Below are 143,121 nucleotides of genomic sequence, written 5' to 3'. Positions count from 1 at the left end.
TTTTTAAACAACGGCTGCAGAACAAGGTGAAATTATTGTCAGATACGATAGCTAGAGTTGTAAGACTTTCTTTGCCTTATCTTGTAAAGGGGCCAAAAAGGACTTTTTTTGTCTTATTTTATGCAAAAATATGATTTTTTTTCATTTTTTTTATCGAGAATAAGTCAATTTGTGGTTTATTGAGAATAACATTAGCAAATTCGTTTTACAAGAAAATTTATGTATGTGGTTTATTTATTGCAAGAAACAGTTAGAACTTACTTGCATAGGTGACTTGAGAATTTGTTGTATAACTCAAATTTCCTACAGTGGACTTTGGGGCAGTGGACTACAGGTACATTTTTCCTTCTTCACGCCTAAGTTTTATGTTACTTATTTGCTATGATTATGTGTTGTTGTGGCCTTTTTGTAATACAAATCTTGTGATGGTTTTGTAGTGAATGAACCAGATTTCAGGCAAGACCATTAAGGAATTTTATTCTTGAGAGAGTACAAATGTTTTTGTTCGTCTTTGCTCAAAGCTTTTAGGACGGTTTAAGTTTCTTCGAAGGTAGTTTAATGCGTTTTGATTGTAAATCTGAACATAATCTCCTTAGTTTGCAATTTCTGGTGTTTACTTGTTTTAATGTCAATAATTTCAGCTTGCTTGGAAAAAAGTTTGGTGATCAAATTTCAGATATTGTTAGCAGCCAAGTGCTCTTGGGTTTGTAAACCAGAAATTTCAATTCAAACTGAAGCTTTTGACAGTGATATCAGAGCCCTTAATACTGGTGATCAAATGCTCAAAGCAAGTTACTAGCCTTTTGATTGTTTCAGTTTTGTGAACCCAAAGTCTTTGTGCTCTAAATTCAGGTCTTGGCCATGTAAGCTTGTCATGCCTAGATAGCTATATCTAGTGTCCTGCCAGCTTAATTTTGATGCGTAAGTATCAGTTATTAAAAGTTAGTAAAAGATATTAAATCTCAGGTTGCTATTTTTGTGAGTGGTAAACATTCAAACTACATGCATGAACCTCAGTCTAAAGGCAATAGAGACATAAGCCGATGTAAGCATCAAATGATTGATTTTCCTTATGATGATATGCTCTGATTCTCTGCAGGCTGTTGCTTCTTTCAGATTAATCTAGTTGCTGCAAGTGCGGTTCATTATAATTAGGCTGGAATTCCGATATTTAAGGCCTGAGGTGGAAGAACACGTTGCATGGAAAATTTAAATCCAGCATTGCATTTCAATGTAAGGAGATGAAATTCTATTTTCTAGTGACTTGTTGGCCAATTTGAATTAGATGGACCTTTGTTTAGTCCAAGTACTAAATAATAGGTGAGTAGATTCATTCTGATGCTCAAAATGGGCTGTTTTCTCCTATTTTGAAATACCAATTTCATATCAAATGTCTTGTGCATGTGGATTTTGTTGTTTACTTCAAATTGGACTGGCTTACTTGATCAGCAGAACTCGAAAAGCAACTCAGATACTCATGTTATACAATACTCAGCACACGGTTTTTTAGGCTTTAAACTGGATAGATCCCGGAAAACTTGAAGATGTGTTGTGGAAGTGTTGTGACTGCTATGCTATACTAATAGTCTGCAATTTCCTTCTACGAAATAAGCACGACATGAACTTTCCCGTGGAGTTTTTGGCTGTGTTAACCAAGTACCTGGGCGTTTATGTGCTTTGCTTGTATCCATAAAGCAGGAATTTCAAAACTCTGGAGCTTGCGAAATGAGTTTGGAGTTTGAAACCAAGCATATGGTTTGTTTCTATTTGTGATTTAAGTTCACTGGGAAATGCCCTTACCATATTAATGGCGGTGTAACATCCATTCTGTTGTGGGAGCACGTACTTTTTTTTTATTTCTGCGAGCATTAGAAGTTTTTACTCCTAAACGAGTGTATCATTTCGAGCCAAAAAAAAATGTGTGTTGCGATGCCTATATAGGCTAGCGACAATTTAACGAGAGAGCATTGGCCTTTGTGAATTTAAGTGCCGCGATTTCCTCAGTAAGCCCTTACTAGAAGTCCAAACAAATAGTATCTTCCAACTTCCTCTATGAATAAACAACTAATCCACCTTTCTATTTAATGACAATCGGCCGTTAGGAATAATGGGACAAACTTTTAGCTAGGCGCCTGCCTCATATTAAGTTAATTCCTACATCCCTGGACACAGAAGAACCAAGCTGCTCAAATTAGTGGTTGTCATATGCACTCGAGAGAACACTGCTTCTCTCTTCAAATATAAAGCACATTTAGTAAGATAGGAGAATATTCTATATTCTGATTTCAAACTGAAGCTAATTACTTTTCTTATGAATAAGGATGAATTCAAACGAAAAGCTCAATAAGAGACGTATAGTTACAACATGCAAAAAAAAAATAATAGTAAAAAAAAATTGATAAACTCCAAACACATTACCGAGACAGCCGTTCTGCTAATTCTCCATGGCTCTTAAGCACATTTTAAATTATTAAGAATAACAGTTATGAAAGTGCTCATTTACTTGGTCCTTGATTCTCCAAAAGTAACTGAAAAAAAATGTATGTTTTCAGTCTTTCAGTCTCATATGTAGTGTAGGTAATGGCTTATTACTGAACAACAACTTGGGGATACCCTTTTCGGCCAAATGAGGATACATTTTCTCATATGTAGCGTAGGTAATGGCTTATTACTGAACAACAACTTGGGGATACCCTTTTCGGCCAAATGAGGATACATTTTCTCAGGCCTGAATTCAGCTAGAAATAGCAAAGATAAATTATAATTTTTCCCAACTATGAATACTTTTTGTGAGATCCCGATTTGTCCTTAATTTTGAATAAGGAATATTAGTGTTAAATTTTGCTATAAATTTGATTTTTAGGATGATGGTAATTCTTTACATGTGATTTTGCTTTTTGGAATTGAAAAAAAAAACCCTAGTTTACGTATTAATCATAAGTTTATGTGGTAGTAAATATTATGCATGCTAATGTATGTTTTCGTATGAGTAAATATCGGATTCGATTTCCTTTATAAAGGTTAAGTAGGATTAGAAAGCTAAAAGTCTTACACTAGTAAATTCTCTAGTGTTTTGTTAATTGAAAAACCTTAAGTTGGGTTTAAAACCCTTAATCTAGCTAATGTAAAAAGATTGTGGTTTAGTTGCTTTTATGTGGAATAAGGAATAATTAAGGATAGATGATTAAATTAGTAGGGTGATTAGTAGAGAAATTAAGTAAGATTAATTAGTTTGGACTAGATTAAGTTTAAGCTCTATGGAGTAAATTGCAAGGAGTTCAAATGTTTAAGGGCAAGAGTTGAATAAAATGTAAATTGAGGAGTAAGGGTTAAAGGAGCAAAATGGAAGCTTTTATGTGATTGGGTGTGAAGGAAAATATCTTCTAATGTCATGACTAAGCTTATGACTAAGCTTATATCTAGAACATACAAGAGAAACCAAGTCATAAAACAACAAAAATAACAAAGAAAAATAAAAAGGAAGGGCCGAATATTGGAGAGAAAAGGGAGAAGAAAAATTCCTTTGGTGCATCAACTTTTGTCCATTAATCTTGATCTTGGAAGCTAGAACAACAACCTTGGCACGTGATTGTGGGGGTTTGATCATCTACAAAGCTTGAATTAAAGGTAAATCATCCTATTTGAAAGTTGGTTTTGGGTAGTTAAGACTTGAATCCATGAAAAGTGTGCTTTTGTTATGATTTTGATTTTTCATGATGTAGATGATGATTATATGGTGATTGTGGAGTAATTTCATGGTTTAATTTAGTGATAAGGTTGCTGAAATTTTGGTTAAGGCTAGAAGAAAGTAGGGATTCTTGGTTAAGCTTCACTTAGTTAATTTGGTTAGTGATTGGACTTGATAATGAAGCTTTTGGGGTAATTAAGTCATTTGAATGGTAAATTCTTAATAAAATCAGGTTTGTTATGAAACCCTAATGAAAAAGGAAAATTAGTTTGGTTTAGTTGGAACTTGGAAGGTTAGGGTTTAATTGATTAAGGTTTTGAAGTTAATAAAGAATTAGTGGGATTGGAACCTAGATGGTGGGTAATATTTGGTAATTGGGAAAGGAAATTTTTGGGCCATTACTAGGTCTTTTAAAATATGGTATATGTAGTGTTATTTGATATGAAAATTGGTTAGAAAACTTGTATATGAATCATAGCAATGGACCATGTATTTGCAAAGTTCAAAAACCGGCAAAACTAGAACAGGGCCGGTCACCAATCCGAACTTGGACTCTGTTTTTCTTTATGATGCATGCTGATTCGGAAGCTACTCAAAACATGAAAGTTGTAGCTTATTAGGTCTTTGATGTGCCTACAAAATTTCAGGTCAAACGGATCAGTGTAGCCTGAGTTATAGCCAAAACAATCGCTCCTATTTTGAACACTGGATTGTGTTACGTTTTTGAATTTTGCTTCTGACCCTGTTCTGTCCATCTTGATAACGTGCGAACTGGGTATTAATTCCTTCATAAGAAATGTAGATCTTGGTCTTAGCTTCGAAACGGTATAAAGTGCATCCAAATCCGAGTTCCGTAGCTTCAGTTATGACCAAAACAAGATCGGTTGTCAGAACTGCCTTCGAATTTGGACAGTTCTGACAGGAACTTTGAACCCCTTTTTCTCTATGCTCCGTATTGCTTCAGTTTTGGGTCAAAATACAAGAGTTATAGACTTATGTCCTAGCTTTCCAACGCCTTTGGAATTTCTTGATTTGGATTTGTGAGCTGTGAGTTATGGTCCAGCAAACAAACCCTATTCGTCACCCTAAGACGCAAATTTCTGGTACTGTTTTCCATAATTTCGACCTGTTTCCATTCAGATCTAGACTAAGGTGTCTTCATGAAAGTTGTAGCCCTTCTTCTTATCTTCTCAACGGTACCTCATGCACTTCGATCTAGTAACCGTAGCCTGAAATTTGATCAAAACGGTTTTAGGTGCCAAATCTACCGTTTCCGTTGCCGACCGTTTACATTTCCGTTTGCCGATCCCGCACATGCATGTGCCAATTTTGCCGTTCTGCTTAATTTGCGCACTTTAGTAGTTGTTTGTGTGATAATATGGCTCAACCTTCTGCTACAGGCGGTGACGGGCTAGACATAGCCGGTGGGGCCCACTAGCTGACAACTTGAATTCATTTCCGTACTTTCTCTCGTTATACTTGCTCTTTAGGTGAGTAATCAGGGTTTCTGGATAACTCAATACTAATATGAGTGTACTATGAAAATGGGCACTTAGGCGAGGGTGTACTTTATCGCACTCGATCTAAAACCCATTAGTTGCTCTTGATACCTGTGAAATATGATTTTGTGATTTGTTATGGAGCATTTATTGCTTGTGAAACATTTGCGGAGCATTTATTGCTTGTGACGCAATTTGAGGGCATTTATTGCTTGAACTAGAGCATTTATTGCTTGAATTACGATTTTAGAGCATTTATTGCTTGAAAAATATTTTGGAGCATTTATTGCTCGTGACCTGAGCTAAGGCTCATGATATCTCTATGTGGGATCCTTTAAGAGAAGCGAGCTGTGTGGCTCAGGTTCTCAAGGGTCAACCAGTGATCAAGTTCGACAAATGAGTTGGCTTGGGAGCCATCCGTATCCTTACCATGTGGTGTTACTTTTCTGCTTTTGCTTTGCTCTCACTGTGCAAATGTTGACATGTAAATTACATTTTTACCCCTGGTTAATCACTAAGCATATAGCTTACCCCTTTCCCTTTGTTTTCCTTAACAGGGGCCGACACGGGGAACTTTTGGCACTGTCACTAGAATAGTTAGGCTTGGTTTGTAATAGCCAGATAACTAAGATGTTTCTTTTGTTTTGGTGATTTGTATAAGGACCCTCCTTAGGGTCCACTTTCTGCTGATTGTTATCATAATGTAATATAGTGGTCTGAATAGCTACTTTTGGGGATATAAATAGAAATTTTTGGAATTGGATATACTGTGAATAGTACGTTTTTGGTTTATCTAGTTTTATTGTTTTGAGATTTCGAGTCCTGGCACGAGCTAGGCAGGCGTCCCGTCGATATCCTTTGGTTCGCCTTAGGGGCAGGTGGGGTCGTCACACTTTTATTGTTCATCTTCTCTGCAAATGATCTTGTAGAAGAAATCCCCACAAATTCTTAGGGTGTTGGACCAATTCCATTGCAATGTTAAAACGTTCAGTCTCAGATTGAAACTGAAAATTCATGACACCATAATAGAATTAGTAAGTTAACCATGCTAGTGAAGACAACTGTTACAATGACATTTAAAATTAGTCACTACAAAAAACTCGTATTAAATTACAAAACTATACCATGATTGAACTCATTTGTTCCATTTCAGTTGACTTCATGAAATTAATAAGTAACAAAATAAATGATAACTAAACAAATGAAATATGAGCTCAATTGATCGTGTTCAAACTACATATTCTATTAATGGTTAGTATATATGAAATTGTATTTTCCATATGTAGAAAAATAATATGCATTTTATATCTACTAACGAATAAATTACCGATGTTTTGAACAAATCAAACCTAAACTCATGGTGTGATATGTATATAGTTGCCCACATTTATACTTATGACATCGTCCTTTCTTTCCATTTGCTTTTTAAGAGTGCAAATTTCTTTTGATTATATTGGTAACAAAATAACATATTTTACAAACTATTCCAATTTATTTAGAAAATGTTACTAATTTCATTAGAAATTATGAAATGTAATCATGGTTTATTAATTTTTTACTAAACATAAATGTTGCATATAAAAAGGAATAGCTATTTGATTTTGTTTTACTTTGATTAGAAAAACTTGTGGTAGTAATAACGAAATAGTGACAGAGGTGCAACTTTCAAATCAACAACCAAAATACACTTAATTAAGATAATATTTTTTAGTTGATCAAACTGATATATGCCATAAAGTAGTAAGATTTACTCATTTATAAATTGACAATTTTAGCAGTTTATAGACCATTCATCTATAAAATTATGATTATTATAAAATGACATTTTATAATAATTTACATACTATTTGCCAATTAAAAATAATTTTGATAAAAATGTGCATATAAATCCCTATTGTAAATGATACAAAATATATTTGAAACTCATGAAACTTAATATATGGGTAAATTTACTATAATTTTCAAAGATTATGCTACATTAGTACAATTTTATCTTTTATACTTGTGACCTGAAAATAAATTTATTAAAACACATAACATTTATAAATGATACATACATTTATTAAAATGCTTAAAACACAAAACATTTATGAATGATACATACAATCATGTATTATACATTTACGTTACCAACAATTACTAACTATAATATTAAGTTTCAATCATTAATAAAAAAATCTTAGCTACTTCCTAATTCTTGTTTGATATAAGTTTCTTTAAGTAAAATAGTAAATTTATGCCACAAACTAGTAAGTTTTGATGATTAACCAAATTTACTATTCTATCAACAAGATTTACTATTAATCTATAAAAACTTACTATTACTTGAATTAAACTTACTCTCCAAAAACTAAGTTTCGAATATAGAGTAATAATTTATTGTTAAAAAAAAGTAGCTTTCATTTTTATTTCAATTTACTTTTTGAGACATAAATAGGATAACACTTATATGACCGTTTTCGATTTACTTTTAGCAGCCATTTGACTATTTGATAGGCCTATGCACCTAAATAGGATAACACTTGAAGATAAGAAAGTAAGTTTCCCATCTAAAATAGTAAGTTAACAGTAATAAATTAGTAACTTTTATACTTCAAAATGTAAATTGGAATAAATATTAAACTTACTTTTTAAATAAATAAATTACTACTTTATATCCCAAACTTACTTTTTAGAGTGTAAGTTTAATTCAAGTAATAGTAAGTTTTTATACATAAATAGTAATTCTTACTGATAACATGGTAAAATTGATTAATAATCAAAACTTACTGATTTATGAGAGACATGCACTATTTTACTTTAAAACATATTTCAAACTAGTATTAGGGAATTTATTTGAAATAATGATAAGATGTTTTATTAATGATTAATTTTTAGTACCTTAGTTAGTAAGTACTCATAATATATGTGTATAATGCATGATTATAGTTACCATTTAAAAAAAATTTATTTACATATTTTAAAATACTATGAAAAATAGTTTGACTTTTCACATAATCTCGTAAAATATGTAATAAAATTTTGAAGCATTATAAGTTTTTAATCATTTTCAGTTTTTTAAAAGTTTGAAAGTTTGGATAACAATAACAACAAACCTTCCTAGTTATATATAGAATATTACTTGTTTATATATCAAAATTTTTATAAATGAACACCTATGAATATAATAAGATGATAAAGTTTTAATAAATTTACATCTGAGTCACAAGAAATAATAAGAGTAAAAGCCCAAACAAAATGAGAAATAATATAATAATAAAAATGATAAAATTAGTATAACATTTAATATAAGAAAATCAGTATGATCTGGACTTTTTTCCTTGGGAAATTGTTCATAAAAATAGGATCCAATAATTATAAATGAAAATCACATGCATATATAATCTATTGTATAATTTAAATTAAATTTAGTTCATGTATAAAATGGTCCTAAAATAATTAGTACACTATAATACAATGTTATTTTAACAACAAAAATTTTTTTTTACTAAAAGTCTGAAATATCCATGACATACGTATGAGGGATATTTTACCATATTTGTATCTCACATCTAATCATGAAAGTTAATTTGAGAAAAAATATTTTTGACAATAGAACTATTTTGAATTTAGTCAACAAGTTTAGATTTTTTAAACAATAAAAGTGAAATATTTTGGGAACTTAGTTGTTTATTTTCCCATAATTAAAAATTGCTATATTTTAGCAATTGTTTCCATTGACTTTTCATTCTGTAGACTAATTTTTATCAATGCAATATTAGTTTTATTAGCAATCATTGCGGTTCCATTGATCCGAGGATGGGCATTTTATTGCTATTATTTTATATCTAAATATTTAACCTAAGTAATAAAATAAATAATAGCTCCTTAAAAAAAAGGAAATTGGTGTTCAATTGATTGTGGTGTAAAATATTAGTATACAATTCACTAGAGTTTGAAATGGAATTAAATTTATTTAGTATTTTACTGCTAACAACTTTGACCCCTCCCTCCCCCCATTTAATGGTTAAACAAAAAATAAAAGAAACGTAGAGACTGTGATTGGTTCTTTAGTGTGAAAAAGGAAAGTTCTTCTAAACTAATGCTGCATAAAATTTTGAATGCATATGAAATTAGAAATGTGATAACTTTGCAATTCATGATAAATTTCTTCGATTCTATATAGAATTGCAATTTTTTTTCGTTCAGCATGAAAACATTCTTTTTTTTGTCATATTGATGGCTTTTGCTTTTAAGATTATCTACATGTCGGTGATTAGTATTATTGACAAGGTTAGAGGTCATGGAAAATGTTACTAATTTTAGGAGAAATTATGTATTGTAAAATTGGTTTAATAATTTTCTATTAAGCATAACTACTGCATACAAAAGGAAAAGATATTTGATTTTATTTTGCTTTGATTAGAAGAACTTGTACTAGTAATAAAGGAAATTTCAACTCAACAATCAACGTGCACATGATTACAGTAATTTTTTAGTCATTTAGACTAATATATGCCATAAAGTAGTCAGATTTAGTCATTTGTGAATTCATAATTTTAACAGTTTACATAAAATTCATCTATAAAAACTTATGATTATTATAAAATGACCTTTTATAATAATTTACTTACCATTTGCCAATAAAAAAAGAGTTTGATAGAAAACATATGGATACAAATCCATAATGTAAATGATACAACGTATGTTTGAAAGTCACAGAACTTAACATATGGGTAATTTTACTATAATTTTCAAAGATTGTGCTATGTTAATACAACTTTAATTTTTATACTTGTGACCCAGAAAATAAATTTATTAAGATTTTACCATTTTAATAAATTCATAGGCATTAATATATGAAAATTGCGTACCATTTTATTATTCATAGGTGTCCATATATGGAAATTGTGATGTATAGATAAGTGCAATTCTATATATAACTCGAAAGATTTGTTGATACTGTCATCCAAATTTTCTAACCTTTCACAAATTCAAAAATAATTCAAAATTTATAATGTGACAAATTATTCTTACATATTTTATAAGGTCATATGCAAAAAAATAAGTTTTCATAGTATATTTAAAATGTTTAAAACATATAATATTTATAAATGGTATGTACAATTGTGTATCATACATTTACATTACGAGTAATTACTAACTATAATACTAAGCTTCAATTATTAATAAAAAATCTTAGCATTATTTCAAATAAACTTCCTAATAGTTGTTTCATATAAGTTTCTTTAAGTAAAATAGTAAATTTATGCCACAAACTAGTAAGTTTTGATGATTAACCAAATTTACTATTTTATCAACAAGATTTACTATTAATCTATAAAAACTTACTATTATTTGAACTAAACTTACTCTCCAAAAAGTAAGCTTCAGATATAGAGTAGTTATTTACTTCAAAAAAAAAAGAAAGTTCCATATTTATTCAAATTTACTTTCTGAAACATAAAAGTTACTAATTTCTTGAGTTAACTTACTATTTTTAATGTAAAACTTACTAACCATATTTTTAGGTACTATTTTATTTAGATGACCAGTACAACAGGTAATCAAATGGTCGCTAATAGTGTTTTTACCTGTTATATCAGGTAAAAACAGTTTCGTTACCATAACGCTCGTTACTTCAGACTTTTCCTGTATATTAATTCGTCTTTGAGTTTTATACGTCTCTAACACTAGTCACAGAAACAGAAATCCGTTTTAGGCTTTCATATAGATTGTAGTAATTAAATCTGTATCTAATCAATTATGGAAACTCAAAAAACCAAATTTTCCAGGGTCAAAATCAAGTCGTAATATGATTCTCATGCCGACCAATGACCATCACATGCGAAGTGGGTAATTTCCCTCGAGTACGGATCGCCGTCTGCTCCGACCATTGCATAGTGACTCTTGAGTGTTGCCCAAAGTTGATTGGTTTTCTGCAATGAATTGAAACCTACCCACGTTTTTGTTGATGCATATTGGATTTCACGGGGCGTGAGCACGATGCTTTGATCATGACTAGATCATCATTTCACAGTTGATTATTACTCCCACCGCCTTAGGAAGTGCAATGTTAACATCAACATCGTCGGTTGGGAAAAATGATAATGCTCAAGAGCTTCATAGCTGAAGGAACAATTAATGCAAATTTCAGGGCTACTGTATGTATATGAGATGTCTGAAAATGGGTCTAATTCGACGAGTTTGGACGGGTTATAAATTACTTATAGGTATAATTGATTCAACTCATTCATATCCATTTAATAAATGAGTCTAAATGATGAGTATGAGTATATCCAATTACCAATTTATGACCCGTTTGAAATTTTAATTGATCTTTTTCTGTTCTTTTCAGATGTTATTTGACAAAAAAAAAAATGACATTTTATTTTTACTGAATCGGTAGAAAATTCTCAATTAGACGTACTTATCATATACCAAAAATTGATTTTAGGTGTGCAGTTATTTTTTTAAATAGATATAATTAAGCTATGCGAGTCAACCGATTATTCATTAATTAGATGGATTTAATTGAATCACCCACGTCTAAACCTATTAATTTCATTATATACTCAAATTCACTTATTAACGTGCGAATTTGGACGGTCCCAACATAATTGAGTTGTGATCCATACCTATAATATGCATCACACCTTTGCATCACCGATTCAGCACGGCTCATCCGAACGTGCTATTCTTTTTCCAGAAATAGATAGGTCAACAATCACGTCTAATATTACTGTTTGAATGTAGTACTATTGGATATTCAACAATTAACCTGGGCTTAATTGAAGCACACACATGAAAGCCAAAGAGAAGGAAAAAAAAAAATTCAACCACCAAGTAGTCAAAGTTCCAATCCCTCTTCTCTTCCATATGCTTTTCAAACATTTAACTGAAACGTGACGCCGGAATCAACAGGTGGATCACGGCCGCATTTACTGAGAAGCGGTCCATATCTTTTACTGCCATAAGGTATTGGAATTGATAACATGCTGTATATTTACTCCAAAAACATGAAAACAAAAACAAGAAAGTGGTCTCCGTCCATGATGCTTCTTCTCATACGTCCTTATCAGAATCAAGTGCAGGGAACTCTCTATAAATGGTCGTCCCGATTGCTCTCATTTCCCTCAGAACATAATTCGAAGATTTTATTGACTTATAGTGGTGCTACTTTTGTCAAAGACAACAGATCTTGCTCTCTAGTCTCTAGTCAGAAAAGAAGAGCATCTTTTAGCTGTTTTTTTTTTTTTTCCTTTTTGAAAGAATCAGGCAAAGTTTTGTATCTGACTATTACAAATGGCTTCTATTGGTAGCTTCGTGCCAAAGAACTTGCTTAAAGTTCTCAGCTCCGACCCTCATAGGATTCAAAGTATTGTCATGTAAGTTCGATCTTACTGTTTCTGCTCGTTGCTCTTAACATCTTAACTTATGCTATTTTCTCCATGCTATAAGTTTTCAGTTGTGCATTAAATGAGAAGAATAAAAGTACCTCCAGTTCATTCGTACAGAAGCTGATCAAAAGAATAAAAATCGCCATTTTGCATATATCCAATGATGGATTGTGTTGCATTCTTGAAATTTTCTACTGATCTTCAAACTAATTTAATTTGCGTCTGCTCCGTGGTCTTACGTTTTTTCAGAAGATGTGCTTCTACATCGCAAGGAGGACCAAGCAGGCCCCCGATTCAAACCAACCCTCCACAAAATAACGCGGCAACGGATTCAACCGATGAGAAAATGGATGCCAATGCCGGAGGGCCATATTCACCAGTTGTATACGAGGACTATTGAAGGCAGCAGAGTTGATGATCAAGGCCGTTCTTATATAGTAGTCGCCCATAAAATCTAAAGTTAGAAATAGGAATAGAAGAAGTTAAAAGATGATGATCCATGCATTGACTAGTGAGTTGAATTCTTTGTGGCTTTTGTTAGTCTCTGAAATAAAGGTTTATCTTTACCTGAACTCTTTCTTCTTCCCCTGAACTCTTTCTTCTGCCCCACTCACCTTTTGTAATGCAGTCTCTTTTTCTCTTTTTCTTCTGGCTAGAATTGTAACTCGTTTATTGAAGAATTTACTTCACAATATATTGTGCTCTTCTTTTGAACGAGAACTTAATTTAATTGAAATCAAAGTAAGAATTCTTCTACTCAATTATGTTTCCAAATGAAGTACCTCGCTAATTACCCTGATGATGGACTGACTAAGACAAGCGAATAGCTGTAAATAAGTCATTTCGGTTTAATGATGCCAAAAAAAAAAGAACAAAAAAATGTATTTACGTGATAAGTTTGCCCTTGATTGTTAATAATAAGTACGCCCCCTGAAAATGGGAAATGTACTCTAAATCTGTAGATTAACGTTAATGTCAACAAAAATTGGAAGCCCAATTCCAATGTAGAACCTCTTCACATATATTAATTTTGAAGTTTTGTGAAGAACTTTAAGTCATTGTATGAAAAGAACACTCAACGTGGAGGATCATGAGAGAAGGCATGAATAATTGTCTCTAGAACAGTTCTTGACCGGCACTGCCAACTGCTAGTAAACTCTTAGAACTTAAATATTATATTTAACTATTGTTCATGTAGATCCGTACAAGTTAATTGAGTTAGAATTACATATCATTATCTCATTCTTATAATTTGAAATCTTATTTTATTGGGAAAAAAATCTACACCATATGTGTGTGTGTCTATATATATATATATATACACACACAGGTGTGTGTATCTATGTATACACATAAGATCTTGGATTACACTACTCACTGCTAATTGATTGATTTTGAAATGAAAGTTCAAGTTTTGGACTCTAATGTTTGTTTGGTATTCCATTTATTGTTTCACCCATAACTTGATTCTTTCTCTACTGGGTTAAACCCATTTATCAAGTCATGTGTGAGAGTGATTGTTATTGGTTTTAAAATGGAAGCTTGTACAATGGTAAGGCTGTACAATATCCTGAGGCACTTGGGTTCGATAGTTTTGGGTTTAGCTATGTGCTGTATCATTGTTGGTTAAATCCACTGGGCTCAAAGAACCATAGCTGTTCCTTGAAAGAAGCTGCTATAAGACAGTAACGTGAAGGGTTTACTCTCCACATGGTGAATTCAGGAATTTTCTAAACCACATGAACATTTCCTGTCAATGTGGATTGTAGGATGCAGTATATGGTAGAAATGAATTTGATTTGAAACATTCACACAATTTTTAAAGAGTATCAAATTTAATGTCTACTTCTATTATACTAATATTTATCTAGGTTATATTGTTGTATATTTTTGTAGCGTACAATTGAAATTGTTGATTGATAGGTGTCGACTTTATGCAATAATAAATACCTACTCGATAAAAATATAATTTTTGTATACAGCAGTGAGCATGGCTGAATCCACAGGGACTGGAAAAAATTCGTTTCTTCTAGAGTTCAGAATCTTGGGAGGATTTTTATAAAAATGAAAATAATTAAACAACTCAAATAAAATAAATAAGTAAATAAAACTAAATGACAATTTATTAGAATTGAATCAATAATAAATATCTCTAGTCAAGAAATAATTTCGGAAACGGTTTACTTAATTGATCATCGATGCAATAATAATTTCATTTATTCACTGATAAACAAGTTATAATTGCCCAACAAGCGATGTCAATCAACTCCTCCTTACTGTATTGGTGGTCAAAGTACGACCGTTAACCACTGCTCTAATCAAGAAATAACTCTAAGTACGACCTTAGAGTTTAATTTCCTAATTGTCTTAAGAACTAGAGAAATCCTATTCTAACCAAATAATACGCTGCGAGAGTTATTTTAAATTAGCCCATATGTCCTCCGACACAAAGCCAATAGAAAGAAAATGTATCAAATTCTGAATAGACAAAGTATAAATTATTACCGAAATTATTATCAAATTCTGCACATTCATCTTTCAAATCCATTGCCAAGAAAGATAAAATGCTCAATGAAGAGGGTGTCACCACATTTGAAAGTTAAAATTCACTGGATTAATTCACTGGAGCAATTTGAGGTTGGGGTTTCATTTGTTTATTTTCAACTTTCTTTTCAACTGCATCTTTTGATCATTCTTCTTGAGACTCTTGCAGCTCCTCATCACTTGTTAGAGTAATTGCACTCTCATTCTCCTCAACGCTGACAATGGACTATGAGGGCAATTATTCATAAATTTGAAAGGCCAATTGCGTTATTTTAGATGCCATCAAACACAATTGATTCGTCAAGTTTCAGATTTCCTTCTCTATCTTCTGTTGAAATCGATATGTATTAATAACTAATAATTTCATTATTTCTTCAAAAGACATACCTGACGTGAATGATGGTTGTTGTTGTTAATATTGATGTTGAAAATCTATTGACTCTCTTGTATAATTAAAGTTGAAGTTGTCCCACCATTCTTAATCATACACATTTGAATAAGGGTCATTCCACATTTGAGACAGAATTGAGAAACTTCCAAAAGTATTAATTGGGATACTCAGGTCAACTTGAAATGCGGGGCACATGTTAGTTGAATGACCCTAGGCATAACAAATTTTACAGGTCGCAACAGTCAATTTTTTTACATAAGAGGTATCTAAATGTTGATCATTAGAAAAAATATGAATCCCATTACTCCTTCTAGGAATAAAATCTAGTCTATCACCAAAACACGAAATGTTAGTAGTCGCAAACTAGTAAAAAAAAAAGAGAAAAAAAAAATAAAAAAAGATGAATTCAAAAAAAGAAACAAATTAATCAGGCATCAATCTTCGATAATGGCGCAAAAAATTGACAAGTGTTGAGTTTGTGTAATAATAAATAACTACTCGAAAAAAATACAATTTTTGTATATAGCGGTGAGTAAGGTCGAATCTACAAGAATTAAAAAAAAATTCGTTTCTTCTAGAGTTCAGAGTCTTAGGGGGATTTTTATAAAAATGAAAACAATTAAACAACTCAAATAAAATAAATAAGTAAACTAAATTAAATGACAATTTATTAGGATTGAATCAATAATAAATATCTCTAACCAAGAAATAATTTCAAAAATGGTTCACTTAATTGATCATCGATGTAATGATAATTTCATTTATTCACTGATAAACAAGTTATAATTGCCAAACATGTGATGACAATTAACGCCTCCTTATTGTATTCGTGGTCAATGTACGACCGTTAACCACTATCCTAATCAAGAAATAACTCTAAGTACGGTCTTAGAGTTCAATTTTTTAACTACCTTAAGAACTAGAGAAGTCTTGTTCTAACCAAACAACACACTATGAGAGTTATTTTAAATTAACCCATTTGTTCTCCTGACACAAATCCAGTTATGTTAGTTACTACTAATTTAAAGCAATTAAACAATTACGAATTTAATTATTCTAACTGATTTTAGGTTATTAGATTAATTTAAATACCGGGCCCTTGATATTCAAATAACATAATAACCATAAAAATTAAATCAGAGAACATATGAATACCAATAAATAAAAGAAATAAATATAATCAATTCGATTTCATAATTTTAGATGAACCAAATCCTCCATTACTCCTTGACTAGAAATAAAAATTTAGTTTATCATCATGAAGAAAGTCATGCGCGAAATAGTTGAATTAGTTGCCGAAAGCATTCCTCTAGAATACGATGAAGAACCGAATAAGAAGAAAAGAAAAGTTACGTACTGCTACTCCTAGTAGTCTCCTGCTCGGAGGAAAAGAAAAGATAAGGCAAAATGCCTTTCTGGTCTTGTTTCCTACTATTAGTAGACTATTTTTACTTAGCCAAATCAAATTATAACAAATCTCATCCCTTCCAAAAAGAAAGAAAGCGTCTCAATAAACAAAGTAGCCAGCGTCCTAGTAGAAATCAAATACTATTCATCTGATGAAACATCCTACTCTTGTAATTTCAATTCGAATTTTGGAGATTACATGCCAAATTCCGAGTTCCCAGACATACAAAATTAGATATTGATGCGCCCACGCTAAATAGCATAAAAATTCAGTGGAAATCACGTCTTTAATCCCTTTTTGTTTCAAATCCCTACAACTAACACTAATTGCAAAAAATAAGTAGAATCTACCAATTAACACAATATTTGATAATATAAAAGAGGAAACATTTATAAAATTAATAACAAAAATATAACCTATCATTGATTGTAGAAGCCCCTTAACTTTCACCTATTAATAGTATGGCTTCTCTTGGAGACCCTCCAAAGTCTATCCACGTTTTTCACGAGAACCTTAACAATTGGTCAATATGCATGGTGGTCATGATAATCATTGCATGATTGTATCAACAATCATCATTGCTGATATCCCACTGTCTTGAGTGGAGGATCAATATCAATAGTGATTTTTCTTGGCTTGTACGTAGCGACTGGTGATAAGTGCGGCCTTTTATATATACACCACCCAAAAGCAGCAAAAAAGTGAGCTAAGCTTTAATCAAATTGTCCGCCGGATAGATGTTATAGTTATACTAATGGCGTTGCTTATGTTCTATAATGTTGAAGTTGAAAGCCATTATTAGCAGGAGCAAAATTTTTTAAAAACATCTCAAAAAATAGTTAATTCAAACGGAGCCAAATGAGTCTCCATTAGTGCTCAAATTTTCATGGATTTAAGAAGCACACTAGCAGGTTGGAAGAAACAATACATAATTGGTGGACTTGGGCATTCCTCTTTCGGTCTAGCTGCAGAAAGGTGGAAACTTTTGTCTAGTCATCGATTTCTAGTAGACCATTCATACTATGTGAACGGGATTTTGTCCCCTCATTGTAGTAATTAGGGGTATGCACATGCCCCTTCCATTGTGTAATCTTACTTTTTGATCTTAATTAAACTATGGTGTTTACAAAATTAAAAATACAAAAATAGAAGACCAACAATACTCAGTAGTTTTCTAACGTCAATATATATATATATATATATATATATATTTATAGTATGATTGGTTTCTTACTTCTTTTTTTTTGTCGACACAGGGGTGTCCGGGTCAATCCTTACGGGGCCCGACTAATTCCCTGCGGTTCGGGAGAGGAGGCCCCACTCCACACCGAACACGTTAACAGCGGGACTCGAACCCTGAACAAGCCAGGAAGGTCGCCATATTCTAAGGAGGGGGAGCGGACCGCTCGAGCTACCCCGCGAGAGCAAAGACCAGTCACTTAGAGTGGCAAGTTGTGGGAGATAGGGGTTGAACCCCTGACCTCCAGCATCCCCAAAGAAGGGGATGACCACTGGACCAAATGGCCAGTGGCATACGTACATTACTCTTTTTTTTTTTTTTTTTTTTTTCCTGCAACGATAGATGTCCTATAACCTGATCTAACCTAATCTAGGGGAAGGGGTAAAGGGAGATGGTCAATTAAGACCAGCCACATATTGTGACAAATTAAGACCTGCATACGTACATTACTCACTGTTTCTTCTTTTACATCATTAAACACCACCAAAATGACCATTTCATTTTTTAAGAAACAGGTAAAATCGTTGACTGGGTCTACATAAGGATTTTTTTTTTTAAGAAAAAAATTCCATTCTTGGCCCTTGTTGTCGACTTCTGTCTTGTAAAATGTCTATAAATAATTGTCTTGTGAAGATTTATAGCAGAGCAAACATTGATTCGTTTCGCGCACGATAGAAGATAGGATAGAATAGAAGTGTTTTAGTAGCTGGTAGGATACAAAGAACTAACCAGATCCTGATCTGTCGTAGGAACAGAAGTGTTCTTTAGCTAGCTAAGGAGAACTTCTCGAGAGGAAAGATTGATACCGATCCATTCCACTGATATATATGGCTTCTTTCATTGGCAGCTTCGTGCCAAAGAACTTGCTAAGGGTGCTCAGCCCCGCCGGTCCTCAGCGAGTTGGAAGAAGTATAATCATGTAAGGCTTTCTTTGTTTTCAGTTCACCTGATTGGAAAAGTTCAGATTAATTAGATAATTTATTCATTCTATTTATTTTGTTGCAGTAACTGCATGCATGCATGCATTCATTCACACCTCATCCTTTGTTTCTCTTTGTTCTGCTACTGGTTATAGATCCATATGGACTCTCTCTAGATTAGCCATGGCTACCCATATGTTCTTTTACATAGTGGCTTGATTTACATACAACATCTACTATATGCTAACTCAGTATCATATTTGTTCTTATTTATCAGAAGGTGTGCCAGCAACAGTACTGCTCGAGATAATAAGCCACCAAGGCAAAAGATCAAGACCAAAGACCCACAGACAAATGCCGTCCCAACTGCAAAAAACAAGACAATTCAGACGGATAAGAGCAGTAAACAGGCAAGCAGCAAGTGATGAATCAGCTATATGAAGTTGAAAGAGTTGCTTTATCAAGATTGTAACTATAATAAGTAGAGTTGTTCTGGCTTGTTATGAATTAGTACGAAAGATAGCTATGTTTTTATTTGTGTGGGGGGGGGGGGGGGGGTACAATAAAGAAAAGAAAAGAGGAGACAGTTTGGATGAAAGAAAGCTGTGAACTCTTTCCATTTTCTTGTTTTCATTTTCTTTTTTCTTCTTTCTTTTTTATATGGGTGAAGTTTTGTGTAAGATTTTGTAATGTTGGATCAAAAGCTCTTTCAATGCTATAATTAAGTTTACTACCATGCAATTTGCAGAATTTATTTGCTTGGGGCAGTATGAATGGATTCGACCCTTGAAAGTGGAAATGTAACTGGTTTCAGATTACCCTTTCTATTGAATTGTAAATTCCAAAGCAAACAATTAGTTCCATGTTGCAGTAATTAATCTGCTAATTTGATTTAATAGAATGACAAATTGATAATTAAACGTATTGCTGTTAGTGATATTGGGAAGATCAGTGCCAACTCGATCTGAACTCATGCAATTAGTTTTGGTCTCTGAAGTTTTTTTTTTTTTTTTCCCTTTCGTACTTTTTATTGCATTTTCTTATTCAATTCATCACTTTATTGACAGATTAAAAAAAAAATTGAGAATCCAGATGTTCACAGAGTCAACGAACACATGTAATCTCGATAGTTTCATGCTACTGAAGATGAATTTCCATAGCTGCTGATTCTTTTCTCTCAGAAAACTATAAAGAGGCATATAGTTCTTAAGAAATAATTAAGCATAAATTCTATATGCTTGACTGAGGAATTTGATGAAGGATTTTTTTTTTTTTTTTTTTTAGATGCTGGGGATGGTCATAGACCTTTACATTGGATTTTTTTTGATGAAAGAATGTGACAAAGGATTCGAAATCCACTCAAATTACTTTACTAGTGTGAATTTTTTAAGAGGCATTTGAGTTTGTAATTCACAAATTATCAAAAAATATTCTCAGAATTAGAATAATCAGTGATTTATAAATTTAAATACCTTCTAAATAATCTAAACAATCAGAGGAATTTGATAAAAGATTCCAAATCCATTCAAAACAGTTTAATAGTACTTTGAATTGCTTAAGAAGCATATGAATTTGTAATTCACCTATTATATCAAAATATAATTTAAATACTAGAATAATTAGTGATTTTTAAATTTAAATACATTTTAAGTAATCTAAACAACCAATCGGAGGGATTTAAATGAATTTCAAATCTTTCGTCAAATCCCTCGACGCAGCCAGAGATAATCTTCTACCTTATGTTAAATGTTATCCATTGCAACCCTACCAACGTGCAATTCTGCATCTGAACTACTCCGTTGGCTTTTGCTTTTTGTTGTTTATGGCTTTTCGGCATCTGTGGGTTCCTTGAGGCGACCCCAATATTCAATGATTGCTGGTGAAGTGAAAAGCCAAAGTTAACCCATTCTTCTACCTTGGGGCTTTGTGATATTGCCCTACTCTAACAATAATATATGTGCAATATTCATATTACCCAAAAAAAAAAAAAAAAAAAAAACAGCATACCAACTGATTCAAAGTGAACAAAAATATGCTAGTCTCAGGATTTGATCTGTGCACTAATACACCTAATTAATTCTCTTCATCATGTCTCTTAGCAATCCAAACCCATGCTATAGTATTCGAATAATTGCACGTATACATACTACCAAACTTGCCTTTCTATATTTTTTATTACATAACCCCAAAAAAACAAAATAAACAACAGACAATTGGCTGTTCCTAAAGTTGAAGAGCGAAAACTACAGAGAAAGAAGTTCCATCAGGCGTCAAAAACTGGTCTGTCGTCTTCATTGAATGATGATGTTCCTCGTCATTATTGATGGTGCAATTATTGTATGTATTTACATTCATTATGATATAATATGCATCAAATCTTGATCGACTCCTCAACACGTCAAGGTGTTCGTTTCAAGGCAGCAAGATAAGTTTGTTTATTCACTAATTGCTTGCTTTAAGATGTAAGAGTATCACAAAAAGAAGCGTCAAACTATATCCCATATTTACCATTTTCCTTCTCAACTGAAGAAAAACAAAAACAGAAGAAGAAGAAGATATGCAAATAGACGATCAGGAATTAAAATAAACTTGAAAGCAAGAAGATGAAATTACTGACTTTCTTTAAAGTATACTTCAAAACTTTTTGGGAAAGTTTAATTTAACTTCGTGTTGATTTTCTTGTGTTCACAAAGCCAAAAGCTAGCGCAATTTTTTGCCTTCTTCTGCCTTTCCTCTGAGTTTGGGTCTTCGGTCTTCTCTGGAATCTTGATCAAGTGTCTGTCCAAACCATTGAGGATGACCACGACTACTTATCAGTGGCTAGGGTTCCAGTCATGATGATCTATACTAAGGGAAAAGAAGACTTGAAGAGATCCAAGGAGATGAGTGCGTACGACATTTTCAAGAAAGTTTGGATTTTTAAAATGTAGGTAAAGGGATTTTGATCCCTTAACTTACATGCAAATAGAGATTTAAAACTCTTTCGGTGACAGACTACTCTAGGAGTAGTTGGTTGAGAGCAAACACTTACTGAGGGAGGCAAATTTAGTAGTGTTGAAATATGATCAACGAGTAGCATATATCTTGAATAATTCATGACCATAACTAGGCCAATTCACCTATTTAATTACAAGCAAATCATAAGCCATTTTCTTTAATGCGTCGTATGATCACCATTTCAAGGGGAAGGAATAAGGTGCTACCATCGGAATTACATATATATTACTTGAAGAAAGACTTTTAGCTACTTAATTTGAATACATATTTACTCTTGAAGAGTGTTGAAGATACAATTAATCCACTTACAACAAATTCTAACTACTAATGTTGTTAGAATTTTGGCTTCGGAAATATCTTCAACAAATATTTGGACTGATTAAAAAATTACTATCAACACTGTAACATAAGTGCCATCAATACCAAAGTGGGAGACCAAAACACAAAAGCGCAATTCTCTTTTGGACCTAATTGTAAATGATTACTTAACCGCAATTATTTCTACCATAATGGGGTTTTTTTTTTAAGTCACGTAGCATCTTCAGTACCACTTTTCTAGTGACAAATCAGTGCCACTTATATATTTATACCAACCATTTTGTTTATTTAATTTATCATGTATTGTTTATTTAAGATTCTTCCACTCTCACGTGATAAGTAAAATTGACACTGAATTTAGCACCGAATAATGATACAGAGGATTCAAACTATATATAAATCTATCATAATGGGTTTACTATTTAAGGCGCTACAATATATATACATGTCATAGGGGATAGTATGATACTATTTAAGGACCTTTCTGAGTATTGCTTCAACAGCATGCATGCATGCATTCACATTTCTGATTTTCTGTATGTTTGTTGATCCAGCTGCACTTGTCCTAAATTTTATTTTTTCGTTGTACGGTTGAGTAAATATTAATAGTCGGTTCAACCAAGAAGATTCATTTGTCCATAATGACCTGTCTCATGCTTGTATAAATATTCACGGTCGATTCATGATCACTTAGATAATCTGTTATCCAATCCCTTGTATCTTGAAGAAATATAAGCACAGAAAATACATGTTTCAGATTTTAATTCATTTTCCGGGCCAATTCACAATGATTTTTTTTTTCATTTCTGGTCTTTTTAAACTTCAGAAGATCCTACGCTGACGTAGTTGACAGGCCACCGATCGAAACCAACCCTCCACAAACTGAAAATATACCAGCTTCAAGCAACGATAGAACCAACAACAGGACAGAGGCCACCTGTTTGAGCACAAGTGGAGACAACAGGGTTCGAGGAAATAAGAATGTTCTCGCAAGAGAAATCAAGCAGACAATGGCTAACTTGTTCTGAAGTTGAAGGAGAACTTTGTCCACAGTTCATCAGGAATGATTATATTATATGTGTGGCACTTAAAAGCTCTGAGAAGTAGTGGTGTGGCTTGATTATGAATAAGGTTACTCAAATAATAAGGTTACCTATGTTATACTATTACTAGCTTGGATCTGGCCGTGCTACGCACTGGCCTATCCACTGATAATTTTCGCTGTTTATTTAGTCCTCCATTTTTGTCCTATGTAAAATCCAGATAATTTTGTGGATGTTGATAATATATCTGTGGATTTGATATGCTAATTGTGTTTAAAAGACAGAGAGGTAAATAACATTTAAAACAGTGGCAAAGATTATATAAACAAAATCATTCACTTTTGACAGCACATGTGCTTTAAGACTGGATCTTCATACATATTAGCACTTGCAATTAAGTTTCATGATCTATGCAGGTGCAAGATAACAAACTAAACTATTAATAGCTATCTCATGATCCCTTATTTGTCAAGGACTGAAGCAGTTTCAAAGAAAGTATCAAAGCAATGGACCTAATCATTTAGCTAGCTAACAAAAGATTTAATAAAAGTAACATAATTAAAGCAGTTTAGGCCTACTTGCCCTTAAGCTTCTTTGCTGGACTTATCTTCAATATTCTCAGGCGGATTGCTATCTTCTGGACCTTCTTTGGTACACTGCTCAGAAATATTGGATGGCTCTTTGGATAGTGTTTCTACTAGTGTAGCTTCATTTTCAGGTAGCCCTTTTGGAAAATCAAGGCTCCTATTTACGCCACTGCTCCCATATGCATCATTTTTCGTGGAAAAATTGCCTCCAGCAATTTCTTCAAGCACCAACTTAGTGGTTGGTGTGAACTTTTCTTCCTTTGTTTGTTGTTGTTTTTCTTTTGATATCTTGGTGAGGAAGTGCCCACTGCAGAAGAAACTTCGGTGCGATCTGGAAATGTTACAGTAACAGATCATCTGCAGTATAAGCTTTGGACACAATAGTTTTAATTTGTCCATGGTCTTAAAAGTGAGTCTCATAAGCCTTGAAAAAGTAGACAATTATATATTTCTTCAAGGAACCATTAAGTTCAGTGTCTACTTCAAAGTGCTGCAGCAAAAATTATTTTTTGAGTTGTAGTCAGCTGTTGTTATCTTTTTTGTTATGCATGGATATAAAATAGAAAGTTATCACTTACATTTTCTTGTGCCAGTTTATGCTGAAGTGAAGTGAATAGAATCATTTTTTCTGCACCTTCTCTAGATATGGTGCAATTGATTGTTCCCGAATCATCAGTTAAAATGATGGGAATTCGAGCCCTCAAATTCAACAACAGAAATTAACATCAATTTAAATGCAGAAAGAGGATTAAATTGTAATTAAAGAGCATGAATTGGTAACTTTACCTCATATCAACTTCACTTTGTTGTTTGCAAGAAGGACAACAGATAATCCAATTAATGTTTGCATTCACTATTCCTGTATTTAGCGTATCCAAAGGCAAGTTTCCCAGTTGCTTGAAGCCAAGCTGTTTTTCTCTTAATCAAGTAGATATGAAAGATATCTGAAGCAAAAATCACAGTTAACAGTAAAAAAGGCAAGATCATAATCGTACCTAAGTTTTTCATCCTTTGCTCAATATGACGAAAGAAAGAACCAACATCTAAAGGGTTTCTCCTTTCCCTTCTCCCTTTTGTATACATCGTAGGTTTTAGAAACCGTACCATAGATCATTAAAAATTGTTTTCTAAAAGAAAACATCACTTCGTAGCAGGAAAAAAGAAAGAATTCGCTGGTAAATTCAAACCAAGTACAATCCCTAAAAGAAGCTGATTCTTGGGGCAAATGCAATCACGTGCATGTGGAGGGTTTTTGTGGTTCTAACCAAGAGAAAGTACAATGCTTTGTTCAGAAAATTGGTAGAACAGTGGCATCTTTTGCAGGTTCATATTCGGCTATCCGAGCGGAAGAAACGGAGAAGAAGAGACTTTTAGTGAGAGGCCTAAAACTAGGATACCTTTATGGTAGGAACCTTCCTACCATAGGTAGCTCCTCAGAGCATGACACGTGTATTTGTAAAATAGGAGCTCACGAACTGTTATGTTGCAGTAGTAACGCGCATGGAGATAAACCAAACAAGACATGTCCGGATGCAGCTTTTTTTCCCCTCCAATTCCTCCGTTCACTGTGCATTGTTTCCCTACTGCTTTATTACATTTAAAAAATTGTGAAACTATAATTTTCTGCACCTAATATACCAAACAATTTAATAAAATTAATAACAACATACCAACAATATATACTCATGACATAAATATACTAAGCAATTATAAAAATTATTAAGATTATATAGTTACTTTGGAAGTTGCTCACAAACACCGTGCAACTAAATTTTTCATTCAAACTAACGATAGTACGAAAAAAAAAGACTAATTAATGAAAATACGATCTCGAAAAATTTTTAATTCACAGTCACAATATGTGAATTCGTGATAAATATAAAAAAGTATGGTACTTTGATCATATAATGAAGGAAGACCATAAAGAGCAGGCTATTTACGGGAAAAGTTTTCATTAATAAAAATACCAGCTCTTCACGGCTTTCTTACCAGTCCTCTATAATAAGGTCATCTAATTAATGGGTCATAACTCGAATTCTATAATTGTGCTAACAAATTTCAGTTTAAATCTGAAATTTCTACTCGACACTTTTAAGACCAATAGTTGAATTACTTGCCTTGTGATTGTGTTAAAATTTGAAAGTGCCAATCACTTATTTCTTTTTGTCATACTTTTCTTTTGTTTACTTTTTCTATCCAAATTTAATTCGATATAAACACTCGATAATATTTAGAATTAAATATTTTCTTTATTTTCAAATTTTAAGTAAAAGAAAATGAATATAAGTGAAAAACTAACAATTTTTTAAACTCATATATATATCTATTTGATTTCACTTGAGCAATATAAATAGTGTGTAATATATCTCTATTTGATTTTATATGTTATTTATACTGTTCACGTGAAATCAAATAAATATATACATGGATTTAAAAAAAATTATTCACATACATGATCAATAAAAGATGAAAAAATTCATTTTGAAAAATGTGAAGGACGAAAAAATTTATTTTATGAAATGTGAGAGATTATGAATCGAATTATATAAAATTTGATTTGACAAATTTGCCCTTAAAATATGATCATGTGCAAGGCACGTGGTGAATTTCGATAAAAAACTAGTCGGAAACCTAAGTAGGGACCAAATTTGATCAATGTGAATTTGTAAGGGATATAAAATTACATTTTTAAAAGCGAGGGACGAAAAAAGTTATTTTGTAAAATGTGATGGATGTTTTGATCGATTTTCCCTTATTTAAAATACCAAATCTGTGAATGTATTTTAACTGTTATCCATTGGTATTCTAAAGTATCATTGTCCCATCAAATATTAGCTCTTTAACACCCATTTTTTCATAAATAAATTTATTTATCGGATAAAATAAAAATATACACGTTTTCCAATAAATAGCTGGTGTTTTATTGAAAAACGGATTTATTTTTATTTTATCCGATAAATAAATTTATTTATGGAAAAATAGGTACTTTGTTCTTATAATAGAGAAAAGCCATAAAAAGCTGATTTTTTACGAAAAAAATGGGTACTCTGTTCTTATAATAGAGAAAAGCCATAAAGACCTGGTATTTTATTGGAAAACGGATTTATTTTTATTTTATCCAATAAATAAATTTGTTTATGGGAAAATGGGTGTTAAAGAGCTGGTATTGATGAAAAATAATACTTTAGGATATCAATGGATAACAGTTAAAATACATTCACAGATTTGGTATTTTAAATAATGAAGACTGTGATTTAAAATACCAAATCTGTGAATGTGTTTTAACTGTTATCCATTGGTATCTTAAAGTATCATTTTTCCATCAAATACCAGCTCTTTAACCCCCATTTTTCCATAAACAAATTTATTTATCGGATAAAATAAAAATATACTTGTTTTTCAATAAAATATCAGCTCTTTATGGCTTTCCTCTATTATAATAACAGAGTACCCATTTTCCCATAAAACACCAGTTCTTTATGGCTTTCCGTTATTATAAGAACAGAGTACCCATTTTTTCATAAATAAATTTATTTATCGGATAAAATAAAAATAAACTCGTTTTTCAATAAAACACCAGCTATTTCTTGGAAATAGCTACTTATTGAAAAATGAGTATATTTTTATTTTATCCGATAAATAAATTTGTTCATGAAAAAATGGATGTTAAAGAGCTGGTATTTGATGGAAAATGATACTTTAGGATATCAATGGATAACAGTTAAAACACATTCACAGATTTGGTATTTTAAATAATAAAATTTGGTTCCGTTTGAATTAGATGTTTTGGGGGTGTTTTTTAAAAACAGCACTGTAACATTTCGAACGTAAAATACAAGTACTGTACATATTTGCTATTCCTTTCCCTTTTAGACCAATCAATTTGACTTTTATGCTTTCTAATAAAAAATTTTCATTTGTTTTTTGTGAAAATGCAAAAAAAAAAAAATTAATTATGTATAAATCGAAAAAATTACTAATTTAATTATTGGCACTTTGCTCATACGTTGGAGGACTGGTAAGAAAGTCATGAAGAGCTGGTATTTTTATTAATGAAAACTTTTTTCGTAAATGGCCTGCTCTTTATGGCTTTCCTTCATTATATGATCAAAGTACCATACTTTTTTGTATTTATCACGAATTCACATATTGTGACTGTGAATGAAAAATTTTTCGAGATCGTATTTTCGTTAATTAGTCTTTTTTTTGTACTATCGTTAGTTTGAATGAAAAATTTAGTTGCACGGTGTTTGGGAGCAACTTTTAAAGTAACTATATAATCCTAATAATTTTTATAATTGCTTAGTATATTTATGAAATGGGTATATATTGTTGGTATGTTATTATTAATTTTATTAGAAAATTATAGTTTCACAATTTTTTAAATGTAATAAAGTAGCGGCGAAACAATGCACAGTGAACGGAGGAATTGGAGGGGGAAAAAAGCTGCATCCGTATACGTCTTGTTTGGTTTATCTCCACGGGTATTACCACTGTAACATAACGGTCCGTGAGTTTCTCATTTTACAAATACACATGTCATGCTCTGAAGGGCTGCCTACCGTAGGAATGGTCAAAGGCTTCCTACCATAAAGGTATCCCCTAAAACTGACCCATATGTTTAGATCAATCGACAAACAGTATCAAACTATTTGCATCGAAACAGAAAAATAAGAAGGAAATATTTTCAAACATACAAAAATAGCCCTAAATAGTTAGTAACTATTCAAACAACCACATTTCACAAAAGGGCGCAATTGACTTTTAACACTTATTAAAACACAAACAAAGTTAAAAAATAAATATATTTAATCCATTATTACCAATTGACCCTTAAATAGTAAGCTACTATTGGAATTCTCAATTGTAAGACCAAGTCCCAAATAGACATTTACCATTCTTTAAGATCCAAATGAATAAAACAAAGTTCCTTCCTCCAATAAGAGCTTGACACTTGGCATCAATGGACAACTCAAGTTGTTCTCTTATCTAGTAGGTAGATATAAGTACGTCTTCTTTTTCTCTTTTTTCTAGGTGATGTTTGGTGGTGTATTATTCTGTAACAAGATTATCATATTCATAATGCTAAGAGTGTTCTGTATTGCTAAATTTTATTTCCAAGATGGCTTGACTTTGAGGCTGCTTCAGTTTCCAGTTGGGATCCTCTATGCCACTATTCGGTGCCAAATCCAGTGTCAATCCCACTTATCACGTGATAGTAGAAGAAACTTAAATAAACAACACATGACAAATTAATTAAACAGGACACTTGGCATAAATATAGAGGTGGCACTGAATTGCCACTGAAAAAGTGGCACTGAAGATCCCGTGTGCTTCAGTTTCTATATATGCATGGAACTAAAATTTGGGATTAATCAAAATGAAATTTGATAGTATTCGACTGTGCCAAATAGAAAATGCTTAGCAAAACATACAAATAATATATCTCGTGTGGTTACCAAATATTCACTTTCTTTCCATTGCACTAAATTATCGAACTATATATGGTTTCTCAAATTTATGGACTTTTACTAACTCTTAATTCACAAAACTCCCGAATAAATAACTTGGATTTGCCGTGAACTTTGTCAGTTGTCTAGACTCCAAATTCTAAGGAACAAAATAGCAATTTAAGGGGTTTAGAAGTATCTTTCTTGATACAATGGAGGAAGAACTAGGAGGGTGGAGCATTTGTTTTTCGTTCCTACAAGCCAGACATTATAACTTACCCGTGCCAAGGGGTACCTGCACCCAGAGGTTTCCAAGTACTTTTCCAATGGGGAAATATGTGGTTTATTTCTTTTACTATTTTCCCTATCCGCAGCAACCCTACCTACTTGCACACCTGATCTTTCATAATCATCTAGTCTCTAGGGTTGCGAGCAAATGAGTTGATTTTCTCTATACTCAACTCGAATTCGATAGCTTAGTTTGGTCGCCTCAAGTTTGAGTCAAGTTTTGACTGCGAGTATTTCTGAGTGCTCGCAAATGCCTTGATAAAATAAATTATTTTATCATTTTTTATTAAGAAAATGAAATTTTATTCATTTTTAATAATAATATAATAATTTATAAAAATGATATAATAATAATTATTATTATTGATTAAGAAAAATAAATATTTTATTCATTTTTAAAATTTTAAAATAATTATTTTTTTATTTTTTAAGTTTGAGTAGGCTCGAGTTCAAGATTGATAAAATTAAATGAAGATTCAACTCGATTAGATCAAAATTTGACTTGATTCAGCTCGTTTCCAGCTCTACTATACTCTCATTCAGGCTGTTACTCATTCCCATGAAATTATGGTTAAGAATTTAAGTGGCCTTTTTAAATGTTTAAAGAAATTTAGGTGCCAAAGCAGCAAGGATAATGTTTTACTCATCATGTTACACCTCAACCAATTACTTTCTTCTTCTTTATTTTTTCCTTTTCTCATGTTACACCTTAACCAATTCTTTATTTTTTCCTTACTCATCATGTTACACCTTAACCAATTACTTTCGTCTTCTTTTTTTTCTTCTTATGGCATCAATAATTAACATTCTAGAATCCAGACCCCACGATCCAATAATGCATGATAAAGTGAAAAGATAAAGTAGCTTGGATTAATATGATGGATTTTTCATTCTTTTTTTTTTCATTGTTACTTCATCAGTTGATTACTGGTCCTGTTCGCTTGTGGATCGAGAAGCTGCAGTATTACCAAGATGAAAAGTCTACCTGTTACTAGTTTGATTGGTAGGAAAAGACAAAAAATTGGACAAAGATCATGATTACCATAAATCCAGTCATCTCTGAAAGCAAGAAACGGATCCTTAACAAGCCAACTCTAAACTAAAATCAAGAGATCATGATGACATTGAGGGGACGTTTGGTAAAAGGGTATCGGAATGAAGTAATGGAATAAACTCTATAACTGGTGTTTGATTCACTGGTATGGGAATTGAAATTTTGGAATGATTTCTAAAAATCTGGCATCTCTCCATTCCCTAGTAAAAGGGTGGGTTTTGTCCAAAACCCAAGTGTGATTCCAAAATCTTATAATTACATAATATTTAGTATAATTAATATTTATATATATTATATATTTATATTATAATATATACATATATATAATATATTATTAAAATATTAGTATATTATATAAATATATATTATAATTATTTAGTTATATATAATTATATTTATATAATATAAATTTATTAATATTATATAATAATATATTTATAATATATATGTATATTTATAAATGTATATTATATGTGCATATAATTATAATATATACATGTATATAATATTAATAAATTATATTTATATTTATATTTATTATTTTAAATATAATAATATATAATAATAACTATATCTAATATTATTATGCATTATATTTATATAAAATATTAGTACAATTAATATTTATATATTATATAATTATAATTATAAATTTATATTATAACATTTGTATAATTATAATTAATTATATATATAATATTTAATTTAATTAGTTACAAACTTATAATAATGATATTATTATATTATATAATTATATATTATAATTATTTAGTTAAATATAATTATACCTATATAATATATATTATAAATTTATTAATATTATATAATAATATATTTATAAAATATATATGTATATTTATAAATGTATATTATATGTGCATATAATTATAATATATACATGTATGTAATATTAATAAGTTATATAATTATAATTATTATTTTAAATATAATAATATATAATAATAACTATATTTAATATGTAATATATATTATATTTATATAAAATAGTAGTATAATTAATATTTGTATATATTATATAATTATAATTATATATTTATATTATAACATTTGTATATTTATATTTAATTATATATATAATATTTAATTTAATTAGTTACAAACTTATAATAATAATATTATTAGTTATATGTATTATATAATGTATATTAATTTATGTAATATAATTAATATTATCAATTATACTAATAATTATACATGTTTACTAATAGAAATTATTAATTAGTTAGACTAAATTTACTAATACATTTATACTAATATATTTAATTAGTGAAAATTTCTTAAATCCCATTTACAAAGAGCCAATAACTATCATTTACGATGTGGTTTATAATATATTTATTATATTCTATTCCGAAAGAGTCGAGGAGCCAAACATCAACTATAGTAATGATACAAATTCTAGGTACTTGAACCAAACAAATGTATTGGAATGAATGACCTCATTCCAAACCCAGGATATCCGATTCCGAATCCGAATCCGATTCCGATGTGTGAACCAAACGCCACCTGATTCTAATTTCCCTCCTTATCCAAGAACTGGAGGAACATCCACAAATTAATGATTCTTTAGATTTATTCCCCACCACTGCCGGTACTGCAAAATGCATTATGTCTTTCACCCCCGAACAATCTTTTTTTTTTTTTTTTTGGGTAAGCTCCCCGAACTTGTATTACTAATTTCACAATCTCCAATTTCTGAGGGTACAATTAATCTTTTTTTTTTTCGGAGACGATAAACCTAATTTATTCTACACTAAGGGGAAGGGGGCTGACCTAAAGAGGCCCAGAGATAACTCGGAGGGGACTGAACCACCACCGGATCAGACGGGTGCACAGCACACCCACCTGGATTTTTTTGGAAACAAGCCACTTAAATGTGGCATTTTTGGCTTGCCTCCCACCCCACCAACTAGGTGGTGGCCACTGAACCAATGGCCCAGTGGTTGAGGGTACAATTAATCGTGGGTATAAGATCAGTTGTGTAATATGTTAATGGTGAAGAAAAATTATTTATACAGTAAAAATAAAAATAATGTGTATATTTGCTTTTAACTCTGTAGATATCTGAATCAGTATGTATGTTTCCGCATCTCTATGATTGATTTACACAGTTTCTGGTAGTCCATCAAATTAACTCAAAAATTGGTGAGACACCGAACATCAGCAACCTTTTCGATCCTTTTTGAGTGAGACACCGAACATCAGCAACCTTTTCGATCCCCTTCAAGATTCTTTATCTATATGTCTAGACCACAATCTAGTCCAGTGCTCTTATCTTGTGCACAACAGGAATTAATTTGTTCTTTTTTTTTTCCTCTCTCAAAAAGCATTCTTTACGAGAAAGTTAGAGTAATAACTTTGCAAAAATTTTCCTCAAACAATGCATTAAAGATGGACCGAGTGGAGGCAATGTAACCTTAGAAGAGACGTGGATGATAATAAATGTAGACATCTACCAAGTTTTGTTATTCTATTAAAAAGTGAAAATCTTTTCTTATTAATGAGTTTCCAGCTCTTAGCTCCAAGATAAACTGTTTCTACACAATTATGGCTCTTTTCTTTAGCTTCACACTTTCGAAAACCTTGCCAAGAGTTCTCAGTTGCTTGAAAGTGTATAGTTGCTTAGAATTATTGGCGGAGTATATATATAGATATCCTTTTGGTTGGTACATTTACTTCATCACTGATATCTTTCACTTCAATAATCTTTAACTAACTAAAAAGATACACAGGTGGAGTGAAAGTTGTTCTCTTTTCTTTTTTCCCCCACCTTGGGATATATGTTTCCACTGATTTTATGCCATGCAAACAATGGAAATGAAACAATTTCTTTGTAGAAATGACACACTATTTACGGTATCCCTTTTTCTTTTCTTTTCTTTTTTTGGGGTCAATTTTGGGTTCAGAAGATGTGCAACACCAGGAAAGCCAACAATCAAGACAAAGCCACCACATAGTAATCAAGCGCAGGCTTCAAATACGAAGAGTAGCAAAGAGGAAACTACTACTAGTTTGAAGAGGACTAAGGATGACAGTAAATCTCTTAAGAGATGATGATGATACCGCCATAGAAATAAGAAGGAAACTGATGCGACTGCCGAAGTGAAGGTCCGACCGGACCGGGTGCCTAGGGAGCGAGCTGAATCGTCCGACCTGCACGCGGGCGAGCTGCGGGGCTGAGTCCCCTGTAGCAACTCCGACGATCAAGTCAGAGGAAGATCTTGTAAGTGAAAGAGTAGAGATTGTGCTATGAATAGCGTACCTTGTGCCTCTCTTTTGTGTAGTATTTATAGATGCTCAGGTAGTAGCTTCCTGGTAGGACAAGGAGTCCTTACTGGAGTGAATGACTCCTAGGGCTCCATGACACAAGCCTAAGGATGCGGACCTCGCAGCCCATCAGGCCCCTACGCCTGAGAGGCGGCGCCTGCATGGGCCGACCTGAAACCGTGGCCCAGTACCTCCAGTCCGAGCTCGTGGGTCGGACTGGGCTGTTCGTGGCCCGGGCCGATGTGCGTCTGGGCCCCACTACACTAGCCCCCCTCTAGTCTAGAGTCATCGACTGTGCGCGTGAGTCTAGCCGTCTTTCTGGCATCGCGTCAGCTCGGTGTGGGGCCCCTGTCTAAGAGTGGTGCACGCAACCGTCGCGTCGGTTCGCGTCAGTCACCTCGATCGTCACGTCCGCCAGCTACGACGGTTAGGAACGGTTTCCCATAACGGTTCAAATAAATGCACGTCCCTTCATCTTCCCGCCTTGTGAGTTGTCTATAAATAGGCTTCTTGGGCGTCATTTTCACACCCCTTCCTTCATTTTGTCAGTTCGCTCCTCCCCTCCTTAGTTCGCTGTTTCACTTTCTTTCTTCCGAGAGCACGTCGGATCGCCCAGCTTTAGGAGTCCAGAGTCAGTCCGCGCTATCCTTAGATCAGCCTTTCATCCGATCTCCTCCCATCAGTAAGTTCCCCTTTTCCTTTTTATGTCTTCTTATAGTTCTGATAGTTCTGACGTCACCAGCTCAGCCCCTAGGCATAGGACGTCTAGCCCCATACTCTTAGATAGCAGCTCCTCCGATTCCTTTAGTTCTTCCCCTTCAATTTCATTTGGGCCAATACCCGCGCCTTCTTCCGTCCAACCTCCTGTTAGAAACATGAGCCCAGTGGAGCAACCTGCCCAGCCCCTAGTTGGAGCTGCTGAACAGGCAGCTCCGATCCAGACGGCAGCAGGGACCTCGGGAGGACCTAGTTGTGACTTCGGAGAGGTCGACACTATCCCCCCAGCCCTGGAGCAAAAGGACGTAGACGTGCTGGTAGAAAAGTACGAAATCCCAGCCCATTTTGAACCTAGGGCTGCCCACCCAGGAGAGGTCGCCAGCCGACCTCCTCCCGGGTTCGTGGCGATCTACAGGGACCAGCTAATGGCTGGCCTTCGCTTGCCTATCCCTGATTTCCTTTTCTTTATCCTCACTTTCTGGGGCATCCGCATAACCCAGGTCATTCCCAATGGCGTCCGCTCCATCATAGGTTTCTTTATCCTATGTCGTGCCTTAGAAATCCCATTTTCTCACGACCTGTTCCAAGCCTTCTTCCAGATGAAGGTCAGCGGGAAGGTGCCTGGGTGGTTCTATTTTGCCCGCAGAAGTGGAGCAAAAACCCCCACCCGTGAACTGTTCACGGGAGCACCTTCCTCAATTAAAGACTGGAAGCGTTACTTCTTCTTTGTGAAGAACCTGGGCTTCCCCCCCCTGACCTGGAGGGCGGAGTCTCAGGTCTCGGATCCACTTCCGTCCCCGCTCCCTGTGAACGAGCTCAACCGGCTACTCAGCTCGGAAGAGAAACTGGAGGTGAAAGAGTTCAGCAATGCCCAGCTTTGGGCGGCGGGGCTGATCCGAGCTAATCCCTCAGATCCCTCGCCTGAAAATAAATCTTTATCGCCGGACGAGCTGACAGCCTGTAATCGACCTGGACCTCAGTCTTTCCTTTCTTCCTCTTTTTTTTTTTTAATGCATATACTGACCTTCTGATCTTCTTCATGTGCAGTGAAGAGATTTTCTTCACTTCTGACCATCGGAGGCGCCAGCACTCCGGGCACCACCCCGCAGCCCTCCGCAGCCATCCCGGCCAGCTCGGCTCCGGTTCCACCGCTCCAGCCAGCTCCCGCCCAGTCCTCTAAGCCCGTAGAGGCTGAAAAAAAGAAGAAGAAGAAAACGACCGCCAAGAGAGCCAGGGTGGAGACGACCTCGTCCCCAGCTCAGGAAGAGAGGCCGACGCCTGAGCCCGGTCAGGACGTCCACTACGGTGTGAACACCGCCGAGGAGCAAGCCCGGGCCGGAGCTCCTCCTAACCTGTGGCAACACCGGAGCTCTACCCTGCTGTTCGACCCGTAGACGCGGTTGGTCACGCACCAACATCCAATGCACTTCTGTCCCCAGTGGAGGCTCTCCATAAACGATCGAGCCCAATTTCCACATGTAGCCAGGGAGCTCGCCCACGGGGCCATCCTACCGCGAGACTTCAACTTGGTTAAGGCCATGGAGTCGTCCGACCTCCTCGACTACTATTACACAGGCGCGGCTCAGGTGAATGTGGTCGGGTCCGAGCTGGCAAAGCGCTACGAGAGCCTGCTCCCCCTGATGAGCGAAACAAAGGCTGCCAACGAGAAACTGCTAAGCCAAAACGAAGCAGCCGTGGTCGAAACTGAAGGTCTGAAAAAGCAGCTCGCCCAGGCGCACTCAAGCTTCGAACTGGAGCTGAAGAAAAACTCCGAACTGTCCTCCCAGCTGAAGGAGGAGCAGAGAAAGAGCGTCGAGTTGTCTGCTCAGATCGAGGCGGCCAGGGCCGAAGGTCGCCAAGAGGGAGTGCGGACCTATCTCAGGTCGACAGACTTTACGAATGACCTGGCTGCCCTGAACACCCCCGTGCTCCATCATGGGTACTCCCTGGCCCTGAAGGAGGTGCAAGAGCTGGGTCTGCCTGGATTCGACCTGGGAAAGTTCACAAGCTACAACCCCCAGGCTATCGAGCAAGTGGACCGTCTGGTAGAGGGCTACACGCGCGGGCGCAAGCTGGCCGACCTGGTGGCGGACCCCCTACTGCCTGTGACCACCCCCGAATCCGAGCAGGAGGAAGAAGAGGAGGAGAACTAGAGTAGGTCGTAGGATAGGTCCCGAACTGTTGGCAGGCAGTTCTTTTTGTACGAGCCTTGCTCTGCCCCCGCTCAATTTCTTTTGTGTGAGCTCGGCTCCCTTTTGAACAGTCTTGATGAATTCAATGAAAAGCCTTTTGCATAATTTTGCTTCATACTTAGTTTTATTCGACAAACTTTGTCACAAGATACACCCGTTCGGCCCGATACTGACCTAAACGAGCTACTCTAAGACAGAATAACTTGTTAACGAAATACATCAACATTAATCGAAGTTTTGACCTTTAGCCGAACTGTCATGTGCGAGCCTAACGAAAAATCCTCAGGTTGGAATTGTGCCAAGTACGAGGGACCTCTTCCCCGCTGAGGTGAGCTAACCTGCAATATCCAGCTCGGTCTGCTTCTTTCACCACATAGGGTCCTTCCCAATTTGGACCCAGCTTGCCAGTGCCCTGAAGCCGACTTACGCTGTTCTTCCTCAGGACCAGGTCCCCTGGCTTAAAAGCCAGAGGCTTTACCCTAGCATTGTAGTGTCGCGCGATCTGTCCCTTATACTTGGCCATGCGTATAGCTGCTTCTTCTCTCCTTCCTTCCAGCAAGTCCAGGTTAAGACGCAGCTCCTCTTCATTGTCCTGAGCTATGAAGTTCTGAACCCTGTTCGAAGGAACACCTATCTCCGCCGGGATCACAGCCTCTGCTCCATAGGTCAGCACGAAAGGAGTCTCCCGAGTAGCAGTTCGGGGAGTGGTTCGGTAAGCCCACAGTATGGTCGGCAGTTCGTCCAACCACCCAGTTCGGGCGGACTCCATCCGTGTTTTTAAGCCGTGCAGTATGGTCCTGTTGACGTTTTCGACCTGACCGTTTGCCTGAGGGTGGCCTACCGAGGTGAAGTGCTGCCGGATTCCGAGCTCCGTGCACTAACCTTGAAGAGCAACGTCAGCGAACTGGCGTCCGTTGTCTGAGACCAGGACATGGGATATACCAAATCGGCAAACGATGTTCTTCCAGAGGAACTTCTGCACCGACCTGCTGCTAATGGTGATAAGGGGCTCGGCCTCCACCCATTTGGTGAAATAGTCTACAGCCACAACCACATGCTCATAACCCCCTGGAGCTCGGGGAAATGGACCCAACAGGTCGATTCCCCATTGGAAAAAAGGCCAAGGGCTCTGAAGAGGGATCATCTCCTGAGTCGGGGCGTGATGGATCGGCGCATGCAGCTGGCAGGACTTGCACCGAGTTACCAGCTCAATCGAATCCAAGAACATGGTCGGCCAGTAGTAACCAGACAGCATTCCTTTCTTGGCCAAAACCCTCGGGCCGACGTGGTTTTCACATATGCCCTCGTGCAGCTCACGCAGGATGTAGTGTCCCTCTTCCGGAGTAATGCACCTCAGCCACGGGCGTAGGTAGGATTTCCTGTAAAGCACCCCATTTGAGAGCTCGTATCCCCGCGACCTGAGGAGGACCCTTCGCGCCTCCACCCGGTCTTGAGGGAGCTCTCCACTAGCTAAACACCGTACAATGGGATCCATCCATGAGCTCACTACTTGAATAACAGACAAGTCCACCTGGTCATACGCCCGATTTCTGACGACTTCCACCAAGACTTCTTTGTTCAACGTGCCAACCGAGGTGGAAGCTAGCTTGGACAGGGCATCCGCCCTCTTATTTTGGCTCCGAGGGACCTGCTTGAGCGCGAATACTTTGAACTGGGCCCTTAGCTCATGCACTTTGGCGACGTACCTTTTTAGGGGCTCCTCCTTAACTTCGTAACTTCCCCCTACCTGGTTGACTATCAGCTGTGAGTCGCTGTAGACTTCTATTGACTCGGCCCCCAACTTCCGAGCTATCACCATCCCTGCGACCAGGGCCTCATATTCGGACTCGTTGTTAGAGGCCCTGAAATCAAATCTCAGGGCATAGGCCAACTCATCCCCCATAGGGCTAGTCAGGAGGAGCCCTGCTCCGCATCCTTCCTTGCTTGACGACCCATCCACGAACAGGGTCCAGACTGGAATGATCTGATCAACTTCGCCAGTGGCCTGTTCGATCTCGACAGCCTCTTCGGCATGTTCAGCCTCCGCTGCTTCTCCGATCTGTCCGGCCTGAGCTCCCTTTGTGGCCTGCCCGACCTTGACATGTCCCTCCGCCTGCTCGGCCTCGAAAGCCTTGGTGGCTCGCTCGACCTGGACAGCTTTTTCGGCCTGCCTGGCCTCTGCCACGCCTTGGGTCGTTCGGGACTGGGTGGTCTGCGTGGCCTCGACAGCTTCTCCGACCTGCGGGGCCTCGGCTGCGTCTCTGGTCCGTTTGACCTGTGGTTCCGGTTGTCCGAAGGAGACCCCTTCGGCTATAAAATCTGCCAATGCTTGGGCCTTAATGGCCGTGCGAGGTTGGTAGCCGAGGTCGTATCCGGACAGCTCCACGGCCCACCTCACCATTCTCCCTGAGGCGTCAGGCCTTGAAAGAATTTGCTTGAGTGGCTGGTCGGTCATAACCACCACAGGGTGAGCTTGGAAATATGACCTGAGCTTCCGAGCCGCGTGAACTAACGCCAAGACATATCGCTCAATCGAGGTGTACCTTGTCTCCGCGCCCTGCAGAGCTCGGCTGACATAGTATACAGGCTTCTGGACTTTTCCTTCTTCCCGAACTAGTACCGCACTGATCGCCTCCTCCCCTACTGCTAGATAGATAAATAAGGTTTCTCCATGCGCAGGAGAGGTCAAGGACGGCAATCGCGCGATGTGGGCTTTCAGCTGGTCAAACGCTTGCTGACACTCGGGGGTCCACTCGAACTGAGGGCCTCTTCGCAGGGCCCTGAAGAAAGGGAAACCCCGAACTGCAGATTTCGACAAGAACCTGTTCAAGGCCGCCATCCTGCCAGCTAGCCGTTGAACCTCTTTTATGCTTCGGGGAGAAGCCATGTCCATGATGGCTTTTACCTTGTCGGGGTTAGCCCTTACTCCGTCTTTTGATATCATGTATCCAAGGAACTTGCCCGACCTGACCCCGAAGGTGCATTTCTTGGGATTTAGTCGCATCCGCGAGCTCCGTAGGACGTCAAAGATCTCCCTGAGGTCGTCGACGAACTGCTCCTGAGTTCGGCTTTTCACCAGCATGTCATCCACGTATACCTCCATGTTTCGGCCGATCTGGTTTTTGAACAGCTTGTTGACCAGCCGCTGATAGGTCGCGCCTGCATTTTTCAAGCCAAATGGCATGGTGGTATAACAATACGTACCGTATTCGGTGATGAAGGCAGTCTTCTCTTGATCCTCCTCATCCAGAGCTATCTGGTGATACCCTTTGAAAGCATCCAGAAAGCAGAAGATCTCGTACCCAGTTGTTGAGTCGACCAGCTGGTCGATGCGAGGGAGAGGGTAGCAATCCTTCGGGCAAGCCTTATTCAGGTCGGTGAAGTCCACGCACATCCGCCAAGCTTTGTCCTCCTTTTTGACCAGCACCGGGTTGGCCAGCCAGGTCGAATAGTGGATCTCTTTCACAATTCTAGCCTCCAACAGCTTGCCCACCTCTTCTTTAACGACCTCGTTGCGTTCAGGTGCAAAGTTTCTCTTCTTCTGTTTCACTGGCCGGATGCTCGGATCCACATGCAGCTTGTGGACTGCCAGTTCGGGAGGAACTCCTGTCATGTCATCGGCACTCCAAGCAAAGATCTCGGCGTACTCCTCCAGGAGGGACTCCAGGGCCCTCCTTACCTGCTCGTTTAGTCCAGATCCCGCCTTAACCACACGATCAGGTCGCTCGGGGTTGACAAGCAATTCAAGCAGATTTTCGTCCGTCTCCAACCTCTCCTCCTTCTCAGTAGGCTCCCAGGGCTCCAGAAGGACTGTCTGCGCCACCAGCTTCTCCTTACCCTTGAGGGTTGCAATATAACAGGCTCGAGCTACCTCCGGGTCCCCCTGCACCTCGGCCACTCCCTCGGGAGTGGGGAATTTCATGCTGAGGTGTAAGGTCGAACAGACAGCTCGGAGTGCGTTTAGGGTTGGACGTCCCAATATCATGTTGTAGGAGGACGGCTCCTTTACCACCGCGAAATTTACCTGAACAGTTCGGCACCTTGGTGACTCCCCTATAGTGACCTGGAGGGTTATCATTCCCTCAGGCCTTACCGGCGGACCTGCAAACCCTATCAAGGGGGTACGAACTGGGATGAGCTGTTTATCTTCCAGCTGCAGTTCTCTGAAGGCCTTGTAGTACAACACATCGATGGCGCTCTCATTATCTATGTACACCTTTTTTACCTTATAGTTACACGTGACGACCTCTATCACAATTGCCTCGTGGTTATTGGAAGCTAGGGGTACCGCATCCTCCGGCCCATAGATGATCTCCTCGTACATCTTTAAGCGCTTGTTTGAGCTCTCCCCACTGGGGGGAGGTCTGTTATTTCGCCGAGCCGAATGGCTATCCCCTCCAGCAGGTCCCCCTGCAATAGTGTTGATCACCCCCGCCAGAGCCTGCTCCCCGCGTACCGGAGTCCGCTCCCGAGGACCCCGAGGTCGGTCGTGCGAGCTGGGCGCCCGTTCTCGCTTGAATCCTCCTTGCTTCTGATCAGTTCGCCCTTCGCGGACGAACTGGCCAAGATGACCCCTCCGGATCAGCTTCTCAATTTCCTTCTTAAGGTGGCGACAGTCTTCAGTGTCGTGGCCCACATCCCTGTGGTACGCATAGTACAGGTCCTGATCCCTCCTGCTTCTATCCCCGGCCAAGGGCCGGGGAGGTCGGGATAGCCCTTCCTGCTCCATCACTGCGAGGACCCGAGCTCGGGGGGCGGTGAGGGAAGTCCAAGGCTTGTCTGCCCCTAAGGGTTGGCTTCTAGGCGGGTGGTCATAGGTACTTTTCCGCCCTTGGTCACGTCGCACGTCCCCCTGGTCAGTTGTCCTTCTGCGCTTGTCATCCCTCTGCCTCTCCTGGGCGCTCTTCAGGCGATTGGCCTCCTCAGCATTGGCCTTCTCATGAGCTCGATCCAACATCTCCCGAACTGACTTGGGTGGTCGCTCCACGAGCTCGGTGTATAACTTCTGCTTCCGTAGCCCGTTAATGAAGGTAGCCATGACCACCTTGTCATCTCGGTCGCGGACCTGGAGGGATTCGTTATTGAACCGCACCATGTATTCACGCAGTGACTCCTCGACCCTTTGTTGAATGGTCATAAGGTGAGCGGTGCTTTTGGAGAAGGCTCGTGAAGAAACGAACTGTGCTGAGAACAGTCGCGTGAGCTGAGTGAAAGAACTAATCGATCTGGGGGGAAGTCCCTGGAACCACTGCTGAGCCCTTCCTTCTAGGAACATCGGGAAGGTCTTGTACCTGACCGCATCTGCGGCCGTTTGTAAGCGCATCTGCGTCATGAATACGAACAGGTGGTCTTCCGGATCCGTAGTAGCGTCGTAAGGTTTCATGGTTGGAATTTTAAACTTCGCGGGCAGTTGGTATTCCTCGATGTCAAGCGCAAAGGGGGAAGCAATGTACCTGTCCGCCTCCGGGTCAAGCATCAGGTCCAGCTCGTCCCGTACCTGTTGTCGCTCCCTCCGGGGGGAGAGCCCCCGGACGGGCTCCGGATGTTCAGTTCGGGAGTTCTTGTGAGATGGCTCCACGACCTCGACCTGCTCTCGCGTGAGTTCCCGACGCGCCCGCTTGGCCCCGTGATTGGGGCTCCCAGTTCGGGACTCTGACAGGTCGGCTCCTTGGACCTTAGGCTCCTTGTCGAACTGACCTCCCGACTGCCCTTTGAGGTAGTCCACGATCGCTTCGAAGGTGGGCAGGTTTGCCGCCACCGTTTGCACCAGCTGTTCAGGCGGAATCCGTGAAGGCCCCGCCCCTGCTCCCTCAGGTGTCGGATCCCGATGAGAATTTAGGGGGGCGCTTCTCTCCTTCCCCTTAGATGCACCAGCGTTCCTCTGAGACCTTGTTTTCGGCATGATTCGCGAAGAAAAGTAACGTGTTCCCACAGACGACGCCAATTGATGCGACTGTCGAAGTGAAGGTCCGACCGGACCGGGTGCCTAGGGAGCGAGCTGAATCGTCCGACCTGCACGCGGGCGAGCTGCGGGGCTGAGTCCCCTGTAGCAACTCCGACGATCAAGTCAGAGGAAGATCTTGTAAGTGAAAGAGTAGAGATTGTGCTATGAATAGCTACCTTGTGCCTCTCTTTTGTGTAGTATTTATAGATGCTCAGGTAGTAGCTTCCTGGTAGGACAAGGAGTCCTTACTGGAGTGAATGACTCCTAGGGCTCCATGACACAAGCCTAAGGATGCGGACCTCGCAGCCCATCAGGCCCCTACGCCTGAGAGGCGGCGCCTGCATGGGCCGACCTGAAACCGTGGCCCAGCACCTCCAGTCCGAGCTCGTGGGTCGGACTGGGCTGTTCGTGGCCCGGGCCGATGTGCGTCTGGGCCCCACTACAGAAACTAATTGTAATGTGGTTTTGCCTTCTTTTGTTGGGATCATGTATCCCTCCTTGTCCAGACGCCCTTGCAAGTAGCTCGACTAAATCATCAGAAACTAGTCGTCCTCCTCTATTCCAAGAAAATTACACCCAAAGAAAAAATGTTATCCTGAGAGTTGTAATTTTGTTGAATGATCATGTTTTCCCATCCTCTATTGTATCTGCTACTCTTGAATGACTTGATTGAATGAAAATGCTTGTTGAAAAAAAAAAAGTCCTTACCCTCACAAAAGATCTGCCTGTGATAGAATTATGTCGACATTTATTCATCACGATCTGCCAAGTTCCTAATAAATATTTGGAAGGAGATCGTCCCTTTTCTCAATTTTCCTCTTAGTAGACAACAAAAAAGGGAAAATTAAATCTCCTGTTTTGCCACTTTTGTCTCTCTTGTATACAAGGGATGAGGAGGGCATGGATGCATGACCAAATGCTTGAGTGGTTAAACTGCTTCAGCATTAATATCTGTAATACATAAAGGTAATTATGTGAGGCATATTTCTTCTAAGAGTGACTATACATTGGGTTCAATGGAAATAGAATAAGCTGTATCTGCATTGTATTGACTATTGGCTTTTCAAACACAAATTTTATAAATCTAGGTAGTCTTGCCAAGATACGCACTTGCAAGCCTTATTCAGCATTAGAGAGGAGACACCATCGTAACGATACTGGCTGGATTTGTATTACAACGTGTACATCAAAAAACGGTTGTTAGACTTGAATCGGACAAGCTGATCTGACCCTAAACCAGCCTTCTTCTCGAGTTATGATACTTGTTGGATAATTGATGACAAGGGAGGAGGGATGGAAGACGGGAAAGAGGGCGCTAGGGAAAGGAAGAAGGTAGCACCGTAATGAGTTACAATTGACATTAAAGAAGTCTTTCTTTAAAGCAGATATCTGTCCATGAATAGAGAAATTGACTACAAGAATTTGGATAAAAAAACAAAAAAAAAAGTCACCCTAGTATAGCTATCCTGCAAAAAAGCCCATTGTGGTTTCAAATTATATGTGTTACTATCTCACGGTTTGAAGTAATTTGAAACAATGACGGAAATCATTAAAAAAAGTTCTAAGTGAAATGATAGACATACCGTAATAATATAAGCAAAAAATAGTTGAAGAGTTTCATCATTTTAATTCACTAATAATATAAGCAAAAATCGTCGGTTTCTACAAGTTTGAGGCAAAGTTGAAGAAGATCCATGGCAATTTTGTTAAAGTTTGAGAGGCAAAATAGGTATATCAAGTTAAATTTGTCTTATAAAACTAATTTTCAGAAGAATCACTTGCAGTTCCAGCACGTTTACATCAAACGAGTTAGATTTAACGATTTTCATCAATTTTTCACTTTACTTTAAACCATAAGGGTAGCAGCATGTATGATTTAAAGCTACCGGGGGATTTTTTGTGTGATAGCTATATCATAGGGGATTGTTTTATTTTTTACCCCAAGAATTTTAATGAGGTAGAAGACTCATCAAGTGCCAAGCTTAATCCCTACCAGTTTGGTTTGCATTATATGTTGTCTTGTTCTATATCTGTTATCCATTCAATTGGAATTGAAGCAAGCATACTCTTGATCGAGATCCTACTCCTCTTACTGCAAGCTCCAATTCAGGAGCTGATGAAATGGCGATCTTGTCTTTAGATTCCATTCCATCTGCATTTGATACCACTGAGGGAAGAATAATTCATACTTTGCCCTGTTATCTTACCTCTAGTAGACCCGAACCATTAAAACTTCATCAGAAAATGGCCCTATCAGGTTGGAATTTTTTTGCTCATTAACTTTCTGTCCAAGAAACATGTAGGCACTTGATTAGCAATAATAGAATGAGAAATAACTGATAGTTAGAATGACCGAAAATCCATGCCAATTCACACAAATAAAACGATAATCGATCTAAATTGAAGTTTATGCGTCACAATTAGCATGGCTCCTTTATAATTGTTATAGATACAGAAGAAAATATATTTGTATCACATCGAATAGAAGGTAATGATGATGGTAGGGAGGCCATTGGATCAGTCTAGCAAATCATAGGGGTGGTCAGTGGTAATTCAAAAACTAGAGGAGTAACTAGAGGTATATGCCGGAAAAGGAGGTCCAAGACCAAAATTTTGTATAGCTTTGATCTGCACGACGTCGTTCCACCAGTCATTGGCACCCAGTCTCTAAAACCCTTCTAAACCCTCTCCAACCGCCAGTCACCTTCCCAATCCACAGGACAGGAGGGATTTCTACTGTAACTAGTAAGTGGTGACCATCACCAAAGCTCAAAGATATTAGCAACTTTTTTTTTGGGAAGCAGAATAGGAAAGCAGAAATTGAGGGAAAACCCTAGTTCATATTTTCGTAGAAGGATTCCGGGGAGAAAATGGCGAAGAAATCTCCGAACAAGAAATCATCTAAGAAGCCGTCTTTGAGAAATCTTCAGAAGCCATCAAAGAAACCCTTCAAATCAAAACCACCTAGAGACGGCGGCAAAGGCACCAAAACCGAATTGGGCGACCCCGTTTTGTCTCATCAACAAAAGCAAGCTTCACTTGCCCTGCAACTCGAAGATGACGTCCCCGACTTCCCCAGAGGTGCCCCATTTAATTTCTCTGTGTAATTTTAACATCAATGCGATTGAACCTTCAACATAGTTCTCCAATTATTGACGAATATATTTACATTTACAAGTTCTTGCGTAATAGCTCTAGGGCATGATTGTCAACGTTTTCCAAGTTTATGCTTTAACCATTAACGAAAGGAAAAGACTATATTTTTTTTGGGTTCTTTGTTAACAAAAAAAGATTGTAATCTAAGTTGGTGGAGTTATTTTAACTGCATTTTAGGAGCTTCTTTTTATTTACCTCTGTATTTGCTCTTCAAGAACATGACCATTTTCTCCTTTTGTGTTTGGTTGTTGATACTTTTGGACGTTTTTTGTGTTTTTGAAGGTGGAGGTAGTTCACTGAGTAAACAGGAGCTGGAGGACGTGAGAGCAGAGGTAGATGCAGAGTTTGAGGCAGAGGAGAGAGTTTCGAAGAAGAAGAACAAAAGGGCAAAGCGGTTCGAATGGAGAAGCCAATCGGCAGAAGATGATATGGGCTCCCTTTTTGGTGATGCATTCACCGGAAAGTTGCCTAGGTTTGCAAATAAGATCACTTTGAAGGTACGAGGTTATTTATTTTGAGTGTTGTTTCTTTCTCCTTTTCTTTTCTAGGTTGAATTTTAATCAGTTTGTTTCTTGTAAAATTGGAATTTCAATCTGAAAACCTTTATCAGCTTACTTGTGTCAAAAAGCTTTACGTATTTTTCAGCTGGTTGAGGAGAATGATCATGTGTGAGCTTAAATGCTGAAAATATGGTAGCTTTCTTTAATATTGTGAAAATGTAGTTTTTTAGGGAAAAAAATAACGATGTTAGTTTAATTGAATCTTCATTTTGACTGTTTCATTGTTATTTTGGGTCTTGATGATTTAGTCGTAAAGTTGTTAGTAAAATTGAATTTTTCTTCTGCGTGTTGTGTTTTTTCAGAATATTTCTCCTGGCATGAAGCTTTGGGGCGTAATTTCAGAGGTAAATCAGAAAGATGTTGTGGTTAGTCTTCCAGGGGGTTTGCGTGGGTTAGTTCGTGCGAGTGAAGCATTTGATCCTCTTCCAAATGATGGAGTAAAAGGGGTATTCTACTTGTTTGCAGAATTATCATTCTTTTGATGCCTTATTGTTTTATTATAGATTCATGCTTAAGTAAATGTATATCTGCAAGACTAACGTATTTTTGGTTCTTTCTAGAGTATATCAGTTAATTTTTTTTATTTTTTTTCCAGGATATGGAAAGTAATTTTCTTTCAAGCATATATCATGTTGGGCAGCTTGTCTCGTGCATTGTGCAACAAGTGGATGATGAGAAGAAAGAAACTGGGAAAAGAAGAATTTGGCTTTCCCTTCGTCTTTCTTTACTGCACAAAGGCTTGACAATGGATATTATTCAAGAAGGAATGGTATGCAGCTTCAAGTTCGGTTCTTTGTTCTTTTCTTTTCTTTTTGATTAATCGCTTAGATTAAATTTCATTAGTCAGGTGAAAAGTGTTTTATTTCCTTTATGGTTTGAAGTTTCTTGCTTGATTTGCTGGAAGAGAGATTTAACAGCTAAAATGTTATAATTGTAATAATTAATTTAATGAGTTATGTATCTTTTTTAAACTCTGGCAATACATTTTTTAAAGGTTGCCAACTCAGACGTAATTAAAAAATGATGTTTCTAACAGTTAATAGCTAATAAACTGAGTGGTGCGTCACTTTGGAGAACTTACACACCACAAACTTGCATATGTGATGATCTGATATGTTTTACTTTTTCTGTTTACTTTTGACCAACCCTGCTGCTATGAACATTGGTAGGAAAACAGTATGCTGCTTTATTTCAGGGATATAGAGATTTTCTTGCCTCAGAATTAATCATCTTGATATTCTTATGTTTTGAAATTGTAGAGAAGCAATTCCATGTATGGGTGATGATCTCCTTTGGTGCAAGTTAGTATCTTTTCAGCTGATAAAGTACCGGGTTTGCTTTTGGGGAAAGGGGGGCAGGTATAGGAAGTTGTATGCTAGCCTATGAAGAAAGAATGCCATTTCCCATTGAATTGTTTGGTTTGACAGAAAGAAAGTCTGAGTGGTACACTATGTCCAATCACAAGCAGCCTGAGTAGGGACAAACTGTTTTAGTGATTTGAGATGAGAATGTGTTGCACTGAGCTTTAAGAGAGAAACACATCCTTTCCTCCTCCCTGTAAATTTCAGCTTTTAGTTGGTCTTTTATGGTGTTTAGTTTCTACAGTTATCACCAATGTTTTACAGTACTCCCATTTCCATCTTTTCAAATTTTTTTAGCATGCACATGCTTTTGAAAAGTTTGGAAGTTTTTGAGCATGTTACTTGATGTGATTAAAGTAATTTTTGGAGCCAATTTATGCACTATCAGTTAGCTTGACTATAGTAAGCTCAAAATTGTCAGGTTCTTGGACTTCATTTATGGCCTTTTAGTAGAAGATGGTCTTAGAAGTATCATTGTTAATTCATGACATTGTTGGCATTTTATTGAACAAAATTCACGGTGACTAATTTGAATAATGGATTAGGAATTCTGTTACGACTCTTTCTTCGTTATCAGTCTGTCAGCTATACAAGATTTACAGGCATGTGAAGATCTAACCTTTTTCAATTGACAAGATAAGCAGTTGTTTCAGTCCTACTCCATTTCTTTCTTGATCAGTAAATGATTCTTATACTCAGAACTTTTCCCCTTCTACCATGTTTATACAATTATAGAATGAGTTTAGATAAAAAAAAAACCATCCAATAGTGTGTGCAGGTAGGAATCATCCATTTAGGTCTCTTCCAGTCTCTGAAAAGTTATTCTGTTCCTCGTATTCCAAATTGCTCAGAAAATGAACGTTTAGTTTCCAGTATGCTTTCCCTGTATTCACACCTAACTCCCTCGACTTCTCCAATATAGAATAGCATCTAACAGTCTTCTTGGCATAACCTTTATTAGACATCTAACTCCAATGGATCTTTCGTGTGGAAAGCTGGAATTTCATTTGCTAATCCCAACCTTTGAGTGCTTGCTCTGAACTAATATCTTTTTCCATGCATGTTTGTGTTAGAAATTCTCTCTCTGGCGACATTAAAATATCCAGTCTGGTTTATCTTAAGAGGCAGTTTTCACGTTTGATCACATTGCAAATATTATATCCCTCCCCTGATTCTGTGCCGTAAATGCTGATGATTTAATATTTCTCTTCCTGTGTGATGTGCAGGTTCTTAGTGCATACATAAAAAGCATTGAAGACCATGGTTATACACTTAATTTTGGATTTGGTTCCTTTACTGGATTCATGCCCGAAAGCCACCAATCTGGTAAACTGGAGACCACTAATGTTTGACTAAATCTTTTTTACTTCTGTACCCCCCAATAAAAAAATCTTTTAATGCTGCCCAACTTTGTGTAGAAGTCAGTGGATATGGGCAAGTCAGTCCTGACAAAAAAAAACACAGTTTGCTTTTACAATTTGGCTTGTGTACGCTAGGCCATCATGCAGACATATATCAGTTCTTTCAGCAAGATCTACTTTGTGTCAGAAAATAATGGTATCAATGGTACTTTTGATAGAAAAATAGTGTGATACTTTTCGTTCCAGCATATTAATTCCATATTCAGTTATCAGACTTATATCAGTTCATGGATATTTGAGACGGTGAGATTTGGGGTACACCAGAGGCATATATTTTATCGGCTTTTGCATCAGAAATCCTAATTGACGTTATTGAAGTATTCCCCTTATATTCTTTCTTTGTCATCAAGTTGTTTGCAGAAAACCATATTTAGATTTCTTTGAGTGCTATAAAATTCAAGGTCTTCGTTGCCCTGTAATTGAATAAGTCAAATATGTTTTAACAAGAAAGGAAACCCTTTATTAGTGTTTGGAAACGTACGTGAATAGAGTTTGAAATTGCCTTTTTCTTTTTAATCTTCATGACAGAAAGAAAGGACACAGAAGTGAAAGTTGGGCAGCTTATTCAAGGGGTCGTTAAAAGCATTGACAAAACTCGAAAATTGCTTTACATGAGCTCTGATTCTGATATGGTGTCAAAATGTGTGGTAAGTTTATAGTTGCTGTAAACTGAAATTTCCATGTTTTTGCTGCTCAGATATTTTGTTGTTTAACTTGTAATTTTTCACTCTATACAGACCAAGGACCTTAAAGGTATTTCAATTGATCTTCTCGTTCCAGGCATGATGGTTGATGCTCGTGTTCGGTCATCCCTTGAAAATGGCATCATGTTATCATTCCTCACATACTTCACGGGAACTGTAAGTCTTGCAGGGTAGTTTTGTCTATAAAATCTAATATCTTGATGAGAAGACTTTCTTTATGATTTTCTGATTTGTGACAATCCATATTTGTTCTACAGGTAGATATGTTTAACTTAAGTGAGACTTTTCCCTCTGCTAACTGGAAAGATCATTACACCCAAGGCAAGAAGGTAATTAACATAAATTTTGATCTTCATGTTGAGAATACATTTTGTATCTGCTTTCCAATTACGATTTGTTGAAAGATCCTAGAAGTTTCGTACCTTAAAATTTCACTATTGGCCCATCACACATTTAAGTTATTTATCCTTCTTGCTGTTGGCTCTTCGCATCAATGTTAGGTAATAAGTATGGTGCCACTTTATACGTGTACATGTCTATTTCCTCTTTATTTTTTTTAATTTTGCCGTTTACGGCATATGCTGATCTTCTTAGCCAAATAGACAACTTCTTTTGCCGTATGGTGAAATAACCTGAAAACTGTTTCCTCTCATTTTGTGTTTTACTCTGCTGTTATTTTCTATTCTGAAATGCTTACAAACTTCTTCTTGTATTAAGAGCTTCTTCTCTTGGTATAGGTCAACGCTCGGATATTATTTATAGATCCTACAACTAGAGCTGTTGGTTTGACTCTGAATCCTCACCTAGTTCATAATAGAGCTCCACCTACAGTAAGTTGGATGTGTGGTAGTCCTTCATATTCTTTCAATTATTTCAAGCTGCAGAAAGCATTCTTAGCACAATGCTACCTGCGGATGCTTGTACTTTATATAGCCGTTAACTGCTTGTATGTAGTATTTGTAGGTCATTGCATCCATCACTTGGTTTTTTTTTTTTTTTAAAAATTTTGCTGGAACATTGACCATTTGAAGTTAATATCTGACACTGCTAACAACTGCAAATTTTGTATGTGTAATGGCTTTTAATGTGCTATTGTAGTTTAATTTGCCTTTTAATGTGCTTTTAATGTGTAATGGCTTTTAATGTCTTTATTCCTAGATTCTATAAGTCTGTGCACTTGTGTTACCCTTGTTATCTTTCTGTGAGGCTTCTGCTGTTTGTGCATTATTCTTGGATCAAGATGCCTCACCCTTGTACAGTGCACAAGTGATTGGTAATTTGATTCCTTCCTGAATGTGGTGAATTTATTTGCATGTAGCTGGTCCAAACTGGTGATATCTTTGATCAATCGAAAATAATCAGGATTGACAGGGGTTTGGGCCTTTTGCTCGAAATCCCCTCTTCTCCAGTAGCAACCCCTGCGTATGTTAGTGTAAGTTTGCTTGATATTATGAGATTTATTATATCTTGTATCAATATTGCTATGAATGAAGTTCGTTTCTAAAAATTCATGTTTAAAAATTGTTTTCATGACATAAGTCTATCTCTTATTGTGGTTTTGCATTTTTGAGGATTACAGGTGTCTGATGTTGCTGACAAGGAAATCAAGAAGCTAGAGAAAAATTTCAAAGAGGGAAGTCTTGTGCGAGTTAGAGTGCTTGGACTTAGGCACTTGGAAGGGCTTGCTACTGGGATTCTGAAGGTTGCTGCCACTTCTTCCTTGATATGTATACTGTTATACATTTTTCACTCACCTAATTTTTCATATGGAAATTCCTTCAAGTTAAAATGCCGCTATTAACGTTATACTTGAAACTTTAGACATGGATAACTTATGTTCCAGGATAAGACTCTCCAGGTTTCAATGAAATTTATTTTCTGGTTGAAATTTATGTTGGTATTAATAACCAGCACAGTATTCGGAGTGCGAATTAGGAGAATGTTCACTATTTGACTAGTTGTTTCAGTTGAGGAGTGATAAAAGGAATAATGAATTGGGCTTAAGTAGCGAAATTCCAGCGCTGTGGAACCTTCAGAACCCTAGATTATGAAAACTTGACCAAGTCTTTTTGCATGATGTGTATGTGATTCAGCAGCCTCTGATTCAGTTGAGTGGAAATTTTCAGCGAATTCCAAGTACGAGCATATAGCTAATTTAAACATCCACTGCAGTTAAGCTGCCTTTCCTCTTTTCCTTGAGCAGGCTAGTGCTTTTGAAGGGACAGTCTTTACTCATTCAGATGTCAAGCCTGGAATGGTTGTTAAGGCTAAAGTAATTGCAGTTGACAGCTTTGGTGCCATTGTGCAACTTGGAAGCGGTGTGAAAGCACTTTGTCCTCTTCGACACATGTCTGAGTTTGAGATAACAAAACCTAGAAAAAAGTTCCAGGTTGTCACCAAGCCATTTTTTAGATACTTGTTCACAAGTAATTGCTGATTGTGCATGACGAGGATTTGTTTTTTGCTCATGCTTACCAACTTCTGAGCTTTTTCCACAGGTTGGAGCTGAACTAGTTTTCCGTGTTCTTGGTTGCAAGTCCAAGAGGATCACTGTTACACACAAGAAAACTCTAGTATGTTTGCTCCTGTATATGAGTATTCTTATTTTCTTATGGAATAAATCCTTGTGTTATTCATTATTGTTTCACATCCTCATATTGAGTGAACACATTTACTTAATTATAATGAATTATTTGAGAGACGACTATTAATTTTTTTACTTGTATTTATGATCTTGTAGTATTATTCCTCCTGTACCTATAGTACTTTGCTGAACCATTGAATTTGTTCCAAGATACTGTTGTATCTTTAAACATGAAGTTGGCTACATTCCACTGCTCATCTTTTGCATTGGCCTCTTTTTTTTTCCCCCTTTTTTCCCCTGTCCAAAGCTGTTGAGACAATGCCATAACGTGCAAGAAATAAGACTTATCTTATCTTTGTTACATTAGATGGCTTCAATCTTTATACGCATGTGCAGTTGAAAACTTTTTCCCCCTCCATTGGCCTCCTCTATGATTTGGTGGGTGACTAGTTAGTTTTTTTTTTTTTTTAATGTTTTGTGTTTTCTACTGACCTGCAATGTTCAAGTGCCATTTGTTGCTAACTCTTGTATGTTTTATGGTATATTATGGTTTATTTCATGATATATGGTTTTCTTGAGTCTGTTATGCTGGAGAATTTTTCATCTAGATGTATATGTAAGATTCCACTTAACTCAGTGAAATCTTAATCCACTTATACAGGATAATCTTCGTATGCCTTCTATTTGGATATAAGTATGGATTTGTTTTAACTTGGTTCAGATCCACTCTTCCGTGTGGCTAATATCCTCTTCATTTTTGTTGTTATATGCCACCAGGTGAAGTCAAAGCTTGAAATTCTTAGTTCATATGCCGATGCCATTGAAGGACTAATAACCCATGGATGGATAACAAATATTGAGAACCATGGATGCTTTGTTCGCTTTTACAATGGTGTACAAGGATTTGCACCAAGGTCTGTCCATGGTATCTGGAACTTTTCATTGGAAACTTTTGATTGACGGGATTTCTTTTATGTATTATTATTTGTTAGTTATCTTTGTTGCTGGCTTCATACCATTGCTTGTTGGTCTAATTTGCTATTATCTCCTAGGTTGAGAGATCTGTGTTGTGCTCTTGTCTAGCATATTTCTTTTTCTGAAATGTCAAACTTTTTCCTAACTTAGAATTTTGTGGTGTTATATTATCCTTCTAGTTGTGCTAAGTTTTGCTGATTATTTTGGATGTCTTCAGTTTATTTTATTCGAGGTTATTTACTCTCCATGTACTTTGGTGAAGCTGTCAGTTCGAATGTCAAGGTTGTATCGTTTTAAGATAGTTGATGAGTTGAAGCAACTGCCTTTTAATAGTTGGTTCTGAATTGATATTGAGAAGTCGTAATAATTTTAAATGCTACATTTACTCAATGATGGGCACCAACTGTTGTTTGGTGCAAAATTCATTGAAATGTGGGAAATTTGGACAGCGCAGTTTGGTGTTTCAGCCGTTGACTTAGTAAGATGTCCTAATATTTCCTGAAGTTGTTATTACAATGGCTTAACGTGATGCATTTCTCTTTTCTTTTCTTCTTGTTTAATATGACTTATACTGATGCATGCAGCATGCACGTGTGAGAATGTTGTATAGTTGCCTGTACTCTTGAATATTTTCTTCTTTATGCATTCGAACTCTGCTTTTCTTCTAACTTGGTAGAAATAAATGGAAGAAAAAGTAATTGTGCAGAAGCACCCATAATATGGTCCTTTTTTTGTTTTAATATCATGATGAGGAACATTAACAATTAGCTTTGTGCTTTGTGCTTTGTGCAGATCTGAACTTGGTTTGGATCCGGGATGTGACATAAATTCAATGTATCATGTCGAGCAGGTTGTGAAATGTAGAGTGACCAGCTCTATACCTGCCTCAAGGAGAATCAACCTTAGTTTCACTGCAAAAAAAACAAGGTTTGTTAAGTTTGGTCCTAAAGAAAGTTGATGGATTGTTTGTCATTCGCTTACTTCACAGAGAGTCTAATATGGTGTCTGGAACTGATTTATGATGTGCGTTGCAAAATTAACTTAGTCATTGCTGGTTTTAAGCTTTACCACTCTATTAGAAAATAGAGATTTCACAAGAACTTGGAGTTGGACCCTTGAATATAAACTCTTCCAGCCAACCTGCAATTTACATTGTCATCATTATTTGGATGTAGTAGGTTTTGGTAATTTGGTTGGCATTGCTTTCTTTTGATGTCGATCTCATCCTTCAAATATAGTATGTCTCTTGCTTTCTTTTGGTTGGATCTAGTTGTCTGGTAATTTGTCATCTGATATATTGATAGGATTGCTGAAGATGATATGATGAATCTTGGAAGCCTTGTATCTGGAGTTGTTGAGCAAGTAACTCCTCATGCAGTTGTGGTTTGTGTTAACTCCAAAAGTCACATTAAGGGTACCATCTCTCCTGAACATTTATCTGACCACCTAGGTGTGTATTTTCTCTTTCTTGATTTCTTTTCCAGGTGCACTTGTTCTAGTATCTTTTCTTTTCCAGTCACATTTTTTTTTGGTGGCTGTCATGTATGATAGTTTTCTTGCCTTACAGGGCTTGGTGCATTGCTGAAATCAGTTCTGAAACCTGGACACCAGTTTGACAAACTCTTGGTTCTTGGTACTTTCTATTTCTCCTTCTATGACTCATAATGCATGCTTTATTCATGACTCTCGTTATCTCCTCCTAGTTTTGGATGGTATTTGAGTTAAACAGTTCTCTTTTGCCCATAACTGTATCAAATTTCTGTTAACTGTCAGTGGAATTTTTTTGACATGAAGACATAGTGTGTGTCCTCTTGAGTTCATAGAGATCCACTCTAGTTTTTATGTTTTTCTGCATGCATTTCTATACAAATATAGAAAAATGTATATACGTATAAGCATTCACATCAGTTTTTAAACTCTTCTGTTTGGTAATTACCTTTTCAGTGGCACCCGCACCCTGGGCTTGCGAAAATTCTTTTTCTTCCTCTATGTTTTTTTTCCTCCGCTGTTACTGTTTACGGCCTCTATTAGCAATTACAGCTTGCATTGTAGCACATGGAGATTGATTTTTAACAAATGAAGGTGGCTGCCTTGCCTTTCGAAACATTGGATACCAAAATGCCTACCTGCACATATTGTAGTGATAGTTATTACCTTTCATGCTTAGGCGGAGAATATACAACTATCGTTTTTTGAAACACCGCAAATGGTACAAAATAAAGCATCAATTTGCAGAAAACATACTTGAATTTAAGATTTTCCTTCTGTAGATTGGGGGAATTTGATAAAGCAAAAACTGAATTGGATGAGTACTAAATCCATCAACTTCTACGTGGTGACAGTTCAGGAAATTATATCTTCAATAACATAATTCACAACCTTGGTGTCTGGCGTAAGAACTCATGTGCTTGGCATAAGTCGATCAATTATGTGTTTTTTCACCGTATGACTCAGATGCTAAATGTTACGTTTTCTTGTCGTGGCAGTGATCAACTTCAGCTTTTATTACCGGATTACTTGTTTAAAAACCTGAAAATTGGTTTGATTTGTTGTAGCTGTTGGAGACAGGAAAGTCATACTAACAGCTTTTCATTTGGATTGTGGTAGATATTGAAGGCAGCAATCTCATACTCACTGCTAAGTATTCGCTTGTGAATTCTGCCCGAGACCTTCCTTTGGATATCAAGCAAGTTTGCCCTCATTCAATAGTCCATGTAAGATATTTCTTTCTTTAATGGAGTAATTTATCTGGGCCTTCTGCAAGTGGAATCTATGTTCTGTTGTTTCTATAGCCATTAAACAAATAAGAATAGATACTATGACGTGATGTTCCATGGAAGAGAATGTAAGACTGGGTGCCTTCTCATTGAGTTGTATTATGGCTTTCTGGCTTTTCTTCTGCCTCACCGGGTGATATCTGCTTTCAGGGATATGTGTGTAATCTAATCGAAGCTGGTTGCTTTGTTCGCTTTGTTGGGCGTTTGACTGGTTTTGCCCCAAAACATAAGGTATTAACATCCTCTTATTTGCTCTTCTGAATGTATGTTCTGTTACTATTTTGGTTATGCTGCTTAGAGCTATCATTTATCTTTGGTTGAAGGCAGTAGATGACAGGAGATCTGATGTTTCTGAAGTCTTTAGCATTGGTCAATCTGTTCGCTGTAACGTAGTTGATGTAAGTCAAGATTTTCAAATAATATTTTCCTTCCAAAATTACTTTGAATCTTCTACAAAGATATAGTAACTATGAGTATACCATTTCCTTTGCTTCTCCAGGTTAATAGTGAAACAAATAGAATAACACTTGCATTGAAGCAGTCGTTGTGTTCCTCGACAGATGCATCCTTTATTCGAGAGTACTTTCTTTTGGAAGACAAGGTACCTTCTGACATGTATCACACTAAATAAGATTCAGATTGTCTCCTTACTCTTTAAAATCATAACTATGGGTATTGAAGCCCTGCAAGCGATTCTGAATAAGGGCAAATTTTCAATTGTTGTTATGTTAAATACCTGCTTTGTTTAATTTGGTTTGAACGTGGGCACAGTAATAAGCTTCCTTCAATTATAAATATTTCGATTTCCTTATTTTGCATGTCTTTTTTCGATACCCACTATATTAAATTCAAATCTATTAAAACTGTTTGATTCTTAGGCCTCAATTTGCTAATGATTGTGTTCAGAGGTGTGTAAAAATTGTTAATCTAAGACTTGTTTTCGCATCCTCAAAAAATTTGTTCCATTTGAACTGTAAAATAAAAAAATCCTTTTCTTTTTGGGGTGGGGGGTTGGGGTGGGGAGTTGAGAAACATAATAGTGCGTATTGAGAAAGTTCTCAAAACAAAAAACTACAGGAAAACTGAAAAAGTACAGAAGCTGCTATATAGCAGTGAATATATTTTGTGCTCCGTGTTCCAAACAAATACCAGCTGCCTATTCACCTTCTACTCACTCCCCTCCAAATTGCAAAACTTGACATCATTGATAGCACATTGCAGTACCTTTATTGGTATTCTTTTTAGTGCAAATTTCCTTGGTTCCTGTTCCTCCATAGATGAAATACTGTTGCTGCTATGGACATCTGCCCAGCTAAAGGTTGTTGCATACAGTGTATAACTAGCCACTGAAGTTCAATTCTCCAAAGATATGCTGCTCTATAGATAGAGTCCATTGCTTGCACTTGCATTGAAATCTAAGCATGATAACAGCATTCAAAATACAAGATCCAGTTGCTTACAGCTGAGTTCGCATACATGCTCCCCATTTCACCATTCTGTCTTTTGTCGCCAATCTACCTTTACAAGCAACACATAGTATGTCAGCAAGTCTAGGTACTGTTTTCTTGCCCCAGACCAGCTTGTCCCACCAAACTTCCAGATTACCTTGCAAATTTACTGTATACCTACTCCCAGTTTACTTGATCATTCATGTGAACTTTAGGCAAGAAACGACCTGGAGGAACTGCAATTAGGTCGGCAATTTCCCCATCCATGTGAACCTTAGGCAAGAAAGAATCTGGAGTAGCTGCAATTGGTCAGCAACTTTCCCATCCATATGAACTTCAGGCAAGACAGGATCTGGAGTATCTGACAGAATGCTTCCAAAAGTTTTGTCCAGTTGAGGATAATATACACCCAGCAGAGTGCCCACTGGGTGCCAAGTATCATACTACATATCATTACTTTTGCCACAATATAGTCAATAGGAGGTTTTTCCAAGGTCTTAATTGCAAAATTCTCCTCCAACACCAGGAAGCATCAGCAGGAATTACCAGTTCCTAGAATATGGGTCTTACCAGATGTCAATAGATGTTAGTTATATATAAGCAAATTGCTCTGCCAAATTATTGTCCCTTTGTCCTTGTCAAGTTGTTGAGAGGCTGAATGTTCTTCTAAAGGAATTTCCTGCTGTTATAGTGGCCCTTGGAACTCTCTTTAACTTTTGAATGGAGGACTTGAAAAGAGGTTTTCTTCAACCTTGCTTGATGATGAAGTAAGAACCTTGACTAAGCGAAACAAGTTTTGCTCAAGTGGATGGAGATGAGGGGAATGGTGGTTCACTGGTTGAACTTTTGATCTGATCAGGAGAGCTGTTCAATTTTGGTTGTTCTTAGTTAATAGCCATATATCTTTAAAGATTTTGAACTATGAGTGGAGTATGAGGGGGAAATCCATGTAGTTGTTTGGTTCTGTGCTGTTGTCTGCTGTGTAATTGTGGTCTTCTGTGAATAGCATATTTACTTGAATCAGCTTTTCTATTTCTTGTCAAATAGTTATGATGTTGAATTAACCGTAGTTGTTAGATTTTCTTAGCATTGTGAAGATTAAAGAAAGGCTTTCTTCTTTTGTTTCATTTCTTGTGTGATTCACAACTTTAGGAGGTGTGTGATTCTACAGCGTATTCTTATTCTGGATTTGCAATCTTACTGGTGTCTGTCTTTCAAAGTTTTTCTATACCATGCTGTGAAATATAATGACATAATGTTAATTGAAAATGGCTGCAAGCGGATTTTCAAGTTACAATTTTGTATTATTTTGCTTTTAACTGAGATGTTGGCTATAAACAAATCCACTTCTTTAGCATGGAAACATGAGTTTTTTCTTATTTATGCACAAAGCGTTCTTGTCTCTTGCCTGATGGTTACTTTTGTATTTCTATGTGTATAAACAATTACTGATCCATCTTACTTCTTATTTTATGACTCAGATATCTAAACTGCAATTGCTGGGCTCTGAGAGCAGTGAATTAAATTGGGTTGACGAATTCCAAGTTGGAAGCATAATTGAGGGAAAAGTTAATGAAAAAAAGGAGTTTGGTGTGGTTATCAGCTTTGAGAAGTACAAAGACATTTTTGGCTTCATTTCCCAGTACCAGTGTAAGTCTGCATTTACCAGTTATAGAAGCTTAGTTAGTTTTTCTTCTAATTTGTTGACTTTTAGCTTTAGTTCTGTCATTCTAATTTAGAGTATTTTCAGTGGATGGAATTGCAGTGGATTTTGGTACAACTGTTCAGGCTGCAGTTCTTGATATATCAAAGAGTGAACGGCTGTTGGATTTGTCATTGAAACCACAGTTTGTTGAAAGGTCAAAACGTGAGGGCTCCAGTGTGCACTCTGTTAAGAAGGTTGTTTAAAATGCCATGCTGTGGGCTAACTTGCTATTGTACTTTTCCAGCTTTGATTCTGTTTGCACATCTTTTCTGAAGAGATGGTCAAAGAAAGGGATTAATTGGGAATCTTATATCTGTTAGTTTATGTTCACTCTAATTAATTTAGTTTATTTAGTTGATAAGTACTTCCAAGCTATGTTGACTGGACTCAGGCACCGGAGTCCTGCCGACATGGCTACTCTAGTGCAAAATGAAGTGTAACGGGTGCTGCAGGTACGGCAGGGCAAGGTGAAGAGTCTGGGTAACATAGCTTCCAAGATTTGGTCCTGAAGATAAATTTCCTGTTTACATCTTTGTGTGGTTGAAACACCAACATGGGTCCAGTTCTCAAATCCTTCAGGTCTGATCTTAATTTATACATTGCAGAAACGTGGAAGGGAAACACATAAAGGGCTGGATCTGAAACAAACTGTTCATGCGCAAGTTGAGATTGTGAAAGAGGATTACTTGGCAAGTTTTAGAACCTCTTTCCTTTCGTTGTGTACTTTTATTGGTCCAGTTTGTTTTCCTTTTGGCCTTTTGTATTGGGTATCCATTTGGAGAACCATTTTTTGTTCAACAAATTTTTATATTTATGTACTCCAGTGTTGCTAAAGAAATACCTTTGAAGTTTTAATTGGTAAACATATAGTTTGAAGTTTCCAAATAGAAGAATTTGAGTTTTTGAATAGTCAAAGGGGCAGAAATGAATATCTCTTGGTGATTTGCTATCGTTTCTGAGTATTAAAAAAAAAATGGAAAGAGAGAATATCATGCATTCTGCACGTACGTATATATACCAAAATCATTGTGCCTTATGGGGTCTGTTTTATCTAACAGGTTCTGTCAATACCTACACATAATTTTGCTTTGGGTTATGCCTCGCTTGCTGATTACAATACTCAAATGCTTCCTCGGAAACAGTTTGTTAATGGGCAGAGGTAATATTGTGTTCTGTGGCATCACTTCTTTTTATATTGATTCCATGACTATTTTTGCATGTTACATGGTGACAAAAAGAATAGAGCTCGAAAAAATTTGCAGGAGTTATTTTTTGCAGAGTCATTGAATCTGATGTGTAAGTGATGCAGTGAGATTGTTACTGTTTGTTGAGTGTTATATAAATTTGTTTTAATAAGGTGAAAGACCCCAAATGGAATGGAAGGAACCTGGGAACCTCTCATGCAGATGAGTTTGGAGTGAGGCCTAGTTACTAGGAATTTCTTTTGGGAAAAATGTGGTCTACTGCAAAAGTTTTTGAACTCCATTCTGCTCATGCAGCTCTGACATACTGGACATAGAGTTGAATATGGAACAGGAGAGGGAGGGGGAGAGGGAGGGAGGGAGGGAGAGAGGAGCTGAGCTCAAGCATTTTGAGTCATGAAAGGTATTTAGATAGGTTTGCTATATCATGCGTTCACTTAAATCTGGTTTTAAGTACTATCGCAGGCCCAAATAGATGTTTTAGTTTGATTGGGCTCAAGTTCTACGAAGAGTTGAGGTTGTGTAGTAGTTTAAGGAGATAGGAAAATGCTGGTTCCACTGTACTTTCAGTTGAAATTTGATGACATGCTTGGGACCACGTGCTGCCACTGCATATTTTTGTGTATAAAGTTTCATTTAAAGTTCGTAGATATTTGTGTATAAATTATTTGAAGGGAAGAACATTTTTTACTTGAAATTTTCCATTCGGTACTTAATTCTGGCCACTATATCAGTCCCAAATCGATGTACAGCAAAAGTTTTACAAAAAGTTGAGAATTCAAATCTATAGTAGTTTAAGGAGATAGGAATATGCTAGTTCCACTGTATTTTTAGTTGAAATTTGAGGATATAGTTGGACCATGTGCTGGCACTACATATTTTTTGTGTATAAATTTTTATATCAAGTTTATTGATATTTTATTTATAAAGTATTTGAAGGGAAATAATAGTTTTTATGAAGTTTTCTATTCATGGGAAAGGGATATTATTTTCGGATGGATTGAACAGGCAAGGAAGATATGTACATGGGATGAGGGGAGTTTTTATGTCCTTTCTCAAAGTTGCATCCTTCTTAGTGGTACATGATGCGATTTATCCTTTGGTGCAAGGCCTATAGTTTTCTAGGAGCATTCAATGAAGATGAACTCCTTATTTTCTTTCTATAGAGAGGATTGCGCCATATTTCATAGTTGCATGCTCTACTTGGAACCAGGAAGTAATTTTACCCTAGTTCCATTCAAAGGGTATCTAGGTGTTAACAAAAAAAGTCAAATTGTTTTTGGTCTTGGCCAAGGCACTAAATTTGGATGGTAAACATCATGCCAGTATTGCTACTGTTGGTACTTGAGGATTAATTAATTGTTTTTTTATGTTTTTTTTTCCCCCTTTCCACTTGTATTAATAAGAGAATCTTATCAGCCTGATAGCCTATCTGGTTGGTATTCTTAGCTGCAACATACATGTATATCCTAGACAACCTTCTAGTTGTGGGTAATTCTAGTATTCAGTTAAAATACCTATTTCATAGTTAAGGAGTGTCATTTGTCCTATGGAGGAAATATTCATAACTTGTAGTCCTTTAGAATCTTCTACAGCCCTTTTTACAAGTTTTGCCAAAGGAACGTTAGTGCAAACAAATGAGTTGTGATTTCATATGACTTGTGGCTTGTAATTCAAGATGGCTCTGTATCAGCTTCGTCTCAAGGTAAAGAAATATTAACTGAAATGTTTTATTTGTTGAAGAGAGCAAATCTCTTCAATTGAAGTTTCATATGGGTAAATAGATATTTAATTCTAATTTTAGTTACTAACTTATGTAAGGCATCAGAGAACTTCAGAATGAGATAAATAAGATATTTTGAACTCTAATAATCGTACAGTGCTTAAATTGTCTGATGGTAGATTGCTGTTGAGCAGTTAAAAATCCTAGAAATAAACTGTAATAGTTATACTAATGAAAATTACTATTTGATTCATTAAATGTATGTCTATGGTGTCAGTTCAGTTCAGTTTTTATTTTCTAGTTGTTTGAAAAGTGGTGTTTGCTTGCTGCAGTGTCGTAGCCACTGTTGCTGATCTTCCAAGTCCATCAACAGGTGGAAGGTTGCTACTACTGCTTAAATCTATGAATGAGGTTATGGATTCATCCACTTCGAAGCGCGCAAAAAGGAAGGCCAACATTGATGTTGGTTCTGTTGTTCAGGCAGAGGTAAGGATGTAATTTGGGGACTTTTGGGACTGAAGAAGCATTTATCCATTCGATCATTAGTACTGACATTTGTCTTGTTGCCTCAGATTACTGAAATCAAGCCTCTTGAACTTCGAGTAAAATTTGGTTCTGGTTTTCATGGGAGGGTACACATTACCGAGGTAAATTCTCTATTGAAAAATTATGCGCAATTGCTTTCAGGATGTGTGGAGTATCATCTAAATTTAGCTGTATAATCTTTTTCTCCCACCTACATAAAATGAACAACTTTGGCCATTTTGTTTACAGGCTACAGATGATAATCTTGCTGAAGATCCCTTCAACAGCCTCAGGGTTGGCCAGACAGTCAACACAATGATTGTTTCGAAGTGTAATCGTAACAGAAGCTATCAATGGGAATTGTCCCTAAAACACTCGTTGCTTGCAGGTTGCATATTTTGAATTTACCTGATAGGGTCTGTTTTTAACACATTTCAGCTCACAAGTTATTCTACATTTTATGCATCCAAAAAGCTGCTTTTATCTTAAGTTAGACATTTGTTGACAATCAATAGTATGACTTGGGCAATTACTTCCGTATCTTTCTTTACTAATTTGATAATAAGTGAGTGCATGTTAATTACAAATTTTCTGAATATTGATTTAACTTGGTAACAGCCATTCTTTGGTGGACTGCATGTATTTGTTGGTCTTGCAGTAGCATAAATATTTAATCACAGATATCCCACCTTGGTACTTCCTTTGTGGAGTGTTGACTTGCATCAAATATAGATTGAAAAAACTACTACATCTATATTGTTTACCTTCTAAAAGAGGTTGTGACCTATGTGATTAAATGACGTGCTGGTATACAAGCTCTCTCAAAGTCAACATTCAGTATGGACAAATGGAGTATTGCTCATATTCAAAGAATTTGTCATTAGTTTGGCAAAGCACACCTGCAATTTGAGAAATTGAACTTTTAGACTAAAAAGAACATGATGAAAAGTTACTACTTAGTTAGGAGGGGTAGTGGTTACAGTTTTTATCATTAGGTAATATATAGTGGAGCTCATGCTTTATCTAAGTAGTAATATTTGCAGTCATAGGTCATTTAAATGGTATTAGTTTTAATTGCAGTTCCTCCAATATACTTGATCTAACTTCTTTCTAACCCAGGTGCTGGTGAAGTAGAAGATGGGCTTCTTGTAGAAGATTTTGATTACCCTATTGGTGGAAGAGTTTCTGGGTTTGTTTATAAAGTGGACAAGGAATGGGCCTGGGTGACTGTATCTCGAGATGTCAGGGCACAATTGTATATTTTGGACAGTGCATCTGAGCCTACTGAACTTGAAAAGTTCGAGAAGCACTTTTACATAGGCATGGCTCTTTCAGGATATGTCATAAAAGCAGATAAGGAGAAAAAATTGTTACGGATTGTCCTGCACCCAATTCTCACTCATATAGACAGCGCTTGTAGCCTGAGTGACGGTTGTTCAACTAGTCCTTTAAATGGGAATAAAGCATGCCATATTAGTGTAGGTGGTTTTGTGGGTGGCAGAATATCTAAAATCCTTCCTGGTGTTGGCGGTGTACTTGTTCAAATTGATCAGCATCTCTATGGTAAGGTTCATTTTACTGAATTGACCAAGGCATGGGTCTCAGATCCACTTGCTGGATATCATGAGGGTCAATTTGTGAAATGCAAAGTCCTTGAAATTTCCCATTCTTTCAAGGGCACTGTACATGTTGATCTGTCACTACGGCTCACTTCAGATGATATGGATCATGGAAAGTTTTCTGATCTCTACCCTAGCATGTAAGTAACAGGATTTGAGATATTAGCGTATTTCCTTGATAATTTAATAGATCTTAGCTGATTCATGATATTTGACCTTGTCATGTCTTAAATTATAGCAGACTTTCCCAATTATTCTTTTCTTATGTGTTGTCTTTTTGCTTTCCACCTGTTTCATTTAGCAAGAATTATACTTGAAGACATACTGGTTGAAAAGTTACCTTCTGCTATTACTTCTTTCGTTTCCTGTCGTAAAGACCTGCATTATAGACAGGAGTAAAGACCTATTGAAGATCTTCCCAACTGTTGGACCCTTTTTTTTCCTTTTTTTGGGGGGGGGGGGGGGGTGGGGGTGGTTGGTTATAAGGACAAAGGGAAGGGGGAGTGGGTAAGGATCAAAACTCTTGTAAGACGACAAAGAAATACCCTTAACCACTGGGCTATACCAGATTCTCTTCATTTGACTTGTCAAATGTAGCCAGATCTTATTATAGTTTTTTTTTAGATTACATTTTGGTTGTAATTAATTCCCTTTTTTAGGTGATTTTCATGACTTCCTGGAGCATGTTTTGTTTGACCTTTCATTTAGAAGGGATCTGATTTTAAATGGATAATTTTATCTAAAATTGTTAGTTTTTTTTTATGTAGTATACTTCTTTTTGTGTCGCCCATGCATCAAAGCTCATCTGGGAAAGTGAAGTTGTCGGTTAATGAGCATAAATGAAATAAAGATGTGCAGTTTGGGTGGTGTTTGGCCAATTTGGAAGCATTCCTAGGAGATAGTAATGGAAGGGTAATAGTAATGGAACAGACATGGACAAATGCAGTCTTCGATTGGACAGACAGTCTTCAAATACCCAATTTTTTAGCGAGGACAAAACTAAACAAGATAATTTTATTTGCATAAATTAATGGCTTAAAAAAAGAAGGCTAATTACAGTGACCCCCTTTACTTTGTTTTGCATTTTGGTCCTTAATGTTGACACTTTTGTCACTTTACCCTTCCTTTAGTACACATAAGCCGTTAGACCATTAAAAGGTCCAAAAAGAATTTGTTACCCCTGGATGAAATGGGTTATTGATAGTAAACTCTCTTAAAGTTTATTCCATTTTTCACCTTTGTCCTTGCCTTTGTTTTGTGTCAATTAACCGGTTTGATCATTATTCAAGACAATCGAGTTGTTAAAATAACTGAATAGACAAAGATGCCCCCAAATATATTTTTGATATTTTCTGTTGACTTTTTCTCATATCTCATTCCATGTGAAAGCATATTTCATTTTGAAACAAAAGAACACCAGAATGCTGTGTTTATTTTGATTGTGTGAAACCCATAGCCATCTGTTATCCATACATCCTCCACTTCTATCTTTGGTTTTCCTTTTTTTCCCTCTCTGTTTCCTTCTTTCCCTTCCAATGTACAATCTGGTTGTAACCTTTAACTTCCCTGCAAATCATCTTAAACTGCTCGAAATTGGAACTGTTATTCAGCAATACACCTTCAAATTCATTGAAAAATTGAACCGAAATCTTAAGCAAGATTGATATAATTGAATTGTTGCCTCTGTAAAATGTGAATTAAAACTCAATTTTTTATAATTTACATGAGCTGGCTTTAATAATACTATAGCTGGATTTAATAATACTATAGTTAGTTGTTTTACAAATTTTTTGGATCAAAAATGAACAAGGCATAATTTGGGCTTAGAATTTTGATTTTGGACCGTACCTGTCTTTTTGCAAGTATTGATGGCACCAGTGTCAGTCATTGTCAGTGCAAGGTTTTAAAGGACACAAAACTAATGGAGGGACTAATGTGAAAACAAGCTATTTCTTTGGGGGTTTACTGCAATTAACCATCTTGTGCAAAACCCTGAGAAATCTATCACTGAGGACTGAGGTGCAAAACAAACTAAAACTTGTGGTGATTTATTGTAATTAACCTCTAAAAGAAGGACCACAAAGTGATGAAGGTATGGCATTATTTTTTTACCAAAGTGTTCTGTTGATTTGCCTGGTTTACAATTGACTATTAAAACAGTTAAAAAGTGTATAATCTTATCGGGTAAAACTGTAAGTGATATCTTGTGCCAAGACATGATAGTTTTTGTGTAAAACCGAGAAAGCTTATGTACCTTATAAGCTCTTTCTGGAGCTCTTCTGAAATGATGTGCTTGTTTGGACTTTACTTATTGAAATTTTGGATTATCTCAGTATATTTCTCCTGTCTTAAAGTGTATCTGCTTCAACTTTTTATCACTTAGAGTTACAGAGAACTCTGCTGTTTCTCTTTCTGAATTCAGTCTGGATCTTACTTGATTTCTTTTGTTCCATTATTACACTTATTCAAGGAACTCCATCAGTCCACGTGTGGAGAATATTGAAGATCTTAAACCAGACATTGTTGTAAAGGTATTGGACGCTGTTGATGCTCTTTATGAATTAAGTCTGATTTTGGTGACTTGGAGCAATTTATCTGTCCTTAACTTCAACTGATGGAGATGCATTTCAACTTAAACTTCATAAGAAGAGAAACCAGTTCATACACGGTATGAGACCCTAGGGCCAACAAGGGATATTTACAAGCCTGATGCCAATTAGACAGCCAACAAAATTTTGACCCATTAAGGACCATGAGTAGTTTTGTAAATTTGACTGTTTCAAGCTTTAGTTACTAGTGTGCCCTGGACCCCATCACAGCCATTATGTTAAATTGGCAATTTTATATAACCTAGGAAATGACTTCATAGTGGAGTAACATCAACTAATGTACTGTGCTACATATGCTCTACTGTCAAAGGCTTTGAGCTCACTGTAGATTGAGGATTTTGCAGAACAACGATTTTATAAATAATGCTGGCAGAATTCTTCAGTTATTTTGACAGCTTGTCTTCTCATGGCTGTTATAGGGATATGTTAAGAACGTTAGTTCAAGAGGATGTTTTATTATGATTTCTCGGACGGTTGACGCAAAAATCCTCTTGTCAAACTTGTCGGACGGCTTTGTTGAGAATCCAGAGAAAGAATTTCCAGTTGGGAAACTCGTCATTGGCAGGTATGTGCTCAAGAGTTATATGGTTTCTATGGTTAGTAGTAATGACCAAGTTCTCAGATGCTGATTGACTGCAGGGTGATATCTGTCGAACCTTTGTCCAAGCGAGTTGAAGTTACTCTTAAGACATCCAACAGTGTCAGTGTCTCAAAGTTGGACGTAAATTCTTTGAATAAGCTCACTGTTGGAGATTTCATTTCTGGAAGAGTTAAGCGCATTGAGTCATATGGCTTGTTTGTTACCATTGATGACACAAATCTGGTAAATCGCCATTCAGACTCTCGTGTATTGTTGTTTTAGAGATGTTAAAAGCTTATAATTGTTTTGTAGTTTTGACTAATGTGCCACTAGTATACTTTTGGACATGAAGTGTCTTTTGGGAAATCAACCAGCATTTACTCATCCATTTTACAGTTTTAGTTCAGTTCTATCATTGTCAAATTTCATAAGCTTCTTCTGCGCCTTATTTTCTATAGTAACTGTCCTAATTGTCCCTCATTTCATTTGCTAATCTTGTAAGTTTCATTTGGGCCTTTGTAAACTTGGATCATTCTTAGAATGCAAAAACCAAAGGAAAAGTGGTTTCTCATTACCTCTTCAAACTTGGATGCATTTAGTCCTCTTAATGGCATAATCGCTGATGTTCATCTAAATTAAAAATGATGCACCTCATCTTATGGAGTTCCAATTTGCTGGTGAGACTTCACTGCTTACATTGAATTTATTCTAACAAGAATAATGCTGAAAACAAGGATTTTCTTGAGGAGGTAGGTCTTGGTTTAAACTTAACCTGTTATGTTTAATTCTTTTGTTGTGTCATTTCTGCAGGTTGGCTTATGCCATGTCTCAGAGCTTTCTGATGAGCACATAGACAACATTGAAACAAAATACAAAGCTGGGGAGGTGGTCAGAGCTAAAGTTTTGAAGGTAATTGCAATGGTATTGCTTAAAATTTGGAGTTACAGGTACTTTAACCATTTCTCTTAAAACAAGATAATGGAGATGCAGAAACACATTTTAGAATTTGGAGGAAAGGTTTTGAAGGTAAATGCAATAATATTGCTTAGAGTTTGGAGTTACGGTATTTTAACCATTTCTCTTAAAACAAGATCAATGGACATGCAGAAACACATTTTTAGTTTTGAGGGTGTCTTCTTTTAGAATGGTAAAGAGGACATCTTTTATGATGGTAAAGAGGACAGTTAAAAAAAATACAAATCTGAAATCTGCTTGTCAATGGTCAGCCATTATCATAGTTTCTATAATTTAACTTTTATAAACGTCAAACTATCAAAATGATGGGTTTGCAGATATTGAAATCTGGCTAGCTAGCCAAAATGGTGTACTTATTCCAAGCATTATATTTTCCATTCATTGCCTATCGGGAGATGCATAGTAGTCCTTGTATGCAACATGTGGGTGGCTTGGGTAGAAGATCATGTTCATCAAGGAATGTGCACGCAATACAAGCTGCGACGTTGATGCTATGTTTTCCAACTTTTTCAGGTCGATAAGGAAAGACACCGCATTGCTCTTGGAATGAAAAATTCATATTTCACTGGTGATACAAATGATCAAAAACTTTCAGAACATGGGACTAATTCTGCTATTGAGGAAAATCATGTTTTTGAAGGCACTGGGGCAATAAGTTTTCCAGGGATTGATGATTTTGATATCAAGTCCGACAATGAAAAGCTTTCGGTTCTTGGTAAACTGGAATCGAGGGCTTCAATACGACCTCTTGATGTTCCATTGGATGAAATTGAAAACTCAGATGTGGATAATGTAGTTAATCAAGATCATGAGAATCCCAATGCTGCAGATATTATGGATGAAAAAAGCAAGAAACGTGAAAAGAAGAAAGCAAAGGTGGAGAGGTAAGGTGTCACCCAGCAGTCTATATTTTCAAAATGCATTCCTGTTTTGAGTTGTTTGATGAGTAACACCAGCTGGTAGTTGTTAGTTTTGCTTTCATAGTGCCCTGTTGTTAGAGTTTTCTTTTGGTAAATCTGTCTATTCAGGGAACAAGAAATTCAAGCTGCTGAGGAGAGACTTCTAGAAAAAGGTATTCCAAGAAATGCTGATGAATTTGAGAAGCTTATTAGGACCTCCCCAAATAGCAGCTTTGTATGGATAAAGTACATGGCATTCATGCTCTCTTTGGCAGATGTTGAAAAGGCACGTTCCATTGCTGAGAGGTGAGAAGGATTAACCCAATCATCTTGCTTTACTTCTATGCTTTTCTTCGAACCTCTGTGTATTTAGATGGTCAATTTACTTCCAAATGTAGTTAGATGGTTAGACTTACATTTGATTTTAAAATTGTATGCTATGGATCCTCTGACAACTAAATGAAATTCAGTGTACAAGAAATATGGATAGAGAAAAACTTGGAAAAATACTATTTTTGATGTTGAGCTCCTGAAATAAATTATTTACATGGATTTTCTTGTGTGTTTTTTTTTGGCTTTTTTCTGTACTTGGTAATCAAAACCTGTCATCTTAATAAGTACGTTAAGGATGCTTTTATTGGCTCAAAATCCTAGAAAAATGGTCGATATGATTATGGCATTCGGCTCAAAATCCTTCGACTTAACAGCAGATGTGGGATGTGTACCCATGGGAAGAGACTTGAAATGAAATTCTTTCAGAATTTTGGATGCGGTATTAGATTTTATGATGTTACTGGGAACTTGACTTGTTATTAATTTGAATCTACTCAAGAGTTGTTGTTGCTATACATGGGACTTGTAGTAATTAAAGTTTTCCTGTAACTCTGTGTGTGAAATTAGGTTTCCAATATTTCTCCAATCTGCACCAAATTTGTAAATATTCTGTAAGAACTAGAAACACATGGAGGCAATATGCGTTGTCAATCTTGCAGCAATTTAGAATGAGAAGTATAGCTTGCTTAAAAAGTGACAAGAAAAATGGCAAAATATGAAAACTACAGCTCTCTGAAAACTTCAGTCTTGTTTGTGTGCTGTATTTGCATAGAAAAATTTGATACAATTTGTCCGTAAAGTCAATGAAACTTTTTCCATGATTTGCATGTTTTACGATTGGCATTTATTAACTGGTTCGTGACATATCGTCACTAATTTAGAACTGTGTAAATTTGCTTAGGTTTACTCTGTAGTTGCGAAAACGTATATGATTTATCCTTGTCCAAACAAAAGTCTGGAGGTGTGGCTGAATAAATAACAAAATTTGATGCCAGCACTACAGTTTACCTTTTTTGGTTCCACTCAGGCAGAACGTTGAAACTTGTTAGTTTTCTTTTTGACATAATTGAATCATTAAATAAAATGAAGGGCTTAACAATTAAAGGGTGAAGGTTTCTAATTTTCATTTGTTCAATATCACATCTGGAGACATGGCAGAATAAACTGGCTCTAAAAGAAAGATTACAGCGTAGGTTTATCGTCTCTGTTATGACAGGACATTTACATGTTTAATCCCTTCTTTTTTTTTGCACTCTATATTAAGATGTAATAAATCACTTTATTACCATTAAAATCGATATCCGCCTAGTCCTATGAACTATTTGTCGCATATGAAATATATATATATATATATATATATATATTTTTTTTTTTTTTTTTTTTTTTTTTGTCGACGGAGTGGGGTGTCCGGGTCAAGTCCACTTTTCTCTGTGGTCGGTTGACAGGCTTCTTTTGGAAGTTTTTAGAAGGGGAGGGATGGGAATGAAGAGGGAGGGTTGGAGAGGGAAGTGGACATGGTGAAATTAGAATTCTCTAAGATGAGGAACAAAGCCCCTAACCTGCATGCGCCTTTCAATTTTGACAGATGTGTGTTACGGATATTTTCAGCCTATCACGCGCATATCCAAGAGTCGAGTATCTGACTTGGGTACTTGGATATTCTAGAAAAGAGCATGTAAGAGAGAGATACAGTTTGATACAACTAAACCTCTGCGTGCTAAATTCAGATGCTGCTAAACTCGTTGAAACTACACAGCTTGTGGAACTAAATGATGGGGTAATTTGGTTCAGGGGAGACAGAGTTTAGGTTGTGATGCTATGAAGATATGATATGTGATACAGGAAATGTTTTTAGGAAGTTTGCATGAACTTCCCATTGACGATATGTAGTTGTTCTAACCACTGGGGTTGGCCCAGTGGCCAAGGAAGGACACTTAGAGTTCTCTCCACTGCCAGGTTCAGAATTTGAATCTTCGGCCTGGCAGTTGGAAATGGGATGTGGGAAGGGGGAGAGGTTAAAAAAAAAAAGGCTGTTTAAAAGACTATGTAGTTGTTCTGGTAAATTTAGCTTTGAAGCAGGTGCAAAAGAAATCAGAATCAAATATATTGTGTGGACTACGAGTCTGTACTCAATGACACAAACTCTTGAGGTTTTGAGGTATTTGCTGGTAATATTTGTTGCATTTTCTTTTGCATCCCTTAATCAGAATGGGCTCTTACAGATAATTGATTGCACCTGTTTAAGGCCTGTTGTTCCTTTCTTTTTACTATGACCACTAGTTTCTGGTTCTCCAATTTGTATACTCTTTTAGCTCATGCTGTGGCTTCTTTATTCTCTCAATTATTCCATCCAGAAGTTTAGAATGCCTAATTTTTCTGTAAATTTAAGTTAGACCATCAATTTCTTGTTCTTCAATTTGCCGTGTTCTTTTGGTCAGGCTTTAGTTTATTCTCTCATATGTGATATCATGAAGTTTATGATCCAGAAGCCCGTGATAATAACTTTGTAATCTATTTCTTCTTTTTTTTCTCCAGGGCTTTGAGAACTATAAACATCCGAGAGGAGTCTGAGAAGCTGAACATCTGGGTTGCATACTTCAACTTAGAAAATGAATATGGAAATCCTCCTGAGGTACTCCAAGTAAAATTGCCATATATTTTGGTGATAAGCCATGCCAAAGGATTCTGATTTAAAGTTCTTTTCCCAGGAAGCTGTTAAGAAACTATTTTATAGAGCATTACAGTACTGCGATCCCAAAAAGCTGTACCTGGCCCTTCTGGGAATGTATGAAAGGACCGAGCAACATAAGTTGGCTGATGACCTTCTCGGCAAAATGATCAAGAAATTCAAGAGTTCATGCAAAGTATTGAGATAAAGGACTTTAACTGATTAGCTTCCAGATTCCCTATTTGTGTAATATTCCAAGTTATGTTACGAAAGTTTCAACTCTTGTTCAGGTTTGGCTAAGACGGGTTCAAAGACTCTTGCAGCAAAACCATGATGGAATACAGTCAAATATAAATCGGGCTCTTTTATGTCTACCTCGCCATAAGCATATCAAATTTATTTCACAGACTGCGATTCTTGAGTTCAAATGTGGGGTACCTGACAGGGGGCGATCATTGTTTGAGGGAATGCTGCGCGAGTATCCTAAAAGGACGGACTTGTGGAGCATTTATCTTGACCAGGTAACAACCTGCATCCCTCCCCCCCTCCTCCCATAGAGATAGATAGATAGATAGATAGAGAGGGAGAAAGCAGCGCATCCTTTTTTTTTTTTTTGGTTGAAATATTTTTTTCACTCTAGTTACCTTAAACATTTTGTCTATCTGAACAGGAGATTCGACTAGGTGATGTAGATGTGATCCGTTCGTTGTTTGAGAGGGCAATAAGTTTGAGCCTTCCCCCTAAGAAAATGAAGGTATGTATTACAATATAGTTGTATATGGATAAGTTGATCTGGTTCTTGTCTCTAAAGATTTCCTCCTTCAAACTCTGCATTGATTTTAACTCTGGTTGCCTTGCTATCCTCTTGGTAGTTCTTATTCACGAAGTATCTGGAGTATGAAAAATCTCTTGGTGACGAAGAAAGAGCAAGTACTGTGAGAGAAAAAGCAAGAGAGTATGTTGAGAGCAACGTCAAATGAAAATTAATTTCATACTCAGTTTGGTGGTATTGGATATCGATATGGTGGGAAGCATGCCTGAAGATTGTGCTGGCTGTTTGTAAAGAGATCAATTTAAACCTTTGTATTTGGAGATAGCATCCTACTGAATCTGTAGGAATATTATCTTTCTAGGGCTTGGGGATGGGTCAATTGGCAAATATTTGGCTTGCAAATAGCTGGTTATATACTCCAAGGGCACGGATCTGGTCATCCATGAAGAATTGTGAGAGGATGCGGCATAAGGATTATGTTGCTTACAGGGGTGGTGAAAATCTTTGCCGTACACTTTCAAATGGGGACAGATGAGACTTTTTCTAAATGCCATATGGCATAGAGTATAAACGATGAAGGTTGGATACTTTGAGATATTTCAGCGTACCATCATCCTGGCGAAGGTGATCCACTGTAATAGTTGAACCTTAGTCTATGCTGTAAGAGTAAATTATGTATACCAAAAGCGGCTGAAAAAAATTTTTGAGTGGTGAGAATTATTTAGCAATTCTTTTCTGCGAGTCAGTCTAATTCATATTATGATTTAGCAAAAACCCCAGTTTTAAGGGTACACTGCTTAGACTGTATTCCTTGGAGCTTGAGTTCATAAAATAGCAGAAGTTGCTAGCATATTGAAAAGACTAGAGGTGCATTTTTATTAACAGTGAGAACTTGAAAAAAGTTGTATTGATCATGTCTTTCTCCTCCTTAAGTGAAAGCTAATAACACCTGTGGATGATACATATTTGCATCTGGTAGTGCAAATTATTGCAACTTTGCTTCGTTTAATTGGAGTTCAAAATGAGAAGATTCTTGATAACACGTAAAAGCAGAGCATAAGCAGTGAGCTGAGGAAAATGTCCACTGATTCCAAGGATTATGAGCTGAGCGTGCAGTTTCTTCTTCATGTAACGTGGAACTGACAGCGGGACAAAGATATCCTTCTCAGGCTGAATGATGGTGCTGCGCATGCGTACATGTTGCAGAAAATGTCTATTGTCGCCCAGAAACACAGTTTTTGCAACATCAAGTGCAATTTCTGGTTTCATCTTTGCAAGCGTGCCTTCAAACTTAGCTATAGCTTCACTATTGTTCACGCCAATGGCACTAGGGGCCAGATCATGAGCCCAGGCTGAAAAATTGCGTTGCAAATTTGTTAGAATGGCGTTTAGGTCTTGTTCCCTGAAACCACCTTCGTAGTGCTGTGCATCGAGATACCTGGAATCATGATAGGATCAGAATTTCAAGGAAGGAAGGTTGTGATCAAGAATGGTCTATTAGATCATTCATCATATGCTGCAAGTTGCACTTGAGTCATTCTTGATAGTTAAAAATACGAACCCAAAGAAAGAAAAGAAAAAATGGGTAGACAACAAACATTATTTGTGCGTGTACCTGGGTGATCCATTTAGCAGAATGAGGTGTTGAAAGAGTTGAGGCCTCTTTGTGGCCGCTATGCATCCAATCATAGCAGACATGGAGTGCCCAATAAAGACAGTTTCCTTGACATGGAGCTGATCAAGAATGCAAATCAAATCTTCAGCATAGGCACTGAAGTTGTGGGAGTACCTCTTGGGGTCATAGAGTTTGGGACTGACGTTTGGTGAGAACACCAAATCATAGACAACCACTTTAAAATAGCATGCTAGGACTGGTATGATGAACTGCCAAACTGTCTGATCTACACCAAAACCGTGCGAGAGAACTAAAGTGTTTGTGGCATTTCCATAAACCCTAGTGTTTAGAGCTTCCAGAATGCCACTTCCACACTTGCTAAGTTCATCCATGTTTTCCTTGCCAACCAGCCTGTGTTTGCTTTTCGGATTTCAGAAGAATAAAAGGGCATGTAGAGATTGACAAGTTATTTATTTATGCACTGATGGAGCTGCTCCACTTGATTTGTAGACTTTTATAAGAAGGTTTTGCGCGTTTGTGTGAGTATTTTATCAGTACACAACTTCTATAAATATATATATATATATATATATATGTATGTATATGTATATTTGAATATGATCCTATCTCCTTGCAAGTTTCCCCCCACCTTCCTGGCCATATCATTTGCAATGTTTTTAGGCGTGATTAGACAATTTTAGAAGCATGTTGAGTACGTAATGTATCTCAATAACATGCATGCTTCTTCAATACCATTACCGGACATCAAGTTTCATAAACGTAGTGAAATTTGTTTCTAGAGATTAAGTTGGAAAGTTGAAGCTATTTATTTATCTCCATTTTGCACCCCATTTCCAGTATATGTATGCGGCTTTTACGAGAACTCTTTCAGACTACAGCTATGTTAGGGAGGTTGGTTACTACAAGTTTACATGTATAACATTCTTTTCTTTCAATCTGGGTATAAAAGTATCATGTTCAATTGTCTGTTAAATTCTATCCTATGCATGGTTCGCAGCGGCAGGTGGTGGTTGCGTCGCATTAGAAAATATCAAAAAAGACAAAATTTGAAAAAACATCCGAGTTAAATCCGAGTTGATTCGGATATATCAGCCAATACCATGCACCATGGATTTGAACCGCCAATATCGACCGAGTCAGAGCGGGCTGTCGCGGATATTATCATATCTGCGATTCGGGAATCGATATCATACAGGTCGTATCCGTTATGGTTATAACTCGGCCGATACCGATACGTATAGGTATTGGCCGATATTGCTAACCATGATCCTATGCATTGAGTCTGAAGATATTGTTCTTTCATGGATTTCATTTGGAACTAATCGTCCATGTTCGAAGTTCACAAAATCGAGTAGAAAGAATAACCACTTAAATGAGGGAGTAACCTAAAGTAAGGAAAAGGGCAAATAAAACTGTAGATTGTGCTTCAAAAAATTATGATGATTAATCCTCATGAACTACCAACAGCCGGCTTAAGGATAAAAATGAGTTAGATGGTGACCAGAAGAAATTTTTATACTTCAGATATGATTAAAAAAGGAGGGTAGTTGACAACATAGTTTTGTCTTTGTTTTTTTTGTTTGGCGGTTGACATCTGACAACATAGTTTCACTGTTTGCAGTTTGATTTATTCCCCCTTGTGTGAATCAAGTTTGCAGAAACTAATTGAACTCAAGACCTTCTTTCACTGTTTTATACATTAGGACAAAACCGAGGATGTCTTGTCCTGATGATAATCTTTCCAAAGGGATCTCCAACGATCCAACCGGCCTTCCTTTTTCTATGTTTGTGTCAGATTCCTTCTGTGAAACTTCATTTTGTCCCATTGAAAGTAGCATAGGAGAGACTAGAGAGAGAGAGGATTTGGACATTAATACTTTTTATTTCCTTGCAAATTAAGAAGCTTGCCGGCAATTATTATCCTTTTCTAACTAGTCAATTTCCAGCTATTACTACAATTGTTTAAGATCAAGTTGGCAAATTAAGATGGTGAATGTCTATATCTGTAAAACTTTGATAAATTAAATTGTCTTCTGAATTTAAACATTGGGACCAAAAGTACCCATGGCCCAGAACAAAGGACTGTTGCTCTACGTTATGATATTGAAAGACAATTTTATTAGCATATGAAGAAGGCGGAAACTGGGAAAGTTGGACATCAAAGAGGCACTCGTGGACATCACAAAGAGACTAGTTCTCATACACGTATTCAATCATGGGCATCTGTGCTTTCTTCAAAATATACAACTGGTAATTTACATCCAAGTGGAACATTTTCAGATATCATCACTCCAACTACATAGACAGACAATATTTAGCAGGAAAAAAACTAGTGCAAAATTTGGTCTACATTCAATTACATTGAGATTACTGCAAACAAAGGCCACAACCCATGAGTTGGAAAGCAACATTCACTACCTTTAACCACCATTTTATCTATTTACAATTAATCAACTATGCACAAGTGTGCAAGTTCTTTACAAACAAGTGATGCTGCTACATTGATCTGGAAAAGAAAAAAGGAAGCACGAGAGCCATTTTGGAAAAAAAATTCCTATGCATGTACCCTGCAAATTCAGTCCGTGAGGACGTTTCCCTAGATACTTCTTATTTTACTGTCGTCTTACCTATTCATCAAGCAAAACATCCGAGTCAAGGCCTAGGAAGAAGTATTTGATCATTGACAGTCCGCATTTCCTAAAAATAGGCATTTGACACCACCAACAAACCATTGCAACAATGTCGACAGAATTTGCACCGAGTATAAAAACCTCAAGTGGCCATTCAACGCTGCAACCAGCACTCATCCCTCCGTCAGCAACCTTTGCAAGAATACTTGTCCAGCACAACCTTAGGGATCAGTTTAGGGCATAATGAACTCTTTCAAGTAGTCGGACGACCTGATTAACGGTGATCCTTGGAGGTGATTGTTTTGTACTCAGCATTACTTTATTCAGTGAGGAGAGAGGTAATGCTAATACGGCTTCCTGTTGCATGCTAGTCAGTTCCAAGAACTGAGCCAGCATATCACCGTCGAGAATCTTCCGTGTCCCAACCTATTAACCATATATTATTAAAATTTACTACGATATTTAACACCGAGGAAAATGAAAAATAAACAACATAGTTCACAACAATTGGATCACACCCACAGACCAAACATACACTCGCAAATCCTTGCAGTGAGTGTTATGAACAACCATAATTGTCCTCGAGAGCTTGTGACAAACAGATTGTCAATTTTAACATATTCACAAAAACCAAAGTAGAGTCAACTGTTTCGACAGACAACTATAAAACTGGTTAAGACAAAAATCATCAGTTTTCACATTTTGATTCCTAAAAGTTAAATATCTCCTTCCGCTGCATGCAGAACCAGCTATATCCCCATTATTTTGCAAAAATGGAAATCATAGAGTACTCACAAGAATATGGTAGAACTATCATACCAGATGTTAAATAAATAAATAATTTGAGAGACAGAGAGAGCGCGCGTTAACTAAGTGCTTCTCTTACCGAACTTTCACGGCCACGGAAGTCATTATGATCATTGCCTAGGATTGGCGCAGTCAACGGGTGAATCACAAGCCTAGCTTGTACAGCTTCTAAGAGCTCATATTCTCTCCTGAACCACCAGGCTAGCTTGTTCAGTAATAAAAACAGAGACTTTGTTCAACCAGAAAAAGTAAATATTAACATTTATAGAATCTCATCTTGAATTTACAACACATTGAGGATTAACATTTCTCAGCAAAGAATGTTCATTGAGTTATGCTGAAATCTTGTGTATTACCTTCATTCTCCAGCATGAACTGCTAGGGAGCACTACCATCACAAGCAGTTCGCTAGAGAAGCTAGAGATAGTTACAACAAAACCACCTACATATATAACATAAAAATGGATCTTCCACTTCCTAGGTTGCTGAAAGTGAATAAATAAGATTTGGCTTCTTACATGGTGCCAGATAGGATAGGTTTTATACCAGAAAGGGTCTGGACATGTGAGAAGGGAATAAACAGAGAGGGCACTCACTTGATATAATAAAAAGAAATACTATAATTTGTTTTCAGGACAAAAATGTCAGAGAAAGATATAGTAAATCCACTATCAATTGCCAAGTTCAGTGAGAAGAATCCTGTCAAGCTTCTGCTACTGCAATTTCAAACTTATTCCATCTTCAAAACACAATCATTTGAAAAACATTTAACAAGTATACTCATTTTCAGATCTGACATGGTTATTAAAAAACCCCTAATATAATCATTCTAATGCCCCATCAGATAACCTGCTTGTAGCCCTTTAAAGCATTATCTCATGTCAAAATTCAGCAAAGGAAATTTTTTTAAGATCAGCATAATGCAGACGTCAAACAATCATGGAGCAAAATACATGACTGAAAACCTGGAATATCACTCAACAATAGCTATTCAATAAGCTACCTGAAAGCTATGCAGCAGACATGCATGCTATCACAAGCAAAGAAAATCGGAAGAAATTGCAGTGACCAAATGCTTGACAGTTTCAGTGGGAATCAACCAAGAAATTAAAGTACTTTATTCTTTATACTTTGAATTTCAAGCATGTCAGGCAAAAATTTTCAAGTTCATGGTTCCCCAATTAACAAAATTTTAGGGAACCAAATACAATGCAGCACTTAAGCAGTATCTACTGATAATTAACCAACACGACAAATAAAAAGAGTTTAAAAAAATGTTGTAAAAAATCCCAAGTTTCACTACAAGGAATTTGTATTAGAAAAAAGGTTAGTAAAATCGACAGATTTGATGATAGAAATTCCTTTTGTCAATAGGTGAATAGGTTGGGTGTTGGTGATGCTTAAAAGAGGATGGACAGAACTGGCACCAACACTAAGGCAAGGATCCAAGCACAAACTGCTGCAGAACCTTGAGGAATCAATGCTACACTATATAAGGAAAAGAGACAAGGGCAAGAAGAAACTGAGTGCTCAAGTATCTCTTCTCAATTTAATGTATTCAACAGCAAATGAAAGCTAAGTTCACAAACAAAAGACAGCAAACTTGTATTCTGATGTGGTAATGACAGTTCATCCCAATTCACATCCAAAAGAATACATGAAGCACGAATGAGGAAAAGGAATGGATTTAATACCTTGTGACAGGAATGAAGATCACAACACCCCCTAATAATGTACTGGCCATAATACTATTATGTGAGAGGTCAGAGATAGTATTAGCTACAGCATATCCCCTTAACACATCATCCGCTGGAAGTTTGTATGAGAATGATCCCTACAAGATAAAAGTAAAAGTGATAAGACAATATGTTTAAAAGGTAACAATGTCAATACCTTGTACAAAAGTTTACAACATATAGAGGTGAATAAAGCAAAGCCCAAATTGCAAAAACATTGTCTTATGGTGTAAGCCAACCAACCCCCAATTGTCTGGATGCCTAGATGCAGGAAGAGGATTACACAAACGACCTACAACAAGAAGCATCAACCCAAAACACCAATAAACAGCCATCAAAATGATTCAAACTGCCTGTTATCAACACATCCATCATCATCAGCCTTTTAGAAAGATGGCAGTATAGTTTCCCTGCCACCAACATGGATACAAAAGTTGTGGACTATTAAAGGTATTCCAACATTTGTTCCCAAAGTGACATGGTTATTGAGACAAGCATATTAAGGAAGCATTGAATAATCTTCACCCTTCCCTCTCCCCATACAGTTTGCAACACACTGTTCAACTCTCGAAATGTTTGTATGCTTCAAAGACTATATCCCAACAAGTTCTTAAGGGTTATTCAAACCAAGGAAAATGCATAGGAAGATACAATACATGTGTAGACACAACTAAATGAGGGTGGGGGAGTGGGGCCACTGCCCCCCGACTTCCAGAGAATCAAGTTTTCCCCCATATGATTTTGAAAATTTTCATTTATATCATTTATAAATTAAATGTTTATCACCCCCACAAAAAAACTCATATTACACAAATAAGTTTAGAAGCATACAGAAAATGCCCCCTCAAAATAAATGTTCCCGGGTCTGTCTATGAGTGCACACATACAGAGGCAGATATCAGATCAACTAGCAAGAAAACAATATGGAATAAACCTATATCAACTTTCTTGTTAGCAAGTATTTATGCCCTACCACAATTGACAACCTTAAAGATGAGAGGTTACGTTCAGTACCAAACTCAGCTTCACTCGTGTTTACAACATAAGATATCCCAACAAGTCAAGCATTGTTCTTGTCAAGAAACTCTTTTTTTTTTTTCTTTTGAAGCTTCTAGATTCTACTTCTTGGTTCAAGGTCCTCAAACTAACAGGAATCAAAATAGTAAATTCATTCCACCCGAATCCAAATGGGGCCAAAGGGCTGTGGTTACAAACAATACGCTTGGACGATACACTGTCCCATCATAAGTTTATTACAGAGAGTCCACTCCACCGTATCATTAATACATAACATACAATTTTCCTAGCAGTGGCCACAGAAAATTTTAGATGATATTTTCTGCTTTAGTTTACCATGCACAGCTGACATCTTCAACCATCGGAAAGACATTAAATATAACATGCAACATAAAACTGCCCAAACTGAACTTCATGGTTGCCTACTCACCATAACAGCCTAGTTGTAAGTGCATTGATATGGTAACAAATTATAATAAACACTTGTAGATCATGTTACTTTTGTAAGAATAACAGATTATCCACATCAACTCTCATCAACCCCTGGCAAGCCTCAGCACCTTTCTTTGGCTGCTATATCTGCTGCTCTTAACAAATTTAGCTTGTGAAGACAACTAATAACAAATTTCTAATTGGTATTAGCACTCCTATACCTTCAGCCAGTTCTCCCTTCTACCTGCAACAATTTACAGTCCAAGAACTTCCCCAGTGTATCAATTTGTTTCTACTAAACACACAGTAATCACTATAAAAGCAATTTCTAAATGTAACATTCTTCAGGACATGTCACTCTCTTTCTGAAAGTTATTAAGCAAGACTTTTTTTTTTTTGGCATCCGCAAATTACTTGATTCGACATGAACTTACCTTCCTGATGCTCATGGCTATTTCACCCATATAATATGAGCAATTCAATGTTAAGTTGCATTCTGGACTTGCATTATCTGGAACATGAAGCAAGTACCACAGATTATTAAAACAATAAACCAGTGCAGAAGCAAAGAGGAAGAGAAACAATTACAGAAACAAAACATCTCATCTCAGGAAGTAACCACTAACTCCAGGAAAAACACATATATTTGCAAGAAAAAATATCATGAATACACAGAGTCAATTTTATGAATATTTGATGATTCAAAGACAAATAGAGGAGAAAAGGCTAGAGAATACTACAGAATCTTAGACAGTAAACAATGTCCATATCCTAGTAAAATCTACCACTAAGTAACCCAAATAATTACATTGACCTACACCGCAGAAGCTCTCCAAGAGAAACCTTTACCCTCTAAATGGTCTGAAGAAGACAAGACTGCAATGCTCCCCTTCCGATCCGATACAACAGCAGTATCAACATCCATAAGAATACAATCAGCAACTAGCCTCTGAACTGGATCACAATAGACTTGTTCGAGTTTCCTTGCATCCTGCACCAAAAACAAATAGGTGGTGATCACCAGAAATAATTGGTTTACCATACCATGTCATAAAACAAAATTCATAATTCAATAGTAGTAAAATGGACAATATCTCTTGAGCATCAAAGCAAATATAAGCATGTGTCAAAGATATGACCATATATTAGAAAACAATGTAGAGGATTAAAAGAATCTCCAGCTTAGCCCTGCAGGAGCAACTCAATAAAAGTTCTCCTTTTGCAGACCAAATAGGCGAACATTGTCTACAAATTAGTGGAGGATTATTTTTCTTGGTTCTGCGAGTTTTCATCCATTTCCAGATAAAATTCCCGTCCTAAAAAACGCTAAATCAAGTATGTTAACCAAAATGTCATCTTCTAAACTTCTGGTCAAAGAACTTTTGCAAACTTAACATCCGTCACAATTCAGCTTACACTTGACATGGGAGACTTGTTTTTTTGTATTCAGAAGGATATGCTAGCTCTTGATTTGGTTCATCCTGATGAGTTTTTTCAGTCTTTTCTTTCTTCGCACTTTGACATGAGACCTCATGACCAAGTGATGCAATAGCAACATAGCAAGTGTTAAGGTCAAGGAAGCAACCTTTATGTAAGTACAAGATTTTGGTGCATTCTTCTTTAAAAAATTCTTCAATATGACACAAAAAACTCACTTCAAATGTTATATAAAGATTATATCGATGGAATATCAATAACAGCAATTCATCATTGATTTGTATCTAGGAAACTCTACATCATTGATTAGCATCTTGGAAATGGTATAGGATGGCCATCTTTACTTATTTCCAATTCCTAAATATAAGCAGTTTCCTGTCATTTGTTTTCATTTCAACATCTTAATTTGCCTATCTTTCAGAAGTAAACTGCAAAGCGCCTTGGAATTCGCGTAACAGGCTAGTAAGGTACCACAAAACACTCCGAAACTCTTGTTCAATGGAATTTATGGCTTAGCAAACATAAGCAAAACTTCGAAAAGAAGAGTACAATTACCAAGCTAGAAAAGCAGAACCAAATAGCAATCACTTACTTCATGATAGGAATAGAAGAGAATGCCATCACGGCAATCACCAACAGCAATTCTGGTAAAGTGTGCAGTTAACGTCATAATCACAAAGCGTGTTCTTCCTACAGCCAATCTCCGCACCCTTTGGAGGTTATCATTTGGAAAACTACAGACATAGAACTGCAGAAAAGGCCAGAAATCTCACCTTATGATCTGTAGAACAGTCACTTTTGACTTGTAACAAAGTAGATAGATAAAAGGATTATTTGACTTACAGAATTACCAGCAGAAGCCAAGAAATATCGATCAAGATATGGGCATACAGCAAGTACCATTCCAGGCCAAATGGTAGAATAAGTTAATCGTAAGTGCCATGCTTCAGATTCTTCCAGTTTGATACCATCAGAACTATCATCATCTGGGCTGCTACAAATACTACCACTAGAGAGCTGTTCAGCAGAGCACCCACCAATTTCACGAAATGGTGAACTTCGCTGAGAATATGAAAAGGTCCTTGAACTGAATGTAGCGGATCCAGTATCTGAATTTTGTGTGTGTTCAAGGCATAGGACTATCAGACGGCCACTTGTGCTGTTAAACATAGCTTCAGTTAACACCAGACATCATAAAAAACAAAAATAAATAAATAACAAATAAATAAAAACAAGGGGTAGCATTAATACAGATCCATGTATCCATAATCTTAGGGGAAAAAACGTATTGGTGAGATATAGACTAAGACCAAGCTGATTATAATGCAAGCACCACAGCATCAACACATCAAAGCCACAAGGATTACAACGGTCAAGCCAGTTCATCGACAATAGACACTTAAATATTGTAGGAGACAAGTAAACCAATTAAAAGACATAAACAACCAAAAGAAAATTTCAAATATGTATCAGTACAGTGGTGATAACAAGTGTTTCAATTTCTAATAAAAATTCATAACAGCAATAAACACTACACTGAATCACTGGAGAAGAAACCTAGAAGAAAATGTGAGCACAGATGATAGCTAACCTTTCAGCTTCACCACTAGGCATTATAGCAGGGCCAGCAGATAGGCTAGTTCCAACCACCAAAACATGTTCATGTCCAACCTTTACCAATTCCATGCATTTACCTGTCTCCCCAGGTTCAAACTTAAAGGATGACAATAATGACCCACTGAGAGGATCTACACAGCATACATCAGATGAATATGAATCATTTTGCAATTCAGTCCTCAAGACAAGTAATAATCTGCTTTCACTGTGGTATAAAACCTTCCTTGGTGTGCCTCCAAGATGAAACTTCTGCACATTAAGCCTCTTACTTGACACCATCTCCACCTAAAACATTTTAATCATATATCACCTCAGCAGAATAAAAAAGAAATGGCTACAAGTCTACTAACAATATCAAGCATCAATATCTTCTCTATTTCAACCGAAGTGTAATAGGTTCGGCGTAAAAATCAATAGAAAAACTACATGAGCAAGACATTTGTCCCCTTTCCCACGGAAAATGACAAAACAAAAAGAAAAGAATGAGATAAGAGATACCATTACTTTGCGAAATGGGAATTACAGAATTGTTGACATGAACATATTTCTCTATAGGGAAACCCAGAGCTGAAAAGAAAGCCTTCAAATTTCTCTCAATCAACTGTAAGCTCAGAAACTAGATATATCTTAGGTCGGGCATATGTTACTTGTATTACATAATTTAACACTGATCCAACCACAAGAAAGATACCCTTCCGCTAATCCACTACAAATACTCAGTGCCAGAGTCACTGAATCGGTAGTTGCCAATCCCTGGACTATTTAATGTACTTTATCTGCTGGGTTACATTACAGGCGGGCATTTTACCAGAGGTTTCAAATCTATGATTCCTGTTGAAGCATATACTCGGGGGTGGGTTATCGAGATCTTTCCGCAAGGCACAAACGAATAGAAACTGGGAAAATAGATTCACAAACATACTACAGAAACATTTAACATAGACCAGCAAAATAGAAAACCTCAAAGGACATAATACAGGACCAGAAGTATTCCTTTTGCAAATTATAGTATAGATTGTTGTAGTATAAAACCCCCAGAAAGAAAAAGTTACTAAGAGGATCATTAAGTATTTCTGATTAATAACGTAAATTCATAATATTCCTCACCAAATGAAGACTATTCTCTGCAACAAATAAAATTCCCCTAGGACATTCTCCTGAGCAAACTGGAGTGACATGTGTGGAAGGTTGAAAAGAGATGGATGTATATGACAAGCTGTGCCTTGCAGTCTGCAGTAACCATGGCCTATCGCTCAAAACAATTATGTCAGCATCAAGGTAATCGCTTAATGGAACCAGAAAAACAGGAGTAATGCCGATGCGGCGAACGGCAATAAGCTGAAGGTGAACAGGAAAGCTGTCTCTTGTCTTCTCCAAGAAACTGGAAAAGGACCTCAAGGACCCTCTGTTGCTTGGAGGAGTAGACATTGCTGAACCCAATGAATTTACCAAGCAGGAACCCATAACTGTGTAATCAGAGGGGGAGATAGCCGAATCAGGAGGCCATTCAAATCTAAGAAGCATACCATTCCTCAACCCTGAAAGAATGTAAAGCCGATCAACTAGTACAAGCCGTACATCTTGAGGAACACAGCCACTGATAATCGTTCCCATGGTGTTTGTTAAAGAGATGGTCCCTATAGCAAGAATTTGCAGACCCGTATCAGGGGAAAATGACAAAACCTCAACTGAAGGTTTGTGTGTGCCGATGATAATGGCATTATTGATGTCCACTCCAGACGGCAACCCAACAGCAGGGCTAGTATCTCTGAAGTTCATTTGGGATGGTAATGATCTGTGCTCTAGATGTCTTGAAGGTATTGAGATGCAGGACAACTCATTCTGCAGCCTCACTTGTTGCATTTGGATTATTTCATAACAATAAGTTGATAAGGACCTGATACCAAGAATAAACAAGACACAGGGACTAGAGGTTGCCACAGCTATCACATTATGCCCAACTGCTCCTAAGCTTATGCTCATATTATCAGGACCCCACGACGAACAACTTGGAGAAGACATGGGAACACCTTCAGATTGGGCTACATTAATAGGCACGCAGAGTCTGACCGCATTTTGGTGGATTTGCACCAGCAAACCATCAGCCACCAGACCACATGCCAGTGTGCAGACATCTGGTTGGAAACCAACTGAATCTGTCACATCAGAAAAGCTTACACCAACAGAAAGCACCCTGGTCTCCTCAACAAATGATAGCACTAGGAAAGAATGACACGTATCAGTAACATTCATTTTAAGTGCCCAAGTGCCAGTTATACCATGATAAATAGGGGCAGTTTTCAACAATTTGTCCACACTGATACCACTTCTGATAATCCGCAATGAACCCTCTGGTGCCATCCCACAACAGGCAAACATTTGGTCATGTTTCTCACCATGATAATCAACAACTGACATGTCCAAAATTGGTGCAATATTTTGAATTGGGCTTCTGTAATATAGCCCTCCATCTTCCAGCTTTAAAACCATTCCATCACCCATCTCAACAATTGCAGCCAAAAACCCACCCTCAACCCACAATAATGCCTTTGAAGGTAAACTTTTGTAAAGACCATCAGATAGATTTACTTTCAGGCCATGAGAATCAGAAGAAATTTCAATCATAAAAAGATCTCCAGAGTCTGCACTGAAAATCATCCTCGGATTGTCCACATTCCCTGGCTCCCAGCTCCAGGAGCAAATATAGTTAGAACCTGGCTTTATGCTAGTGTCAGCATCAATATCCATTGAATCACTCTTACGCATGTCACTCAGCTCCAGCAATGCAGAGGCTGCAACACTGTACATTCCTTCTTCATCAATAATATCGGGAATTCTAATTGTAGCAGTATCTTCCGCAAAATTCTGCTCTTCCACTGAAGCCGGTATAAAATCCAAGCTAGTTCTAAAAATTACAGAAGGGTTGTGAGCATCCCTAAAATCCATTAATAGTGCATCACCAGCCCTGAACAGAAAAGCTAATCCATAAGAATTAGGAACTTCAACTACGTGATGTGCTAGAGGTCCAGCTTCATCATAACGGAATATTACATGGACAGCCTGCTCCCTGAGATTCCACTCTAATAGAAGAAGTTCATTCCGATAATATGACATCCTCCTGCAGCAGCACAACCAAACCTTATCAGGATCTCAAATGCAAATGATTCAGATGATAGGAGTATTCCAGCAACCAAAAAAAGACCAAGGAACTGACAGGCGTAGGCACAGGCATTAAGTACTCAGAAATACAGTTCTCAATCTCTCTTGCAGATGTATTAATCATCCTACCTATTCAGAATAACTGCTAATAGAGGGCTGCGCTCCTTACTTTGTTGACGAAGATCTTTTGAGATAAAGCACATGCTCCATATAGTACCACAAACACTTGGAAAACCTTTGTCATTGCATTGATTTTCAGGGGGCAAAAAGATTTTCTAACAAAAGAAAAGAGTCATGAAAGAATTACACATCAGAAGCATCGATCACCATATCCAACCACATTCGACCAAATACAACTTTAGAATAGATTCCTGAATATAATTTTCTAACCTTATCGATGACATCACTGCCAGAAGAAAGTGACACTGAAAAAAGAGCCAATTTGTCCTCATATGCACTTGCAGCAATGAAACAACCACTGCACAGAAAAATAGTAAAAAAAAAATCACAAATTAAACTCCCAGAAAATCCAGTCTCAAGTCGAAATCAACACAAGAACTCACTTGGAATCAACAGCCAACATCCTTCCAATTTGATCCCTTCCATTTCCTGGGGACGAAAGTTGCACGTGCGTTAAGGGGAAAAACCTACAATAATAAGAAGTACAAAAGTAAGCCTTCTGTGGGAAGATAAAATGTGTTAAGTGAATGAAAGATAGTAAAATGAAGTACTAAAAAAAGTACGAGCATTTGAGCCTTCAGGAAGTACTAGAGCAAAAGCTACAGAAAGAATTCTTAAGCACAAAGACAACCTGTGCATTTCACTGCTAAAACTGAGAAAGGAAAGCTTCCCTGAATCAGAAATTACAACCAGAACGTCTTTCTAAAACTGCTAAAACTGCTAAAATGTGTTAAGTGAATGAAAGATAGTAAAATGAAGTACTAAAAAAAGTACGAGCATTTGAGCCTTCAGGAAGTACTAGAGCAAAAGCTACAGAAAGAATTCTTAAGCACAAAGACAACCTGTGCATTTCACTGCTAAAACTGAGAAAGGAAAGCTTCCCTGAATCAGAAATTACAACCAGAACGTCTTTCCCCCGAATCTGTAAAAGAACCAGAGGGAGACATAAAATTCCAAGATGAGGAAAGCAAAAAAAAAAATTCAAAATGAAAATTTGATGAATTAATTACCTGAGGGTTTTGCGAATGGTGAAACCTCTCATTCCAAGGGAGGATAGCAAGATCTTTTATTGTGCCAAAAACAGGCTGCTCACAAACAGATTGCAATGCTCCATCGTCATCAATAATTACCAGCTCTACAGATGTTTCCTGAACCAAATGCCCATATTTGTGTTAAAACTCATGCATTGAAAAAGGAGTTTAGCTCAACCAACATGGTATACTCAGTTTTCAAATCAATGATATATGACTTCAGTTCAGTATTGAATTTCACTAATCTTCTTGCAAGCACGACGTTGGGGTCTAGAACCCCCACAAGGAATTAAAAAAACACACACACACACAAATTTCTCTTTCTTTTTTTTTAAGTGTTTTTTAAGTGTAGAACCTAGTATATGGCCACTTATTGCTTTTTCATTATCTGCTCAACTACCGTTCCAACTGAAAGAGTCCTATCGTCCAACTAATGCTTCTCTTTGATTTTACATGATAAAGCTGTTCCAACAGCCCTAGTACATGACAGGGCTTTTACATTAGCCTTTCTAAATGTCTCGATTTGGCAATTCGCCCTAACACATATAGGCGCAAACCATCATATAGAATACACTTGAACTTAAAATAAATAAACAATACTAATAATAATAATAATAAATGAAATTTACTTGTCTGACACACAGAGTAATGTGATTTCTTGATGACAATGCAAAACATAAATGAATATCTAGCATTTGATTCAGTTTCTACAGCCTAAATGAAGCACCCTGGACGACTAGAGATGTGTACATAGAAAGCAGAGAATTTCCAACAAAGAAAAAAGTGGATGGAAGCAATCATCAAAAAAGTAAGAGCAATAACGATAGAGGGATAGGGAGCGGGGGCGGAACCTTGCCAAGGACGACGTCGTTGGAGAAAGGGGAGCGGATGTGGCCGCGGACAAGCTGAAGAACAACGCTGCTACGGAGCACAGACTTGGCGAGATAATAGGAGTGGTGAGAGGCAGAGGAGCGTAATTTAGAGTTGGCTCCAGGCCAGGACGACGACGACGAGGAAGACGGCGATGACGATTCTTCCTCCGTAACCGCCATGTTTGCTCCACCAATTCGAAACTTCCCTTTTGATTTTTTTTTTTTTTTTTTTTGGGTTATGAAACTTAGATTCAGTTTCTTCTCATTATGCGACAAGCTCGGTCATCAGTAGAATGTTCAACATCGCCATTAAAATTAAAAAGAAAAGGTGGGAAATGAAAAGGGGGGAATAGGGTTTTAGAAGAAGATGAAAGGAGAGGAAATGAGGATCATCAACTGACAGACAAAAAAGAAAAGGGAAGAAGGAGGAGTTGCAGGGGGAATATCAAGTAGCCAATTAATTGTTCCCATATGGATTAACTTAAGGAAGCACAGGTGTCCCACCTGACTTCACTGATTGATCCAGCTGATGTACTTTTTTTAGTACTATTACTGTTACTACCACTGTAACAACAAGTGATGAATCCAGATGATGATGATGATGAGGGATCAAGGTTAAGGACTGAAAAGGGCTGGAAGGGCCTGTATTCTTGATTCATGTTCAACCAGACTCCTCCTTTTCTCTTTCTTGATTCTTCCAAATTGTAAAATATTGCATCAACCAACCCAAAAAAAATAAATAAATATAAGAAAGAGTATGTAAGATTAAACAGAGAATGTATATAAATACAATGGAGGATAATAATTGTTAGATAAATTTTAGATATATTAACGAGTAGTCAATGGACACCCGTTACAAAACTTAGAAAGTAAATACTTATAAAAATAACAATAGTAATTCCCTCCGTGTTTTTTTTTTAATGGGATAATTTTAAAAACCTCCCCTGAGGTTTTTTTAATAATTTTATTATGTTTCTTGAGAATTTTGAAATTACACCTACCTTCCTTATCTAATTAAAATGACAATATTAACCTTATTATTTTAATAAAACTCCCTTGTTATAATGTTATGTATGGATATAGAAAAAATGGAATTTATAATTACTTTTTCTTTTCCTTTTCTCTTCTAATTCCTTCTTTTTCTTACCTACTAGATAAGAGAACAACTCAAGTTCTCCCTTGAATGCCAAGTGTCAATATATTGTTAGAGGAAGGAGTTAGGAAGGAGTTTGTTTTCTGATTTTTGGGATTTAAAGAGTGAGAAATGCCTATTTGAGCCTTGGTCTTGAAATTAAAGGTCTTAATAGTTCCTTACTATTTAGGGGCTAATTGGTAACAATGGTTTAATTATTTTTATTTGTTCATTTTGTTTTGTTTTTAATTGGTTTGAAAGGTCAATTGAATCCTTTTATGAAAACTACCTCATTAAATAGTTGCTAACTATTTAGGGTTATTTTTGTATATTTGAAAATATATCTTTTATAATTTTCTGGTCAGATGTAAATAATTGTAGACTATTTGGACCTTTTTATCACATGGGTTGTTTTGGATTACATTATATAATACATTATATAATTATTTTCATTTGTTCCTTCTGATTGGTTTTTAATTGATTTGAAAGGTCAATTAAATATTTTTATCAAAACTAGCTCATTAAATAGTTGCTAACTATTTAGTGTTATTTTTGTATATTTGAAAATATCTCTTTTATAATTTTCTGGTCAAATGCAAATAATTGTAGACTATTTGTGGGTTTTTTTATCACATGGGTTGTTTTGAATTACATTATATAATTATTTTTATTTGTTCCTTTTGATTGGTTTGAAAGGTCAATTGAATCTTTTTATGAAAACTAGCTCATTAAATAGTTGCTAACTATTTAGTGTTATTTTTGTATATTTGAAAATATCTCTTTGATAATTTTCTGGTCAAATGCAATAATTGTAGACTATTTGTGGATTTTTTTATCACATGGGCTGTTTTGAATTACATTATATTATTAATTATATAATTATACAAATTAATGCAGTCATACCCGTTAGAAGTAATGTTCCTGCCTGTTAGCATGATTAGTATGACTGATGACTCATGAAGTAAGTTAGTCAACAGTAGCTTAATGGTCTTATTAGTCATCGAGCTTCCTTCTTCTTCATTTACCAGAATTTCCTTCCCCCTTTTGCCCTTTCCCTTTTTTCCCGTCGAATAGCCTCTTTCTTTCTCTCAAATAGCCGCTTTCTTCCCGTCGAATCAGCCTGCAAAATTTTCAGTTTTCTACCAATTCCTTCAACAACCAATTGTCCTTCCTTTTGATTGCAACCCACAAAATCCTCCACACGCACGTGAATTTTTGTCCTGCCCCAAAAATTAGGTCAGTAAAATTTTTTCCCCCCAAATCTAGAAGCCTGCAAAATCTTCAATTTTCTGTCAATTCCTCGAGCAACTAATTGTACTTCCACCAACTAATTGTACTTCTTTTCGATTACCTCTCAAAAAATCATCCACATTCGCGTGAATTCTTCTTTTTCCCCAAAAAACAGCTCACTCAAATCTCTTTTTCCCCAAAATCAGCTCATTTTAGGGATGGCTGTTCTACCGCCTTATCATCTATGCTATAGCTTTCAGAACTTACTATTTCCAGCTCTATATATACCTCTGTTTCCCAGTTTTGCCGGTATTCAGCAGACGAGCGAAGAAAATCTAGGTAATTCATATTCTCTTTCCTTCTATTTCGAGCTGCAATTTTTTAGTTTTAGTTTGATGACTGAGTTGCAAATTTTAGTTTGAGCAACTAATTTTAGTTTCTGTCAATTTTTCAGTCAGCATATTAAGTTGCAATTTTTTAGTTTGATGAATGTTCTTACCTTCTGTTTATTTATTATTTATATTTATTGCCATGTTCTTACCTTCCGTTAATTAAAGACTGCCATGTGTTTGATATTATAAATAAAAGAATAATTATGATGCTATTTTTTCGATTAGCTTACGTTTACTTTTTTTCTCTGTTTTTATATTATTTTCAAAATGCTGCCGGACTTTTGCCAACATTCAGGCGAGCAAAGAAAATATAGGTATGTTTCTATTTTATCACCTTCTATTTTGAACTGCAAGTTTTTTTTCACTGTTGTTGCCTCTGTTTATTGCTTTCTCTTAATTAAGGAATGCGATGTGTTTGATGTTATGCTATGATAGTTTACTTTTCCCTCTGTTTTTTATTTCAAATGTTGCATGATGCTGTTAGTTGCTTATCTATTCAATAATTACATCATTTAGTATCATTGTCCTTTGGCTTATTAAGGTTGTCATTTTATATATATTACTTAGTTTTAGCTATTCTAGGATGCTTTGATTCTGTCATTTTGTGTGCCTTTGGATTAGCATTTTGCTTTGTTTATAGTAAAATTAGATTTTGATTTTTTGTGTTTCAAAATGAAAAAAAAAAAAGAAAATTTAGTACAGGTTTTAGATTGATAGATGAAATGTTTGATGATTCCCCTGATCTAAGAATGTTGGAAAGAAACAAAAAGACAAACTTAAATATGCTGACTTAAATAAGCTTCAATTGTTCACACCAAACACAAAGTTGGTACTTGAAGAAATTGCTGGAGCCAGTTCTTACAAAGACAGCCAGACATCTGCAACCAGTGGAGCAAAACGAAGCCTTGAGTTTCCAGAAGATTTACCAGCAGACACACATGCTAAACATCCAACAAAGGCTCCTGAAGAGTTTGCCAAAGAACCTGCAAAACTGTATGGTCCACCTGCAAATATCAAAGACAGTCCAACCAAGAAAGCTAAAGCAAAAGAAGACTAATATGGCCTATTTCTGTACTTTTGTTAAATCTTTTGTTCATTGCCTTTCCTCCATTGCTTAGACAATATCTTTTGAATTATATTATGATCCATTATTCTTTTGACTTAAAAAGTAATGGATTGTAATATACTTAGTAATAGTTTAACCGTCAATGCTGTACTTCATTAGGCAATGAAGCTTATTTAAGCCTCCTAATATGTAACTGTGGCTGGCATCCAAGTATCTATTCTACTAAGACATGAATGATTGAGTTTATGTAATGTATTATTGTGATTTGCATAGTATTTATCTCTTGAGCCTATATATACATGATGATGTTTTAGGAAATTATCCTCATTGTTACGGATTAAGCTGTTCATACCAGTGGGTAGGCCGCTGCATAGCGCGGCCAGAACCATGCTAGTTTTATATATTTTAAGCTATAAGTACTAACTCTAGTCGCTATCATTACCAGATGTTGAAGTAGTGATCTTTTTCTTTTGACAACTTTGAATGTGATCCAATGTTTTTGTTAATCTATTTTTTTCTTTGTATCAAAAGCAACAATAACTTAGAAAGAAAATGTTCAAGACTACTGCTAAACTATGATAATTCCAACAAATCGGAATTTCACAAACTCTAAAAGAATCATAACATTATTATTTTCTTGTCTAATTTAGAATGAATATGTTTCACAAGTAAAGCACCATGTACGATAGCACATCATGGTGATAAAACTATTGTAATAATTGCTTATTAAATAATAAATATATAGTTATTGAAAACTTGATCTTTTTATCATATTTTTGCTATATATTTTACAATTGCATAGGAAAGTAATATAAATTTGTAAACTAAGGGCATTTAGGGTGTTCGTTTATTGTAAACCTTAAATGTACAGGAACCAAGAGAAGAATGAGGTGCAGCGGCCGGCCGAAAACAACGTGAATCAAGGGTCAAAGTAGGAGATCAGGTAGCAATGCAATCCAGGAAATAACTAATATTTTAGCACGGTTAGTAGAACAGCAGAGTCAAATGTCACGACCTCAAGGTTAATTTCTGGAATGATGGAAGAATTGGAGAAATATTAATTGAGAAGAATCAAGAATTAGGGAAATTGGGAGGTTTGGGAGGAAGAACAGAGAAGGTTAGAGAGAGAAAGTAGAAACAAGATTGAAGAACGGCAAAGTCTGTGATTAATTTCCGTATCCTTCCATTACATGTGGGCCCTACTTTAATAACCAACCTAACCAACTAGCCAGGCAGTTAGCAACAGAATTTAACTACTAGATGCCTTATTAAGTGGAACGGCATCGTATTGCTATTGCTAAAGAAAGCCAAAACTACACCGTTTAACTAATCTGCTGACTCAACTAGCTATTGCTCCAATTGGTGTTCTTATTGAGCCAATATTGCGTTAAGGTCCCATAGCTTGTGACCTGACAATCCCTTTCCCTTAAGAACAGACTTGTCCTCAAGTCTGAAATACAGGAAACTGTCGTTCGATGAAAGACTTATCCTCCCAAGAAGCTTCCTCTGCCTCCAATTGACTCCATTTGATCAAGAACTGAATGACAGGTTGCTCATTGCGCAAAATGACTCTTCTACTTAGGATTGCCTCGGGCTGCAATGGACACTGGTCTTGTGTATCTAATTCTGGCAGATTGATAGAGCTCCCTCGCAGTGTGCCCAGCTTCTTCTTGAGCAGTGAGACATGAAACACAGGGTGCAACCTCGTGCCTGCTGGTAACTTCAATTTGTAAGCCACTGAACCAACTTTCTCCTCCACTTCAAATGGTCCATAGTATTTCGCAGATAGCTTAAGGCACTTCCTTACTGCCACTGTTTGTTGTCGATATGGTTGAAGTTTCAGAAACACCCAATCCCCAACAGCAAATTCCCTCTCGGTCCTATGTTGATCAGCAAAGTACTTCATTCTTTGCTGAGCCTTAGCTAAGTTGTCCCTGATGCAAGTAGAGATTCTATTTCTCTCCTGGAGCAGGTTGGCAGCTGCAGGTACCACAGAGTCTAAGTAAGGCCCCAATGGTAGAGGTACTGGCTTGTATCCAAACAGTGCTTCGAAGGGTGTCATTTTGAGGCTGGAATGATAGGTAGAATTGTACCACCATTCAGCCATAGGTAGCCATTTGCTCCACTGTGATGGCATTTCTCCTGTCATGCATCGCAAGTAGCTTTCCACACACTGATTGAGCCTCTCACTCTGACCATCAGATTGGGGGTGATAAGAGGACGTATAATGCAAGTCTGTTCCCAGCACCTTAAATAATTCCTTCCAAAACCCACTGGTGAAGACCTTGTCTCTGTCAGTAATGATGGATTCAGGCAACCCATGTATTCTGAATATGTTGTCCAGAAAAACTTGTGCTATTACTTTGGCAGTGAAGGGATGAGTGAGCCTAATAAAATGACCAAATTTAGTGAATCTGTCAATCACCACTAGTATGGTGTCATTTCCTTGAGACTTAGGCAGCTTCTCAATGAAGTCCATGGAAATGTGAGTCCAAGCCTGTGTTGGAATGGGAATTGGTTGCAGCAGGCCAGGATAAGGTACATGCTCAGATTTATTCCTTTGGCATGTGTCACAGTTTCGTATGAATGTGATTACTTCTTGTTTCATGCCTGGCCAGTAAAACAGTGACTTAATCTTTTGCCAACAACTCTTCTGTCCTGAATGCCCCCCAACTGCTGAGCCATGAAGTACTTGCAGGATTTGGTTCCTAGTGTTATTGGCACTTCCCACATATATCTTCCCTTGGTATCTTAGCACTCCATCCACCAAGTTGTAATCAGTGTAAGCAGTGGAGTCCAACAGTAGCTGAGCCATGATTGTTTGGCAGTGATCATCCTCCTCATAACTTTTCTGCAGTTCTTCCAACCAGCCTGGTCTAACAGCAGTGATAGCTAGGCAGGATCCATTCGTACTAACTGACTCAGCTTCATGCCTCCTAGATAAGGCGTCTGCAACTTGATTTTCAGAGCCCTTCCTATACTGTATCTCATAATCCAGCCCATCAGTTTTGTCATCCACTTATGCTGTAGAGCAGTATGCAGTTTCTGATCCAACAAGTATTTTAGTGACTGATGATCTGTTCTAATTACAAAGTGACTCCCCACCAAGTAATGCCTCCATTTTGTGACTGCCAGAACCAAGGCAAGAAGTTCCTTTTCGTAGACTGATAGTCCTAAATTCTTAGGTGATAGGGCCTTGCTCAAGAAAGCAATGGGGTGCCCTTCTTGCATTAGGACTGCCCCAATTCCCCCTCCACTGGCATCTGTTTCCACTACAAATGCCTTCTTGAAGTCTGGTAAACTAAGGACTGGAGCTGAACACATTAATTCCTTCAAGTGCTCAAAAGCTGCTTGTGCCTGTATACTCCATTTGAAGTTGTCCTTTCTGAGTAGTTCAGTCAAAGGTTTGCACACCTGTCCATATTGCCTTACAAACCTCCTGTAGTAGCCAGTTAGTCCCAAGAACCCCCTCAACTCCTTGACAGTTGTTGGTACAGGCCACTGTAAAATGCTGCTAACCTTGGAGTCATCCATTCTCACTCCCTGCTCAGTAATGGTATGCCCCAAATAGTCTATCCTTTCCTGAGCAAATGCACATTTGGATTTCTTCACATATAACTGGTTCTCTCGCAATATGTCCATTACAGTTCTCAGATGCTGGAGATGTTCCTCTAATGTGGGGCTGTACACCAAAATATCATCAAAAAAAACTAGGACAAACTTTCTGAGATAAGGTTGGAAAACCTGGTTCATTAATGACTGAAAAGTGGCAGGAGCATTCGTGAGACCAAAAGGCATCACCAGGAATTCAAAGTGTCCACAATGGGTCTGGAAAGCTGTCTTGAAAGTGTCCTGTGGTTTCACTCTGATCTGATGGTAGCCTGCTGTCAGGTCCAGTTTAGTTTTGAATACTGCTCCTGCTAACTCATCCAGCAACTCGTCTACATTGGGTATTGGAAACCTATCCTTGACAGTAAGATCATTCAACTTTCTATAATCCACACAGAATCTCCAGGTTCCTTCTTTCTTTTTGACCAACAACACAGGAGAAGCAAAGGGGCTGTTGCTGTGCTTCACAATGCCTCTGTGTAGCATTTCAGTCACTTGCCTCTCTATCTCCTCCTTATGATAGTGAGGGTACCTGTAAGGTCTGAGCTTGAAAGGTTGAGCATCTGGTTTAAGTGGTATCTCATGATCCACACTCCTGGTAGGGGGTAATGAGCTGGGAGTTTGAAAGACATCTTCAAACTCCTGCAGTAGTTCCTGCACTGCCTGTGGTATGGAATCTGAACTGCTCTCATTATTCTGATGCAAGCTCATGGCCATACACATCTGTCTTTTGTATTCAATGAAGGTCCTCAAATCCTTTCCCCTGATCAAGTCCATGTCACACTTATCTGCCTGGCCATGCAGGTGGATCTCCCCTCCTTCATGGTGTAATGAGATTCTAAGCTGCTGGAAATCAAAGGTGATGGGACTGAAGTGTGTCATCCAGTCCACTCCCAGTATGATATCCCATCCTCCCAGTTCCATGGCTTTGAGACTGAACTTGAATTGATGCTGGTTGATACTCCATTGCACCCCAGGACAGACAGCATTGCTGGTAACACACGTTCCATCCCCCATGACCACAGAAAAAAGTTGATCCACCCACTGATACCTGAGGTCCATCCCAATGACCAACTCACTACTGATAAAGCTGTCAGAACTTCCAGTATCCACTAAGATGAGCACCTCTTCCCCATCCAGAACTCCTGTCAATGTAATGGTTTTTCTTTTCAGTGCCTCAGACAGGGCATGCAAGGACATTTCCATCGTCTGGCCAGGATTTCCAGTTTGTTCATCCTGTTCCCCCAAAGCATCTTCAAAGGCAACTTCCTCCTCTTCCTCCATGCTCAAGCAGTTCATGTGGCCACCCTTACACTGATGCCCCACTCCGTATTTTTCCCCACATCTGAAGCATAATCCCTTACTCCTTCTGTACTGTATTTCCTGTGCAGAAAGCCTCCTAGGATCTTTGGTGCCCTCCTGCATACCTTCCAACTTAGAAGGTTTTTGGCTGTTATAGAAGGGAAGTTTATATGAAACAGCCCCTGGGGTGGTAGTAGCACTTCTGGACAACCCCAGCCTGTTGTCTCCTATAGGTTTGACATTTTCCTTAGAGCTCTTATGCTGCAGTTTCAAGGAATACTCTTGCCATTGTGACAGTTCAAATGCTTCAACCAGAGTTACAGGTTTCAACATCTTAATCATAGGTTTGATATCCTCCTTCAGTCCACTTAGAAAACTAGAGATGAAATACTTTTCGTCTAGATTGCGATTCCTTATCATCATCAAAGCCTTTAATTCCTCGAATTTCTCCTGGTATTCTTCCACACTACCTACTTGTTGAAGTTTATTAAATTCTTCTACTATATCTCTACCAGTTCTGTCATTGAATCTGAGACACAGTAATTCCCCAAATTCATCCCAACTAAGTCTAGGTCTCTCCATTCTGACCCCTTGGAACCACCTATCAGCCTTGCCTTCTAAGTACATTTCGATTACGTCGACTCTATGTTCTTCAGGAACTTGATAATTCAGGAAATATTTGTTGCATTGCCATTCCCTAGGATTCTCCCCAGCAAACATTTGCAAGTCAATTTTAGGAGGATTCGGAATGTGAAACTTACTCCAATCCTTCTTGAAGTTCCTCTGAGTCTCATACTCCACTGATAGCCTCTGATGACCTGGTGGTGTTGGTAGAAGTGGCGGTTGGTCTATCATCCTGCCGCCTCCTTCGGTTGCCTTCTCATTTCCATAGGACAGCTTAGACAGTAGGTCGTTAAATTTCTGCTCAAGGACTAGATTGAAATTCTGCTCCATTCCTGATATCAGGTTCTCCATACGCTTGTTATTCTCTTCAAGCTCCATCTTCAAGTCCTCCTTGTCCTGCTGGTGCTCGGATTTAGTCGCCTGAATGGCTTCCACTAGCTCTTGGAGCTTAGCTTCTTGTTTCCTCACCTGTTCTTCTATGGTGCGGAATCTGGTACTTTCTGCCATGATTGTGGTTCAGTTCCAAGGATTGCCTGCTCTGATACCACTTTGTCACGACCTCAAGGTTAATTTCTGGAATGATGGAAGAATTGGAGAAATATTAATTGAGAAGAATCAAGAATTAGGGAAATTGGGAGGTTTGGGAGGAAGAACAGAGAAGGTTAGAGAGAGAAAGTAGAAACAAGATTGAAGAACGGCAAAGTCTGTGATTAATTTCCGTATCCTTCCATTACATGTGGGCCCTACTTTAATAACCAACCTAACCAACTAGCCAGGCAGTTAGCAACAGAATTTAACTACTAGATGCCTTATTAAGTGGAACGGCATCGTATTGCTATTGCTAAAGAAAGCCAAAACTACACCGTTTAACTAATCTGCTGACTCAACTAGCTATTGCTCCAATTGGTGTTCTTATTGAGCCAATATTGCGTTAAGGTCCCATAGCTTGTGACCTGACATCAAACCCTTGTTAACCAGTCTAGAGACCCTGAAATATAAGAAAATAAGGCCCTAGAGCGCTTTAAGAAATTCCTCCGGGCGGTCCCGACAATCTCACACCACTGGTCCCTTTTTTATTATATGTCTAAAACTTGTCAAGTTACGTATATCACAAAGCCTCATGCAGATCGCCAAAGTAGTTGAAATGTCATGACACTAGTTACATGTTACAATCAACACGATTGGACTCTCTGTTTCATGGAAATGCTTATAAAGTGCTGTTCTACTAATTATTGTTGGAAGGTAACAAATAACTTTTGCTTCCAAAACATATAAATCCGGAATACATTTTTTCATGTTTTAATTTACAAAACAAACAAGTTTTTTCAAGGTTCAAGTTGTTACTACAAGTTTTGGGAAATAGTCTAGCAGCGGTAAATTATGTATTGGTTGTTTATAAGTTTTGGTTGGTCCATCATCATTTGTTTCATAACTTCTATAAGTAATTTGCATCTTTAAGGAATTGACAGAAGATATGAGTTAAATCACTATCAATGAGTAAGATTTTCCATTTCATTTAGAAGAGGCGATATTACTATAACTTATAAAAATTCCCCCATGTGTTTATCTAGTATGCCCCTGTAAATCCCTTCCAATTACAATCTCTGGCTTTTCTCGATTTTGTTGTTTTGGTCAGAACTTTAGAAGTCTAGATGTTTTAGCTTGCAATGTTTACTATCAGGATCATAAAAGTTTAGGCACAAAGGAAATCCGGGTTGGGGTTAAAGAGCCTTGGTGGAGATTCTAATATTTGAATTTTGCATGAATTGAATTATTTGCTAGATAAACCCCATAAAAAAAGTACAGAGGCCTATAGATGAGGAGTAGACATTATATATTGAAGATCGTTCAAAACGAAACTCATATTTTGTCAAATGAATTTTTTCATCATTCACTTGTCAAACGTCAACAATCTACGCCTGTACCTATACTATGAGAAAGGAACAAACCCATTCAGAACGGAGAGGCTAAACTATCTTTGGACCAAATAAGGCACCCATTAGATTTGGAGAAGTCACATAGTATGGCAATTGATGGGAGACGATATTTGAAATCTTGGATTCCCACCCTACAAAAAGCCTTAAGTGCCTTTGTGATGGACAACAACCCAAGAGACTGATGGTTTTGTCATTTATTTTTAAAATGGTAACTTTACGTTGTTTAATAAATCAAATCAATGATTTTTTACCTAAATTTAAATTTTTGATTACTTTTTACCTTGAATTTATCATGTGATCCTACACTGTCATTTTTATAGGGACAAAAATGTTAGATTTCATTTGTTATTAAATATAGACCCGATCCATATTCATTTTTTGCCCCTAAAAAAATAAAATATAACCCAAATTATATTCACTTTTCTCTAAAAAAAAGCGGGATTTGATCCAATCCATATTAATTTTTATTACTAAAAATGTGGGATTTGACCTTTTTTTTTTACACAAAAATATGACTTTTAGACTAAAAAGTGGTTAAAAACATAGGTTGAGATCAAAATTTGCTATCTTGAATGTGTAAGAGCCGTAAAATTAACATTGAAAAAATGAAAGATGAAAAAATTCATTTAACAAAATGTAAGTGGCATTTTAAACGATTTATATATATATATATATATATATATATATAAATCTTACATACATTGATAGTGTATACAAGTTGGATGCACGACACACATATAAAATTTGGGTTTCAAATTCAAATTTGGATTATGTGTCATGCATTCAATAGTGAAAGTGTATATACTGTCAGTGAGTGAAAGTGTATATACTGTCAGTGTATAGAAGATTAATCCATTTATATATATATATACACACATATGCATTTACATATTTAGTTTCTATATTTATTGTTTTAGCTTTCACATTTGCTGCACAACGAGACAGTTCAATTAATACAATTTTCCTTTCTAAGGATGCGAGGCACTTCATGACCTGTAACCCGAGAACTTTTCTTTTGGGCCGAATCACTTGATCCGAAGAGCAGAGGCATGTCCCCCCGGGGGGGAAATTAAGAGAAACAAACAAGTAGCATATTTATGGGCCTATCGCTGTGGGATGACTCTCGGACTATGCAAGATCGATTGAAGTCTGTGAAATGAATGACCCAGATTGAACTATATTGAGCTTCTCAAAAGTCCAAACTGGGTCACTTTCTGCACTCTGTAATGAGACTTGCAACAATAAATCGGATCCCTTTACAGCCCTTTTTGGGCTTTGCTCTTGGATTCATTCCAACCATTCCACATTTTCTTTCTCTCGAATGTTAAGAAGTTGGAAAGAACTGAACCATCTCCGGAAGGAAAGCTTGGATTCATTCCAACCATTCCACATTCTAAACTCCTCTCTAAACAATATAACATTATAGAAATAGTCCTCAAGACTCAATTTAGCTATTAAAGGACGTTAGTCAAGCAATCATTAGATTTTTTTTTTATTCAGCTCAAATCCTGTTCTTTCTCCCTGCTTCCTCTTTGTAAATTCAGGCCTTGTCTGGATTGCGGTTTTCCGTCGGAAAATTACGTCGTTTTCCGTGATCACATTTCCCTATTACCTTTTTCCCTCACATACATCAAATCGCTACAGTAATTTTCCCATGAAAAATCATGAAAAATGAAATCCAAACACAACCTTAGAGTTTCTGTTGGACCTATATATATATGTGTGTGTATGTATAGACACACACATGTACATCACAGAAATATTCCACGGTAAGAATTATCCCTCCTTTCACTTCAAAGAATGGGCATGAAGAATTTTATTTCTTTAGCGTTTCTACTAATTTCCATGCACGGCCAATTTAGTTATCAAGGATTGTCTAGTGGCTCAAACGTGCATGGCATCAAAAGGGCAATAACATTAATGGATAGAGCACTCTCTTATATATCCATCCTATTAATTAATTCCTTGTATTGCCAATCAATCGCATCAATATTTTTAATATCTTGGTTTACAACATATATTTAGCTTGTACATTTAAACATGCATGATAAGAATGGCATTTATCAACTTGGCTAGCTAACTCCTAATTACAATCCGTCCTTTCGATGGCTCACAAACTCGAATTCTTGAGCTGATGATGAATGGATATAGTTCCTCACACTTTATTTACACACACTGATTTGTTTGTATCGTCAACACATTTTTCAATCATCTTTTTATTTCACATATATCATATCAAAAAGTGCTATAATACTTTTTTCACAAAATTATCTCAAATAATTTACAATCCAAACACATCGTATTATTATTTTCTCCAAGTCATGAAGCTTGCTTGGTTCACATGACTTGCTTCTCGTCCAAGTCCCAGCAGGTAACTATATAGAGCTTCTTAATTCGAAGTCAAAAGTTTAAGATTAGATGGCAGAAGTTGTTCCAGAGTTACTACTACTATTTGTCTAGCTAGCTAGCAGTCTGATCGGAGGAAACTGTATCATCGAGCTCATTAGATTTCTGCGTTTGGTGAATCCAATCCAAAAAGTCAATAGTTGGAATGCCAACCGACTTGGGCAGCTTGGGGGAATGGGCATGAAGAGGGAAGAGTAATGACTATACAGCGCAGCTACCAGAGTCGATAGGATGGGACTATAAAAAGTGAATATTGCAGCAGCAGCCGACTGTATATGTCGGTGCTTTCTGCTAATTACTACCACTACAAAAGCGCGTTTGAGGTGTCCGTCGGTTTCATCCGTCGTAGTTTTAATTAATGATAATAATAATGGAGTACTCCATCTCCATGCATGGAATAACGCAGCTGTCCCCCGTACACGAAATCCTACTTGAAGTTGAAACACTGACTGCTCTCTTATTATTTTATCGACGTATCTATTATTCTTCTCCGGCCGGATCACGCCATAGATAGATTAATGTTAAGCAGCTAAGGATATATATATATATATATATATATAACCACTAGTATTTGAGTTGCCGGTCATCACTAATGCATTTGGTGAAATAGGAGATAAGGGTTCAAACTTTTTATCTCTCACCAATTTATCACATTAAAATAGCTCTGTTCAAAAAATTCAGACGGGTGCGTAATATACCTAGGGATGGCATATACCCCCGCCCCCCATTCCCCGCCCCGCCACCCGCAAAAAAATTATATATATAATTATATATAATATGTAATTTAATTAGTTATAAACTTATGATAATGATATTTTATTAGTTAGATGTATTATATAATGTATATTAGTGTATGTAATATAATTGATATTATCAATTATACGAATAATTAGATATGTCTACTAATAGAATTTATTAATTAGTTATACTAAATTTACTAATACATTTATACTAAATTTTAATTACACTTAATAGAATAACACTTTTTTCTCAAAAAAAAAAGCACAAACACAATAATGAATTAGTGATTGTATTTGTACCAAAAGTGAAAACTTAACTATTTTAGTTGTATTTATTTCATCATGTTGGATTGTATTCAAATAACTTTTGTTTGATTGTTTTTATGAGTTTCAATTGTAAAATTAAAATGAATAATAACTTGATGATGTGTTGATATTTTAGTACTTGATTATTTATTAAAATTTAACTATAATAAAATTTTATTAACCCCGCGGGGAAAATTTTATTAACCCCGCGGGGGAAGCGGGGCGGGACGGGGGGAGTGGGAGGCGGGGGACGGGGCGGGGGTTGGGTGAGGGGGCCCCCGCCCCGTTGCCATCCCTAAGTATACCCTTTGGTCTAGTAGTGGTTCAGTTCCTTTCGAATTACCCAGAAACCTCTTCTGGGGCGGGACGGGGGGAGTGGGAGGCGGGGGACGGGGCGGGGGCGGGGGCGGGGGATGGATGAGGGGGCCCCCGCCCCGTTGCCATCCCTAAGTATACCCTTTGGTCTAGTAGTGGTTCAGTTCCTTTCGAATTACCCTGAAACCTCTTCTGGTCCTCTTCTCTCCCTAATGTAGGATAATTTTTCGTATCGATAATATACTTCAATTTCAAATGGTATATATATATATATATATATATATACACACACCTTCTAGCTTAGATTTCTCCGTGGCCAACGGCCATCAGGCCATGACAATATCATCTATCAACTCAACTTTTGCCTCGTCTATTTTCAGCTTTACTCGCATCCTTCTACGCAGAGTACTGTAAAGTACTGAAAATCTGGAATTGCAGAATGATATTAATTGAAGAATGGTTTGGCAACTCGGGTAGATAGATAGTAGATACGATATACAGCAAACATTTGAATGCTTATGTGTGCTTGTTTAACCTAATTTTACACTGCTATTAAATTAGCTAGTCAATATAGTTACTGATATTATCAAGAAAATTAAATGGACAGTACTAGTAGTGCTTCTTAGGCTCTATTTGATAACCTAATTCAACACTTAAATTTAATAGATTCATATCTTAATATATTCAAGTAGTTTGATAACAAAAAATTGAATAACTGAATTAATTAAATAGCACTGAATTTCCTAGACAGAACTTGTTCCCAAAATTCAGTGATAAGCTATTCATTTATCACTGAATGTGATATGCACTTAAATGTATTAGATTTAACGCTTAAAAATTTAAAAATTTAATATATTCAGATTTCAATTTTATCGAAGGTATACTTAATTTGAAATCAACTTGTCTTGTTTTGCATGTAAGCGTAGTGCATGTATTCCGCGTTAAGAGTTTCTACGTGCATCCTGCTGCTACTTGTCCATTTTTTGTTTGGTAATTGATGAGTTTGCCTGTAGTATGTATAAGTGAACAAGTATCGAGAGTTCCCCCCAAAGTATATCAGAATCACATCTGCATCTGGTTATTCCAATTGCAAGATTTATTAACTTTGATACAAAGTACTAATAAATTATTCATGTATAAAAGAGATTGCTATATATATATATATATATATGGGTCTTGAATCAAGAACGAGTATGAATAGGTGTACAATCATGTTGATGAATAAATCTACCATATCAAAGAATACCTATTATTTATTATTTTAAGTATTGAACTATTTAATGAATATTATCATAATGTAATAAATTTATGTATAAAAGCTTCTGAATAGTAGATGAAAGCATTAAACTTGTTTGGATTGTAGTTTTTTTTTTAGAAATTTTTTTACATTTTCGTGAACATATTTTTCAATTATCTTTTTACCTTATATATATCAAATCAGTACAGTTTATTTTTCTATAAAAAAAATCTTAAAAATAGCAATCCAAACAGCCGTATTGTCCCTTACATCAATTCATAACTAAACTCTAAGAAGTAACTTATCCTTATTATAATAATTCCAATTTATTGAACAAACGTTTAACTTTATAACTATTATATATAAAAAAAAAACTATAACTCAATATAAAAATACTCTATTATCTCATTAGTTACTTTTATATTACAAACAAATGTTATAAGTTATTTGGATTGTAAGTTATTTGAGATATTTTTACTGTAACATTTTTTGTGATGTGATGTATGTGAGATAAAAAGGTAATTGGGAAGATAAAAAGGTGTATTGAAAATTATAATGGTGATGTAAACAAATATATTTGGACAAATAACTTACAATCCAAACACACTCTATCTCTACTCTTTCAGTCAAATATGAATAGTACAATTGAAAAGTGGATTGACTTTTTAAAATTTGTTTTAAAAAAAATCCATAAATGGAAAAGGGGAATTCCTCGAAGCATCATGAAGACGGAGTTGATGGACAAAGATTCTTTGTGCCACGTGGACATTGATTAAATGTTCGTACGGTTGAAGTACAGTACTCTGGCTGTCAACCAATAGCCCATGGGATAGCTGTCTGTGACTGTGGGAATTTTTTTTTTTGTTTGTTATTAAGATTTGACTTTGGAATAATATATCATGTCTTCTTCTTCTTCTTCTTCTCTTAATAAAAGCGCCTGACTCCAACCCCCCTTTTTTTTTATTTTTTTTATAAATTTGAGCGTGTTGTAAACTAGCCTTTTGTGCTTGTAACTTGTAATAATTAATTAGTACTAATTAAGAATGGGCATTTTTAATTTGTTTTTATTTTTTTTGGGGCGTCGGAGCAAAAGTGAGAGAGAGTATTTACTTTTATTTATTTTGTGTCGGAGAACAGTTAGACCATCAAGTCAAGTATCGGATCACCGATTCATATTTGTTCCCGAAAATACCATTCAATCCGATGCGAAAGTAGAGGCTTGCTATTGGACCAAATGCCGGTGAGTTTTCCGCCCAAACCGAACTTTGGATCACTGGTCTACCCTTTTTTTTTTTTTCTGCAACGATAGATGTTCTATAACCTAATCTAGTCTAATTTAGGGAAAGGGGTAAAGGGAGATGATCAACTAAGACCAGCCACATATTGTGACAAATTTGTGGAAGGCTAATTTATGGATCACTGGTCTACCTAAAGGATAGAATCAACACTACTGCTTTTTGTACGTTGAAACTTGTACTATGGCTGGCTAATAGCAATTAGCAAGTTGACTTGACTTACCCATTTCAAAAGGTTATCGTCCATCCGGATTAGGGGTTCATGGATCAAGTAATCAGTTCATTTTTAATTTCGCTAACTCTAATTGCATGTATAATGAAATGTATAGTGGTTCTCCTAAATCAAATTATTAATAAATAACTAAATTATTATAGGTTGAGGTTTGGGTACTAGTTACGCCTATATATCCTGTACATATGTGGGTAGATTTCGATAACTGCAATTTTTAAAAACTGAAAACCATATCGTAACCTAATTTTCTAGATAGGTTGAGGTAACGTAAACCATTTCAAAACTTACGGATTGGTTACCCTATTGTTCGGTTTGGATCAATTTGGTTTTCTTGGTTACCCTCATTCTCAATTCCTTTTGAACTCTCCTAAACCGAATTACTAAGTGCAAGAATGCAACTAGACTTCTTGATGCTCTTGGAGGAAACAATAATGACACTAAGGAAAAAACTTTTTATAAAGTAGGTTGTGTAATATTCTAAAGCTAGAAAAGAAAAAAAAAAACCTTGTGTACGCACAAAAGCATTTTCATTTTCAAGGCGTGCAACTATGAATTTCATTATGACAAGACAGGATCTCAAAAGTTTTGTCAAGGACCAAAATAATTTTTTTTCTCGAAGATGAAGCAGTTTACAGAATAAAGCGGCAAATGGGTTATAATGTGTGAATGTATAACATGGAGAAACAATTTTAATTTAGGTACTTTTTTGACGCAAACATATTTAATTACTGAATTGAAAATGCCACCACAGATACAATGCTTATGTTTGTTTTGGCAAATAAAGCCGTGTAATCAACAGATTAGCATTTGTATGGTTAAAAGAAAGAAAGAAATAGTAGTATACTGCTCCAAGTTAGGATCGTGTCCTTCGATTTACTTTTTATCAGAAATTTTAAGAATTAGTAGTTAAACCTAATCCCAAATTAACCTCAAAAGCCACAGTGGTAACTCCTGAGGAAAACTTGGGGACTTATCTACCCAACCCCCAAACCCCCTTACATCGATGTGGGATTACGGGAAAGTTAGTAAAAAAGCTGCTACTAGATATTAACTAACACCCACAAACCTCAGATACCTCCCTGCGTCTTTTTTCTTTTTATTAGAAAGCTATCCACCCTTGTCCACAATAATATATTGCTCGAAGACTATATAATTCTAAATTGTTTGTTGGATGCTTTACGGAATGGGTTAATAAGGGAAAAAGAAGTCGCGTTCCCATGAGATGTAATTTCCCTCAAGTTGCCTTGAAGAGAATTAGACAAGTGTTTGTGTTGTGGTCAATATTGTCGACGGCAGACCATGGTCCATGCTTGCTTAGTAGTGAAAGTATTTGGCACTTTTTCTTTGTGTGTGTGTGTGTGTTTCTTCCCCACTTTGGATCAGCAGATCGGTTGGCAATATTTTAAAACCCGGACCGAAGAGTGAATCGGAAGATCTTTCAATTCACAGTTCAATCGGTTTAATTGATTCGATCTTGGTTCAAAGGTTTAATATTTTTTTTATTCATTTTAATATTAAGAATTTTGAATAAAACTAAAATATTTATTTTAAAAAATAAATACTTAATAAAAATATGTTGAACCTCTTGATTTTTACCGGCTCAATTAAATCTTTGGTTTTTTAATTGAATCAAAACGGAAACATGACCGATTCGCAGTTCAATCGATTGAACCGGCCTATCCGGTCTGATTTTCAAAACATACTTGGGTGTTTGGGGTGAAATAAACTTTTTCTGATCCTAATTCAGCACAGTGGCAAAAAGACTTCAGAGTCTTGAGAAGAGACTTTTCTTATTCACAATTAATATAGTCCTAAAAGAAAGGAATAAAATGGCATTCAACTACTACTTGCGTCGGCTTTTGACTATCAAATAATTTTTCATCACAAATTAGTCACTAAACTAACTAATCAGTACATTCGTAGCCATTTTGTTAATTATTGCTCTTAATCTACAAAATAATCAAAACACATGTCAAAATGCAATGGCATATTTGTCAATCATGGGTATTTTTTTTGGGTCAAAATACGATTCTGATTATTTTGTAAATTAAGAACAATAATTGATAAAATACCCATGATTATGCTGATTAATTAGTTTAATGACTAATTTGTAACAAAAAATTGATGCGAATAATAGTTTAATCGCTAATGATATTTTTCGCCCTAAAAGAAAATTATGGGGTAAAAGCATTATCCAAAAGCCTTGCGAGCTGAAAAGAATAATGGAATTAGCAAGTGTGGCTTAAATTCTGGAGTCAGAATCATAGGCTCCACTTCCGCTATGAGTATGGTTTTTTGTATCATTCTCCTGCACCTGTTTCATTAGGATCTTGACCGGGTTTCACTACAAATACGAGTGAAGAATGACAGGGATAAGATCTAACACTTTCATTTTCATTAAATGATTCCTATTCTGATCTACCCAGTAATAGTAAATATGAATATTACTAACTTGATACTCATTCCTACCGCTCGACTCGTTTACCAAACACCTCCTTAATAGTAGTATTTCTTGCGCAATGTAAGGAATAAAAAAAAAAGACAAGTCAAAATTAAAAGATATCTCAATTTGTTTGACAACCCTATAATTGTAACTTGCTCCATCAAAACGTCTTGAAATGTTTCTCCAAACAAAAAAAAGAAAAAAAAATTGAAGGTCCTCGTTATGAAGCACAAAAAGTGAACAAGCAAGAAAAACAAGAAGCATATGAAGAATGATTCCATGGAGTACTGAGGAGGGAGATTGTCTACCAATTCAAGATAGAATGTCTAAAAGTAAGATTGAACCATTCAAACTTGACCTCTATAAACTTTTTGTGATTCTCCAGTGCAAGTAAAATTTTATCTTTCTAACAAAGTTTAAATCACTAATTAAAATCATTAATTAGAGAAATTTATTAAGAGCACTAAAGAATTTAGTGAGTGCTCTAGTCATATTACAATATCTATCCAAACTAGCTATAATGGTCGGTCTAAGAGTAAGTTGAATTTCTTCTTCTTCTTCTTCTAAAGGGATAATTTCATATACACTTCCCTTAAGGTTTCTGACCATTTCAGTCACCTTTCTCAAGATTTAAAAAATTATATTTACCTTCCTTGATGTTATGAAAATTGACAACTCTATAAATTCTAAATGAAAAGTGGGTGTAAAGGAAAAGAAAATCTGCACTATTTGAATTGTTATTTTTAGGAGTTTTTGTAAAAAAATGTGTTATAACGATTTGATGTATATAAAATAAAATAGTGATTGTGCAATGTGCTTATGAAAAATGTAAAAATTTTTCTGTACGAAATCACATTCCTTGCTTAGTTTTATAAATAACCAACTAGTAGGGATGCATTTGTTAAAAGTAGTTTCTTCACAACGTACTTAGCAAAGGGAAAAAAAAAAGGAAGTCCAAAAATTAAAAAAATGATATGCCTTGAAATATGGTCTAAATTTTGCTGCAAAGAATTACCTTAAAATTTTTTTGCTCAGCAACTAATGATGATATTTGATTTCTTTGTCATTTAATTTGTTTTGTAAGTCAAATAGGGGCAATATATGACATTCATTAGACTTTTTGTGCTTACATCATCATTTGTCACCAAAATATATTTTCTAGGGGAGGTTTCTACAAATTTTCTAACCTTAAGGGAGGTGGTTGCAATCGCTGCAAATCTCAAGGGAGGTTTATAAAATTATCCCTTTTTTATAATTGTCAAGTAAATAAACTCTGTTAAATTCTAAAGAACCTTTAAAAGCATTAGAAATAAAAAAAAAAAAGAAGAAAAACAAATAAGAGAACCGAAGCATCCATGATCCTGATATACTTATTTGATCTTTGCCACCTCATTTGTGCCGAAGAAAACAAAAGAGTAACAGCAAGGCCAGATTGAAATCAACCACAAGAAACATTTATTTAATTGTAGTAGCATTTTGGTTAGATGGTATTGTCATAAATAATGACCATGGCCATGAATGCAACCCATGAAACCTCAAAATATTATCATATATGATGACTGTAAATCCAAATCCCGAGGCCACCATTTCCAGTACTAAACTATTTTTTCTAGCTTATGTAATTCACTTGAAACTTCCTGAGGCAGTCAAGGAGTAGAACACGTGGTTGGAAAATTATGCATCTATGCGTTGCAGAACAAGCCCCAGTAGCTCTCTTTTCCTATAAATTGAGCAGAAATGAGATAAGAGTTTGTTAGATAAGCAAGGACAGCCAATGTACCTTGCCTTACAACTCTTTCTAAAATTCAGTCGAGTCCTTTGGCTTCACCCCGTTTTGGACACGGAGAGAAAAGAGGGGAAGAGAAGTGGGACTAACGAATACCAAATTTTCTCCTTAACTTTTGATGACCAAAACCGATAAAGCTTCTTCCATTTCATTACCTCGTCACCCCCACATTACACGCTCTCTCTCACATTCCTGTCATCTGTTTATCTTCCTTAAACTTGCCTTCTAATTCTCTTTTCACCATCCCTTTCTGGGATCGTCCCAGTTCCCTGTCTTATTTGCATTTTTTGAATATACCGTCGTTTCATTTTCAGGCAGGCGCCAATCATACGAGGTAAAGAAAAACTCCAACTTTCTGCAATCTTTATGGCTGTTGTACTTAGATTGGTATGTCTATGTTTGTCGCAGAAAAAGGGTTGTAATGGTATTTCTGATCGTGATAACGTATGGTCAAATGGGGTGGCAAAGAGATTCTTAAATGCAGACATTTCTTTAGTGATTGATTGATTAAACTTGAGTTTTTGGACTGATATTCTTATTTTGCTACGGTTCTGATGCTCTACCGTTGTGAGATTTGAATTGCATTCTTTTGAAGAATATGGAACGTTTCTTGATTTGTGGGATGTAACTGTAAAGAAATACTAACTTTTACTGGCTATTGGGCATCATTCTAGTTGACGAATTCTTCTTTCTTGTATACGGTTATTTGTTATATTAGAATTTTTTTTTTTGGGGAATGGCGGGTTGGACTTTTATTTCCTCGTACTGTGTTTCGCATTAGCTACTCAAGAGTTGGTGATACATTGTTGTCTGACAGCTGTATCTGAGCTGTTGTTTGTACGTAAATTTGATTACATGAATTATCACTTTGATGCAGTCCTTAGGTGAACTAATTTCATTCCCTTTCCCTTGGTGCAGATCAAAGTACATATCTGTTGGTTTGGAATCGGACATCCCTGCATTCTGGAGAGAAATGGGGATGTCTTTTTCATGCCCTTTGTCGCATGATTTGGATGGTCAATTGGAATCCCTTTTAGTTAGACAAATAAGTTTTGAACGTGGTGATGTAAAAGCTGTAATACGTTCTGTTAGTTTTAACGGTAGAGATTCTGATTCTAAAGCAGCGATGAAGTCTTTCGATTCTGGAAAAATGATCCTTGAAGGGTCTCTCAGCTTTAAAGGCCGGGAATTAGAGATATCACTGAAAGCTCCTGCCTTTGATGTAGAAAACACAGGAATTATTGCATCAATCAACAATGCCAAGAGCAAGCAAGTCCCTCCAACGTCACCTGCCCCAGATAGTGTGTTTGAGAAATCTATAGCAATGCCCTCGCCAGGTCCTGCAAATGATAGAGATATGGCTGCTCTAAAGCTGCAGAAAACATATAAAAGTTTCCGAACCAGAAGGCAACTAGCAGATTGTGCGGTTCTAGTGGAACAAAGATGGTTAGTATCAACTAGTATTAAGTATGGTATTAAAAGAATCATGCACTGCAGTTCTGTTTTGATTCTGTTTTTTCGCTGCATATCATTTAATCATAGTCATGCATCCATCAGAAAGTAATTGATAAAGTTTGAAGGTCTCGTTTAGAGACTGGCGGCATACTCAACTTGCATGACTTTGTTCCAAAATGCAGTAGCATGTAAATACAAACACAAAGGAAATATTCCCATTGTGAAAGAATGGTATCTTGGGAATCTCTTTCTTCCTTGCACCCTTTAAATTTCCAGTTTTAGCTTAATCGTGTCGTCTCCAGGTGGAAGTTATTGGATTTTGCTGAACTCAAGCGCACTTCTGTGTCATTCTTTGACGAGAAACCTGAAACAGCAATTTCACGTTGGTCGAGGGCAAGAACAAGAGCGGCTAAGGTAGTATGTTTGAAATAGTATATGCATAGTTCATTGTTGCATCTTGTTTGAGTACTTAATTGGCATCTTTCTCACCATTATCAGGTAGGGAAAGGTTTGTCAAAGGATAAAAAGGCACGCAAACTTGCTTTGCAACATTGGCTTGAGGCTGTGAGTACTCTTTCAAATGAAGGTTCAAGTGATAAATCCTCTTTACTCTTTTCAAGTCATTTGTTAACTCCTTTGCATAACTCTGATAGATTGATCCCCGTCATCGATATGGCCATAATCTTCAATTTTATTATGTCAACTGGCTTCAGTGTGAGAGTAAACAGCCCTTCTTCTACTGGTAAGCTTTATTTTACTCGTAAAACAAGTATGAGATAAGAAGGAATTTCTTCAGCTTCGTAATCGCTTTCAAACTTCATTTGCAGGCTTGATATTGGAGAAGGTAAAGAAGTAAATCTTGAGAAATGCCCTCGATCAAAACTTCATCAACAATGCATAAAGTATCTTGGGCCGGTGAGCTTCATCTCATCCTTGACTTCGGTTTTTTTTTTTTTTTAGAAAGAATGCTTATCTTGTTTGAGAGCTGTTAATGGTTAATCTCATGTAGACAACTGGGAAATCAATCCTTAACTTTGGTTATTATTGAGCCCAATTCAAGAGTTCAAGAGTTAATAAATTTGTTTATTGCCACAGATAGAAAGAATGGCGTATGAAGTTGTAATAGAGGACGGAAAGTTTAAGTACAAAGAAAGCGGACAGCTTCTAGATACAAGAGGCGGTCCTGAGGATGCGAAGTGGATTTTCGTTCTCAGTGTCTCCAAGGTCTTGTATGTTGGGCTGAAAAAGAAAGGCACATTTCAGCATTCAAGTTTCTTGGCAGGTGGTGCTACATTATCTGCTGGGAGATTAGTAGTGGAAGATGGCATTCTGAAGGTAGAGAACTAGTATTGTGCCTTTCAATTGTTTACTTGCTGCAGTTTCATCGTTTCTAATGCAAATCATTTGGTTTCATAGGCTGTCTGGCCTCACAGTGGCCATTACCTCCCAACAGAAGAAAATTTTGAAGAACTTATGTCATTCCTTAAGCAAAAAAATGTCGACCTCAGTGTTGTCCAGGTAGAGTTGCTGATCTTGCCTTTGCTCGATAAGATATGAACATAAATGAAAATGTTGTGGGGCACTTTAGTGGACATATTTAGCTTCAGTTACTTGGTTATGTCTATGATGTCTTGGAGATGAATAGATTGCGCCTGTGTAATTTTCATAGTATTGTCACTTCATCGATCAAATGGTTCTTTCAATAATTTTCTATGTCCCAGGAAGGTACAATATTTCTGATATGATTGAGTGATATGTCGATTAATTTTCTGTCCTTTGTGCAGAGAGCCCCAACTGGTGAGGAGGAAGAAGTCTTTGTTAGGAAACAAAGTCTTCGAAAAACCATATCAGAACCAGACTTCAGTCGAGCTGGTGATGATGCTGATGCTAAAATCTCCGAAAGAGAGAAAGTTGATTCGATCAAGAAATATTGCAAGGGCACCGAGAATTTACCACCGCAAATATCGAGGTGGTCTCGAGGACTTCACTCAAAGATTTCTGTACTTGAAATACCCAAAAAGGAGGACGTGTTGGAGCTGTTCAAGAATCAAGAGGAACAAGAGCATCAAATTGGTGGTGAAACTCCGGCGGATGGATATGAAACAGCGGAAGAGAACTTGTCCGACTCTGATTTCTCAGTTTCCAAGGAAAATCTGTTCGATGAGGATGTTGAAGAAGATGAAGAAGAAGCCATTCCAAAAGGAGAGATTATTAGGAGAATATTTTCGCATAAAGGAATGAAATCTTATCAGTTAGCTAAGCAATTGTCTTGTAAATGGACAACAGGAGCTGGTCCACGGATTGGATGTGTCAGGGACTATCCTTCGGAGCTTCAAGTTCGTGGCTTGGAGCTGGTGAATCTATCTCCAAGGACCAGTTTTTCGTCTCCCAGGAAATCGCTAACTCCAAACTTTAGCAGGGAAACCCCGGGCAGAAGTCCGCTTGGTTCTTAACAGCATAGATATTAGCTAGAAATTTCAGATTAACAGGTGTATAGACGAAACTGCAGAAAAGAAGGCTTTTCCATTCTACATTCTGCTCCTTCTAGTGTAGGGATGATTTTTTTTTTCCTTTGTAAGTCGTTTGCATTCTTTGAATCATTCTTTGATACAATCTTTCTGTACATCATGAAGGGAGGAGATGGATTGTAGATTGTCAGTATCCTTCATGTGTACCTAATTCATTCTTTTTCTGATCATATATACAAGATCAAGAGAGAATTATAGTTATCATATCATTTTCTTTTCCGTTTCTCGGCTTCAAAACTTTCCACTTACTTATGGGGATTTGGTTATTGCCGACGAACTTTTGGGCATGTGCAAGTTCTTGGATCTTCCAGTCAATTTAATAAGCCAAAAAAGTAGTACTATTAAACTAAACCAAATTGCATAATTTGCATAAAATGTAAAACTAACTTACTTAACCAGAAATGTTTTCTATCCCTACTTGCTTTTAGTGGGAAACAAGGGCAAACTACTGAACTGTCCATGGGAAATGAACCAAACAGTATAGCCAAGAAACGCCAAATTTCATTTTTATCTAAAGCGAAAAAGAGAAAATAAAAGAAAAGTTAAGAGCCCATTGGAATACACTACTCTATTTTGAAGAGTTTTTGCAAAAGAATATACTACTGTAGCGACCTGATGTATGTGAAGTAAAAGGGTGATTGAAAAATGCGTTCACGAAAAACGTAAAAAAATTTCTGCGAAAGACTACAATCCAAACAAGATATTGGCTTGGAAGTTGCAAGTCCAGAGCCTTGGTAGACAAGGGTCAAGGATTCAGTTTTGCTCCGGATTTGGACCCTCTTCAGCTTGCGACCCACGGAGGAAGTTGGACGTCAACTTGGCAACTCTGTCTTTGACGTTTGAGGGCGGTGACCGCCCTACAGAATGATGTTACACACGCTGACCTGATCTTCCAAAAGGGAGTTGAGATGGACTTCAACTTGGAATTCAGGGACTTTTCACTCCTTTCTGTGGTCTCGCAATTTCACAGAAATGGCAGGCGTGGACTAGCCATTTTCTTTGTTCCTTTTTTTCCACATTTTGGGGTTGATATGGACGTGAAAAGATAAGAAATGCTCGTTTACTGAGTCCTTAAAGGCCTGGACAAAGGTATGCTTTATTTCTTCTGCCTTGCCCGCTAGACTAAGTTATTTCTTGTTGGTTTTCTGCTTCCACGCGCACTTGGAATTTTGGACGAAGTCTGAAGTTGGTAATCCCGTTCTTTAGCAAGTGAATAAGAAGCATTAGTCATCAGATTCTGACTGAGACTTCTAACCAACTCTAATACTATTATTACTCTTTATTTAGGGGAGCCCTGGAAGTCCAAATGCTGATTCAGAAATCATAAATCTGTACAGCTTTATCCTATTCTTCATAGATACAAAAATGTTTAGATTTTCTGTTCTTTATAGGCAATTGGTACAAGGTCTAACTTTCAATATTATGTGTAAGTTGACCAGAGATGTACAAGAAATTTCCCTCATTCTACCATCTTTTTGCTCTTTCTTCCTGACTCAAAGACTTGTTCAAAACAGAAGCCAAATTATACATTATTCCACCTCAGGGCAGGGCAGCCAAAGACACAAGCAAGAGAGCTGAAAAGCTCCACCAGAAGCCTGTCGATGCCATCCTGAGGTGATGGGAGAAGTAACCTACAGCCGCTTGAAAACCCTTCTGGACACATGTTGAGCTATATCTTCAGGTTAAAATACCAAACGGCTAAATGAAAGGAAAGATTATGTACTCCGAGTAAAAGAGATTCCATATGAAACGATAGAATGCTAAGATTGCTTCCTGCAAGATCAGATCATCATTAGAATATCTCTATGCTGAATCACGCATACTGGAGTTATTAGAAAAGTGCTAGTTATTTATCTAGAACCTAAGTTCCAACAGCAAAAGCAAAATGAAAAATGGGAAACAAGAATGATTACCCAGAAATTTAAGAGAACATCAAATTGAGATAAGAGATTTGCAATACCCAAGTCATTCCCGCCCGCCCTTATTATCCCTATCTAAGGTGATTCATTTGGGCACGCACAACTTTCCTAATCGTAGTATTAATTTCCTTGATCTACTAGTATGCCATTAGAGCTAACGATGCCACTGAAGAAAACAATATAAAGACTAGGGATGCCTGCATAATTGTTTCAGTAACTAATTTTCTCTTTCTAATTTCTTTCCTGTCAGGGCAATAAAGCCACCATTCATGGATGTCGCTTCAGTTCCAAATCACAGGTTCACCTTGAGAAGTAATTTTATTCCATACTTAGTAGGTAAAGTAGAGTGGTTTATGTCACACACACAGACCTGCTAAAAGTCGAGACTAAAAGTCGAGAGAGAGAACAATTTCCAATTGGATGGAAGCAGAGTGGCACTACGCATAAGGTGTAAATTTGGTAAAAAGCAAAATTTGTTAGAAGGTTCCATTTTTGTGCAACTTATAGCATTCACAGCCATATCAAACTAATGAAGAATTATTGGCTGATGGGTTAAAAGAACACTTCAATATGCACTATTCACCAATTTTTTACTGCTAAAATTGAATTACAGTAAAAAACTTACGAGCGAAACACGAATGTTACATATGTGATTACCTTGGTATAGTTTGCTCTTTCCAGTAGCCACGCCTGAAAATAGATAAAACAAAATGACAGTGTAATAGAAGTGCAGCTGGATAGCAAAGAATATATACAGAAGTAGTTTACTTGAAGTATCACATTAAGTACTTTTACTTCACTTTCCTTTATCAGTAAGTTTCAGCTAACTATAGAGATGCTAGAAATTTCAAGGCCTTCACTTGGGATTCATGTCTACACATTGAGAACTGTAGGGGAAAAGGAGGAGAGACCATAACCCCCCTCTGTTATGTGCTCTGCCTCTTGAACTCAATACAACTGACTGATTTAACGTCATGAGTTTTGAGCTTCAATTAGTATCACTCAACTTCTCTTTGCGTTTTACCCCTATCTCTCCCCCTCCCTCCCTCCCTCTCTCTCTCCACACAATTGCGTGCACACACAGCCACACATATTTGTTAGCTGCTCTCTGCCAGTGTGAAATGCCAGGATGACTTGTCCGATTCCATTTGCAGCACATACAACAAATAACGGTAATCTCTCAATTCCATAAGAATTAACGGTCACTAGAAACCTGGACCCAATTATGAACGAATCAAGTGGCAAGAAACTGTGCAAGCTCAACTTATATCACCTATTTTGATAGGACTTTTATGTTAAATCCACCATAGGATTGACTGACTTGCCACACATGTAAAGACAGCTCAACATGTGCAGTTGTGGAACTTGGGCGCCATTTAGTTACTTTTTGTATCATAAATATCCCAACAGCAATCAAACAAAGCCGAAGTCATTCCTATCCTCACCATGCTACCCAAATTTGGCTTCAAATTATGAAAATAGGGAACCCTATTGTGCACCTTTTTAAGTAAGATGTGGAAAGAATTAAACATCAGCAATCAAGGGACACTAAACTTGCAAATATGTGATAAAAGTGGTACCTGGAAAACTAAACTCAAAGCCAATACAACATGTACGGGTATCATTAAACCACCTTTGAAAGCCTGAAAGAATGACACATGGAAGAAATACACTCAGGATAGACACTTATCAGGAGAAAATCAAGGTTCCTGATCTCTACGTCATTGATATTAAAAATTAACATGATCACAACACTGCTCTAGTAAATATTGAAAATAGTGCAAAGGCAATCATTATAAGATATGTAAAATTGCAGCATTTACCTGAGGCAAGTAAATGGCTGCTAAAACAGCACCAACGTAATTTATTAATAGAAGCGCAGAACCAAGAAATGCTATATTTCTTACACCAAGCTTTGTTGCCAAAGTAGATATCTGAAACCTGAAGAATGTTGCAAAAGAAAAGGAGAATAGTCAGGAGTAAAGTAACAGAAGTTAATAACTTCATTCTGAAAAATGAAAAGAAGACAAAGGAAGTGCAAATAGGAGGCAGCTCATTTTGGGGCAAAGAACAGCGTAATGGCAGCAAATGATGGATTGAGCACGTAAAACTTGAAAAAATGAGCTGTTTTACCCAACATGGTAAAGCATCCATCACAATAATGAGAAATAAAGAGAAAATGTTGTGCATACAAAGAATGTAAATATGTTTGTCCAGTAAAAGTTTGACATCATACATCCAATTAGTGCTGATATCATACAATAGTGACTTACTTGCGATCCCCCTCCACATCTGGAAGATCCTTAGTGATGGCAATAACCAGTGCAAATAACGTTACAAAAGTTGTAATGAAAGCCACAGGCGAGCTGCAGGCAAAAGTTTCATGTAGAAGCATTGGTCAATTGAAACGGCCTACTAAATCATTCAAACTTCAATTAATAATTATCCTTACTAATGAGGTGTACTGACTGAAATACAAGATTTGAGACCATTCCAAAACTATGACTTGATCTATTCCAGTGATCAGTGTGAAGCCCCAATTCTTGTTTTCTGTTGTCCTTTGCTTTATCAGAGATTGGGGAGGGAGGAAGGTAACATAGGGTATACAATATGTTTTTGACTATATATTGCTTACAGCATTGAATGAGAACTCACCTCCACTCAAATGGTAGACCAAGAGCAGCTCTTGTCGCATAATACACACCATAATTAAGAAGAAAACCACGTACCTGCAAAAATCAGCCCATTTATAACCAATTCATGGGAAATGAATAACAAGGGAAAACAAAACTTAAACTAATCAAAAACTAATCGAACAGTTATACATGTTTTAACTGAATTTTTGGCTTTGAGAGGGGTAACAGGGTTAGGAAATAGAGTAACAATAAGTTATGATCCAGTAAAATGCATCTGTAACTGTATTTTCCTTCCATCTTGTGCACATTCATTATGGGACAAATTCAAAGACAAATATCTTTATATCACCATAAACTATTGCCTAGGATAAGAAGTCGCTATAGCCAAAAGTTCTTTATCTTGGAATGAAAATTAGTCTCTCTCCCCAGTCGATAAAGCTTTGGTCTGACAAATGTAAAGGAAAGTTTTCATGGAGAAAAGGCAAAAATTGTACCGTGGCAATTATAAGAAATGCTACAACTGGATATCTCTTCATGCGGAATGGGGGAACAGAATAAATAGTGCCAAGAAAAAGACCAAGGCAGTACAGCGCTGAGATGAATGGACCAAAATTCAGTCCAACAATCAAAACCCCAGCCACTGCAAGAAAAAGCACCAAAAACCATGCAGATTTTACAGAAAGATCTCCCGCAGCTATGGGCAAATAAGGTTTGTTCACCCTGAAATCAAGAGAACAGCAGATGAAACAGCAATAAGCAAATGATTTCATCGCAGCATATTACACTGTAAGCAGCTATTCATTGAGTTTGCCCCTCCTATTTATTTTTCAGGGACAAACCTAGTTTACAAGGGTCCCTCCACATACATGTATATATGTGTTGCTTAGAGATATATGCTTGTGGTTTCTATATCAAACTTTGACATTTGGTAGCAGTGATGTTCGCTTACTTGTCAATTCCAATGTCATATATCTGATTTATCCCCACTATGTAACCATTTCCGCATATGAGAGCAAGAAGACCAGATAGAGCCTTCAACAACAATGACCACCTTATCAAATTTGGGTTCTCAATCAGAGCTCTTGCCACTAATGAGCTGTCAAAGAAAGAGAACGTGAACTTCAGTAAACTGTAAGTGGAGACGCATTTAAGAACACATTGAGAGTAACCACTACTTACACTGATCCTAATGCTGTTCCTCGAATAGTATGAGGCCTCAGAAATCTCCAGAAGGCATCTTTGAACTGCGATACTTTGCTTAAGAAGGGATCGGAGGATCCAGCAGTACCAACTTCAGAGCAAGCCTAGAAGAATTAATTCTATACAATAAATCAAACCAGCGTTCCAGTTATGCCATGTTTAAGGAGATCAAACATATTATTTCCACAATATGCAAATACAACTGGCAGTCAAGAATTGCTCTGCAGATTGAGTCAGCAATTCAACAACAGCATGATTCAGTTTATAATCTCGTCGTCCCAATTAAATTGGAGTGAAACACTCGAGGCACTTAGATGTATGAGTAAGTTATAACTTTGTCAGTAGAAAGTTGCTTTCTTTATGGTGGTGGTTATCAGGAAACTGCAAGCAATTTAGAATGTAAATGGGAAATGAGGGGTCAAATTTGCTGCCTGCAATCAGCTAAAAAGAATAACTTATTATTGTTTTCATTAATAGTGGAGCCCGACTAATAATTAAGACCAAAATCTCATATATTACTTATGCGGATGTTATTCCTTAATTACCAATCATCATGTCGTAGTAGAAGGTAATGAGTAGCAAGGAAGCAAGGGAGGGAAAGTTGGAAGATACCCAGATGGAAAAGCGCCTGCGGTGCTTAGTTGTGGAAGTAGTCGATGAGAGCGCAATTGGACTCAGAATAAACCCATTTGAAGAAGACAAAAGATGGGAAGATTTGAGCGCACCCAACTCTGCAACTTTGTAAGCGGGCAGTCTGAACTGCTGGGGCGCATTTCTTGAACAGTAGGGAGCAGCTTCTGGACGAATGGAAACAGCTGAAATTCGAAGGGAAGAGGAAGATGGTAATGCAATTGCAAGCTCCATAAAAATGTTTGGATGGAAGCTGGGCAGCACTGGAAGACGGGGAGGGAACTGGCGGGCTTGGTGAGCTGGGGCTGACTGGTGACTGGTGAGCAAGAAATTCGGTATCCGAACCACTACTGCAAAGTAGCTTTAATCAACCAGCCAGCAGTCCTGAAATTTTTTTGGTTTAGCTTTTGATTCTCTTCTATTTCCCTTCTTGCTTTCCTTTTTTCACTTTTACCCCTCTTCCTCTTCTTCTTTCAGTTGAATGTGTTGTATTTGCCTTCGAAAAATCACAATGTACAGTACAATAAGCGATGCATGTGTAGCAGATGTTAAATATATTCATATGAATCCCTTCAAAACCAAAAACTACCTGCTACATTACCATGTGGATCGATAATCTATTAATCTAAAATTCGTCATTTTTAAACAAAATATGCTGTTTGTCATAAGTAGCTGGCACAATTTAGACCTTCAAGAAGTTGAGCGATACATCATGGGCAAGTCAATGAAAATATTAACGAATTGCTAGTGTTAATAAGGCTCAAAAAAAATTCACAAGAGGTTTATGTTGTAAATAAACAATAAGACATCTCACACACACACTTATTAGTAATTCTCCCCGAAGTTGAGTTTTCATTTGAGATTAGGGGTAATGGTGAGTCAAACTGCTCGCAAGTAGCTCGCAAACAGTTTGGTCAAAAGTTCGGGTCGGATTTGAGGAGTGTTTGGACAGCACTATTATCTCAAATAATATTTCGCTTGCATCATAAACATATTTCCCAAAAAAACCTTTTTATATTTCCAACCATCTTTTTATCTCACATACATCACATTACAAAAAGTGCTACAGTAATTATTCCAAATAATATTTCAAATAATACCCTATCCAAACAAACCTGTCACCTAATTCGAACTCGATCTCGAGCTATTCGATTAGGCTGGCGAGTCGAGTTTGAACACTAAGTATATTATTCGAGTGTTCGACGAGCCTAATCAAGTAGCATGCATATATAAAAATTATATTTTTATCAATTATGAAATTATAAACTCGAATGAAGTTGAGTTTTCATTTGAGAATTGAGATTTGGATGCTTCTTTAAGCATAGTTTGAGTGAGCTTTTGTACCAAGCTCCTAATTTGATCATGCAAATCTTTAAAATTCCGTTTGGATGGATCTACTTAATTAAAAACTTTTAAATAACACCATCCAACTTTTTTTTTTAGTATTACATGCATAATTATTATAAAATAATTTGTTAGAATATTTGTAAGAAAATATGACCAAAAAACCACTATTTAAAAAAATGGAAGTTTGGCTTGGAGCACTCGGGTGAATTGGAAAAGCAACAAGCATGGATGACACATCATTTAGGCTTGGCCTTTATGATTAATTAACGCAAGACAAGATGGATTGTGAACAATTATTTTTTCAAAAAAAAAAAGAAAAGAAAAATTGGATTGTGAACAGTTATTAAAAAAAGAAAAAAGAAAAACATAGAACAAGCTACTGGTCTTCTATATAATTATACTAATAACTGAGTCCTCTAGGGTTTTGGTGTATCCTATTAAGGCTGAGTCCCATTGGCATCGGCAGCGAGCTTTGAGTTACTTGGGCCGTTGTCCCAGCACTTCCCTCCATCTCCGGTCTCCGATCTCCGACCTCCGCCTTTTGCGTTCAGCAGGTCTCCTTCCACATCTCTCGTCTGGTTATTCTGACTTTTCCTTTCTATAGGCATCTATCTCCGTTAGTTATGCCTGTTTATGCTGTTCGTAGGACTTGTATACAATTTATGTTGAATTTGACGGACAACATTTAGAATGTTGCGTAACAAAGTCAGTTCACTATGCCTCGTAGCTGATTCTTAATTACCTGAGAAATTGATTTTCTTATGAGGGAAAGATGATACTCTTGGAGTTGCGGTTGAAATAGCTGATTTACTACTATTTATTGCTTGGTTTATTTATTAGCTTTATTCTCTTGCTCGTTTGTAATGTTTCTGTGGAATTGGTGCAGTATGAATCACTTGGCAGCATAAGCTTATAATGTCTATGGCAGTGCAGCAAATTTCTTTCGTGTTTACTTTTACATTTTTATGCTGATTGCTCTTCTTTAATCTAGAGTTCAATAGGCTATGAGAAGCTTGCGTGGACATTGTTCATGAATAGGTTATTGAAAGCACTTGCATAGCTTCTGAATACCTTTCTTGGCTAGTGGTCGAGGTGAAGGATGTAGATAAATTTTAACAAGTTTACCTCTTTCTAGTCCTTCAACGCTATAGGTTTTATGTCTAAACTTGAGTGTTTTTTGGGGGTTGATAGCTTAAGTACAAGAATATTATTTTTCTTTTGTTTTTGATAATGCTAATGTTTTCTATTGCTATATGTTCACTGGATATGGCCATGTGATGTCCTTGATAATTGGCTTTATTCAAGATATTGTGTTTTATGTTTCTCTTCCGTTGTTTACTCTCTCCTAGTCTTCTCTAATTGTAGTTGTCCTGATTTTGCAGAATGGATTCTCAGATCAAACATGCTATTGTGGTGAAAGTGATGGGCCGCACTGGCTCTCGAGGACAGGTGACTCAGGTGAGAGTCAAGTTCCTTGATGACCAGAACCGTTTCATCATGAGGAACGTCAAGGGACCAGTCAGGGAAGGTGATGTTCTCACCCTGCTCGAGTCTGAGAGAGAAGCAAGGAGGTTGCGTTGAGGGCTCTAAATGTCTTCTTTTTTTCTGTTGAATGTCTGAAATCCTGCATATTAGTTTAGTTGTTCCAACGCAAGCTGCATGCAATTTTGTTACTCTGGAGAAATTTTGTCCAAGACTCTGTTTGGTATAGGCAAGGATTGGAACCTATTTATCAACGAGTGTAATTGAATACTTTTGGTCATATATTTTGGGGATCATGATCTATTCATTTACGGTTAGTTGTCTTGTTTATTATGATACGATTGGCAAGTATTCCAGCTATCTATTGTCACTCCTGAAGTATTTTCTGTAACAATCTTATTAGTTCTGAGGAATTGTGGGATACGATAGAATGTTAATTAGTATGAACATAAATCAGTTGACTTAACTAGCAAGCATGCTATTTGCTAATGCCTTTGAGTACTCGAAAATCATGCTTCAACAATCCAGTCACGTTGCTTGTTTTTCAGTGTGTTGTTTTCACGTGTGCAAAAATGTTGCGAGGCTGAAGGTGTTTATTATTTTATCTCAAGTTCTCGGCCAAAAGCATGCCAGTGATATTGCCTAGCAATCTGGTGTTTTAACTTGCGAATTGCCTTTGAATTGCTCTATTGTTTAGCCCTAAAGGCTGGTGGAATGTGTTTTATTGGCTTCATGTAATAATTTTACAGGTGGATCCTTTAGTACTCTTGCGTTGTCTGGGTTCGTGGCCTTATGCCCTTATTAAAAAGGGTTTGACCTACAAGGGTTTCTTAAAATGTTTTTTGTGTATGTGCCCACTAACTCTTCCTTTTGGAGTTGGTTAGCTTTGTGGTGTAAGTTATTGCTAACCGCATATTTATAGCAGCACCTAGGGATAGACAAAAATATTCGCTGATCCAAAAATTCATTGTACTCGAATCAATCCGATTCAAAAATTAGGATATCTAACTTGTATTATTTGATCGGGTCAAAAAAGAGTCAGGTACTCGTTTAGATGCGGGGCGAGTTAGGATCATATAATTAAAAATTCGTTTCGTGGGTACCCGACCAACTTCGTATATATATATTTTTTATTTTTTTAATTTTTATGCACATACTATAAAATAATATTTTTAGAGTTAAATAAGTAATTTTATTAAACAAATTGTATTATAAATATGGGAGATTATAGTTTGTTTATAAGATTTATTTGTAGAGGTCATAATCTTATATTTTTTTTTATGAAAGTGTTTAATTTTAATGTAGAATATATATTTAAAAAAAGGAACTGATTATCTTAAATTTTTATTGATTTTGAGTTCCTTTAATTTTTTTCTTTTTCTCAAATTCTTTTAGCATGCACGTTTGTTTCTTGGTGGGAGGCTTTTTTTTTTTAGGGCGCATCTGGAGCCAAGCAATTTAGGATTTCTAACTTAAAATGAAATAAACCGTTTTTGATCATTGTGACTTACCTAAACAAGTTGTAATTCCTTATTAATTGTTTGTACAACCTCACAATATAAGTGTGATAAATTTAGCAACTATTTCAGTAGGTTTCACGCACAATAATTGTATGTCTGTTATGTACTTATATAAATAATTGACATTTTTTTACAATCAGTTCAGATAATGTTATATTCATTCCTTGTCCTCTTTCAATAATTTGTAACAATTTTATATTTGTCTCTAAATTCTACACGGTTGATTTAGTGGTGTTTTGAACAACAATTTTGGCCGACATGTACCTAGTGGCCGAACTCCATTCCCATCGGATTGTTATCGATGAGTCGATTTCTAGTCTATCATACTAACTCATGGTTATATCTTATGCATATTTTCTACTACTGTAAACATGGTTAGACTCAGCATTCCTTAAATTCTATGGGGAGATGAGGACTGACAATCAATTTTTGTAATAGGTAATTACTCAATTTCAACTGCTTGTATGTCTTAGTGACGTAGATGATAGATGTTATATACAATAGAGCTGTTAAGTCAATCGAGTAGCTCGAAAGCTCGTTAAGGCTCGAGCTCGGCTCGTTAATTTTGGTTAACGAGTCGAGCTCGAGCTCGAAATATGCTCGTTTAGTTAACGAGCCGAGTAAACTCGGCTCGTTTGATACTCGAGTAGCTCGTTAGAGCTCGTTAATGAAGGGCATATTTGTCATTTTAGAAATCAAAATTATAAAAATTAAAAATTATAGGTTTTTATTAAGGTTAATTTGCACGAGCTCGAACTCGAACTCGTGAAGCGATAAACGAGTCGAGCTCGAGTCACATGTACATTTAACGAGCCGAATTCGAACACATTTTAAAGCTCGTTTTCCTAACGAGCTCGAGTCAAGCTCGGCTCGAATTAAACTCGAGTCGAACTCGGCAACCAAATACTCGGCTCGACTCGGCTCGATTAACAGCTCTATATACAACTACTACTTGTACATCTCACATTTCCTAGTTAGGAACCTCTTATGCATTGAGATGCTACCTAATTGAGGTGGCCAACTAGGGATAGTATGAAAACACAGGTTCAACGTCTGTAGAAAGAGGGATTATCTAAATTTTAAGGGACAGGACCCTACCTTATTCTCGAACTCTCTGCTGAGTTCTACTCTGACAGTTGAAATTATGGTTCTTATCTATACTGACAATTATATGGCTCATGATCACATCACACACTGGGAATTGGTTTTGCCTGAAGTATCGGAGGCCTCTGTCCTTCCATCTCGAAAAGATGAAGGGCAGAGCTTTTGATTTTTTCATGTTGTCAAAGAATTGAACAAAGTTTTATTTTTTTTTTGGTGTTGTCAAAAATTTGAAGAATGAAAATAGAACTGGTTGTTTGCTATTCAAGAATTCTTGTTTAGAAAGCTCATAGTGCCGCAACAAGGATACTAATTAAGGCCGCTCTTGAATCAATAAGAAAAGAAGTGCTAAGTTTCAATAGGATTGTCATAGGACTATTTGGAAGTTTATTTTCGTTTCAGGTTAGTTATTATCGATACACGATAGAGGAGAATTACTTTTTGTTATTGCATTTTATTTGTTGCCTTATGTTACATAATGCTTTTGATTTGGTTTTCTACTAAATATAAATTTGGATACAACTTAATGTAGGAACATATGCAGAATGATTGAATCTTTAGAACAAAATAAATTTTATAAATTAGTAAAAGAATATAGTAATATAATAGATTCAACATGTTGGATATTGTGTCCAATCATATGTATGTTTTCTGAGGGGTGTGAATCGAAATTCAAATCGGTAATTCGGAACTTTGAAATCGGAATTTTTCGGAATTTTGATATCATAATTTTCGACTGATTTCGATTTCGAATTCACCAATTCGGAATTCGGTAAATTCTGATTTCACTGAATTCATGAATATAAAAATTATTATTATAATATAAATGTTATATTATATGTATTATATATATATATATGAAAAATAGATTTGAAATCGAAATAGGAATTCCGAATTCCGATTTGAAAAATCTCATTACCGAATTTGACCCGAATTCGACCAATTCGAAATCAGATATTCCGATTTCCATTCCGAATTACCGAATTCCAAATTCCAAATTCAATTCGAATTCGGTCGGTAAATCGGAATTTTTCGATTTTGCATACCCCTATGTTTTCTTGTAGCCAAAATAAACAAGATGCGAAGAAATTAAGATGAGCAGATGAATACTATGTTTGAGAAATGGAAAATTAGCAACGTTTCCTGTAAATTAATGTATCTTCGTATTTAAATTGTTATATGTCTAATCAAGTTTTTTTAAAATTCGTATCTAATCAAGTTTGTTCTTTTTGGTTCTCAAGAATATAAAAGTCTAATTGATAACTTTTTTTGGTTTTTTTAAAATTTTTTAATTATAAGTAGGAGGGATTGAACCCGAAACCTTCATGTCAACTTGTACTTCCTTCCTCCAAATCATCCAACCCATCCCTCCCCCAACTTTTTTTACATTCATATGTGCTAAAATATATTTAAACTAATTTTATTATATTCTATTATCCAGTTCAACAATATAGAATTGAATATAAGTCTATACAAAAGCAACAAATAAATACACTACAAATTAAGCAGCAATAGGAAGAACTACACCATCCCCAGCAATGCACGGGCTAGCAACTAGTATTATACTAAAAATATTAATATGATTTTGGGGAGATTTTACAATCCTTTAGAGTATCATACCCACAAGTGAAACTCACCGTTAGATTGTGAAAAAACTGTTATTGGCCCTTAGATAGTTAAAGTATTTAGAACTTAAATTATTATCTTTAGTAAGAGATAAAAATTGAGTGAATTGTAATAAAAAAGGGACATGGAAATTTACTATGATTTGATGATTTAAGGGGTGTCTAGTAATAGGTTTCAACCCCTACTATAGGTTTCAAATTCAATTATATTCATACATAATGTTTGCTTGGGGCCAATGGGAATAAATCAATGGGAATGGTAGGCCTCTTCTATGGATTTTTGATTAATCACCTCTTACTAGAGAATCATCTTAACTCCCCATCTTATGCTCTTTAAATCATCTTAATTACCCATTTATTCTCATTAAATATAAAAGAAAGAAAATAAAATGCCACCATTTTTGCTGGTTTCAACAAATGAAAGCAAATGTAGAAGAAAGAAGAAATAACGAAAAATAAAAATTATAAATTATAAAACCCCTTCCACATAAACAAAGTTTTTTTTATTATTAAAACTCATTATCATTGATCACCCTATGATATCGATAGTGATAGTAATTATGAAATTCAAGCCAAACGGCTCAGTTTTTCTTTCTATCATTACCCTCATTATTATTAAGAAAAAAAAAAAAAGAAGTGGTGACTACAGCAACAAAAACCCATTCCCTAGTAACAAAAACCTCGCCGGAGCCCAAAAGTAGCTAACAATTGAAAGTAAGTCATCTCACAATGTGGGCTCAGTGAATATAATAACTGTCCAAGCCAGGAAGCCCAAAACCCTATTAGTCATTTAAATAGCCCCCGATTGCAAAGCTAGGGTTTTGGTTATTTCCTGCTCCAGTCCTCCTGCTTCAGCTCCGCGGCCAACCTCCTCCGGCAATCAGTAGTTCCCCAAAGGTTTCTTCCACCCCTCGTATCTCCGTTCCGCCGCATCTTTTCTTCTTCTTCTTTTTCTTTTTCTTCTTTTTTTTTTTAATTGTTTTTGCTAATGATGAAATGCATATATTTCTGGCGGTAGTGATTTGTGGGCAGAGCAGAGGAAGCAGCAATGGAGACTGGGGCCATTGTATCGGCGGCAGCGAATTCTCGTGACCAAGATAAGATTCACACCGATGTCTTGCTTTTCAACCGCTGGTCCTACGATGACGTTCAGGTCCTTTTTCCCCGCTTTCTTTCTCTTTATTTATATGTTTGTGTTTTTTTTACTCGGCTTCTTTATTTAATTTCTAGTTATTTATTTATTTTGCACTTCTAAAAAAAATCCCTTCTCGTCACTACTGAATGATCGACTTTTTTTTAACTGAAAGTCTTTTTGGTTGAGAATGCCAAATGCTGGAAGTTATCCTCTTCAAGAAATCGGTGTTGGAGATTTTAAACTTCTCATCCTGCAGGAAGTTTGTTTAATCCAAAATTTTTTGTGAAACGTAGTCAGTACTATGATAGGATGCATCCTCAAAGGATAGGGGGTCCTTCCCTCTATGCATTTGAAACCATGAAGCATGAGTTTTATGATTTTATGCATCTGAGCTTCTCAGTTATATATGTTATATGATTTTATGATTTTCGATTGTGCTCCAGAATTTTTTGTCTACTTTCTTTCTGTGGCTGTAGTTTGATCAATAGTGAGCCTGGTTAAACTTTTTTTAAAAAAATTATAATAATGGAAAATAAAAACTGTGGGGTGTCTGAAATTTTCCAGCTTTTCTGGAAAAAATGTGAGGCTAGCTTGCAAACTTTACTGATATATTTTGTGATACGGATTTGAAACAAGTGCTAATCCAACTTGAGTTTTGTTTTTGTTTTGATCTGTTCTTATTTTAAGTAATTTAAAGAAATTAGTGCAATCACAAGGTTTTGAGAGAGATTTATGTTATTTTGACATGCCTATCTTTATCCTTTTTTTTACTGCATTTGTCAAATTGGAAAAGTGACAATTAGAGGGTGTAATCTGTGTATACAACCCAGACACTGATGGTGCTTAATGGATGTCTATTTCCCTTTTTTCTTTCATGTGGATGTCTCATTTAGCTTTGTGCAGCTCATGTCTACTCACAGAGCCTTATACTTGCTTAATATTCGATTTTAGACTGATATTCGTACGTGACCTAGAATGTTAATTATCTAGCTACTCATATTTTCTGTCGTAAAGACTAAAGAGTCCTTTCTCCTATGTAGATTGCATGTTTTGCTTATGCTTTTCATAGGTGTCAATAGAGAAGCAGCCATTTTGTGGGATGCCTGTGACTCTTTGACTCTGTGTTGTTGATTTAGTCATGGCTCTAATTGCCCCATGGGTTTCTGGATATTATAATCGTCTTACAGGTCAGTGACATTTCAGTGGATGATTATATTACTGCAACAGCTGCCAAGCACCCAACATACATGCCTCACACTGCTGGTCGGTACCAAGTTAAGCGCTTCAGAAAGGCACAGTGCCCAATTGTGGAGAGGCTGACCAACTCTCTGATGATGCATGGCCGAAACAACGGGAAGAAGCTGATGGCTGTTCGCATCATCAAGCATGCCATGGAAATTATTCATTTGTTGACTGATTCAAACCCTATTCAAATCATTGTTGATGCTGTTATCAACAGGTATGAAATCCTAAATTTCGTTGTGCTATAGTTGAGAGCAAGGGTACCTACTTTTTGGTATCAGTTTGGAAGTTACATTGTATTATGGTTGCGCTGAAGTGCTATGTGAGCATTTGAAGTTGTGTTGAAGAGTCATCTTGGTTATATACTCAGGTACAGCCTTTTATATTTCCATTTGGTACCTCATTAATTCTTTCCTCCTGCCCGTATGTTTTTGTGCGTGCACAGTGGGCCGAGAGAAGATGCTACTCGAATTGGCTCAGCTGGTGTTGTGAGGCGCCAAGCTGTTGATATTTCTCCACTTCGCCGTGTCAATCAGGCTATCTATTTGCTAACAACTGGAGCCCGTGAGAGTGCTTTTAGAAACATCAAGACCATCGCTGAATGCCTTGCTGATGAACTTATCAATGCTGCCAAGGGATCTTCCAACAGGTATGGATTTAACTCATATTGAGCCTGTTCTATAGTGTATAAAGCTGGGTCTATACTGTATAGATGACTAATAACCACATTTTCACTGTGCAGCTATGCCATCAAAAAGAAGGATGAGATTGAGAGGGTTGCAAAGGCTAATCGTTGAGGGTGGATACTGGAAAATTCAAGAACAGTTTTGTTTTTCTGCTTTCAAATTGTCTCAAAACAGAACTTAAGATTCGACGTACTATTTATTTTTCATGTAGTGGATTGAGTTTTATGGCAAATGATATTTGAATGGTTCTTTATCATTTGAGGCATATTTATGTTAACTCTGTAAACTGTAGTGCATGGTGCCTTCCCTGTTTAGCAATTCTGGTAGTCAACACTATTATTATCATTATTATTTGGTTGGTGGTTTCAGAAAGGAAGATGGTCTTGTCAAATTCCTAGATGCTCATAAAGGGTTTTTACAGCACCATTTTGTTCGACCTGTGTTGAAGAACATTGCTCTGTGGAATTGATCCATCTGTAATCAAGCTGAAAGTAATAGACGGTAGATTGCAGATTAGTGGATCTCTTGGCGGGCATTTTAGTTTTGATATTGTTTTGATTTCAGGCAATGGCGGATCGGGATCGGTCGATGCCCAGAGATTGGCTCTACCCCGAGTCTTATTGGCTAAGATACGAGGCAATTTTGGAACTGGATCAGGCGTGCCCTGCAACTGACAATCGCAATCCATTAAAAAAAAACCCAAAAGAGTCTATTTCTGGTAAAGTCGAAGAGCAAACGTATGGCACGCATTATCTAATATGTCAATTGCGCTCTTCTTCTTTTGGCAGCTTACTAGCACCAGTAATTTATCAGTTGATGGAATTTTGCCCAACTATTTTCGACGTACCTAATTTAACGCCCATATTTGATCCTATAAGTTTGCCTTCCTTCATCAGGGATCAAATCGAGCGAACAAATGTCTTGCCCTTTAGGATGTAGTAACCACTGAAACTGATATTTTGATCATTGAGAAATGAATCCAGCCAAATTTCTGTTAACTATTTATTTACTATATCTAGATCATTTTCTCTGGTGGTGTTATAGACCACAATCCAAATAATCCTTTGTCGAGACCATATGAAAAGATGGTGCTTATCCATCGCATGTGATTGATTACGAGGGGAAAAGTTGAAGGTATTCTCCAAAAAAATTGAATCACAATAATTAAGAAGAACTTGTGAATGCTAGAAAAGAAATGCCCAAGAATTTATTCTTCCTGTTCATGCATTATGAAGCTTCAACTGGCTTCACACTCACAGGCAGGCTTCATCGGGAGCATCAAAAATAGAAATAATGCTCTCTGCTTTTTCCATTTCCTGCTTATCCGTAAAAACAGCATACTAGCTTTACAGGCACATCTTACTATTGCTACAAAATTTGCTTGTTTTATTTTCATTTCAGACATGTGTTGGATGGGAATGTGAATCTGAGTAGGTTGTATCACACTCCCCAAATTTTGCCTCATCATATCATCTCCAAAGTATATTACAATTGGTTCGCTTAAATAAGTCAAATTGTACCAAGAATTTGTCAGCTACAGGCAGAACAAGTCACTTTCGATTACATCAGGTCTTAAGTAATGTTGTGATATTCTTTGGTATGATGTGACTTATAGTTGGAAAGTGATGTTCATGGATCATCATCATGCACAATGAATATTTAGAAAGCATTGTGCTTTTTTGTATTTTGTCCCTGGCAAGCTGCCTGTATTTAATACTAAAGTTAAACGACAGGTATCACTTGTGAATCTAGAATAAAGGCTGGTAGATCGATCATAAAGAGGAACAGATACATGTAATCATTTGTAGGCAATTTTGCAGCAGCTGTTTGACATTCCCTAGTTACATTGCTACTTAATTGATGCCAGATGCCCCGAAGAATGGTAGTATGGTACCATCAATAAGGAATCATCAGTTGGCATCCTTGGTTAGTCTGAAATGGAATCTCAGCTGATGTGGGAGTTTTTTTAGCTACTTATCAACAGTCTCTTGCCTGTTTCAGAACTTACAGAAACAAAGAAAAAAAAAGATTAATCTTTCCTACACTGTCAGCGTTGGATGAATGACAACTATGCAAAAATTAAATTTGTCATGAATCCAACGGTGATAGTGTATACACAGTCAGTGTATATAAGATTTACTCAAAAAAAAAAAATAATCACAAGTTATTTTTGAGATTGGGAGATTACTTGAAAACATACGATTCTTTTAAAACTCTAAAAGAAAACGAAGAAATTTGGAGAACAGCAACAGAGATAGTATAGTATGATTGAGGGTTACTTTAATTTGCTTACTCAAGGCTGCTCGCCTAAATTAGATTCTAGCATCGAATCTGTTCTTTCTATCAGATACCCTTCTGGTGTTCTACCAAAAAAAAAAAAAGATACCTTTCTGGTGCTGCAATCTTTTCAATCTGATCGACAAAAAAACCCGAAAGTCAAACATCTGTTTGTATCCCTTTAAACCTTTCTTTTAATCTTCGGTTGCCACGTTCTTAATCATATACTAGTAGTATTAGGTTACTGTTTCGATAAAATTAAGAAAGTCAAATTCATGATTGCTGCCCGAGCTGCGCTTGAGATAGGTATTAACAATATGGATGTTTTCATAAATCGAATGCACAAGTGCAGAACACAAGAATGGCATCTTTCAGTTGAGATTACCTTATTCATTCATGGTAATATATAAATGTGCAAGCACCAAAACTGGTGAAAAGAACCAAGTAGTGCAATAATCCGAAAAAGACATAATTATTCTGTCTTCTCCATATATTTGCCTCGAACCCAAAATATATATAAATGTTGCATCCTAAAATCGACAAGACAGACATCACATCAGTGTTAAGCTTAGAGCAGCAGCATCTTCTTAGTTCAGGTTCGTTTATTCTTGCAATAACCACAGAGCATATTTTATGTTTTTCAGCGAACAACTGATATCTGACATGGTAACTAGCACAAAACAAGCCACGCCCAGGATTAGAATTAATGAGGTAGTAGTAGTTGTACTGAAGTATAAACAGATAGGGCATGCATGATGCCTTTCTGCTTTTGGGGAGTGAAAGCCAGGGCCAATAGCAGCCAGCATAGGCCATGAGATCGACATTCTTGATTGTAGTCTGAATAGGTCTTTTTATCTGTTAAACCTCCTTGTTTTTGACTTCTAGTTTTTTGTGATGATCTAGAGAATTTCTGAGGTGTTTCCAAGTGGCAACATTTCGTGCCTTGACAACTATATTTGCCTAATTTCTCACCCTACTTTTGACCTGGTTACTTAATTAGACAAAGGAGGAGGCGACAAGGACTAGGATCCCTTTTGCCTTTTGCCTTTCATCACTCGAATGAAAACGATATCCATATTTGAAACAAGGGAATTCGATTGATTTCTTCGCATTAGTTGCAGTATTTGGCTCTTCTACTGCACTGGTACTAGGACGAGGAAGTTGTATTCTACAAAAAGGGGACAAAACAAAAAAAAAAAGAAAGTACTAGCAAGCTGTACTTCCACAAAATGCAAGAGAAGCTCAAACTCATTTGCTGTCCAGAGAGGTTTCAATACTAATGTGTGGACATTTCAAATCCTCGTAAAATTCATTAATTTTAACCATTTTCTCAAGCATGTCTGAAATTGATTTTTTGCTCGTATTATTTCACAGATATTGAGGAGGTTAAAAAAAAATTTGGCTTCATGAGTAGTGATTGCATCATTTTTATAATAAAGTAAGAAATTTTTTATATATCTTGTACTTTGAAAAATCCCTTTACTGCGAGTGTTTATGACTGAAATTGATGAAGAAGAACAAGTCAATATCTTGCAAATTTGAAGGTTAATAATACTACATGGCAAAGTGGAGTGGCTGTTGCTCTCTCCACCATTATGACTAAATTGCTACATCATTTGGCTAAAAAGCAAGATGATGATTAGCAATTGAATCCAAGAGTAGCATTTTCCTTGGCTTGTGGGTTTAGAATTGCATATTATGCCTCAGCATGATTGCAGTGCTGACTTTGGTCCATGTAGCTTTCTTTCCCTCTCCTTGGCTTGGCGTGGAGTTTGTAAACGGTACCTCCATTGAAATTTCTTTAACAAGTATCTGTCACACATGAAGACAACGTCATGAGTTGGAAAACCATTATAGAACGTAAGAGGGGAAAAGAAAGTGCAGGGCAATCAAAAAGGTGTGTTTTGTCTTGATCCCAAACCGGACCTGGTCTTACTCTTACATTACAACACTCGAAAACGATCCCCGCACAACAAAAATACTACTCAAATAATAGTCTGCATTTTTCTCCCCTATTCTTGGTTGACAGAGTCCTAAACAATAAACTTGGCCAACTTGATGCTTTGAGGAGGTTGAGTTGAGGTCCCATCTTCCAAATTAATCAATTAATTAGATTGGCCCAAGTTTTCTTTCCTCATTCTGGAGAAAATTACCGACTGTATTTTATTATGTGTTCACAACTTGATATTGCAAGGTGCTTTCTAACTATTGTTCAACTGGCATTGGCTTTTCTGAGTCACCATCGCCCACCAAATCCTGGAACATCATTGAAGGCATTGGGAGGATAGAGACAAACACAAGCATGAAAGTTGTCCAGGCTGATCCAGCATTTTAGTAGTATCTTGTACCTGATAAAGGAAGAGATTTCACTGAGATATCAGATCAAAAAAAAAAAAAAAAAGGCAGTCTGAATTAGTAAGAAGAAAAGGTCATGTGTGAATATAAAGATCACCAAGGGTTATTACTTCTTAATAATTGAGGAAGGCCACCAAGGGTTGGGGCATTCTCATTTCTAAAAGATAGAAATAGAGGGTACTTAACAAAGGTTAGTTTTTTTTTTTTGGGGGGGGGTTGTTCTTTTATAATCAATCATCCTTCATTAAAGAAACAAGGTAGAAACGACAAGAGCAAATGAACCTAAATAGCGTCATAGGTAACATCATAACAAAGGCCCCTTGAGTAGATATATACAGGTAGCCTCTTAGAAAACAAGAACATGTAGACAAGTTGTTCTTGGCTAAGCATTGGGAGCCTGATAATACCTACTATTCTCGTCTTTCCTTTCAGCTCTCTTTGATTATTTGTCCTCGCCTTTTATCCCTTCTCTATCTCTCCCACTCCCACTCTTTTTTTATCAATGGAGATTCACTTCCAACAACCAGAGCAAGAGTTTGCCATCCCAGTTAGCAAAATGAGCAACAAATTCAAGGGCAGAAGCAGAAGCAGCGGCCAGAACAAGAAGTACGTTGGGGTGAGACAGAGGCCTTCGGGAAGGTGGGTAGCCGAAATCAAAGACACAACTCAGAAGATAAGGATGTGGCTCGGAACCTTCGAAACTGCTGAAGAAGCTGCTCGCGCTTATGACGAGGCTGCTTGCCTCTTGCGCGGATCCAATACTCGCACCAACTTTGTCCCTCAACATATTTCCCCTGATTCTCCTCTTGCTTCGAGGATTAAAAATCTTCTCAACAAACGAAAAAATGATAAGGGGCCGCAGAGCAATACTGATGTGCATGAATCATCCGGTGCTGCTCCTAGTCCAGCCAACAGTATTAGCGTTAATAATTGCATAACAAGTAGCAGCAATAGTGCTGCCTCTAGTCCTGTTAGCAGCAGTGGTGATAGCAGCAGCATTGACTCAGTAACTTCATTTGAGCAGAAAGCACCAGATGGGCATTTGTTTGATGATGCATACAAGCCTGATTTGAGCAACTGCTGTGCTAAAGGATTTGAGATGGAGATGGGGCCTTCTTATCATGACCAAACTCACATGCCTTCTTCGGGTCTCCAAGCACAAGGTTTTGATCACAGGTTCGCCTTCAGCACAACTCAAGATCACCACCAGTTGTTACAGCTGCCTAAATTGAATGAAAGTGGTTTGCCGGAGATAGCTAATCATCACATGGAGCTTTCAGAATTTGAGCGCATGAAAGTTGAAAGACAGATTTCAGCATCGCTTTATGCAATGAATGGCGTGCAAGAATACATGGAAACTGTCCTTGATCCCATCGAAGCTCTTTGGGATCTTCCTCCTTTATGTTCTTTGCTATGCTAATCTTAATTTATTTCTGTCCACAGCCATAAATATATAGTCTCCGGAGTCCTGAATTCTTTTGTTCTTTTCCCTTATCCTGGTTTTTTTTTTTTAATTTTATCTTTCTATGTTCTCTATATCTCATTTAGTTCAGCGCCTGGTGGCAAACAGGCAGCTCCGGTGCATGCATTTATCAACCCAACCGAAGCTTACTAAGTATCAACGTCCACAATGTCTAAGAAATCGTTCTGACTGACTTCGTAATTATCTAAGAGCTAGTAGATCAGTCATTATCATGCTGCAACTCAGCAAAAGAACCTTAATCTAACAAAACTTAGCTGGCTTTTCCTCTTTGTCTAGATGCAGAAACTCGTTGGCTCTGATTTGAGGACCAGCCAAGAAGCAAAATTCTGGCAGGCATCAATTTCAAATTCCAAACTTCGACAAAGATCAGAAGCCACTGAATAAGTTGGCAGATGAACCATTTCGGGAGAGCTACATGAATAACCATGGTCAATTTCATACTTGCAATAGAAGTGGTTCAGTAACAAAATGGGGTTTGATAATTTCTAATATATAAACAACACTCGCGTATTTTGGACATCTAATTGCCAAAACAACCCAAAACGAACATAAGTAGCATTTCAATTATTACAAATAATTGATTATATTTTGTGAATAAGCAAAAAAGGGCACAACAGGAGACTGGGCAGGTTGGGCCAATTGATCAAACTTTTAAGCAATGCTACTCGAAGTCTTCCCCTTCCTCTTCCTCATCAACTCCTTCTGCTCCAACTTCTTCATAGTCTTTTTCAAGAGTAGCGAGATCCTCACGAGCCTCAGAAAACTCGCCTTCCTCCATACCTTCACCTACATACCAGTGGACAAACGCTCGCTTGGAATACATAAGGTCAAATTTGAGGTCAATTCGCGAGAAGACCTCAGCCACAGCCGTATTGTTGCTTATCATACAGACTGCACGCTGCACCTTGGCAAGATCACCACCCGGCACCACAGTGGGAGGCTGGTAATTGATGCCACACTTGAAACCCGTAGGACACCTGAGAGTATTTACATGAGAAAATCTATTCAAAAGCCAAAATGAGTACCTTTTATATATTCATAAATTTAAAGCACAATGGAGCATCTGGAAATATAACTAGTTTATTAAATAATATAAGAACAGCAATAAGAAGTTTGCAGGTAACTTGACCAAAAAGTTCAATTTGGCTTGCACAAGTGACTAAATACAGTCAAGCAACAAGTACTCATTCACTATATCTGAACAAACAAGCATTAAAATTCAAATGTGCGATAATTAGCTTATCCCTTGTGATTTCAAACAGTGATGGCATGGTTAACAGCTCAGAGTAATTAACAAAATAGGCACATCTAATTCAGATTTAGACAGTGTATGAGATGAACTAACCAGTCAACAAACTGAACAGTTCGTTTGGTCTTGATGGTAGCAACGGCAGAATTCACATCCTTGGGCACCACATCCCCCCGATACATCAGGCAGCATGCCATATACTTCCCATGCCTTGGGTCACACTTGGCCATCATACTTGAGGGTTCAAACACAGAATTTGTGATTTCAGGCACAGAAAGCTGCTCATGATAAGCTTTGGCAGACGAGATAACCGGTGCATAGGATGAAAGCATAAAGTGAATACGTGGATATGGTACAAGGTTGGTTTGGAACTCAGTAATATCCACATTAATGGCTCCATCAAACCTCAATGAGGTGGTCAAAGATGAAATAGTTTGAGAGATCAAGCGGTTCAAGTTAGTGTAAGTTGGTCTTTCAATGTCTAGTGCTCTCCTGCAAATATCATATATTGCTTCATTATCCAAAAGCACTACAACATCTGTGTGTTCTAGGAGGGAATGTGTAGACAACACGCTGTTGTAAGGCTCAACAACAGCAGTTGAAACCTGCAAAAGAATTGTAAGCCAGTCATTGAAAACTGCTCAAAGAAAATGCTCCAAAGAAATGCAAAAGAAAGCCACTCCTGCACTCATATGTAGGTCTCTGTACTTTACCGCTGTAAAACTGTGACTAGACAGAAGAAAGCAACACACAGGTTGCAGGAAAACAGTTTAGCTATGACAGCGTTGAAGTTCAGTAACATGCAATTGTTTTTTGCCTGTGAAGCGGTATGCATTAAGATTCATTGCATGATTGTCCAAGCAAGGGATCACTTCCTGTAACCCTTATCCTTTCACACATACGCTCTCTTTCTCCTTAATTAACATGCTTCTTTTTTAAACATTTGTTTGATCAGTCAATTAACTAGCTTGTCTGCAAATTGAAAATTTCAGTTGAATAAAAGTTTAAAATCTAGTTCATTGGATCTAGTAAAGTACAGGTCCTGCCACCAAGAACACACTTCTAAATTGATGTATTGACTATAGGCAATTTCTGAGGGGTCAATTACCTGAGGTGAAGGAAAGATAGTGAAGCCAAGTTTTGATTTTTTTCCATAGTCAACAGACAAGCGCTCTAGAAGCAAGGAACCCAAACCGGAGCCAGTGCCACCACCAACAGCGTTAAAGATCAAAAAGCCTTGCAAGCCAGTGCAGTTGTCTGCCAGCTTTCTCACTCGATCGAGGCAAAGATCAATGATATCTCTCCCAACTGAAAGCATCAAGAGGAAGTTAGCCAAATTGGAAAATTACATAAAAACAATAGCAGCACAACTGACACAACCACTCATGTACAGCAGGAAACCTGTATAATGCCCTCTAGCAAAGTTATTGGCAGCATCCTCTTTGCCAGAAATCAGTTGTTCAGGATGAAAGAGCTGTCTGTAGGTGCCAGTCCTAACTTCGTCGACAACTGTGGGCTCCAGATCAACATATATAGCTCTAGGCACATGCTTCCCGGCACTGGTCTCACTGAAGAAGGTATTGAAGGAATCGTTTGCGATACCGACTGACTTGTCACTGCAAGTGAAAGTGATTTGTAATGTTAGATCAAGGAAGGAAAAGAGAAACAAAGAGAAGCAAAACCTTGTCACTAATTTCAGCTTAGTTTGTACAACCAGAGCGGCTAGACCACATCCTCAAAAAGCATGTTCACTGAAAGACATTCCTTCAAACTTCAAACAAACATTGATGAATAGATGCAAGAAACTTATTTATGAACCAAAGGTTGAGTTGAAAAAAGATTTTGTGAAAGGTGCAAGAACTACTACTCAAACAAATTAAAGAAATCGCACAATCAACTTACACAATTTTTGTATAGTGAACTAACCAAAAGACAGGAAAGAATGGTTTGTACCATCATCATTATGAAGAATACGGACGATATCAGACAAATGTATTGGTTAGCTTTATGCTCTGTTTCGTGGAGATCATGAATTAAGCCATTCCAACAACATCTAAGCAGTAGGGTGAAGTTTATCTTTGTTTTTAGCACACTAATAAGAGTCAAAGAGGAGATTCACTCGTAACCGAATCCAGGTTGAATCATTTGCTAAGAGAACAGAAATGTCATGTTAAACAACATCCAGTTTGAAAACTAAATCGACAGCAACACCAACTAAGAAATACGGTGATAGATCATGATTATATAGAAGCAAATCAATTCATCTGCACTTACTTATGTTCTCCCCTCCCTTCCAAAACCAAAAAATAGTATTCACACCATTTGCCATATCAAGAGTGAAAATGCTAACAATGTAGACAACGGTGCATCTTCAACGATCATCAGAAATTAAGAAATTAAACCGCATTTGCCATAACCGACAATTTGATGTCGGAGATAACAACATTGGAGCATAAACATACGACAATGATAATTTCTAGTGCAGAAATAAAAAAAAAAAGAAATGAAATGAAATTATAAGGAAAAAAGAAAGAAAGAAAGAAAGAACCAACCTAGGCATCATGCCATCAGGATGAATGCCATGTTCGAGGCAATAGAGTTCCCAGCATGCATTCCCCACCTGAATCCCGGCCTGTCCAATGTATATGCTAATGATCTCCCTCATCCTTCTTCTTCTTCACTATTAGGAAATTTCTCTCTCTAAAACTAAGTGGAAGTTATCGGAGAGAGAGAAACAGGGGACCGGGAGAGACAGGGTACCGGTAACTGAAGAAAGGGCGCTGGGTTGGGGGGCATTTAAGTGCTGCCGTCCAACAATTAAACTGGGTTTCATAAAAGTTTGGAATCCGCAATCATGAGCACCGGTGGGGCTGGGTTGACAGGTGACTCTCACAGCCTTCGCCACATGCCTCACAACCCAAATTGTGGGCCTTTCCAGCTAAACTTTCTTTTTGATGAGTTAATTATATGGGATAATTGCAGAAACCTTTCCTAAGGTTTCTTTGAGTAGCACTCGCCTCCCCTATGATTTATAAAATAGCACTGACCTATTCTAGAAACTAATTAGGGCCAATTGTTGTCAAAAGAGTGTGTGAATTTACC

The 143,121-nt window shown here is 36.8% G+C and overlaps 11 protein-coding genes across 13 annotated transcripts; 6 read left to right on the top strand and 5 right to left on the bottom strand.

Moving 5' to 3' along the window:
• The first annotated feature begins 34,969 nt into the window (after window positions 1-34,969).
• On the top strand, window positions 34,970-36,205 carry LOC113774400. The gene is made up of 2 exons (XM_027318942.1): window positions 34,970-35,771; window positions 35,859-36,205. The coding sequence occupies exons 1-2, from the start codon at window positions 34,970-34,972 to the stop codon at window positions 36,203-36,205; spliced, it is 1,149 nt and encodes a 382-aa protein (XP_027174743.1).
• A 9,474-nt stretch (window positions 36,206-45,679) lies between these two features.
• On the top strand, window positions 45,680-74,286 carry LOC113775956 (rRNA biogenesis protein RRP5). Its single transcript, XM_027321014.1, has 40 exons — window positions 45,680-46,028; window positions 46,386-46,600; window positions 46,966-47,109; window positions 47,259-47,432; window positions 49,251-49,350; window positions 49,974-50,092; window positions 50,183-50,305; window positions 50,407-50,478; window positions 50,887-50,979; window positions 51,468-51,581; window positions 51,729-51,851; window positions 52,353-52,538; window positions 52,648-52,722; window positions 53,511-53,647; window positions 54,501-54,635; window positions 55,013-55,158; window positions 55,276-55,341; window positions 56,316-56,422; window positions 56,636-56,716; window positions 56,809-56,883; window positions 56,985-57,086; window positions 59,415-59,583; window positions 59,684-59,832; window positions 60,244-60,327; window positions 60,697-60,797; window positions 62,896-63,049; window positions 63,136-63,210; window positions 63,338-63,476; window positions 64,208-64,847; window positions 67,178-67,238; window positions 67,736-67,881; window positions 67,956-68,139; window positions 68,707-68,805; window positions 69,385-69,755; window positions 69,900-70,076; window positions 72,639-72,735; window positions 72,812-72,967; window positions 73,062-73,292; window positions 73,442-73,525; window positions 73,644-74,286. The coding sequence occupies exons 1-40, from the start codon at window positions 45,818-45,820 to the stop codon at window positions 73,749-73,751; spliced, it is 5,823 nt and encodes a 1,940-aa protein (XP_027176815.1). The 5' UTR covers window positions 45,680-45,817; the 3' UTR covers window positions 73,752-74,286.
• Window positions 74,287-74,366: 80 nt separating this feature from the next.
• LOC113775957 (strigolactone esterase D14-like) lies at window positions 74,367-75,655 on the bottom strand. Its single transcript, XM_027321015.1, has 2 exons — window positions 75,159-75,655; window positions 74,367-74,981 (listed from the first exon to the last, which is right to left on the bottom strand). Exons 1-2 carry the CDS (start codon window positions 75,548-75,550, stop codon window positions 74,549-74,551), a joined length of 825 nt encoding a protein of 274 aa, XP_027176816.1. The 5' UTR covers window positions 75,551-75,655; the 3' UTR covers window positions 74,367-74,548.
• Window positions 75,656-77,572: 1,917 nt separating this feature from the next.
• LOC113774868 (splicing factor 3B subunit 3) lies at window positions 77,573-90,520 on the bottom strand. 2 transcript variants are annotated; one of them, XM_027319515.1, is made up of 15 exons: window positions 90,077-90,520; window positions 89,205-89,342; window positions 89,037-89,116; window positions 88,578-88,661; window positions 88,405-88,492; window positions 88,144-88,289; window positions 85,963-87,973; window positions 84,830-85,140; window positions 84,082-84,397; window positions 83,831-83,986; window positions 82,651-82,792; window positions 82,236-82,312; window positions 80,311-80,450; window positions 78,696-78,804; window positions 77,573-78,235 (listed from the first exon to the last, which is right to left on the bottom strand). In XM_027319515.1, the coding sequence occupies exons 1-15, from the start codon at window positions 90,275-90,277 to the stop codon at window positions 78,038-78,040; spliced, it is 4,197 nt and encodes a 1,398-aa protein (XP_027175316.1). In that variant the 5' UTR covers window positions 90,278-90,520; the 3' UTR covers window positions 77,573-78,037. The 2 variants fall into 2 exon arrangements, with proteins under 2 accessions (XP_027175316.1, XP_027175317.1); XM_027319516.1 differs by lacking the exons at window positions 89,037-89,116; window positions 89,205-89,342; window positions 90,077-90,520 and adding an exon at window positions 88,826-89,006.
• A 6,289-nt stretch (window positions 90,521-96,809) lies between these two features.
• Window positions 96,810-99,959, bottom strand: LOC113774399. Its single transcript, XM_027318941.1, has one exon. The coding sequence runs from the start codon at window positions 99,957-99,959 to the stop codon at window positions 96,810-96,812; it is 3,150 nt and encodes a 1,049-aa protein (XP_027174742.1).
• A 13,163-nt stretch (window positions 99,960-113,122) lies between these two features.
• On the top strand, window positions 113,123-116,243 carry LOC113775932 (IQ domain-containing protein IQM6-like). Its single transcript, XM_027320986.1, has 8 exons — window positions 113,123-113,595; window positions 113,907-114,018; window positions 114,103-114,168; window positions 114,258-114,346; window positions 114,432-114,519; window positions 114,700-114,939; window positions 115,021-115,122; window positions 115,389-116,243. Exons 1-8 carry the CDS (start codon window positions 113,123-113,125, stop codon window positions 116,055-116,057), a joined length of 1,839 nt encoding a protein of 612 aa, XP_027176787.1. The 3' UTR covers window positions 116,058-116,243.
• Window positions 116,244-117,408: 1,165 nt separating this feature from the next.
• Window positions 117,409-122,910, bottom strand: LOC113772909 (homogentisate solanesyltransferase, chloroplastic). 2 transcript variants are annotated; one of them, XM_027317410.1, is made up of 10 exons: window positions 122,500-122,908; window positions 121,867-121,991; window positions 121,637-121,783; window positions 121,182-121,407; window positions 120,707-120,780; window positions 120,325-120,417; window positions 119,875-119,992; window positions 119,632-119,694; window positions 118,709-118,741; window positions 117,409-117,905 (listed from the first exon to the last, which is right to left on the bottom strand). In XM_027317410.1, exons 1-10 carry the CDS (start codon window positions 122,749-122,751, stop codon window positions 117,831-117,833), a joined length of 1,206 nt encoding a protein of 401 aa, XP_027173211.1. In that variant the 5' UTR covers window positions 122,752-122,908; the 3' UTR covers window positions 117,409-117,830. The 2 variants fall into 2 exon arrangements, with proteins under 2 accessions (XP_027173211.1, XP_027173212.1); XM_027317411.1 differs by lacking the exon at window positions 119,632-119,694 and having other exon boundaries at window positions 122,500-122,910.
• Window positions 122,911-124,276: 1,366 nt separating this feature from the next.
• Window positions 124,277-125,737, top strand: LOC113774930 (40S ribosomal protein S28-2-like). Its single transcript, XM_027319590.1, has 2 exons — window positions 124,277-124,418; window positions 125,247-125,737. Exon 2 carries the CDS (start codon window positions 125,248-125,250, stop codon window positions 125,443-125,445), a length of 198 nt encoding a protein of 65 aa, XP_027175391.1. The 5' UTR covers window positions 124,277-124,418; window position 125,247; the 3' UTR covers window positions 125,446-125,737.
• Window positions 125,738-130,386: 4,649 nt separating this feature from the next.
• LOC113774655 (40S ribosomal protein S5) lies at window positions 130,387-132,973 on the top strand. The gene is made up of 5 exons (XM_027319246.1): window positions 130,387-130,489; window positions 130,611-130,745; window positions 131,915-132,186; window positions 132,415-132,618; window positions 132,712-132,973. The coding sequence occupies exons 2-5, from the start codon at window positions 130,641-130,643 to the stop codon at window positions 132,764-132,766; spliced, it is 636 nt and encodes a 211-aa protein (XP_027175047.1). The 5' UTR covers window positions 130,387-130,489; window positions 130,611-130,640; the 3' UTR covers window positions 132,767-132,973.
• Window positions 132,974-137,789: 4,816 nt separating this feature from the next.
• Window positions 137,790-138,707, top strand: LOC113774398 (ethylene-responsive transcription factor ERN1-like). The gene has a single exon (XM_027318940.1). It carries the CDS (start codon window positions 137,790-137,792, stop codon window positions 138,705-138,707), a length of 918 nt encoding a protein of 305 aa, XP_027174741.1.
• Window positions 138,708-139,141: 434 nt separating this feature from the next.
• LOC113774654 (tubulin alpha-3 chain-like) lies at window positions 139,142-142,790 on the bottom strand. Its single transcript, XM_027319245.1, has 5 exons — window positions 142,572-142,790; window positions 141,421-141,635; window positions 141,128-141,327; window positions 140,116-140,624; window positions 139,142-139,747 (listed from the first exon to the last, which is right to left on the bottom strand). Exons 1-5 carry the CDS (start codon window positions 142,682-142,684, stop codon window positions 139,432-139,434), a joined length of 1,353 nt encoding a protein of 450 aa, XP_027175046.1. The 5' UTR covers window positions 142,685-142,790; the 3' UTR covers window positions 139,142-139,431.
• Between the last annotated feature and the right edge of the window lie 331 nt (window positions 142,791-143,121).

This window comes from Coffea eugenioides, chromosome 6 (assembly GCF_003713205.1).
Source record: "Coffea eugenioides isolate CCC68of chromosome 6, Ceug_1.0, whole genome shotgun sequence".
Classification (NCBI taxonomy): domain Eukaryota; kingdom Viridiplantae; phylum Streptophyta; class Magnoliopsida; order Gentianales; family Rubiaceae; genus Coffea; species Coffea eugenioides.
The sequence above is the reverse complement of the archived record's forward strand: the minus strand, read 5'-3'. Positions and strand labels throughout refer to the sequence as shown.

What these genes read in the sequence shown, in the direction of transcription:
- LOC113774654 (XM_027319245.1), bottom strand. Translation starts at nt 142,684, where the DNA reads ATGAGGGAGATCATTAGCATATACATTGGACAGGCCGGGATTCAGGTG. An exon ending in CCTGATGGCATGATGCCTAG is followed by an intron (nt 141,636 to 142,571) that starts GTTGGTTCTTTC and finishes TTTCACTTGCAG; the next exon opens with TGACAAGTCAGTCGGTATCG. An exon ending in TGCTAGAGGGCATTATACAG is followed by an intron (nt 141,328 to 141,420) that starts GTTTCCTGCTGT and finishes TGATGCTTTCAG; the next exon opens with TTGGGAGAGATATCATTGAT.
- LOC113775956 (XM_027321014.1), top strand. Translation starts at nt 45,818, where the DNA reads ATGGCGAAGAAATCTCCGAACAAGAAATCATCTAAGAAGCCGTCTTTG. An exon ending in TTGCTACTGGGATTCTGAAG is followed by an intron (nt 51,852 to 52,352) that starts GTTGCTGCCACT and finishes TTCCTTGAGCAG; the next exon opens with GCTAGTGCTTTTGAAGGGAC. An exon ending in ACTTTCTTTTGGAAGACAAG is followed by an intron (nt 57,087 to 59,414) that starts GTACCTTCTGAC and finishes TTTATGACTCAG; the next exon opens with ATATCTAAACTGCAATTGCT.
- LOC113774930 (XM_027319590.1), top strand. Translation starts at nt 125,248, where the DNA reads ATGGATTCTCAGATCAAACATGCTATTGTGGTGAAAGTGATGGGCCGC.
- LOC113772909 (XM_027317410.1), bottom strand. Translation starts at nt 122,751, where the DNA reads ATGGAGCTTGCAATTGCATTACCATCTTCCTCTTCCCTTCGAATTTCA. An exon ending in GGAACAGCATTAGGATCAGT is followed by an intron (nt 121,784 to 121,866) that starts GTAAGTAGTGGT and finishes TTTCTTTGACAG; the next exon opens with CTCATTAGTGGCAAGAGCTC. An exon ending in GGTCTACCATTTGAGTGGAG is followed by an intron (nt 120,418 to 120,706) that starts GTGAGTTCTCAT and finishes TTTTGCCTGCAG; the next exon opens with CTCGCCTGTGGCTTTCATTA.
- LOC113774868 (XM_027319515.1), bottom strand. Translation starts at nt 90,277, where the DNA reads ATGGCGGTTACGGAGGAAGAATCGTCATCGCCGTCTTCCTCGTCGTCG. An exon ending in ACGACGTCGTCCTTGGCAAG is followed by an intron (nt 89,343 to 90,076) that starts GTTCCGCCCCCG and finishes CATTTGGTTCAG; the next exon opens with GAAACATCTGTAGAGCTGGT. An exon ending in TTCTTCAGACCATTTAGAGG is followed by an intron (nt 82,313 to 82,650) that starts GTAAAGGTTTCT and finishes TTCATGTTCCAG; the next exon opens with ATAATGCAAGTCCAGAATGC.
- LOC113774400 (XM_027318942.1), top strand. Translation starts at nt 34,970, where the DNA reads ATGAGCCCAGTGGAGCAACCTGCCCAGCCCCTAGTTGGAGCTGCTGAA. An exon ending in GCCGGACGAGCTGACAGCCT is followed by an intron (nt 35,772 to 35,858) that starts GTAATCGACCTG and finishes CTTCATGTGCAG; the next exon opens with TGAAGAGATTTTCTTCACTT.
- LOC113775957 (XM_027321015.1), bottom strand. Translation starts at nt 75,550, where the DNA reads ATGGATGAACTTAGCAAGTGTGGAAGTGGCATTCTGGAAGCTCTAAAC. An exon ending in CTGCTAAATGGATCACCCAG is followed by an intron (nt 74,982 to 75,158) that starts GTACACGCACAA and finishes TCATGATTCCAG; the next exon opens with GTATCTCGATGCACAGCACT.
- LOC113775932 (XM_027320986.1), top strand. Translation starts at nt 113,123, where the DNA reads ATGGGGATGTCTTTTTCATGCCCTTTGTCGCATGATTTGGATGGTCAA. An exon ending in CAAGAACAAGAGCGGCTAAG is followed by an intron (nt 114,019 to 114,102) that starts GTAGTATGTTTG and finishes CACCATTATCAG; the next exon opens with GTAGGGAAAGGTTTGTCAAA. An exon ending in AAACAGCCCTTCTTCTACTG is followed by an intron (nt 114,347 to 114,431) that starts GTAAGCTTTATT and finishes CTTCATTTGCAG; the next exon opens with GCTTGATATTGGAGAAGGTA.
- LOC113774399 (XM_027318941.1), bottom strand. Translation starts at nt 99,959, where the DNA reads ATGGCAGAAAGTACCAGATTCCGCACCATAGAAGAACAGGTGAGGAAA.
- LOC113774655 (XM_027319246.1), top strand. Translation starts at nt 130,641, where the DNA reads ATGGAGACTGGGGCCATTGTATCGGCGGCAGCGAATTCTCGTGACCAA. An exon ending in GGTCCTACGATGACGTTCAG is followed by an intron (nt 130,746 to 131,914) that starts GTCCTTTTTCCC and finishes ATCGTCTTACAG; the next exon opens with GTCAGTGACATTTCAGTGGA. An exon ending in GCCAAGGGATCTTCCAACAG is followed by an intron (nt 132,619 to 132,711) that starts GTATGGATTTAA and finishes TTCACTGTGCAG; the next exon opens with CTATGCCATCAAAAAGAAGG.
- LOC113774398 (XM_027318940.1), top strand. Translation starts at nt 137,790, where the DNA reads ATGGAGATTCACTTCCAACAACCAGAGCAAGAGTTTGCCATCCCAGTT.